The sequence below is a fragment of the Eutrigla gurnardus genome (assembly GCF_963514095.1).
Source record: "Eutrigla gurnardus genome assembly, chromosome: 9".
Taxonomy (NCBI): domain Eukaryota; kingdom Metazoa; phylum Chordata; class Actinopteri; order Perciformes; family Triglidae; genus Eutrigla; species Eutrigla gurnardus.
In genome coordinates this window covers 7,193,998-7,319,453 of record NC_139923.1, presented here as the reverse complement: position 1 = coordinate 7,319,453, position 125,456 = coordinate 7,193,998, and the positions used below count along the sequence as shown (strand labels likewise).

The 125,456-nt window shown below is 41.9% G+C and overlaps 5 protein-coding genes across 12 annotated transcripts; 4 read left to right on the top strand and 1 right to left on the bottom strand.

Annotated features, from left to right (window-relative positions):
- Window positions 1-3,879: 3,879 nt before the first annotated feature.
- Window positions 3,880-15,310, top strand: LOC311018615 (rhombotin-1-like). 2 transcript variants are annotated; one of them, XM_084017648.1, is made up of 5 exons: window positions 3,880-4,227; window positions 4,688-4,901; window positions 10,139-10,264; window positions 10,601-10,709; window positions 13,883-15,310. In XM_084017648.1, the coding sequence occupies exons 1-4, from the start codon at window positions 4,206-4,208 to the stop codon at window positions 10,704-10,706; spliced, it is 468 nt and encodes a 155-aa protein (XP_083873774.1). In that variant the 5' UTR covers window positions 3,880-4,205; the 3' UTR covers window positions 10,707-10,709; window positions 13,883-15,310. The 2 variants fall into 2 exon arrangements, with proteins under 2 accessions (XP_083873774.1, XP_083873775.1); XM_084017649.1 differs by lacking the exon at window positions 10,601-10,709.
- Window positions 15,311-17,862: 2,552 nt separating this feature from the next.
- On the top strand, window positions 17,863-23,600 carry ric3b (RIC3 acetylcholine receptor chaperone b). Its single transcript, XM_084017481.1, has 6 exons — window positions 17,863-18,067; window positions 18,724-18,944; window positions 19,414-19,492; window positions 20,849-20,942; window positions 21,509-21,639; window positions 22,385-23,600. The coding sequence occupies exons 1-6, from the start codon at window positions 17,956-17,958 to the stop codon at window positions 22,846-22,848; spliced, it is 1,101 nt and encodes a 366-aa protein (XP_083873607.1). The 5' UTR covers window positions 17,863-17,955; the 3' UTR covers window positions 22,849-23,600.
- Window positions 23,601-23,714: 114 nt separating this feature from the next.
- psma1 (proteasome 20S subunit alpha 1) lies at window positions 23,715-27,715 on the bottom strand. Its single transcript, XM_084017482.1, has 10 exons — window positions 27,632-27,715; window positions 26,476-26,520; window positions 26,274-26,375; window positions 25,914-26,017; window positions 25,711-25,799; window positions 25,499-25,569; window positions 25,230-25,359; window positions 24,867-24,946; window positions 24,322-24,426; window positions 23,715-24,020 (listed from the first exon to the last, which is right to left on the bottom strand). Exons 1-10 carry the CDS (start codon window positions 27,632-27,634, stop codon window positions 23,949-23,951), a joined length of 801 nt encoding a protein of 266 aa, XP_083873608.1. The 5' UTR covers window positions 27,635-27,715; the 3' UTR covers window positions 23,715-23,948.
- A 19,141-nt stretch (window positions 27,716-46,856) lies between these two features.
- On the top strand, window positions 46,857-52,579 carry LOC311018157 (calcitonin-1). 4 transcript variants are annotated; one of them, XM_084016972.1, is made up of 5 exons: window positions 46,857-46,986; window positions 48,117-48,208; window positions 49,187-49,321; window positions 51,018-51,202; window positions 51,475-52,579. In XM_084016972.1, the coding sequence occupies exons 2-4, from the start codon at window positions 48,123-48,125 to the stop codon at window positions 51,175-51,177; spliced, it is 381 nt and encodes a 126-aa protein (XP_083873098.1). In that variant the 5' UTR covers window positions 46,857-46,986; window positions 48,117-48,122; the 3' UTR covers window positions 51,178-51,202; window positions 51,475-52,579. The 4 variants fall into 4 exon arrangements, with proteins under 4 accessions (XP_083873098.1, XP_083873096.1, XP_083873099.1 ...); XM_084016970.1 differs by having other exon boundaries at window positions 51,015-51,202; XM_084016971.1 differs by lacking the exon at window positions 46,857-46,986 and adding an exon at window positions 47,757-47,903 and having other exon boundaries at window positions 51,015-51,202.
- A 4,093-nt stretch (window positions 52,580-56,672) lies between these two features.
- insc (INSC spindle orientation adaptor protein) lies at window positions 56,673-113,754 on the top strand. 4 transcript variants are annotated; one of them, XM_084016925.1, is made up of 13 exons: window positions 56,673-56,924; window positions 76,449-76,540; window positions 89,925-90,291; window positions 90,987-91,039; window positions 91,125-91,248; window positions 91,619-91,732; window positions 98,500-98,625; window positions 104,974-105,145; window positions 106,014-106,192; window positions 106,805-106,871; window positions 107,919-108,074; window positions 110,832-110,908; window positions 112,672-113,754. In XM_084016925.1, the coding sequence occupies exons 2-13, from the start codon at window positions 76,467-76,469 to the stop codon at window positions 112,798-112,800; spliced, it is 1,638 nt and encodes a 545-aa protein (XP_083873051.1). In that variant the 5' UTR covers window positions 56,673-56,924; window positions 76,449-76,466; the 3' UTR covers window positions 112,801-113,754. The 4 variants fall into 4 exon arrangements, with proteins under 4 accessions (XP_083873051.1, XP_083873052.1, XP_083873050.1 ...); XM_084016926.1 differs by lacking the exon at window positions 56,673-56,924 and adding an exon at window positions 66,902-67,059; XM_084016924.1 differs by lacking the exon at window positions 56,673-56,924 and adding an exon at window positions 72,881-73,218.
- The last annotated feature ends 11,702 nt before the right edge of the window (window positions 113,755-125,456 follow it).

The following is a 125,456-nucleotide window of genomic DNA, read 5'->3' as shown; positions in this document are numbered from 1 at the left end:
AATCCTCAATATAGTGACGTTTAGCTGGGACTCAAGGGTGAGTTCCAAGGCTATTTAGATTTCATGCTACTCCTATAATATTCTTATAATACTACAAGGATTTGGTAGTCTGTGGTATGTAGATTAATAATTATAAAACTTTATAGCTGGTTACGTCTGCAATTTTCCTGTAATATTCTGGACTTGAGTATCGTAGTTTTATATTGTTTATAACAGTAGAGACAGTGCACAATTAAAAGTAATTGCACTGTTCTTATTGCAGTTTTGCTATAGGTCATAGGCCTGGTCGACTGTGGTGGGAGAAGTATGCAGATCTTTCACTTAAGTAAAAGTAGGAATACACACAATGCTGTTACAAGTAACAGTACAAAATATTTGCATCAACTTGTGTTTATTGTACCAAAAGTATCATGCAGAATGGCTCAAAAATGCTGTTGTTTTGTATTGATTTTCAGAATCTGCAAAGTAAGTTAAAATAAATGTATTGGAGTAAAAGCAGAATATTTGCAGCTGGTTGATTTGTGCTGCCAGGCGTTCATGGAGTACAGTTAGTTTCTTTAGGTGTGAATCATATGAGGGTCTGGTGCTGTCCAGCTCTTCATACATGACACTCTTAATTGGATGTCTGCTGATGGTTACTGTCTTGTTCTGCAGGTTGCTGTGGTCTGCTGTCAGATCCACTGAGCACTGGTGTAACGTGTTGCCTCCTTCTCCCATATGTTCTCCAGTTTCCAGCCCTGGCTGGGACTGTTCTCATGCTATTTTCCTGCCACTGGGAGTAAACCTTGGACGGTGCGGTGGAGAACATCCTGTTTATTCTCCTTGCGTCTACCTCTTCAGGCGGGTAGCCAGAGCTGTGAGTCTTTGTTTAGCAGTCTCCAATGTCACTGGTATGGAGGTTTTTCATAGGTCGTTTTTTCCGAGCACCTTTCTGTAGTCTGATAGATGGCTAACTTATCTCTGTGTTGCCGTGATCTTGACCTCCAGCCTCCTTCTCCATGGGGGATACTGCTCCTTATGGCTTATGCTGTTCATCTTGTAGCCATGCATCTCCAGGATCACTAATGATGTACTATATATAAGTTATGGAAGCAGGAGTAGGATGCTATGTAGTAATATATATATATATATATATATTATAAAATAGTAATAACAATAGTAATATATTTTATATTTATGTATATTATATCAGAGAAAAAGGTTTCCGGCTCAAAGTTAAAAATGCTGAAGATGCCGGATCAAATGCTGCAGGAAGACATTTCAAACATGGCACCTGCAGTGGCGAGGAATATGGGAGAACATCTTATGAGGCAGCTTGAGGGAGAAGCAACACACACACTGCTGATAAGCATCATGTCCCTCGCAACACTACTTAACCCTAGGATCAAAGCCATAGGATTTTTTCAGTCCCACAAAAGCAACTCAAGCAATAAAAAGGCTTAGATCCGCGTGTGCTGCCATAATTAGGTCTGCTCAAACTCTCCGATCACCATCAGAACAGCCATCAACATCAGATGACGCTGCATTTGTAACCTCAAGTAGCTTTTTTTTTTTAGGTAAATTTGGATTAATTACGACACTCACTAACAAGGTGTGTGTATACTTCTCAGGTAACACACTCTGGCATCATCGGGATGGCAGTGTGATGCAATCAAGAACACAAAATGTGTCTGCAAAAGAAATCTGCTCATTCTGAACACAGTAGAGAAATTAATTAAATTAAGTGCTGTACATCATTTTCCAACACAAGCAAATTCAAAGCCCTCTGCCAAGTAACGCAAGCACATTTCACGCCCCCTGCCAGGTTAAACAACTGCCAATTTCCAGTTTTAGAAAGTTAATATTGCCTGTCTGGCTGTTATTATATTAAGATTGGATTGGTATTCAAAAATGTGATGCATTACTCACAAGACAATTGACGGTTTGCTAAGTCCCGCCCCCAACTACTCCACCAAGCTGTCAGAGCTACCATGGAGCCCACACTGTCACTAACTGCTCTCCCTGAATAAATATTATTACCATTTTGGAAAAACAAAAAGCAATTTGCAGAGAGAAGCAGACTGAAGGATGTATCCGGGATGTCAACCTGATCCAGCAGAGAAAACAGGTTAAAAAGATAAAGATAAAGCTGCAGATCATAACGTGAATGTGAACCATTAGCCGGAGATCGAGATGGCAGACAATGAAATTAAGGAACAACACTGTTCCTGTTGCAAACATGAGAAAGAAAAAGCACTGTGTGAGGGTACCTTCAGTAGCTAGCACAGCATAGACGTGCTAACGCTAGTCAATAATCAATTACGACAATAAAATAACAAATATGTATAAAAAAATACCCCCAACAACAGAAGATCAGTATCTAAATCATTGACGCAGAAATAATAACAGTTTAGATTGTTTAGGATACTTAAAAGACTACATTCACTAAAACAAAGCAAATCCCCCCTCTGTAGGCTACTTATTCAGAATGGTACTTTTCGAGTTCCTCTACTGTTAAGTCCATTGGAAGCTCTCACTTCCTGTTTGAACACAGGTAACATGAGGGGGCTCATTAACTAAAATTTGGGTTATTGAAGCCAAATGATCTCACTGTAACTTTTGTTATAGAAGCAATATCCGACATTTAGAATATGTCAAATATTGCTCCATCGACATTTAAAGCATTAATATAGCAGAAAACAACTATTTGCTTGAGTGGAGTTTTGTCTACCTGAGCACTCGCCCTCTGTGTGTGTTGTTATCCGAGCGTTTCCTTGCTTTTTGACATAGCCGGGCCGGCCGTGCATGCATGTTCACGCACGGGAGCGTGCCCCAGTGGTGAGCTCATGGCTAATAACGCCATCCCAACCGCCACCATGTTGAGAGCCATTGAGAAGCAATCGAAATGCTCCCAATCTTGTACATAGCACCAAGTATAGTTCAATGGTCATACTCACTTTGTACTTTTAAGATTTAAATACTTTTAACAGTATTTAACATGGTAGGATTGAGATTGAGATAGTAGTAAAAATATTAGAATGCTACATCTTCCCATTGATAGTGACTTTATTATATTAGTTACAACATAGTCAAAGTTAAATGTTTAGTATAATTTGGAAAAAATCACAGAAACTTTGACTTTGAATGCACCGGCACAACTTTTTTGATTGGACGGGGTTTTACAGTCCTCCCACGACCACAGATAACAACATTGTTTTAGGTTGGAGCATTTGATGTATTCATTGGCATGTGTCACGGATTTCAAGTAATATAACAGAAAGTGTCTCTGAATAGAATCACCTACTCAACCTTTAAGGTAACAAACCTAATTGCTTTGAAGAGTTTTATTTCATATTCCAATAATATTCATACAAGCATCCCACAATAATTCATCACAATGTGATAGTGACCTTTGTAGTATTTAGTGATACTGTGTATTCTTACCCTCATCGAAACTATTGATAGTTTTGTCACAAAAAGACACAGGGGATGAACACTCTGAATGCGTGTCTATGACACTCACGCACACACACAGGCAGACGCGCACGCGCATGTGAACGTGCGCCGCTAAAGGCGCTGCGTCTGCCGTGCTTACAATCCGGTGCTTTGACTACAGGGCGCCCCGGAGATAATTGGTGTCCTTGGAGTTGAATAAGCTCATTCTAAAACACCTCAGGCCCGTGCTGTCCTGGTGTGGGACTGTCTATTGAATAATTGATTCAGAGAGGGAGGGGGCGGTTACTATCAGATCTGAGCATAATGACTTTATATAATTAGCACGCAGCGTTGGAGGAGGAAAAAAAACCCCATCTGACTGTGGGAGAGAGAGAGAGAGAAAGAGAAAGAGAGGGAGAGAGAGAGAGGGAGGGAGCTCTGAGAGGAGGCTCAGTCTGTGTGGAGCAGCTCGTCTGAGGGAACAGCCGCAGCCTGTGTGCAGATACAGAAATGCTTGTGCACTGACATCAGCTCAGATAAGACACGCAGCCACTCCACATTTGAGGACATCTGTCTTGCCGGCAAGGTGATACATCCCGGGGACGCTGTTTTCGTCCGTCCCGCGGGGCTATATCTTTTTTTTATGTATTCATTTTTTGACGAGAAAAGCGACTCGATGGCTGTTTCTCTCGGCTTTCTTCGGGGTAATGCGGAGCGGAGCTGAAGTTTGAGCGAGTGTCAAAGCCGTCTGCGTGTATTCTCCCGTTGTTAGTGTTGTTTTCCAGAGAGGGATGGTGCTGGACAAGGAGGAGAGTAAGTACAGGGGACTGCATGTGTGTTTCAATCGTGTAACACTTACAAGGTTGTGTGCAACTGTGCAGCAAATGAAATCAGTTTTCCGCAATCTTTCATTGTAGACTTGTCTGTGAAATACTTTTATTGAGATTAATGATGAAGTTGACTCCTCCCTAACAGAAAACTGTTGAATTCTTACAACTTGCGATTTGAACGATATACACGTAAAAATGAATCATATTCCAACAGGGGTTTGCATTTTGCATGTATTGTGACCTAACTTTATTAGACATTTTCATAATTTAATGACATTCATTATACTGTCTGTGATGCAACAGTGAATTTATAATGATCAAATGAATTCATACCATAGTCTCTAATTAACTAACTGTATTATTGATTCAGTATTCTATGAATTCAGTCTAATCTCACTTGATATGCCTCCGTCTCTGTCGCTCTACCTGTTGTTTCTTGCCAGGTGTGTCTCTGGTGTCCCTCCAGTCCAGGGAGAAGCCTCGGGGCTGTGCCGGCTGCAACGGGAAGATCCGGGATCGCTTCATGCTGCAGGCCTTAGACAGGTACTGGCATGAGGACTGTCTGAAGTGTGCCTGCTGCGACTGCCGCCTGGGCCGGGTGGGCTCCACCCTCTACACCCGAGCCAACCTCATCCTCTGCCGCAGGGACTACCTGAGGTAATCCTTCTACAGGTGTATCTGGACTCAGTTTGCAGAATGTTAAAAATGTATGGGATTGAAAGAGCCAGCTGAAGCAGACTGCTGTGATCCTCTCAGGATAAATCAGTCCGATAATTTATCAGAGAAAGTGTCAGAGCAGAACTTGAATCTGAGAGCTTCCTATAAATGAACCCAGCAGAAACTGAATAAGGGAAGTGTGCACGAGGTGAGGGGGAAAGATTTTATCTGAGATATGTACAAATACAATATCGAGCAACAAAGTCTGTGCCTCTGACTGCATAAACAACTTAAAATGTAGCCGAACCTTTATGCGGATTTGATAAAGCCTTCAGTCAAAACCACACAGAAGGTGTGCCATATTTCTGAGATAGATTACAAAACAAGTCCAAGCATGTAAGCCTTACCTGTTTGGATGAACTACTTTGAGTCTATTTTGAGTCATCACACTGGGACACCGTGTATTGAAGTCTGGGTTTATCTCGTTTAGGGACGCGTGATTGGCTGCAGGATTCATGGAAGCAAAAATATTACATTCTTCTGCTCCGCTTTCTGTGCTCACTTAACATTTTCAATGACCATTCATGCCAATTTTACTTCGTTTTCAGACAAACAGTGAACATAGAAGGAAAGGATAGGATAGAATAGAGGGTGAAGTTGGCACAGAGTTACACACATGATGATTTAATAATGCAATGACATGCACTTCACAGACTTGTAGCACTGCCATCTTTCTACAGTAGCCCAGAAAGGACAAACCAAACACCAAAGCTCCAGAGAGGGCCTATTTTAAGTTACCCAAAGGTGAAACTGTGGTAGTGGGTGCAGAGCATGCAAACCTCTGGTACCACCAGCCGCCGTCTGACTTCTGTTGCTCCTAAAGTAGTGTTGTTATAGTAAGGATGACCTCTGAGCAAGGCGAACGGTGTCACCACGGTTTTGTACTTGGCTGCTACCGTTACTACAGTCTGTGAAAGTGTGAGGGCATTCAGTCGGTTGTATTCTGCACCCACATAGTTAGATGCCACCAAATCCTCCACACTGTCCCTTTAAGGATCTGTTAAATGTTTTGGAAAACTCAGTTAGTGGCTTTCTTGCAGAGGGTTAGACGAAAATATTGATAGAACTCTCATGTATTAATTATGAATCTGGAGGTAAAAGCTGGTTAGCTTAGCGTCACATTAGGACTGGGAAACAGCTAGCCTGACTCTGTCTTGGCCTCTTTAAGGGGGGGAGGCTTCATGTGCTGGACTGTGTTTTGGGCAGGCTGCAAATCCCTCAATCATTTTACACTCTCTAAACAAACTAGCTAGATAACGATTAGTTTTCATCAGAGGTGCTGGTAGGTGGATTTTCTTGGAGAGAGGCAGGCTAGCTGTTCCCCACTGTTTTCCTGGTCTGTTATGCTAAGCTAAGCTATCTGTCCCCTGGCTCCAGCTACATTTTTAGTGGTATCAGTTTCTTGACTTTTAGCAAGAAAGCGAATAAAAAGCCTATATCCCTCCACGTGTAGGACGTTTATAACACTTAACACACTTCAAACACTTTATGAACTCTTCAGATAAGGATACGTGTTTTAGGATTGTCTGAAAAGCTCTGTCTGAACCCAACCTCTAGTGCCCGTGAATCACTAAACAAAGGATTTATGTATGTTAAGTATGTTTTAAATACACTTTGGGTTGAAGCAGTCTTTTGACAATGAATCACTTACATACAAACCTAAAACCTCCGGCTCAAACGGCCCTTCTGAGAGTTATATAGCCTTCGTTCTCTGGCCCTGAAATAACGACGTCTGGTGTCAGGTCAGCAGGAGAACTCCTGATATCTCAGCCACATTGCTGAACTCATGTGTTAGTCTCATGTACAATCCAGCTGGATTTGGTTGGAGCTAAGTCTCTCATTAGCCGCGCTGCACTTAAGAGACCAAAACCCCTTTTGACAGTTAAATTGGCTAGATTGCCTCCTGTTTTCCTCATCATTGCGAGGGTGCAGACCAAAAGCCTTTGAAGAGCAGGATTAAAACCATGTGATTTCTTTTAATTGGACCATTAGTAGAGAATTAGCATTGAGCTCCGTAGCCTCGTTAAGGAGCAGCGAAAAAACCCACCAGGTGCCTGTTCAGGACTCAGGCTCGTTAGATCAGAACATTCGGTTAATTAGGACTCTCTTTTGTTCCCGTGCTGGTCACCCGTTTGATGACGTTTTTTTCATTTGTCGTCTGAAGCTCTGGGAGACACATGCTCGCCTCTCTCCTCCCTCCTTTCTTTTTTGCGGATGTCGTTTTTCATAGCTGTTCCTCCCAAACCTCCTTTTTCTATTTGGCCTCTAATGGATATGGAAATCAGCAGCGGCAACTTATCTTCATGTGTGTCAGGCTCTTAGGGAGTCGTTTGTTCGCTCTTTTAGAGGGGAACGAGAGGTGAAGCAATCTGCAGCTGGTCAGCACTGAGTCACAGTATTTCAAACAACACGGGGTTTGTTCTCAGGTAGTGTGAGGACACAGTTCAAATGGTGTCGGATAAATTATAGTTTTAAAATAGTGTAAGAGATCCACTCTCAAGTTCTTGCCTGCAATGTACTATGAGGCTAAAAAAAAACAAAAAACAACCACCTGGTTCCCTAAAGTAATCAACATTTTCATATACATTTTTACATTTTCACAATAGGAAATCTCCATTTCCCTACGCTTTATCTGCAGCTGATATAATGTAACAGTGATGAAGGTATTAAAGCGTTTACATTTTACAATAATCTCATTGTTCACAAGTGAAGGGTTTTGAAGTTTTCTGCAGCGACAACCAGGTTTGTTTAGAAGAGAGAATAGAAAACGAGTAATCCTGCATTATGGAAGAACATTGTCTCCACCAGGAGAGTCATGCACATGTATGTGTGTGTGTGAGTGATTGTGCACCTCTGCGTCTGTCCACAGCTTATCTTGTATTCTGCTGCAGCCAACTGAATAATGGCTGAATAATGGAATAGTGGCCAGTTATGGCTGACATGCGACATCTGCATTGATTTCAATGAGATTGTATCTTTTGTGTTGCCAGATACTCTTGTGGTCTAGATGGAGGTTGTATTCATTCAATCAAACATTACAGCAGTGGTCATTGCAGACACACTTGGCAGAGAAACGCACTCTACTGGGTGCACATTTCTAGTTTTCTGTATTTCTAAATGGTTTCTAACGAGTTGAACCAGATATATGTATATGTATATGTATATATATATACATACACAGACACATGTTTGTGGTCCATTTGTAGTCTGTGTAGTATTGGCCAGTCATGTGTGAGGTAAACAGCAAAACGCTGTGGCTATCTGGATACCTGCTGGCTACACTGGAACCCCTGAAATATTGGTAATTGTCCCCAGAGGCTAAGGGCACGCAGAAGTCTTGTTCATTTCGCCCTTCCGTCCAGACGAATCCGGCGTTTTCGCGGCGTGAAAACGCACTTTTTTGAAACCAGCTCTCAGGGTGGAAAAGAAAAAAACGTCCCCCCTCCGTTTCGTGATCGTTTTCGTGTAGACGGCGAAAACGAATACGCTGACGTCATCGCCCCGCTCCTCGACCCTCGAGCCTGACTTCTTCCCCCGCGACGTCTCGTAACAACAACAATAACGGCGGCCTCCGTGCTCGTAACAGATATTCTGCTCGTCTGTACGACGCGTATCAGGGCCACTGAATAAAAAAAAACGGAGCCGAGAGAGGGGGGCGATATTCCGGGGAAAAAGCTACTTTATTAAGATGCTAACAAACAACCGCTAGCTAACTTCCCATGAATGTAGGCATTTATTTGTCTAATTAATCCATCCCAACGTGTGACAACGCCTCGTCAAGGTCCTTAGGGTGACGGCTGTTGATGCTTATTGTTGGTTTTATTTATACAGGCCAAATTGTCATCTAATGGGTGTTTATTGATCGGGTGGTCGGGTGGATATTTAGCCGTAGCTCTCACGTGTTGCCATAGCAATGGGAAACATCCGGTCAAGCTCCGTCTCTTCTTCTGCGTTTTTGTAGCAGAAACAGCGCCGCATAAGGGCCTGGAATATGTACTACAGCGCGCTGAGTCGTTTTCAGTGGATTCGTCTGGACGCGGATTTTCTTGAAACGACGCCAAGGCAAAACGGAGAAAAAAAGTTTGTTTTGCTTCGTCTGGACGGCCCCTAAACTGTATAGAATAAATAAGGAACACATCAGAGCTAATTGGCTATTAATGAAACCCTAATAGGTAGTTCCTGGATAACCCTGGATCCAGGATGAATTAGTAGAGTAGCTGAAACTGTCCAGTCAGTACAGTCAGATCTCTGTAAAGTATGTGTATTTATGTTTATGAGTCAGTTAGCTATTTATTCGTCTTATGTTCCTTGACAACACAAAATGTTGTGTTCTGTCTTGTAAGGTGTTACCAATAAACCATCGGACTATCAAGCTCCTTGTGTCAGTTCGTCCATCACTTTGGTCCTGAAATATCTCAAAAACCATTGGATGGATCGGCATGAAATTTTGCGCAGACATTCATATTCCCCAGAGGATGAACGGACTGACTTTCATGATCCCCTGACTTTCCTCTCGTGCCACGGTGACGTTGACATTTGAGGTTTTAAGTGAAATGCCTCCAACTACTGGATGGATTGCTGTGCAATTTGGTTCCAGCATTCATGTTCCCCAAAGGATGGTTTCCTCAACTTTTCCTGTAGCACTCAGAGCAAAATGAAAGTACTTTGTTTGTTGACTCTCCATTTTGTTAATTAGCTAACTTTAGTTTGATTTTATCAGTGTTGATATTGGATTTGACTTACATTTAACTGCCAACGATAGCTTTGCAGTTATTTCGGCTCTCGATCATTAACACCACAGCAGTTATCTTTCACCGTGCGGGCAGACATTTCCTCTACTCAGAATTACAACTGGGAGGCTTATGGGAATGTTTCCTCCCGCTTGGCTGCTCTTAATTACGCACAAAATCCATACAATATGATGTGAGCGCTGCATTAGTAGCAGCAGCAGTATACCAGGACTAATGCAATGCAGTTTGTCACTTTAAAATGTGATTATTTGCCAAAAGGTGCCTGATTGAGCAACATGTGTGGCTCAGTTGCAGGGTCATCTTGGTTTTTTTAGGCTTGTACTTTTTTCATTTTAGTATTTTTTTCCCCTCTTCAGCTCTCGGCTGAAATGTATTTTCAGTGCGTCCAGACTACAGGTCTGCTTGTCGCCCTCTTTCCCTCTGCAGGCTCTTTGGGGTGACGGGGAACTGTGCAGCCTGCAGTAAGCTGATCCCTGCCTTTGAGATGGTGATGAGAGCCAGAGACAACGTTTACCATTTAGACTGCTTCGCCTGTCAGCTCTGCCGCCAGAGGTAAGATTAGGGGAGCAATTAGCCGGGGGGGATCAAATTCAGTTGACTTATCTGGGAGGTGCACTAGTGAGCTCACTGCTCATTAGGAGCAGAGCACCAATGCATTGCAATCAGAGTGTGATGGAGTTTACTGCACCGTTTAAAAACCTTGAGGGGTTAAATACTTTGTATATCACATGGATAGTTAATCAGTCAGCTATCATGCAAGATTAATTTTCTGATTATCATAGCAGTGCTGAAAATATGCCCGAAATGCTCCTCTGGGACACTCATGATTCACTTCAGCTCAAGCAAACAACCAAGACCCAGTTCCATATTTTTATATTCTCTCTGCAGATTTTGCGTGGGAGACAAGTTTTTCCTCAAGAACAACATGATCCTGTGCCAGCTGGACTATGAAGGAGGCCATCTTAATGGCAGCACAGAGAGGCAGCCTCAATAAGAGGTAATATTCTGATGCCGATGAATTACAGTCCCAGGCAGCTGCTCTGACAGATTGAACTAAAACATGCGCCGAGCTATCTGGAAGATATACAAGTGAGCTCACAAAGCTCATCCCAACTATGACCATATGTAGACATGAGACTTCAAAACCAGAGGCTGCTGACATTATCATCCCAATACATGTTGCAGCTTATTATCATTGAAAAAGCCTGCAATGTGTGATATGTAGTATGCATAAAGTTGGAGGGCAGTTCGGAAAAATGGAATGTCTGATGAATATCTTAAGCACATTCTGTATAAAGTAGGCTGAGAACCAGATGTGTCTCATTCAATACTGCATTCAAGTTATAACTTGTCTCAAAGGTCTCTTACAATGAGCTTCACCTTTAAATCAGAACAAAATGTGTCTTTCTATGGTTTGAAGTGATAAAGGAGCTCTATTTAAAACGCGCTTTAAAGCAGGCGGTTCTCAAACACCTATGAAAAGATTTGTATATTACCCATGTAAGGAATTTGTATGTTATCCGTGGACGGATGGCTCTAAAAGCACAGGACTTTCACCCAGGAAATGTATTTGTTATTAACTTCCATACTAAAGCCACCTCTGGACTAACACCACCTCTGAAATTAAAAAAACACACCTCAATCTTTTCCTCAACTTAAACAAGTAGTTTAGTTGACTAAACACTCGGGGCGTGTTGCTGGACAATTCATCAACTACATCAACTGTTATATGAGGATACATATAAATGGGAAACCCAAACATGATTATGACCCAGCTCTGCCAACTATGGTGCCTTTTAGCCTCATTTAGCTCATTGTTTTGGTTTCAAGGAGTATTTACTCCATAGATCATCACAGCTCACATCAACTCCATTTACAGATGAAGAATGCAGCTGTTTTTCAACCCACAGGCGCTGATAACCCCACCGTTACCAATAGATAGCTTCTACATAGCATTCAGGAGTCAGTGGAGACCAAAAACAGGGCTAAAAGGGACAATTCTGAAGGTAGAGTAACAGAAATTAGTTAATAAAATGTATTATTATTACTAGTATTATTATTATGATTATTATTATTATTATTATTATTATTATTATTAATAATAATAATAATAATAATAATAATAATAATCATAATCATAATAAAGTTGGGAGTTATGGGAGTTATTGAGCATTGTGATTGCCAGTCAACGGCTCTCAAAATGGTGATGGCGAGCCGGCGGCTCACTGCTAACGGCGCTAACAAAGCTAGCAGTGCAAACAACAGTGAAGGTGCTCACAGGGTGAAGTCAGTGGGGCACGATCACATGCACAGACATGCATTAAAAGCATGCTCGGACAGCCGCCTATGTAAACGAAGCGAGGAGAAGCTACAACACACACAGAGGGAGAGCGACTTCTTTCTCTGGCACTCCAATATATCTATATATAGCAGATGATAGTTTACTGTTACATTAATGTCCAGAACATTAAATACAGCTCCTTTAATATTTTATGAATACGTAATTAATGCTCCCATCTGTGTTTGAACATTATCACAAAGATTTCAGCTTGACAAGCAAAATCCAAAATCATCAAACAGAGAAAACAGGAATTTGTCCTCATAGGTGCGTGAAATATGCATATTTCTTCCATCACAAATCACATTTTTATAACAGTTGCTTCTCATTGGAAACCATTGCGTTGCCCGAACACATCTCAAGGCCTCCTTTTAAGGTTTAACCAGGAGACGTATAAATCCTGTGATGGGCGTGAGCGGCGGTTGGCTGCGAGGGCAGACGGGAGACGTTAGAAAGCAAGTGCAGCAGCAGACACCACACAATCCACAGCTATGAAGCTTTCAGGGTCTCCTTCAGTTCAAAAACACACCCAGCAGCCCAACCTGTCATTATGAGACTTACTACAACTATACAGCCCAAATACACTGGACACTTGATGCACTCTGGAAGTGGAGACTTCTTTACTTTTGATTGGTTTTTAGGTCTTCCAGAGTTCATGTTGAATGAAATTTTAATCTCCGAATGCCATTCGCTGTGTATTTAGATTGGAGCGCCTTAAAATGGGAGTCTACTTTAGAAATGTGGCTACATTGAAGGTTTCCTGGCTTCCCGATGCTCTAACTCTTTCAAACTGTTCTCTCAGACTCAAATAGCTTTGTTGATGTTGAGTTTTTATAGATTTATTTCAACTTTTGTCAAAGACTTATAAAATGTGACCACTGCTTTTTATGTGTGTATTTTTCTCGGTTTGGCCCTTCCTTAATTATGAAGCCACTTGTCTGACATGACCTTCACGTGTCGGGGTTAAATGTGGATAAAATGTTACATGAAATAGTGATTAATAGTGCATTTATTTTGAATACAAAATCAGTTACATTTAATTCTGCGAAACATAATTAGATAAAGGGCAAAGGTTTTTTCTTCTACTCTAATTATTTCTGTCTCATCCTTTAAAAGACAGGATAAATAAAAGTCATAAATTAATGGAAAAACAAAGTGGTAACAGAGTCGTGCTGACTACGGGACCCCAGAGAGGACATTTCTTGTGTCTCTAGCAGTTGTGTAGATTAATCTTTTTATAATAGTTAATACTTTTCCACTATTAGTTCCACGAGAAAGAACACATTCATAAATAATGCACACAATGTTTGCATTGTAGAGCATCATTTAAGGTTTCAAGACAATCATTCAGGATAGTACCTCCATTTAAATCAGGAAGTCTCATTGAAAATCAATGAGATAAACATCTAAAGACAGACGTCCAGCAATGAAGCAACAACGTAGAATAAATGAAAACACTCAGGAGAGTCTTTAAAAGAAACATCACACAGTAACATTTGGAAGTCTTGAACATGAATGCATTTAAATATATATATATATATATATATATATATATATATATATATAGCTTGAAAGCAGCAGTTTATTTGATGTAAAAAGCATTCGCTGCCTAGTTCTGCTAATATTATAAAACAGAGATTTTATTGGGTTCCCATTAAAAGGTAAAAGGTATCTAAGACATGTACATAAGAAACAATGGAATTTAAAAATGTTTACTATTAAAAGTTCCAACACAACCATTAAACCACAATGTGTTCTAACTTTACTGTTATTATAAACACAATGAGTGGACAAACAACCTCTAAGACTGTCTTCTTCTTCTCCCTCTGCAGAACAGGAAGTCTGTGAGCCAGCTGGACTATGAAAGTCATCAGTTTCCTGTTTCACACTGTGGATGGAACACGTTTCCAGTGAACTCTTTATTGCAGAGCTGCATGGAAACTCTCCTGAAAACCAACACGTCTGATCAGATGGACCAAACCAGGAAGTGAAAATGGAAACTTATCAGGAGGATATTTATGCTTCTGCCCCGGTTTTGTTTTATATTCAACAAATAATTTAAAGAGTCTGTTCACCAAACTTGAAATAGTAGATGGATGGAGGGAAGCCAATCAGACCTCACATCAAACTAGTCATCCATCACAGGAAATACTAAGTTGTCAAATTGTTCTGGCAGTCGCTGAACTGTCCTTTGTGGGGAACCCCACCCATCTGGCATGTAGGAAGCCGCACAACCAACTGAAATCTTTTTTTTTTTTTTTTGCAAATACCGTTTAAATGCAGTTGAACAGCTGAGGAGGATCAACGGCTTCTCCCTCTCCTACCAAACAGAGCGGTGCTTCGAACCCACCGTGGTTGATGTTCTCACGCTGATCTCCAGCTGTTGCTTTTCGTGACTCATTAAACTGAATTATAATTTCAGTTCGTGTGCTCATTATTTACGCACTGAGACGGCAAAGTGTCAGTATGCACCAGACACCCGAGAAGGGACGTGATTTAAAGACAGCGAAGGTGCTGCTGCACGAGGTAAACACACTTCATTATATTGGAGTAAAATAATCAGGTGCTCTTCAAGGACGGGGCAAGAGGTCCTGTAAAAATAAAATAAAAGCATCCAAGGCACTCTGATCTTTAGTTCATAATTTACTTTATTGATACACGGACAATCAACGCATCTCCACCCAACAAGTCTACATCAGGCTGTAAAGAGCAATGAGGTCAGCTGTTCAAATTTAAACTCATCAAGAGGTCATGTGACTTTGTCTCACTCACACAAAGAGACCACTTATGCTGCAATCCATTGCACTCGAGACTCGGAGAGAAAAGACCTCCGACACAGAAAAGTGGTCAATCAAGTCGGAGTTTGCCGACGTAAACAGACCTGTCGTCACGGTAACATGGTGATGCACACGGCCGACTGTAAGCAGAATGACCTTTTCATCAAGTTTTACTTTCTGCAGTGTTTCATGTGGTTGTATCTGACGTTTCCGCTCAGCTGATTTGTGCTTCAGCAGGTTTTCTGCGAGCATGCGGTGGCCGTTAGCCTCCTCCCCGTCGATCCTTCAAATGCCTTATAAATGTCTGTTTTTTAAATGTTGTTCCCTTACATTTTGCTTTATCTCACTATGTTTGACCACTTTTTAAAACCCCTGTTTTTATTGCATTTTTCTGTGTGTGATGTTCTTTTAAATTCTTGGTGAAGCACTTTGTAACTCTGGTTTTGAAAGGCGCTGTAGAAATAAAGATTATTATTATTATTATTATTATTATTATTATTATTATTATTATTATTATTATTATTATTATTATTATTATTATTATTGTTATCATTATTAAAGGTGTGAGATATGGGTGTGAGAGCATTTCGATTGCCTTTCAAGAGCTCTCGACATGGCTCACAGCTAACGATGCTAACAATGCTAACAGTATGCATGCACAAGTGAGGAGAAGCTACAACACACAACAGAGGGAGAGCGACTTGTTTCTCTGCTAATTAGAGTTCATAAAATGTCTTACGAAGGCTATGTTTGTTTCATTCTGTAATTCTTGGCTAAAAGCTAGTGAGGTGATGATACCGGCCCCCTGTAGATGCTTGAGAAGCTCAGAGACCAAACAACTACACAAACGGGTTTTCCCGAGCAGATGCACAGGGACGTATTTAGATCCGAAGTTGGGAATTCACACTCCTAATTATCGTCTTCCGACTTGCAATGGATTGCAGCATTACAACACATGACAGTGAAAATGACCAAATAAATGAAAACGTGTACTGTATACTGTTGCGTTCCAGACAACTCAAACATTTCAACCTCCTTCTAGTGAAAGTAGTGGAACTTAAGTTGCAAATCCATCAGCTCTGACGTCACACAACAACGGTGCACATTGTCAACAGAAAACCATCAACTAAAAGGCAACGTAAATGATCATAAAACATGTTCTTCATGTAGCTTGATGTCATAATATGCGTCCATGTTATTAGGCAGCAGGACAAACACTCTCTGGAACGTTTTCCTGGATAACATTAGGACAGAGAAGACAGCTTTCAAGCGGGAAGCTGCAGTGTGGAGAGTTCATCTGTTGCCAAAGAAACATCAGTGTCTCACAGTCAGTGTCGTTTTGGGCGTCTGGAATGCGTGGAGGTCAGAAGTTGAATGTTTCAGACCTCTGAGTTTCTGAAACGCAGCATAACCAACCATATAGTGGCAAAATACAACAACAAATCTAGAAAGGATTTAAACATAACTTTACGTCAATGAAAATAACAGCGAAATGTAAATATATGTGCTCATAAAGTACCCAGAAATTCAGTATCCTAACTGTACAATTGAGGAACTTTTTATGCCACATTCTAATCCAATACATCATCACAGGTAAAGCATGTCCTTTTCATTTTACAGCATTTATCTGCCAGCTTTAGCTACTTTGCAATTTCATATTTTGGCACACAAAACATTATGAAGCGTTTAAAGATAAAATATAATGGTTGAATATAAATCACCAAAACTATATACTCAACTACAGCTGCAATGATGCACTGTTGGTCAGAAACAAACCCCATCGTGAAGTAATTGTTGAAAATTATCTCCACCTCAACCAACTATAAGAGTAAACTCCTGCTGTTACATGCATGCATGAGTCATAACAACCTAGTGATATAATATATATAATAGAAAACAGTCACAGGGGTCATTGATCGCTTCTTAGCGCTATCTCTGAAACATTGCATCCAATGCATGTGTACCAAACTGAACACACGCTGTCTGCTTCACACTCACATTGTAGTTTGAAAACACACTTAACTGAACATTGGTCTCTGCATTGCTCCAGTCTTCCCACAGTGACACGTGAAATCACTTTTAGAGAAATTAGTTCACTTACAAATCAGAGCTTGAGGCGATATCTACAGTGATTTTGTTGTTTGAGGAGTGATGGAACATTTTGTGAGAAAAAAAAATAATGTCCCTCACCTATTTGTGCTGATATTGTGTGTTATGTTCAATAAAACACAAACATTAAACATTTGGAAACCTGTGTGCATGGCTGTAGGAGAAACTTCAAGCATGAGCATGCCCTCATGTCAGGAAAACGCAAGAGGAGGAAGAGGACTTCGGTTGATACCTCCACACAAAAACTCAACATTTGAACAGGAACAGCGAGTCTCCAAGGAGGCAAGTTTGAAGTACTGCCAAGACACAAAAACTGTGACTTGTGGCACAATTCTCAAACCACCTGCTAATGTCGCCTGAGTTTTAACCCGATATTCTAAACCATAAGAATCTGCTTTAAACTAAGTTTGGAGTTCTAAAACACACTTTTACAAACGGTTATCTACATTAGAAACATCATAAACAGCTGCAAAAACTAACACCAAATGATCAAACCACTGCACCCACAATGCACCTGTAAAAACACATTAAACACCACTTTAAATAGGATTCGGTTTTGCTGTTTGGTGTGCACAATGATGGAGGGCAATTTTAGAGAGAGAGTTGGTGGAAGAAACTGCATCCGATTCTGTTTTCACTACTGAGTTGGTGTTTTGTGTATTTATTGAGTTATAGTTTGTGTGTAAGTTACTGTATTGTAAATAATTAACTGCACTGCATGTAGACGATAAAAATACATTTTAATTGATTAGTGAGTTAATTGGAATCAGAATCTCATATATTTGTTTAGTTGTTTAAATACTGCATAACGTTAACATTCTTAAATGCTTTGCATTAAAAAAAGTAAAGTATTTGGCGCCACCCAGTGGCGAAGCGCCGCCGCTGCAGCTGTATTGCACTTCCGGTCCTCGAATCAACAAGGAAGTTCCCCGATGGATGAGAGGACATCGACCCGCTAACGCCTCCTCCGTGTCCGCGCCGTGAAGCCGTCACACACACCTGCCCAGGAAGGTGCCGCCATGGCGATGTCAACGTTTCAGAAGGTGACGCTCGCGACGTGTCTCGTGCTGTGCGTCGCTCTGCTGCTTCCCAAAATGCTGCTATCCCGCGGGAGGAAGGATGCTGCTGAGGGTGCGTCACCTTTTCACGTTTCTCTACGTCGATGGCGGCTTTTTAGATGGAGGGTTAACGCCTTTAATGTATCAGATTGATTTGCAGTTAATGGCGCTCATAGCCGATCGCTATTTATTTCGTGATTTAAGCCACAGTGTTTACTGAACATCACGTTTATCGGCGCTCTTGACTTGCAGTTGCACTTTCCTCCCTGAAGAGGGCGCCAAAGACACGTTTAATTTATAAGAATATACAGTTATTAATTTATTGGGTACTGCAGCCTTGTAATAGATCATACTGCAATTTACATTATGATGTTCGGTTTCTGTTTAATTTATATGTATTAACAGAGGTGTCCATTAAACTGTATGCTGCACTTTGTGGTTGAATGTATTGTGTTGAACTTGGAAAATAATGGTTAGACTGTAGAGACTATAAAGATAAAACATCTTGATTAATAAATATGCATTTTTAATTAGTTTTTCTATTCAAGTGAGCAGAAATAGAGCATTGCTTTCAGTGATTTGAATATCTCAGCAGTCCAAAAATAATTTGGTATATCGTATATAAATGTTAGACAACAACATCCTGAACATCTGTTGTACTTTTATTCTAGTTCAGATTGTGCTGTACTCTGATGTCATTTATGTTGTCCCCCCTCCTCACGGCCTCAGGTAACTTCCCTCCGATGATGCACCGTCAGTCGCCCCCCGAGACTCGAGGCCAGAGGGCTGCAGGCTCCAGCTTCTCCCGAGCCCACAACACCGAGGCCGTAGCCAGGGGCAAGGGAGCAGGAACGGGGGCGGGAACCGGGGGCAAGTCCAACCTGGCGGGGCAGATCATCCCAGTGTACGGCTTCGGGATCTTACTCTACATCCTCTACATATTGTTTAAGGTGAAACCCTGGAGACTCAAACACAACTGCTAAGTGAGGGAGTGGACGGACCGGGCTGGTGCAGAAACCTTTAGTTTAGTTTTTATTCCACAGCGCAAAAGTATTCCTGTGAATGTCAAAGAAATAGTTCACTCTCCATTGGTTGCCTGGGAAACACTGCTGATTGAACTTCAATACTAGTTTGGCACTGACCGAAATGTGTTGGTAGCAAACTATTAAGTAAGTTATCATTACTATTGATTTATTATTTGATCAGACATTAATTATTCAAATACATGAAATAAAGTCAGACTATAAGAAATAACTTACCAGGAAAAAAAAGTAAGAAAATAGTATCAAATTATTTTAAACTGCAATAAAATGAAGTCATAAATGAAAATAAACCACATTTTACATTATTCCAGTGTGTCGTGTTTAAATGAGATTTGTTGGAGTATTTAAACCTTGTTATTGTCTGTCTGCATGTTAGATCACCTCTAAAGGGAACAACAAGCCATCAGAGAGCAGGTTTCCTTCCGTTCGGTCGGAGAACACCAAGAGAAAGATCAGTGAGTATTTTTACTTCCATTTCATTTCTTTAAAATAGAGCGTTGCACTTCATCATTATTATTATCCAATGAGTGCTAAAACACAGTTGGGAAAACAAGAGGGCCTAACGGGCTAAAGAAAGTTGATGAGATTTCCCATAAATCAGAATAAAAAGTGGAAAAAAATGGATAAAAAAGGTCAGAAAAATTGGAGTATAAATTTTCATCACGATTGCCAGAAAAGCTCCACAGTTCTTAAATCCTTATGAAATAAAGTTGCACAATTATTCATTGACTAATTGACATTTGTGTCTTTAGCAGTGCATTAATGTTGGTTATTTTCTGGCACAATGACTCCCATGAAGCATCATAACGTAAAGGTTCCAGACGATTGTAAGAGCCTGAATGTTGGTGGATTTCGGTGGCGTTTTACAGTTTTACACAATTGTTAACACGTTTCTGAAAACAACAACGGCTTTCTCAAAGCAAAACACACAAAACTGAAAACGTCAAACACAAAATGCTCAGCCTGACACTCCCTTTGCAAGATGACTCTTCCATCAATCTCTTACCTGTTCACACAATGGAACTCGTGTTTTCATTTGGTGCAAACACCATATTTTCATGACACACACATACCTTTCATTGAGCACACATAACTCAGCATTTGCTGCACACTACCAGGCATTTACAGCACACTGAAGTGCATAGAAATGAAATGGAACACACCATATGAACCACGATGACTCTGGAGGTTGAACCATTCCACCTTTTGTAAAATGTCTCAGTGAAGGCTCACAAAAATGAATTAGGCATCCTTTTGTTTGGCCTCCTCTTCCTTGTCCTCTTCCTCCCCTTCCTCCTTCTTGTCCTCCTCCTCCTCCTCTCACTCTTCCTCCTCTCCTTCTCTGGTTGTCTCTTCAAAGTTCTCCATTGTTCACCAAACAAAACAGAGGCTAAAGTCCTGATTACAAACGGCTCAACAGACCTGGATGTTTAGAGAATTGAATATTTGTGTGTTGCAGGTTGATGCTTTGAGATTTTGTTGAGAAGTGTGTGCAACAACTGAACATTGTGTGTAGTGTTTTGACAACAAGGTGATGTGTAACGGACATCAGAGTGTGAAGAAGGACAGTCAGAGTCTAATGCAGATAAGGGAGTGTGAAGTTGTGCAAATTGTGGCGAATCTTCGCTTTTTGTCTGTTAACAATTGTGACAAACTGTTAATGTCCCTCCGTTGACTTTGTCCTCCGTTGACTTTGTCCTCCGTTGACTTTGTCCTCCGTTGACTTTGTCCTCCGTTGACTTTGTCCTCCGTTGACTTTGTCCCTCTGTTGACTTTGTCCTCCGTTGACTTTGTCCTCCGTTGCCTTCCAGCTGACTTTGAGTTGGCGCAGCTGCAGGACAAACTGAGGGAAACAGAGTTGGTGATGGAGAACATCGTCTCCATCGCCCACCACAGTCCTGACAGGTGGGTGTCGGCCTTCAGGGATCAGCTTCATCTCCTCCCTCACATGTGGGAGTTTTGTCTGCGTTTTGTTCCTGTGTGTGAATTGTTTTAAACATTGTTATTATTAACCACTCTGGTAGGCTGTCATTAGCAATTATTACCTTTTCTATCTTTAAAGTGTGTTCTTTCTTTTATCCTCACAAATATTGATAGATTATATTGATACTGACTCCAAAGTTGTGAAATGATTGTGTTACAGCGGCTGGTTATTCCCCCCAAAAATAAGTAATTCCACAGTGAATATACATCAATACTATATATATCTTTAGAATACACAATATAAAGTATGTATTAGAATACATTATAAATATCCCAAACTATAACAACTAGAGTATAAAATATGAACAAAGGATAACATACTATATATACACATTAGACATAAGTGTGCACATTTGCTGCTGTTTTAAATTAAATTAGGTCACATGGTGTCAAAAGAGCTGGGAAATTAAAACTCAAACCTCAAATTGGACGATCTTACATTCAAACTAATGCAAATGAAGTTTTGATATGAAGCGTCTGCGTTGCAGGGTGAAGGGGGTGACGGCGGATCAGGAGGAGAGTCTCCTGCAGCAGCTGACGGAGATAACTCGGGTGATGCAGGAGGGCCAGCTGGTGGACAACATGGCTCCAGAGAAGAAGAACCAGGAGGACTGGGAAGGTACATGAACGCAGCACGCTCACAGTGCCGATTTTCATGATGTAGCATCAAAAGGGCATGGTGCATTCAAGAGCCTGTGGTTAATTCTATCATTAAACCGAATTCCGAGAGTCGTTATCACGTCGTCTGTGTTTGCTTCACGTTTGGTCTATTGGGTTTACATAGACCAAACGCCCAAACACCCAAACACCCTGTACTCTCCACATTAAGGGAAAACCCCACATACTCTTCTCTTAAAGCACAAGTAAAACTGGCTCAAATCACACCAAATGTGAGACCACTAACTGGCCTGGAGACGCTTAAACGTTACTGACACACCTGATAGTGTAATGTATTGTGTGTGTGTTGTCTCTTCTTGTTGTATGTTATTTATTTATTTCCTGTCTCTTCTATTTGTATTTTTTCATTATTATTTTATGCAAATTAGCAGCTTTGCTATATTCCGGCATCTTTACAGAGATGCTTCTATGTTTATGAATGTGCACTGTCCCTCTCCAAAAAGAAAGCATTATTATTATTATTATTATTATTGTTTTTGTTATTTCAGCAAGGAACAGACCTCAAAGTGTATTTTAACTTCACTACCATGAAGAGAAATTCTAGACAAAAATGTATAACACTGTGTTCATCCTTTGTAAGGATGAGGCGGTGATTGAGGCGATGTGTTTCCTTCACGCTTCCACCAGGTTATGTCAACGAAGGAAAAGCTGATGAGTTAATAGTGCTTCCTTTAAATCTCCTGCAGAGAGTCCCGAGGAGCCTCAGCAGCAGTGGCCCCGTTCACACTGCTGCTGTCACCACAGTCCACAGACGGAGGCCGAGGCTGAGGGGACGCAAGCCGGTGAAGCTGAGCAGGAAAACCTTCACGAGGGCGTCGCAGGTGGAGGAGAGGCTGCTGAGGGAGCGGAGGATCTGAATAAAGTGAGAGAATCTGATTTTACAGCAGCCAGTGAAGAGGACGCGGGGCTAGAGAGTGATTTAGGCGTTCACGAGCTTGAACGCAACGAAGGAGCGGATAAAATCCATCTGGGTGTCCCAGAGGACGACCTGGCCGGAGTCCTCAAGGAGCTGGACCTCACACTGAAGGTGGCGTCCATGATGGAGCAGGAGAAGGTGGAGGACCTCAGCAGGACGACGGAGGAAGAAGCTTCCTGCAGCGCCGTCCGACGGAGGAACAAGAGGAGGAGAGCAAAGAAAGCCTCACACTGACTCCAACATGATGCTGAGGACCTTCAGACCTGGACCTGGTGGACCTGAGCACAGCTGCTTCTTTCAGTCTCTTTACTTACAGTGAATCTGTGTTTGTACGGGCACTTTTATAGGAGGAACATCAGCTTCATACCCCGGCTAGGGAAGGAAGAAGTATAGTTTATGGTCTTAAATCAGTTCTGACACTTTATAAAACGCTCACGATCAAATACAATACCAGTCTGCATAATGTCCAACGTCATGATGATTCTAATTTAAGTTAAACTCACATTCAGATGTTTCCAAGTCAAGAGTTTCTTTTTTTAAACCCAGTATTTAGTTATCAGCTTCCTTCCCAGTAAAAAAATCCGATGTTATTCACCTCAAGTGCTTGGAATAGGTGGTTTATTTATTTAACAAGTACAAATCTAATTTTCAGGTTTCCTGGCCAAACAGGCAAACTATATATTATAAGTGACTTGCATCACTGTTATTCATGGGGGTGATATAGCTTTTTCTCAGCTGTCTAAATGTGTTCAACATTTTTAATGAGGGGACATAAATAGAAAGTCTTCCGTAGGTGTCTCATGGAGAAATCTCGTCTTCTGTCCTGATAAACATTTACATTTTTTGAATAAATCTGCTGTCTTGTGTTTGAAATGAAAGATTTTTACTTTTCCAAACTGCATTTATTCACTGTTCAGATAAGCACCTGGGTATGTCGATCAGTGATTCAAACACTATGAATTAAATAAAATGTTCTGGGTTCTCTACATGTTTCTGAATGCTTTTAGTTTCGGACGTAAAACTCTTTTTGTCGCCTGCAGTGTTGCTCATCCAGATATTTAAAATATTAAGTCGGCAACTAAAGAAATGAAGAGCAGCAGCACAATTCAAAAAAAGAGTTTATTACTTGTATAATGGTATACGTCTTACTCATACAAAAGCAACATCACATTGGCTGATGTTAGCAGAATATTTTGGATCGACAGTTTAGTGAGTGGCACATCACAAAGAACAACTTCTCTCCCCTCTAAGATCGACTCTGGTGAGTTGCAGTTAGGTGTCAGGTTGGTCTGGGTTTGTACCCGCCCCCCTCCGATAGCGAGGAGTGAACCGCCTCAGTGCTCCATTGGCTCGTCGGGTACCGCTGCAGGCGCAGCCGCAGCAGGTTCATCTGCAGGCTGGGCAACCTGACACATGAAACAGCATGTTAGCACAACAACATCAGTGTCTCACACCCAAATGAATACTCACTAAAATTTCACTTTCATGTCCTTTACATGAAACCTGGTTCTAACAGTACGCTACAAAGGAAGTACATCTACTACATCAGGCACAGAAGCAACACAACCAACAGTGGTCAGAAGACACAGAGCTCTAGTTTTTATGCAGAAGCAAACAATCATAAATAAATGAAATACAAGCGTCCCTTAAATTAGATCAAGCACAAGTCCAAACCAAACTTAAAAATCACTGAACCCGTTACAGTACCTTTCTCTGTGGCCTTTCCTCCAGTCCCTCCAGGAACGGGGCAACAGCATCATCGTCATAAATGACGAACTCCATGTCCTTACCCACGATGCCAATGGAAACATTCTGAAAGAATGAGAAATGCACCTCAGAAATGGCTTCTTTAATGCATGAAGAAGGTTTGGGCATTCAGTCATATTCCTGAGAATGTATTTAGCTTTGCTCAGCTGGAAAATTCATTTTTTATTTTAATTTTAATTTTTTTTTAACTTTTTTATTAAGTTTTCAATTCCTTTTTCAACAATAAAGGACAAACAATGAAACATAAAACAGAGAAAAGAGAAAATCATATAGAACAGACAGGTTGACAAGGTTGACATAGGGCATACATTGGAGCAAATGGGATTATCATTCACACAGACAATGAGTTACACGTTAGAGAATATGAAGTCCACTTTTTGGAAAATTCATTTTAAGGACATACTTGCTGTTGAGCCAGACACACAGATGAAGACAAAGATGTAGCAGAGCATCACCCCAGACGGGAGTGGACAGAGTAGGCGTACCTTGGTAGTGAGGTCCTGCTCGGCGGGGAGGGTTTCCCTGAGGGCACGGAGGCCGTGCTGGACCAGATCATTCAGATTACCTGAGAACAAAACAACACTTTCTTAATTCAGGTATTTCCACTCGTCAGTCAGCAAGCAGAAGACACCGTTTAGTAGTGAGAGTATCCATGTTTGAACTATTGAGTTGCTAAATAAGATTAGCGGGGACACAGATGAGTGAATATTGTGATTTTCACAGCTGTCACCACCTCGCATATAATCACACCATAATTAGGACACGAGAAATACAGGAAACCATGGCCGATAAAGATGCAAAAACATTCATCAGAGGGGACAAGGCAAGTGTAATAAATGTGATCTTACAGTCAGAGAACTTTTCCATGCACCTCTCCAGGTAGGTGCGTGCAGACTGAGAGCGGGCGCCGATGGACATGGCTTTGCAGTCAAAGTAGTTGGCTGACGGGCAGGTCTGGAAGATGTGAGGTCCCATGTCCTGGGTAACGCACGACAAGACAACAAGAGTTATGGTCATATATGATCATATAAACTTGTTTTTTCAACCTTTATTCTTTCACAGGGTAAAAACACTGGATAAATAAAAGAAAGCAAAATGTTGTCGTGGGCAAACGTACATCAAAACCAGCAATGAGGAGTCCAACACCATAGGGCCTCCTTCCGTACCTCTGTGTTGGGATTTGGGTTTCTGACGGTTCAGTTAAGGTTCACTGTTGCCATTCACAATTACTTCATAGTACAACAATACAACCACTGAGATGGTAATTATATAATAACTTTAAAAACATGTTTTTACTATAATTATTATATCTAACAGTAGGGAGGATACTGCTGCCAATAAGAGTGACGAGACGTGACGTTGGGAGGGGCCGGTCGAAGACAAATCTCGAGTCCAGGCACTCCTGTCGCATGAAGTTACTGTGGAAGACGGGGCAGGGTGGAAGTATTCAAGACTAATTCCATTTATTGATTCACAAGTTTACTTTGAACAAATAAAGCACTATTCAGACCATCGAGGCAGCTGAGACTTACCAAAGCAGTCTGGCATCAGCAGTCAGTCCAGCAATGGAGATGCCGATGTGGTTGTCAACATGGAGGATCTTCTTCTGGTGGGCAGCCAGTTCAGACTGGGCTCTCTGCAGAGACACGGAAACATCAGGCACCAGCCAATACTTGACTGTTGCTAATAAGCTGCTTTATGCTCTGTTGTGTGTTTTAATACATTTAAATGTTGCATTAAATGGCAGATATACATTTCTATCATGGTTTGCTGGATTGCACAATAAAAAAGAGACACCACTTGACATCAGGGAGCATGCGGGCTCAAAATGTCATTTCCGGGGGGAGCAGCTATAATGTTAGTGTTTTTGGGAAGACAGTGAATGACTGCACCTTCAGGGCGACCAGGACGGCATGCGATTTGGATTTGAGTCCTACAGTCGCAGATCCTTGCTTCACTGCCTCCATGGCATACTCGATCTGGTGAATACGGCCCTGAAACAAACAACAGGAATCATTGTATTTACATGCGGTGCTGTGGTCCGTCAGTGACATGCACACAGTTAATCAGCGGTACAAGCAAACAGCGACTCACCTGTGGGCTCCATACCGTCACGTCGTTGTCGTACTGGTTGCGGAACTAAAGACAAAATACAAGCCGTACTTGTACATTACAGTGACATTTGCATTAAATAATAACTCAGCACACAAGAGGCGAGCTTACATAGTTGTCTTGCATGATCGGCGGGTTCCCTCAGTTACAGGCTAACTTAGGTCTACACAAGGCTCAGTGTCATCCTCCAGATGGACTGTTCTAGACTCAGGTTTTAAATTACTAACACGACTCAATAATTGATAAGCCCCGCATCGAATGGAGCCACTTAACAGAAACACGCAGCTGAATACGAGCATCAGAACCTCAAGCTGTCGTCAAACTGTTTCTGCTCTCGTGTCATTTAGGAAGTCACTTGTAACACTTTTACGGGGGATTCATTTACAGGTGAAAATTAGATTTGCAGATCAAAAATAGTCTTTTGTCTAATTTCAGAATAGATGTTACTATGTGTATTTATTAGTTTGCGAGATCCTCTCAAGTAAATTCAATGTTATGTGTCGATGTACCGGTACTTCAGTGCTGGGTGCCACTTAGTCCTGCAGAAGCTACCTGACATGAGCCGGATTAAATGCCGCCTGGACTAAAGTTTGTTAAATTAGTGCAGTGACCAGTAACGTGAAATGCGTTGGCTTGCCAAAACACGGTATTTATCTGAAACCAAAGGCCGCTGAGCAAAGGGAAAACGAAAGTAAAGACAGGATACTTAAATTTGATGCTATCTCAACCCATGCTAACGTGTGCTAGCTTCTTTGATTTAGCCTGCTAACCATCTAACCGGCTGACTAATCAGCAACTAATTATGATATCAGGGCGCTAAATGTAAATCCATCGGGTTACTTAGACATTGTTTAATGGGGTATGATCCGTCAAATATCAGTCTTGAGCCGTTTCTTTGAGAACACGTCATTTAGCCGGCATCAATGCGGCGAACGTTAGCAACGGACGGTGTTTTGCTTACTCACAGTGCAGCCTAAAGTTAGCTAGCTAACGTTAGCTTGCAGTGAGGAAAATAAGTCCATTTTAGAGGCTTTTTAATACATTTTACACCAGGAACACACCGTGCGATTAATTTACTGTGCTGGAATAATATATAATGTTAGACTGATCAACGTATTCAAATTTAATTCATACTTACCATCTCTGCTTTAAAAAAGTGCCTCTTCCTCCTGTGCTGTGATCCGAACTTGATTTATTTTCCTGGAGATGACGTCAGGCAAAATAGCAGAGCCCCGATTTCAAATCAATGATCGATTGAGAAAACTGTGGCTTTAGCAAAAACACCGTATCACGATATTTTGTCCTTTCATCATATGAATTCAAAAAAGACAAATAATCAACATTTATCAATAAAGCAAACACGTAATTACGATTTTAATTTCGATCATTACACAATGATTTTACGATCTTTATTTTGCATTCATAACGTGTATTAACCTATTATTAACTTATTTAATAACAAACAATGTGGATTTTGCATCAGTTGTTCCAACATTTGTGTAAAGCTTCCAGCAAACACGTATGCGCCGATCGCATAAGTGCAATGTTCATGCATGACCACGAGGGGGCAGCAATCAATTAGAAGAAGACATTTCATTTGGTTGTGGACATTGAACACGCATTTCTGTTGCAGAAACACATAAAGAGACAACGGTTTATACTTGTTTTCAGATGTCTTTCCGTGTCTATAATAGGCTCATAATTAAGGAGGCATCAGCATAAAATAAAGAAAATATAGACGTCACTGTTTCCTTTTCTATATAACTCACTGCCAGAGTTAAATTATGTTGAGTTTAAATTGAAAGTTTTTATTGAAATTACTTTTTTCAACTTGTACTTTTATCCTTATAATTCCCCTAACTGGTGCACAAACGGAAACATGCAAACACTTGTGTTATTGCGTCCGATTGACATTTCTGTAGTTGCGTGTCATAATTTCCTTATGTCAGACAAACTAAATAATTCAATAATTGGCGATACAGCTAAATAAATCAATACAAGCAATGCAATCCAAGCAAGTGTGTAGTTAAGATTAATTTTTTGAAAACTCAAAAGCAGTTGTAAAACAAAAGCTGAAGCAGTTCATGTGTGGTCTCCTTCTTCAAAACAGGAAAATGCCACCCATTTTAATAATTCACATATGTTATTTCTGTGCCACGGAGCACTTCAGTCAATACTTCTTCATCCGCTTTTCTAAAAGCTGGAAACTGGAGAAGGAACGCATGACCTTTAAACTGGAGAGCAAGATCTGGCTCTCCTCTGCAGACAAAGTGGACTGTGTCGAGGTCGTGAACCAAAACTTGGCTTAAAACTTGGTGATAAACAGTGAGCTGTGCTAAAATCTTTTTATTTGGATGAGACATGTCGCATAAATCTGCAGCTTATTTTTATTATTTCCTCTGGGATTCTGTCTTTTGGGAAACGTCACCACGTTCAGTAAAATTGCTTGGCTCACTGAAATTCAGTGCTAATTATTAAAATGACAACATCCCCTTCAAGTTTCTCAGATATAAAACAACTCAAATTCTTTTTACTGGCTTCACCTACCTAACTGACATTTTTGCATCATGCTTTAAAAGTGAGTGGTCTTGATAGGTTTCTTCATGTTTCAGAATGATGATTAATGCATTTCAGCAGTGACTTGCAGTCACAGTCCTTTTTGTGTTTTCTAAATGTCCCTGAGATGACAGAACTTATCGAGACTTTGAATGGATACATCTTTTTAAATAACAGCACAAGTCTTATGATCCATTTCAAAATAAAGGATAAGAGTTACTCTTACAACAACAACAACAACAACAACAATAATAATAATAATAATAATAATAATAATAATAATAATAATAATAATAATAATAATAATAATAATAATAATAATAATAATAATAATAGTCCAGAACCAGAATAGTCAAATAATAATGTTAATGGTACTGAATAATAGTAGAGGAAATTCACTCACATATTGTATTTCAGTACAGTTTCCAGGTACTTTTACTTGAGTTTTTCAGTGATGTGGAGGGAAACATTTTTCATTGTTATTATATTATGATAGTTGAACAGCTCTACAGGTGGGCAGATGCTGACAGGTGAGGCTTCCACCTGCACCATGGTTTATATTTGATTTTTCTATCCAGTCACTTGTCTGCAGTCAGAGAAATGGCCATGATGCCTCATCTTCCCTCACATCCTGCTCCGTGTCTGGTTTTTAGCCTTTTTAATGATAACTGATGTACCCTTGATCCAGGAGGAGGGTTTGGGGGGGGGAATTAGTAGGGCTGTGCTGACGAGCTCTACTCGTCTGCCAAGGCAGCGGCAGCACGGCGACGGCCATTACATCAGCGCGCCAACCTCCTCCTTTGTGATTGAGATTGTAGGAGCTGTGCTGAGCTCAGCATGTTTTTTTTCTTCCTGGGAGCCTCATTTAACTCTGCCAAACGGCCCTCCGTTTAATTTTTCAAATGGAGAGCAGCCTGAGTCACTGTGTGATGGGTCCAAGCCACACTGTGGACTCTGCACTCGCACGTGGTGGCAGAGGAGGAGGAGGAGGAGGAGGAGGAGGCGGGGGTGTTTGAAGGAGTAGAGGAGCGAGAGAGTGCCGTTCGTCTCACCTTTCATGGTTTTCAGTTTGTGTTAATCACATGGCGAAAGAGTGAACTCCCGCTGTTGCACTCTGCATCCGTGTGAGATCCATTCCTTTATGTTTTATATGTGATGGCATCAGCACAGTATGTTCTCTCTTTGTTGTGGCTTTTACTTGAGCTACAGGTTAACTCTTGAATGGTGACATCAACTGTGCATCTTAATATAGAATTAATTTCGTATCCAGAGTGGCTAACTTTTGCACAAATCTCACCCACAAGTCTCCAAATAGGTCAGTGGTGTGTTTTAGCCGGGGAAATGACAGGACTAATAGGCGGGAAAGGTGGCGGCTTTGCCAAGGTTGCATTAAGCTGGCTGCAGTCCTGTAACAAGGCAGGTCAGGGGTCACCAGCCGCACAAGCAAAGGTAGGAAAGCCACCTCAGCCCCTCCCCCTCCCCGGCATAGATTTTATGAATACTGTATGTCATCATTGACGTTAACATTTCCGACAGCGTGTGAGAGACGAGGTGAGTCTCGTGGAGATGCTGTTCTCTGTCGTCAGTTTCCGGGTGTTGACGAAAGCGCTTATGCAGCATTTCAGTGGCAAATGGCTGAGAGGCTTTTCCTGGCACAAAAAAAAAAATGCAGTACATTGTGGGGCACTTAATAATATCACCAGCTAGATGGTCTCTTTGCTCAGTCTGTGAACCTAAGAATAGACAGCTCAGACACCCGGGCTGTTTCATAAAGTACATACATAACTTATACAACAGAAGCTTGTTCACTTTAAACCACCTGATGCCAGCGAGCATTATATACTATATACACACACACATATATATATATATATATATATATATATATATATACATATACGTACATACTGGCTTTTGAGTCACTCAAATGCTGGCGTACAGTTACAGTTATGAGGTTGCTGTGAAAAGTGATTGATTGCTCCTCACTATAAGAAGGAAATGCAGTCCTGGAAGAAGCTGATTTCAGTCATTATGTTAACAGCGATTACAATTTTCCTATCCATCACTTTCATTGTTTTAATGCCAGGAAATGCACTCACATCAGTGTCCGAGTAGCAGAATCCATCATTTTAATGTTCTGATTGCATCTGACCACAGCTCACTGAATAGAAGTTTTAAAAGGAGAGTTTTTAGGAGACCGCACTGGTGTTAGAGAAGATATACAAAGCACAAAGTGATAGAACATGTTCAGATGTATCTTTAATTGTATATTTAATTGTTGAGAGAACATATTCACACACATTCTATGCATTACATGTTTTCAGTGATAAAGTGCTGCTTGTGAAACTTCAGGCAGACCACTTGAGCTACATGTTTATACTCATGCGACATGCCTCCTCCTCCAATAATCTTCTTCCTTTCACATCCTCCCAATTTGGTGGTATTTCCCATCTCCATGTAATCATATGTGTGAGTGATGAGGCCGGAGCCTAAAAACTAACTATGTTCTGCTGCCACGATAACCATTTCAAACACAAGTTGCCTGAACTACGCTAGCTGCAGCGAAATCCTTTCTGCAACTCAGTGTTGTAGCTGTCAAACTGGACTTTTTTTATGTGCTGAGGAGGATTTCTCTCTTGAAGGCTCCAGTTCCTCTTGTTAGAGGCACTGACTCTCTGTGACCATGAAGGAACTACTTCTATTTAACTTCTCTTTATCCATGTCATTGGGGGTCTAGGGCCTTGTTGATGAGACCAGTAGCAGATGAAACTTTTTGTGTTACATAATGTGTAAATGGATAAGGTATGCTATGAGTATACCAAGCTATAATGCTAAACGTCAGCATCTCATCCCACGACTAACTGCACTCCCTGAATGTATAAAAAACCCAAAACCCAAAAAGCGATTTCAGAGAGAAGCACATGGAATAACACACAACATTAACCTGAGCTGTAGTCACATGACTAAATAACTGTACATATAAGTAGACTGAGAATGTTTCCCTCATCATTTTGGACAGCTGAATAAGAATATAAAGTCAAGATGTTTGATATTTGATGATAACGCAGCATCAATTAATTTGAAATCCGATGCAGCAGAATCATCTGTTCATTTGTCATCCCTTGTCAGTGTCAATGCAGAAACATCTGAAGATGCCAAGCCTTCAGAGACATCTAATCATTATTTTGGCTCTGTCACATCTGTTTAATGTCCACAAGTTATTGGATGGCAGCAACCCCCCCCCCCCCAAAGAAAAAACATGTACACCTTAACAACTGAGAACCTTGTGATGATATCAAGAGCTGGAAGAGGTTCATGGTCTCTCATGAGTCACCTTTCATGTTTTTGCTGTAGACGATCAGGTTTCTCACAGTAGATGAATGTTTGATGCTGTGTGATACATCAATCTGATGAGAATCTATCTATCTATCTATCTATCTATCTATCTATCTATCTATCTATCTATCTATCTATCTATCTATCTATCTATCTATCTATCTATCTATCTATCTATCTATCTATCTATCTATCTATCTATCTATCTATCTATCTATCTATCTATCTATCTATCCATCCATCCATCCATCCATCCATCCACCCACCCATCCATCCATCCACCCATCCATCCACCCTCTTCCATGATGCTGACCTTCCATTTCTGTGTCACATAATTTTAGAAATGGTCCACACTATGTTCTGCTCGGTTCATATATGCTTACCAAGTGAGGGTTCATGGGATTCATCCCTGCGTGACTGTGAACCAGTGGCTTGTCATTGGTTACAACTAATACTTCACACACCTCCTCGTGAGTGAAAGCTAAAGTTCACCTGAGATCAATTGTTCAATTTAGGAGACATTTCCAGGAAAAAATGATAAAGAAAGGTATACAATTTGATAACTAGTTCAACCATTTTGTATGTAATGACTCAAGCAATGAAATGAAGACTATTAGTTTTATTGGGAACGACTATTCAGCATCCATAAGTTAATTTTGACTGACATGACATAAGCAAATGATAATGTTATAAAATTGAAGAGAATTGTATGAAAGCAACTGATCCATGTCCAAAAGCATTTGCAATTTGTTCAGAGGAAGGAGAAATCGCTACTATGTGCACAAGTGACTAAATGTTGTGGAGGTTGAACTAATAGTTATGAGAATTTTCATTCTGATCTGAGAAAAGCACCAAAGCGACTCAGAAAAACTGTAATTAACTGCAAATTGTGTCTCTAATGTGTATTACTAAAACTCAAAAAACGAAATTATGACATGTTTCTTGTTGGTAGAAAAAAACCCTAAGGATATGACATCAAATTACAGGCTTAATTATTAATGAACTAATAATGGTGAGTGACAAGGAACAGACCAGAACGTTGCACAAGAAGTAAAAGTACAAGAGATGTTCACGCTGCACCATTTACAGTCTCTTAATCGTGAGTCTAGAAGTCGTAGTGGTTTTCGTTCTACACGACTCACACACACAAACATGATCTTTCAACAGGAGGAACTGACACCACCGTCGATATGCTTGTTGATCGGCTCTTGTTTGCACATAAAAGCATGCTTCCACACGTCTTATTTCCGTATGCTGATCAGTCCCTGTGTTATGTTTATTCATGCAAGCATCCAACAATCTGGCTGCAACAACAACTTTGGTCTGTGTTCCAACACGCCAGTTCCCCCCCCTCAACCCTCGAGCTTTCATTGCCTGTAGCTCCCTGACATGTCTGGATATTTAGCCTGCTAGATATCTGAAATCCGTCTGCAATGCACTGGCAAGCCTCTTGGCTTGCATCTTTGGATCTTTGGATTTCACACACGGCGTCCAAGTGCCGACGTGCAAGTGCCGAGCCGACATGGATTTGCCTCTGATCTGGGGATTTTCTCTGGAAGCCCCAAAAACGGTCTGGGAGCAGAAAATTAGGGCTAAAGTCATGTAGTGTGAACAACTAAGGACATACTGACAGCAAATAGCTTTTACTTAAATAACTATCTTAAAAAACAAATAAAATATCCTCTTGCTTTAGATTTCATGCGTGTGCCTGAACGTCGGAAAAAGCCAATGACAATGATTTGCGAGAACCGCTGCTATGTGATGATGTCATCAGCTTCTCCTGTGGGATCTATCCTAGTATTAGTATGAATTGTTGGTTGCAGTGGAACAAGCATGACAGCAAATGAGGACAGGGAGGCCTGCCAATCAATACTCAGAGACCCAGAAGTCCCGAGAACAGGGGGAATCTGGTTCACAGCAAAAGGTTGGATCAATTTGATATTTATGCTACTTGACTCTTGACCGTTTCAATGATGTAGCATGTATAAAAGCTGTGCACTGGTGAAGGGCAGAGCTACGATGTGACTGCTCTTCTGTGATTTGGCAATTAATGGGCGTGAGACACTTTGGCGGCAACGTTCAGGTTCAGGTGGGCGTGTGATCAAGTGTTGTTCTAGAGACATCCGGCTGCTCTGGCTAATCTATTCATTAAACACCCTTAATGGCCTCTTATGCTTCACTAGCCATTATGCCACAATAATGGGTTTTACAAGTGAAGTGCGCTTTTAACTGCATTTCACTGTAACATGTCTGGCGGTGGAGGAAAAAACAATGACTGAACACACAACATTCATGCCATTGCCATGCCAGTTCAACCATTAACTGGTGAAGACCCGATGACGTCAACAACGGTGGCGTAACAAGGGAAATGAGAGGTTCACGGGTCAGGATGATCCACAATGTGAGATGTTTTCCTCTGACAATGAGAACAAGCTCTCCAAAAAGGTGGTGACACATAGCACACTTGTCTTAAGCAGCAGAGGCTTAAAGAACACATAAGAAACATTTAAAACAACAATGAAAGAACTACATGCCCCCCATTTCAAACTAAAATGCGCAACTTCACTTACTAAGGGGTTCTGACAAATGTAAGAACCCTTTAAGGCATTTACATACATGTCTGTCTGAAATTGTCACTTGTTAAAAAAATAAAAGGGACCTCCTCAGGTGTCTGAAACTGTTATTTGTCATCAATTTTGTTTGTAACACCTTAATATTCCTACTTTAATTTGCATCTGTCAAAAGCCCAAAGAGGGTTGTTTCGATAAAATCGACATAGTAGGATGGTCAGAGCGGTGGCCATTTTTATGTGTGCCATTGCAACCGTTGTAGCAGGCTAACTTCTGTACAAACCAATTTGGAGCAATTTGCAGACTTGTGTAACATAAAAGCGCCAGTGCCTAGTGTGTGCAAGCTTGTAGTCCTGCCATGCTAGCCGCTCCTTGTAAGTATAAGAAAGAAAAATATCACTGGAGGAACAATGTGTGACACTCTTTATGGCTCCACTGACATGTGATGGCACTATAATAACTATTTTTCTCAGGCACCGGTGCTCATACCGGTCCCCGTATACCTGGCTGCCTGCTGTGGGCCACCATCACTTCCAGCATTAGCTCATTCTCCTATTAAGAGCTCCTCTTTTGACTACACAGGAAAATGTAATTGTCAAGACGTCCTTGAGAAACTGCAATCAGCTCAGACATTGTTTTGTTCTCCAGACACACTTTACGTCAAACCCAATAACTGCAAATCATGCTTTTCCTCCATTTTTGTTTTGGATGCTGGGTTCACTATTTGGTCCGATCTCAGCATCAGCTCATTAAAAAAAATCACAGTTATCTAAAAACGTTGCCCTACCTGGATAACACGTCTTCATGTATATGTTCCTCACTTTCCTAACCTATCCATTGATTCACCATTGGACATGTTCCTCGAGACAGTACTGTAACTATTCTGAATTAAATGCATGTACATGCCACCCACCACACCCTTCCCTTAGAGGCAACCTTTGTAGCTTTCGTAGAACTCTCCACTTCCTCCTTAGTCCTTAAACTTTGTTAAACTGTAACAAATGAATCGCATTATGAAAGGCCCCCTGAAAAAAATCTTACAAATTGGGGCCCTTTCTTTGAGTATATATACATGTGAACAGAACTTTCCAGATATCCCTGAGTACTAAATTGTAATGTGACAGCCAGCAGACCGACAACAACTATAACTATGTTATTATATGTCTTGTATTCTTCATGTCTTGGTTCTGGGTCAGTTTTGTATTGTTTGTCTTGCTAACCAAGTTTGCTCTACCACGATGACCAAATCCTATTGTGTTGTCTCTATTCTATTCATTCATAATACCAATATACAGAATGGGTTGCAACAACAACAAAAGATGTTGCACAAAAGTAAGGGGGGAAAAGAGTGCAAATTAAACAAAATAAGGAGATGACGATTGAAACCTAAATAAAAATAAAATTAGATGTAGCTTTGTGTAAAGACAATAAGACATCTTCAAATACATATTTTGCCTGTTATGAAGGTTTTCCATTTGGGTTTCATTGTAACTTAAGCATCTTTGAGCAGTACTGAGAGCCAGAAATGTCCCGACTCTCAGCTTTGCTGCAGAGGCAGAAATGATGGCAGATTCTTGGGCCTCGGCCAGGCTTTATAACCGCATAACGTTTAACTTTCTATAAATACCACGGGACGTGGTCCAAGTTGATCAAGTGTGATTGAATCTGAAATGACTCCAAAGACCAGAGCCAAGTTTTCTTAAGATTCTTAAGAGGAACTGCTTGCCCCTGCTCAGCTTTTTGACAGGGCACCAGCCTGAGTCACTCCAGTTTCTCAGGGTAAATCAGTTATTCAGGCAAAAGTAATGGTTGCAATACACAAAATCTCAAGAGGTATTGGCATTTTTAAAAGGGCAGTCGAGCTATGTTTGTTGTTGTACACATGTCTGTGATCCTGCTTGCGCACAGGGGGATTCCTGTCCTGAAGAATTAGTTTGCAAGTTGCTTCAGTCAAGGGTGTGATAGTCTTCCAACTCTACAATGGTCTCTGATGGAGGGGATTGGATAATTAGCTAAGCCCACTGCTGTCCCTTCACCTGTCAAGCATTCAGTCCATCTTAAAATGATGGTGAACAGTGGCAGGATGACCAATCCAAAATCGTAGTATTTGTGGAACAATGGCTCCTTGTTAGACCTGTTACATTTGCTATGCATGGACAATCAATGTTTGATAGGGTACTTCAGAATAACTGATAAAACATTGAAACTGCAGATGTTGAGTTATTGTTTCAGTCTTTCAACATCTAAAAGTTATTTGCTGCTTTATTGGCTTCTGTGGTGCTGCATTGACTTCAGTGTCTGTCTGTAACATCCCCCCCTCCCCCAAACAAGGATCCAGATTGGAGCAGCGTTGTTTATGTATCAGTGTCGAGGACTACAAGAGGTCTCGCCTTTTATAGGAAATGTGAGTGGATGAAATAAATGATTAATAATGTTTTACAAGTCGTGCTGGCAAGCATAATCACTGCACAACTCAAATCCAATTCCAGCATATTTGTGCTAGGCAGGCATCGGGTCACTTCATTTATACTGGTGTAATCGTGATAAACAAGACTCTCAGCAGGCACTTTTCGGAAACACAAAACCTCTTTAGTGTTGCTCTGTCAGTCCACAGCATCAGTTAGTGTCTAGCTATAGATTGCTGAGGTCATTTATTTGCTCCCGTTTCTTGAATGAATGTGGAGTAGTTACAAGCAAGCCCAGCAGTTCAGACAGTAACGTCAGAGTCTGGGGGCCGTCAGCCCGCCCACGCTGCAACGTCAAAGGTTCTGATTGATGCTTTGAGGTTCCAACGATTGAATGTAATCTCCCTAATGTCTGGGGATGAACAACGGAAAATTAGGCACAGCCCCCTCCTGCGTGCTCCTTGACATTTTACATGCTTCCTTAACTGACCGTGTACCCGAATGGTAGCGTGACCTTCTACTCAGCCACTTGTCCGGTTTTACGGATAGAACATGTTCAAGAGCTTCACCTGCTTGAAGCTGCATATCCTCCACTCCAACTCCTGCTACATCCACCCCAGGTGTTTAAACACAGGCCCCATTTCTCCCTGATATTAAACCACAAAGTGACACTAGGTCCACCACTTGAACTTGCATTTAATCAGGTGGCGAGCCTCCTTCGTAGTGGCAAGCCACTGATTAGATTTGGAGATTGAGAGCCATTACAGGAGGCTGCAGTTGGATAATGACTTAAGTGCTGTTTCGCCTTCCTTTCTCTTCAGGAAGTGATTTATCTGGATGGGCCTGGCCTTAACTGACTGGGAAGTGCCCAACGGTGAGCAGTGCCATTCGTAGATGATATCACCCTGCTCTGACCCTATCAACATGCACAGCCTTCCCAATGGTGATTGTACATGGAAAAGTATTACAGTAATACTGGTCATATTCACAGGCTGTGAGATTGGATATTGCTTTCAATGGTTCTTGTATTTAACTTATGATACGTTTGAAAATTGTTGCAGCCATTTTAAAGCAAACATTGTGAAAAATGCTACACATTCTCTGGTTCAAGCTTCTTACATTTACATTTATATTTAGGTCATTTAGCAGACTCTTTTGTCCAAAGCGACTTACAATAAGTACATTTGTCAAAAGAAGGAAACGTGAAAGTGCTATGATCAGAGTGCTATAGGTAAGGTTTTTTTTTTTTGGGGGGGGGGGGTTGTTAGTGGGTCATGCTATGTAGAGTCGAGGTGAAGTCTGAACAGGTGAGTCTTGAGCCTTTTTCGGAAGATGGCCAATGACTCTGCTGTCCTAACATTCGTTCAGTTCGTTCCACCACTGAGGACCAGAACAGAGAAGAGTCTGGACTTTGCTGAGCGACATTTGTTTGATTTCAGCGATGGTGGTACCAGCCGGCCAGCTGAAGTAGAGGAGCGAAGTGCTCGCTTCAGGGCATGAGGTTTGACCAGTGTTTGAAGGTAGATGGGTGCAGTTCCATTGATGTCCCTGAAGGCCAGTGCCATCGTCTTGAATTGGATGCGTGCTGCAACAGGGAGCCAGTGGAGGTTACAGAGGAGGGGGGTCACATGGGAGAATTTGGGTAGATTGAAGATAAGGCGTGCTGCAGCGTTCTGGATGCGCTGCAATGGTTTAGTCGCAGAGGCCGGGAGTCCGGCCAGGAGAGAGTTGCAGTAGTCAAGGCGGGAGATGACCAGTGCTTGGACCAGGAGTTGCATTGCATCCTTTGTGAGGAAGGTCCGAATCCTGCGGATATTGACATTCTTCAATGTGACATTAAAAAACATATATTGTTTGTGTATTTTCCTGTCTTTATGGAGTAAAGGAGATTAACAGCAAAGGACGAGAGAGCAATCGGATAACATGCAGGAAGATGTGAATGTTTTATTATTATTTATATATTTGATGACATTGTAAATGGAATATCTTAGAAATAAGGTTTTTGACAAATTGTTTGATATTCAAAGACTTCATATTTGACTTCTGGAAACAGGGATGGGCATTCGCTCATTAAAATTCATATAAATTAATAAATATATATATATATATATATATATATATATATATATATATATATATATATATATATATATATATATAAATATGTATATATTAATATGTAGTTGGAAGTATTATGTGAAAAATGAATCATAAAGCTACTATACTTAAACATTAGCAGCTATAACACAACCATAGTAAATGTTAAAACAGATTATATATGTTGAAGTGTGTACAAACGGGCTTGTTAAAACAATATCCGCTGTTTTTACAGATGTAGTGATTCACACGTTATTAAGCGTCATGTCGAATAATCAGATCGCATCTTCAACCGTATTAAAGTCAGCCATCCGTGTCCATCGGCTATAGTGATTTCCTGCATTTCCCAGAAAGTCCTTCATCTGGCGTGAACGTTTCCATTTATCTGTGGGCGGCTCTTCAAGTATTGAAACCAGTGGTTGTAAATCGTTTCTTCCCTTTTCTGAGAATCATGGATGCACTCATTAAATCTGGTTCTAATCGTTTGGTTTACAAGTTATTGAAAGTGAAGCAACACATATCCATTGAAGATCCAATATGAAGCTAATTGTTTTGTGTAGGTGGAGAGAGAGAGAGCAATAACAGCAGCTGTCAGCTGAGGAGCACGAAGCTGTGCCTCTTCTACAAACACAACGTGCATCATGGCCTCTTTGTACTGAGCCATAATACTCCAATATGTGAGTCATTGTTTAGCTGTTCAAACAATACAATATGTATTGTGTTTTTATGTGTTGTATATGTATATGTATTAGTTGCACCACCACATTAGCACCACGGTGGCAAAAACACTCAGTGGAGTAGAAAGTAGAAATCTATAGTCTAAAAATTCTCCATTACAATTAAAATCACAAATGTTACTACAGTAGGCTTGAATATTGCATTTTAATCACGTATACAGAGCATTTTAATGTTTTAGTTCAATGCTGAGTCAATTTTAATGTGTAGATTAATGTGTAGGTCGCCATGATATCATAAGTATACAACCATATATTAAAAATAAACTTAGTGGAGTAAAAAGTAGGCTGGAATATTTCTAGAACAATTGAGTCAAATAAGTCAAAATATAAAGTATAGCATGAAACAATTTAAATATCCAAGTATGTCAAAATTGTACTTAAGTACTTGAGTAAATGTGTAGCAGTACTGACTCCCTAGAATCCCGCAGATCTAGAATAAGAGAGAACTAGTTCCTGATCCTGATTGACCCTTCTGCGTTTACACACAAAAACCGGTGTGGGCCTTAGAGTCATCAATGAACCTATCCTCATCCTGCATGTCTTTGGACTGTGGGAGGAAGCTGGAGAACCTGGAGAGAACAACACATGGGGAGAACATGCAAACTCCACACAGAAGGAACTCAAGCCCGAACTGGGAATCGAACCCTGGACCCTCTCACTGTGAGGAAACAGTGCTACCCACTACATCACCGTGCAGCCCTTATTCTACAACCTTCCATCGACAAAATGTTGGTCAAACTAGCCCACAAGCAGAATTTTTTTTTTAATTCAGATTTACTCATTGAATGTATTCATGTGGGAAAACCGAAGCACCCACAACCCGAAGCAACCCACTAGACAAGACAGTGGTCAGACACGCTGAGACAGCACTCAGACGTTCAAGGCACTGAGACACGGTGATGCTGCACCACTGCGCTGTGAGGATGACACATCCTCTGCTTCACGGGGACGCACAGATATCAATATGATGCAAGGTTCACATTTGGGTGTAAACTTGGGTACTGGTGTGGTTGCATGTTGACCCTGTGCTCTGGTCCCATTTTCTCCTTCAGTGAATCTGCAACTGGTGGGCCTTGGCTGAAGATGGCATTTTTTTTACGTTTTTTTAAAAATGTTTATTGAGATTTACTCATTAAATTTATTTATGTGGGAAAACCGAAGCACTCAGAGAAAACCCACTAGACACATGCTGAGACAGCACTCAGACGTTCACCGCACTGAGACACTGTGATGCTGCACCACGGCGCTGTGAAAGGGGATCATGAGGCAGCCTCCTCACTTCAAACGCATTCCATATCCGTAGCATGCGAAGATGACAATCGGGTACTGTTGCGGTTGACGACATGGAACCTTCCCTTAGTACTGGTGTGGTTGATGACATGGGACCTTCCTCTGGTACTGGTGTGGTTGACGACATGGGACCTTCCTCTGGTACTGGTGTGGTTGACGACATGGGACCTTCCTCTGGTACTGGTGTGGTTGATGACATGGGACCTTCCTCTGGTACTGGTGTGGTTGACGACATGGGACCTTTCTCTGGTACTGGTGTGGTTGACGACATGGGACCTTTCTCTGGTACTGGTGTGGTTGACGACATGGGACCTTCCTCTGGAACTGGTGTGGTTGATGACATGGGACCTTCCTCTGGAACTGGTGTGGTTGACGACATAGGACCTTTCTCTGGTACTGGTGTGGTTGACGACATGGGACCTTCCTCTGGAACTGGTGTGGTTGATGACATGGGACCTTCCTCTGGAACTGGTGTGGTTGACGACATAGGACCTTTCTCTGGTACTGGTGTGGTTGACGACATGGGACCTTCCTCTGGAACTGGTGTGGTTGATGACATGGGACCTTCCTCTGGAACTGGTGTGGTTGACGACATAGGACCTTTCTCTGGTACTGGTGTGGTTGACGACATGGGACCTTCCTCTGGAACTGGTGTGGTTGATGACATGGGACCTTCCTCTGGAACTGGTGTGGTTGACGACATAGGACCTTTCTCTGGTACTGGTGTGGTTGACGACATGGGACCTTCCTCTGGAACTGGTGTGGTTAATGACATGGGACCTTCCTCTGGAACTGGTGTGGTTGACGACATAGGACCTTTCTCTGGTACTGGTGTGGTTTCATATTGTCTCTGTGCTCTGTTCCCATATTTACCTGCAAAGGATCTGTGACTGACGGGCTTTACCTGCATAGAGCATTTTTTAACCAGCAAGGTGTTCTCGGCAAGGCGGATGCCATAAGTCTCTGGGGTCGTGTTTTCTCTACGTTTGGAGAAACCTTGGGGGAAACTTTGTTATTTCGGCTGACCGTTCTGCTTACCCACGTCTTTATCTTCTCCGTCACCGGCTGTTTTGCCTTTTGAAGTTCTGCTTGCAGCCTCCCGTTATCTTCCCTCCTTGATTTCTGTGTCTTTTGCCTGATGTTCAGATTCAAATGCGATTTCCGACAATTTCCGCTCGTGGTCAATTTGTTGGAACCTGTTGGACCAGTGGAGGAGCTCCTCTTTAAAATCCAATAATTCACAGCGACGTTGCTCCTTAAACTCAGCCATCTCCTTCCTCTGGTTTTTTATCACGTTCTCCTTTTCTTGGATTGTCGCCTTTAAATCAGCCTCCTTCTCAACATGGGCCCTGGTGTTCTCCTCCCTCGTCAGCTGTGTTGCTATTATCATGGCATCTTGGCTTGCATGGACCAGGTCTTGTAACTTCACCTTTGTCCGTGCATGCTGCTTCCTCTCTTGGAACAGAGCAGTCTTACATTCTGCTTCTTTCAACTCCTGAGGATACAACTGCTCCTCTGCCACCGCCACCGTGTCAGAAAGTTCTTCCAATGCTAACAGACATAAAAAAGTCGAAGGGCTCTGACTCGTTTTGTTGCTCACAGTCAAGTGGCTTCTTGATGCAAGCTGCTTAAATCTCTGCTGCTTCTTTGTTCCACTCTTTCTGTTCCTTCAACAGACGAGACTTGTTCACTGCCGCTTTTTTCATCTCATTTTGCCTCAGTTGGATTTTGGTTTTCAGCAGAGATGGGATTTGACAGTAGAGATGGGTGATTTCATAAATATGATATCATTATTTTTTTTCTTGGGCAGGATCACGATCAACAATCTCATCACTATTCTTTTTCAGTCCATATTTCTGGGGACAGGGCAGGCTGTGGCAAACGGGACTGTATCTGATTATTTAAAAAAACAAAACTATATATACCATATAGAAATAAGACACTTTCTCTCTACAAGGGCAAAGGGCAGCGGCTCAAGTCCTGATTTTAACACTGGACCCGTAGAACTGCAACTCATAGAATGTGCATGATTCTAACAAGCTCTCTGTAAAGGCAGATCAGTGTAATTGTTTACAATCCAATATCGCCCACCCCTATTTGGCACTTAAAAACATATAGGCTACATACAGCAGATTCAAACCTACATACACGTCACCCCTTTAATGAGGGTCATTAGTTGGCAACAGCAGTCCAGTAATATCAATAACTCCATTCACATGATGATTTATGCAGATGTTTTTTTTTGTTGCTACATTTACAAATGAGCTGCTTGGTTCGCCCAATGGAGCTGAGCCATTAGGATGACATATAGCATGACGGTGGTTCACACCCCATAATACCACAGTGGCAGCAGCAGCAGACACAGCGATCATTGTGTCCCCAGTAATAACTTTCATTAGGGTGGGCGTGTTGATCTCAGCTGGGGGAGGCCTGGCTTCAAAGGTTGCCGTATTGACTTCACGCTCAAAAGTTTTTTTCAGGAATAGAGCGAAAACTTTGGAGGGAGCCTGTGCAGCTCCCTGGGGTGAAGATGACCCAAAATAATGCACCCACGCTTAAAATGTGAGCAAATACGTCAGCATACACTTACAGTATGGAGATACACTACTACCCACGGGCAGGAATACAATATATAGACCGGTAGATTCTCACAGAGATGTGACACACTGTCTGGTGGAAAATTACAATATATAAACTGAGGCACCAAGAAACAATTATTTTATTAACTGAGACACAGCCACATCAGAAACAGTTTGTCCAGCTGAAAGCGTTGTTGAAACATGCAGTATATATGCTGTAGATGATTATACAGACATTCAACTGAAGTTGAAACTGAACACTTTGCAGACATTTGCCACATACTCTATTGCTCTCCTCATGCCAGACTTCTCTGTTATCCAAAAGTATTTGATAATCTGGTAGAAAGTCAGACTGAATCAGAATCAGAATCAGAATTAATTTATTGTCCCTCAACGGGGAAATTTGTTTGCCACAGCAGCCAAAGGATAGTATGTTACAAAAAACACAATAGTAATAATAACAATAGCAAAAATTAACAATAGAGGCGCGCAGGTGGCGGAGTGGTTAGAGCGCATGCCATGTACGAATGTACATACGCAGCCGACCCCGGTTCAAATCCCGGCCAGAGGTCCTTTGCTGCATGTCACATCCCCTCTCTCTCTCCTCATGTTTCCGATCTATCCACTGCTAATAAAAGGCGTCTATGCCTCAAAAAAAATCTTAAGGTATGCTAGTAGATCGGTAGGTTGGGAAATATAATAATAATGAAAAAACAATATGAAGTAATTTAGCCGTTAGATTGAGGGTCACCGAGATGTCGACCTGACAGGTCTTGTCTCCTCTTTCTACTGGGACCTCAACCTGAACAGAGGTCCGCTCTTCCTCTTGCAACCTAATTGTATTGATAATCCTATGAATATCAATAATTGTATTGATATTAATAATGATCTATTAATGACCGAATCTGCTCCTGCTAGTTCCCCAACAACAATCAGACTTGTCTTTTCTCTAACCAATATCATTCCTCATGCCTAAACTTTACCAATCCAACCAACAAATGCAACAAGTACCAGCCAATCAGAGGCAGAGTAGGGCGGGTCACGCCTTCACCATAGTAGGATTTGCACAAGAACCCCAAGAAGGGGCATGTCTGGTGGGGTGACATCTCTTTGGCTGTGTGGACACTCCTGACACTCTTGGCTGTGTCATGTATTAATCAAGCAACTCCCCCCAAAAATTGGGAAAACATGGAAGAAACCTCATGAATCCATCAGAGGAAACCGACGCTCAAGACTACTTCATTGTCTGCCACGACCAATTGGTTCAGGGCATGAAACAGAGCTCAACATTTTGGATGAAAAGGTAAAAAGGCCAAAGCCGATATGAGAAGTTAGTGGGCTCCTGGTGCAGCATCTTTCAGTCCGTCCAACAGGGGATACGCAGGTATGAAGTAGTGATGTACCTTCGCAGATGTGGCTTGGGACCCGCTAGCTGTCTATTCAGCAGTGATTTAGCGTCTGGCATGGGTGAGCCTTGTGGCTCAATAGCACTAAAAGGCTCATCCTGTCTAATGGGGTTCCTCTATGACGCAGATAAGGAGAGGCAACCCCTCCCCTTCTTTTACTCAGACATATAATTCAGAACATGCACGTACACACACACCTACTGTACACCCATTCATTTTGTCTACTGCACAGAGACTGTGAGTGCACGCAGATGCAGAGGTGTACACACACGTCAAACACACATACACACACACACACAAATTTACTGTACACACACACGCTGTCCTGCACGCTAATGAAAAGGAAGGGAATTGAGACGATGGTGCACGACAAACAGTTGTGTAATTGCTTTTGAGAAACAGCTCTTGTCGGAGGCTGTCATCGATTGGTCTTTGCCGAGGCCAACTCGTTTACTCAGTGTGTGGGAGGAGGCCCGGGCGGCAGTGATCATTACTGGACTGACTGTGGTATCACTTTATTAACTCAATGTGGTTTGATGTTTCACTGTAGGGAGGAGGGAGGTTGTCACACCACATTCAGTAGCTGCTGCCAGCCAAGAAATATGTTTCAGGTTAATCACACTGATTAAAAAAAAGAAAGGACACAATTGAAATTAAAGGAGTAGACAATAGCAAAATGCTTCTTGATTTGAAAGTAGTTTATTGGATACTCCGACACATGTGGTTTGGCACATGTAAAGCGCCATGCGTTCATCATTTGTGGTGAATCATGTTTGCCCAAATCAAATCAAGATTACGTAAGATGATTGTGTGTTAGACGCTCTATACTGAGCTGAAGCGCAGTGATAGAGCTGGAGTTTGAGCTATCCAAACAGCGTTATGAATGAAGAGCTCAGGGGTGCGTCACCATGTAGTGTACGTCCCTCCCCAGCAGATGGCCCCGCCTGCAAGTGCTTAGCTGGGAGGGTGCTGCGGTGCTGGGGGGGGGGGGGGGGGGGGGTGTTGGGGGGGGGGGGGTTATCGATTTGGCATATGAGATATAGCATGCAATGTAACATTTTTGGAAGGTTCTTAAAATATTTATTGCTGGTGATGCTTCTCCATGGACACCAGCTTGCTTTGCCTCCTATTTAATTAATGACATCAATGCAAATTGGGGATAACAAATGGTCCAAATGACAGAAGGATTTTGTGAATGGAGCACTTACTGACTGAGGAATGACGTCAGTGCAAAGCCATATCCCATATTAGTGAGCCAGGACTGAGGGGACGCGTCCCATTGGCTCGCCATAGCATCAGAGCATCGTGATTGGCCGCTGGCAGATAATTAAACACCTACACAGTCAATGCACAAATCCAAGTGGTGGGATATATAGGCTGGTGCGTTGGCGCTGCATGCAACAGAATCAAGAGTTGTTCTGCAAGTTGAGAGAAAGTCAACTTATTGTGTTTTGCATAGAGATACATAGATATATATAATTATTTATATTTTTTTTGCTGGGTGATTATCACTGAAGGTAAGTGGTGACTTTTAATGTTGGGCGATGTGTTGGAGCTCTGAATGTACCCGATAAGCTGTTTGCATGTGTGTGTGTGTGTGTGTGGATCAGAGGGGAGATGGACACAGAGTCACTGCGTTAAGACTGTGGTGACGTGATGGTGTTGGTAATGGGATTGGAGTGTGGCCACGGGGGTCACCGGCATCACCACCCACTATTTTCCAAGGGTCCAGTCTACTACTTGGAAGCTGACTTAGGGACAGAAATGGGAAGAAAGAAAGAAAGAAAGAAATAAAGAAAGAAAGAGGACAAGAGTGAAGAACAGCAGGTGAAAGAGGGAAAGGAAAGAATTGATGGGCAGGAGGTTTGAGTGTGTGTGTGTGTGTGTCTGTGAGGGAGAGAGAGAGATGGAGAGAGAGAGAGAGAGAGAGAGAGAGAGAGAGATGGAGAGAGAGAGATGGAGAGAGAGAGAGAAAGAGAGAGAGAGAAAGAGAGATGGAGAGAGAGAGAGCAAGAGAGAGACAGGGAGAGAGAGTGCTGGCAGCTCATTACACTAATGCACTGGTCCTTTAGGGAGTTGGCAAGCTTGGAGTCCCCCCTCCCTCTCTTCCATTTCCACCCCTCCTCTTCCAGCGCAAGCAAGTGCTACATGACATGCACGGTCTAGGACCCTCAAACACACACACTCACACACACATAGTACACACACACACACACACACACACACACACATACGCACGCACACACAGCATGTCACACTCCGGGACCTGCAACGTGCTACATGAGAGAACAACCTGTCCCGAGCTCTTGGCTGGATGTTTTGGAGGAACAGTGCGTTTTGCAGAAGAACAGTGAGGGGGAGAGGGGGATTTGTCAGGAAGTAGAAGCAACGATGTGCAGCAGGAGACCAGAGCTAAATGGTGGCAAGCTGAGATGTGGGTGGCTCACCTTTCTGGGAAGTGACGCGAAGACCTTTTTCTCATTGCAACTTTTCCCAACAGCACAAGAGGATCAGACATAATTCTATTTTCTTATTTCTGTTTATTTTTATTTTGTTTGGCTTTATTAGATGAAACTTTGTGTTGTGTAAATGGCAGCAGCGTTGTGCACATGGAGCTGATGAGTGGGGTGTCTTTCTTGCTGTGTAGGGGACCATGGTTATGTTGAAGATCTCTGCCCTCCTCGTTGCCTACGCCCTGGTCATTTGCCAGATGTACTGCTCACAAGCCGCCCCTGCCAGGTGAGAGCTCAGCATTCACATCTCACATTTTACAAACTCCCAGCTGACGCACATTTTTCCAGCGACTTGTAAATTGAAAACCATTGAGAAGGAGAGGAGCGTAGACACAAAGATGACAAATATATGTCAGTTTTGCTACTTTAAATGAATACATTTAAAGAAATATAACCACAACATGTTAAACATGTTACTGCTAGAACAATGAAGAAATGGGAGAGGAATTCTGTGTATGAGGGACAGATTGATGCAAAGAGATGCAACCACATTCAAAAATACATTTGTCGACAGCAGATTATGTGTAACAAAGTGCAAGCACACAAACTTTACCTGAACTTTTACGCATTTTTATTTTTCATGCTGCTAGATTTTGGCACTTTGCCTTAGCACGAATTATATTGCCTCCATTTGACAGTTTAAAATATGTTCATATCCACAGTTTTATAAGAATAAATGAATGTAGAGCATCTCTATCATTATAAGAAGTTTGCTCATCCTGTTGCATCCATCCAATTGGATGCAATCGTTCCCAGTGTTAAAAAAAGGAAGGAATAATGGAATTGAAAAAGAAGCAGAAAATTGAAACTAGACAGGGAAACGGTGTAATTCACTTGAAGTGGAGATAAATGTATATATTTATATGAAAACCCATTCAAGCCACTCCCCACATTGTTCCCATGAAGCTATCGATTTTGTAATAAATCTAAACCGGTTGCACATCAGCCCCCTCCCTCAGATGGGGCACTTTCCGCAGATTGTTTCCCCGTGTTGGCCAGGGGCCCTCCAACTCAGACGTCATTCCTCTCAGAGTTGGTGAAGTCCCAGCCAACCATCCCCCCCCCCCCCCCCCCCCCCCTCCTCCATGCATCCACTCCAACACCACCCTACCCACCCTAACACCCCCACTCCTCCTTTTAACTGCAGGTGATAATTCCAGCGAAGAATGTAATGCTTAATCTCACTGCCTTTCCTTCCCCTCAGACCGGTTTTAGAGTCCATGTCAGACCGAGTCACGCTCACGGACTACGAGGCGCGAAGGTTACTCAACGCCATTGTGAAGGAGTTTGTGCAGATGACGGCGGAGGAGCTGGAGCAGCAGGCAACTGAAGGAAACAGGTACACAGATCCATGACTCTTCTGTATTTTAACCCTTAAAAACCATTTCCTCCCTGTGCAGAGAGAGCAAAAAGGTACAATGAGCAGCTCTTCTTTGGGCTACTGTGCTAGGCTCTGTGTATCTTTTTAGGGGCCATATCAATATTCTGGTTTCACTTTATTACCACTGAAGATGCGTCTTTTTTAGCACCTCACTTGGGTTCAATCAGGCATAGAGGTATGTACTTCTTAGCTGACTAAAAGACAGAAGATTATTTCCCTGAAAAGATGTTGAAACACACACAAAAATAATTTATCTCCGTCATGACCCTGCTCCTGCATGGATGAGTTTGATTTTGACTTTGTTTGAACGAACTATTCCCAGCCTGCCCGCCGGGCATGTGAACTATGTATGCCTAACGGAACGAATAAGTGTGCATGATGTCAATTAAGTGGAGTTGCATGACAGTGGGAAGCGACTGGTTTCTGTTTGTTCTGTGGGTGTAAAAGATGTGACAAGAGGGGATTGAGTGGGGTGGGGGTGGAGATGGAGGCTCGGCGCATGAGGGGATGGAAGACAGGCTCTTTGAATAGTGGCAAGGGGGGAGGGAGCATGGTGCTGTAGGAGGAGGAATGTCTTCATTTGTACTTTTTTTATATACCTGCGATTGCATGAGAAAGAAAAGCATGTGTGAGAAATGGTGCGTGGACGTAAGGAAAAAAGAAGGCAGAGATGAAGCAAGTGTTACCTGCATGTGTTTCCCATGCCTATGAGCCTGTTCTCTGCATGTGTTTCTGTGTGTCCCCTCCCCAACAGCATGGACAGGCCCCTAACCAAGCGCTGCTCCAACCTCAGCACCTGTGTGCTGGGCAAACTGTCTCAGGAGCTGCACAAGTTGCAGACGTTCCCCCGCACGAACGTGGGAGCAGGAACGCCCGGCAAGAAGCGCAGTGCGCCTGAGCGCGACAGCTATGCAAGCTACAGCGAGACGTTTGACAGCATCTAACCTCCTCCTCGTCCTCCCTCGGCCCCTCTTTTACCCTTTTCCGCATCCCTTCCTCCTCTTCTTCCTTTCCTTTTCCTCCTCTCCTGTCCTCTTCCTCTTCTCATCCCGGTTTCTACCTTATTGCTTTTGGATTGGCAACTGCATGTTGATTATACCTGCTTGATTGACATGAGACGAATATGACCTTTAACAGCAACCAACCCCTCAACCATCAGTCTTAATTTTCATAAATGCAGTTCAGGAGCCAGTTCAGACATCCATCTTTGTGAACTGAGCGTGGAGTCATTTGATGGCATTTTTAAAGCCCCTGAAATTTAGGAGTTGAGAGATCACTTAATCGAACCATTAATAAATGACTCACTCATGCGACACCATGTTTCTTGTTCAATAAACGTATTTTTCTACCAGGAAGCCGTAGCTCATTTTCATTCTGGTCCTTTAAAACAGTCAGTGGTACATGACGTACATAGGGTTTTAGTGAAACCTTGAAATTAAAATCTTTGAAGCTCTCATCCAGTTCAAAGGTAAGAAAAATGACAAAAGATTTAACTTTGCATGCTTGATGCATATTTGAACCTGTATGTTGTGCTTTAGTGCTGTAAAGTTAATGTTGATTAAAATGAGCTGTGTGCAGAAATACTGGCGGTTTTGTGGATGACTGAATGTCACCAGATCTTGGCGTTAACCCATGGTTTGGTCTCCTGAAGCAGCGTTACAGCACAGAAGCGGGCCTGCAACACGGCAACCTGTGTGACTCACCGCCTGGCAGACTTCCTCAGCCGGTCGGGGGGAATGGGCAACAGCAACTTCGTCCCAACCAACGTCGGCGCTAAAGCCTTCGGCAGGCGGAGGAGAAGCGTCCAGATGTGAGCACTCGAAAACCTTCAGGGACACGGTGAATAGACTTCTTCTTCTGCTATCTGTTATTTGACTGTGATTTATTCCATGAAGAGTATCATAAAGTAAATTAAATATTCTGCTAATAAAAAAAAAAGGGTGCAACATTTAGAACACAAAAATGCTGAGTTAGTCTAATTTATGCTTTTGATACAAGTATTACTTTTTTTTTATCACAGATACAATTAAAATCATTTTGACATGAAATTATTTTAAAATATGTAATAACCTCACATTTATTGTCTTCCTTTCTGTCTTCCTGCCTTTCAGATGTCGAAACCTGACAAGAAGAAAAACTGAGAACAAAAATCAACAAAAACAGAATCAAGCAGAAAATAAACACTGAACTGGCCATTTCTTATGTGAGAAAAAAAAAAAAGATGCCACAGGACTTCTCGTCCCCATTTCCATCCTGTTAGTGACAAACTTTTGCTTTTGGCAAATAAGAGAAAAAAAAAGAGAAAAAAAAGCACTTTAGTTTATGTACATGAAGAAAAAAACATCCTAATGGTTCCTCTTTTTATACATGAGTATCATTGTAAAATAAAATGAAAGCTGCAGTGGTTATCACCTTATTTTCTTCCCCAACTTTCACTTCGTTAGAGCACATTTCTTCTACGCGACCCACCTCCCCCTCCCCATTTGAGATCCATCCTACATCCTCCATAATTCCCTTCTCCCCCCAAGGGTACCCTGTTTTTCTGTGTGCCAGAGGGACGCCATTAAAGATCAGCCTACCCAAGGCCCCCCCCACAACGGCTGTTGTCTTGTGCCTTGATGTAGAACAATTTACATGAACATGATTGTACAGTTCTGTTTCGAGACGGTAAAGAAGAGCCGAGCGAGGATGAAGAAAAAGAAGACAGATTAATATTGTAAACGATATTGTGAAAACAAATTTCAGCAAGATTAAAATGTATTTTAGATACACTCAGGTTTTGGGGTACTTGTGTTGTTCTTCAAACGTTTTTAAGCATTTAGGTGTAGAGAGAGCTTGAACGATTATGAGAGGCTTATATTTGTACATTGATGGAATATTGGTTAACAATGTCAACTAATTATTAATGATATGGCATCAGTGAACCTCATGTGTGTAATTTATTGGTGAGAAACGTGACGATATTTCCCAGTGACAGACCCTTTATAGCACACGTGTAATTTGGCAAAGAAATATTGAAAATCAAATCCACTCTCATATTCTAGTGTTGCACAGTTTGGGTCACTTTGTATGCAGCGACGGTGTGCAGGTGTAAACATCCGTTTTATTGATAGTATTTTCTGACTGACACCACAGCAGCATGGTTATGTTGAGATACATGATGATGATACAAGAAAAAAAAACTGCATGGGTATTTGCTTAATAAAAGGCAACCAAACCTGCAGTCAGACTTGTTCTTCTTTAGCTCCAGTGGAAGTAAATACACACTCTTTTGAATAAGAATCAAGGTATAAAATTAGTATTCATCAGAAGCATGCATTGTGTTGATAGATGACGAGAGATTGTCATGTTGGTATCCATGCAGAGAAATTCACATTTATTTCAGATACGGCTTTAACAGGTTTTTAGTCATTTAATGTTGAATCATGCAGAATGACTGCACTTCTTGGGGTTTTCATGTTTTTACAGCTGCACTCCAATAGGTGGCAACATAATTATCTTGACTAAAGTTTCAGTGGAGCTCTGCACAGTCTCACAGGCCTGACTCAAATCATAAAAGCATAACGTCTCTTGATGAACTAAAAGGAGGAGGAACAATGGTGATGCTCATTCGGCAATGAGGTGAAACAATGACCTGTTCAACTCTCCTGTACGTATATCATGAATGGTCGTCATAACATGGATGTGTGGTTTTGATGGTCCAGCTGATTAATGAGAAATGTTAAATTGCCCTTTGAGAGGTGAGACACAAGTGACTGACTTAGAAAACCATCTATCTCCGGCTTCCATCTGAGGATAGAGCGTGCCAGATCCTAATTAACATGTCCAAAGGATCTTAAATGGCAGGACCCTTATAGTTATCTTGATAATTAATTTACTTAATACATTTTGTATATTTGCTACTCAATTTTGAAGTTTGTCAAAAGTTCTGGTGCTACTGAAACCCATAATACCTCATAGGAGTAAAAAAAAAAGCCAAAGTCTGTCTGCTCAAACTGCAAAAAACCAGGTGTCTTTTCTATTTTAAGTAGAACTGAGGTGCCCTTCGGCAAGGCACTTAACCTCATATGCTCCAACCAGCCATCAGTTGCAGACTGGTTGAACTGGGTAGATCTTCACTGGATTACTTAAATGATGTGTAGGCTACTTCAGGAACCTTTGAGAAAAGGTTACAAGAAAACCACAGATGAGGGGAAAAAAGAAAGGTCAGTGAAAATAAAACATTAATCTTGGGTTATTTAAAGAAGAATATAAAACAATTTCACATAAATCATGTTAGACTGGAGCAGATAAATATACAATCACATAATTACAGTTTTGGTTCCTGTTTTGGCAACAACAACATTTCCTGTCTGTATTTGAGGCGCAGCCCTTCCAGAAAAATCACAAAGAGAGCTTAAAAAGTACTCAAACAGGAGGATAAATAAAGGCAGTTTTTGGATGACATGAAATTGAGGGAATAATGAGCTCATTCAATAAGGGGGAAATTTAAAAACAGGATGCAGTTGATCCTATTCGGCTGCACGGATGAATGCCAAGTGAACCGGAGCAAATAGATGGCATTTGTCAGCGTGAGCATCACACCCAAGCACACAAGGAACCAAGCTTTTATAAAACATCTTATTTAGTTCAGATGAAATACAAGGAATGTGTGAGAAACAACAGCAGACATGCGGTGTCCATGCTATAAATGCTTAAAGCCCCAAATGATTGTTTATAAAGAGTGTTCAACTGGGATGATTTATTAATTCCCAGATGAGAAGAGATGTATGAAAAATATGTGACCTCATGCTATTGGACTATAAACAGAATAAGGAATTTGTGCTTTATTCTCCCCGAAGCTCGAAACCCTCATCTGCTAGTTGTTTTTACAGTTCTTTCCACTCATGCGCTTTCTCAGTCTTACTATCCGTCTGTCTGTCTGTCTGTCTGTCTGTCTGTCTGTCTGTCTGTCTGTCTGTCTGTCTGTCTGTCTGTCTGTCGTCGTCATGCTAGAATCCACATGGAAACTTTTCCTGCATAACTGAACCCCCCCTCTATATTCTGATAATTGAGGGAGACGGGAGGTTGAGGGCTGATTCGTGGGTCGGTTTTTGGTTTTAAGCTTCTTTCTCGGCAGTAATCTAACAATCCCACTATGCCAATGAGAATAACAGTCCTAATGGCACACAGCTGCTTTGAATGGGGCCCTTCCAGTTGAAAATTAGATGGTTCGTATAAGAGAAACCAAGAAACAAGCGCCCCATCTCCACAGAGAAGACGTGTCACTAGTCCAGTTCCCAGAAACCTCCACCACAAAGCAATTTCAAAACCTGAGGCTTTGGTAGATGTTTCGTTTTAATGTCTAATGTGGAATCGTTTGGAATTTTGTCGAGAGCTTGAGTCATGATGTCACGTCCAGGCTGGCCTCCGTCCCACCAGCTTCTTCAAACCAATGCAATCTTTCATTGAGCTTTATGAGACTCATAGCATGAACACAGCAGCAAACAACTACTTGTAATGTGAAGCTAGTGACCTGAGCAGAGAATAAAGTCACTCTCCCTCTTTGTCCACATTGAGCACTTTTATTTCTCTTGCCATATTAAAACATTTGTGATTTCAACAAATATGAACAAAACAATGACCTTGTGAGCACAGGAAAAAATACAGGGGCAGCATGTGGGCACCTATATGATTATTTCTTGTTTATTTATCTATAAAATTCACCAATGGTCTACTAATCTCAGCTTTGTAAAATGTTCAACTTGCATCCTCTGTCAAACCGTGATATTTATCCCTCGAGGATTTCTCGTTCTTGTGGAAATGGGGGTTCATTAAAGGCAGCTGAATGGAGGAATATAGAACAAAAAATGATATCAATATATTACAATGAACGTCCTTATCTAAACATATTGAGTGAAGCACACAACATACTGCTGACAATGACTCTGTTTCAAGGTCGGCTTTTTAAAATGAACACTTGCCAACGAGATAGAATGACAGTGGAAGATATAACCGGGATGTTCTGGTTTGTGTTAGGTGTTGTTATGTTACAAAGACTAAAATTAGATGATTGATACCTCTCATGTTTGTTTTCCAAATGTGCTGCTAGAGCCAGCTGGATGGTTAGCTTAGCTTAGCACAAAGACCGGAAGCAGGGGGGAGACACCTAGCCTGGCTCGGTCAAAAAGTTTACCAATTTAAAATGTTTATTTCAGAAGATATAACATGTTAATAGCTGAACTTTAGAGGTGCTGGTAGCCAATGTTGTGCTGTTTCACCCTGCTTTCGGTTTTATGCTAAGCTAAGCTAATCATCTACTGGCCCTAGCTTCATATTTAGCATGCAAACTCAGTCAGCTGCTCCTAACATGCTTAGGAGGGGTTAAATGCAGTGGTCAATTTCATGTATGTACCTGTATTGTTTGAAGTTTGAAGTTCTTCACATATGCCAATGTCTCTCTAAAAGTACTTCAGTGAGCACTCCCCTGTTGCATTTGCCAGGAAATGAGGTAAAATGTGGGAGGAAATTAGCTGTTTACATTCAGATATAAGCTAAAACTAATATTTATTGACCCTACATAGTGTAACAGACCCACATGGGAGTCTGCGTGGAACCGCCCCTTCACATAATCACATGATAATTACTCACTCAAGAATACGTAGCAATATTAGTTGCAGCAACCCAGACCAGCTGCGAGGCTTGCTCATAATGGGAACCAGCCGACTGCCGTTTTTTTATTTTCATTTTCTTTCCTTATTTTTAAAGCTCACAATTTTTCCATAAGGTAGTCATTTCCAAGGCCGACGTGAAACCAGACACCCAGGAGCTCTCGTGGTAAAGGTCCAGAAACAACACAAGGCCAACCCAACATCCTCTCACCTTCCCCAATCCCCCCTTTCCGTCTTGTGCGACTGTTGCTGGGAAGGTAAACACCTTTTCACCGTGTCAGAAATGGGATTTCATTCTGCTGCCATTGCAGTTCCTTCATCTCCCCCCTCTTTTCTCCCCCTCCCTCTTTTCGCTGCCACATCTGGAACCCAGCTCCTCATTTATTTATGTGGTCTGTGTTGCTTCTATTTATTTATTTTTTTCAAAGTCTTATTTGAAAGTCCTTTACCTTGTCTTGTTGGCAGTTTCTCTCCATCTGATGAGGTCTGCAATTACATCTTGCCATAACTGGTCACTGCAATTACATGGCCCACCACAGGATCTTTACTCCCCCCCCCCCCCCCCTCCTCTGAGCAGCACCAGTGCTCATATGGCAGACCGAAAATAGAATAGTTTTCATGTCTGTTTGGATGGTGTCCCAGCTGAAACTATGCTCCGCTGCTTGACAGTGGGATGTGGGCTCTTTCTCTGCAAGAAAAACCTTTAAGGCCAGTCACGTTCAGAGTCTGAGCAGTCCCACTCCGGCAGGCTTTGGCGACGGTTGGCCCAGCTGGGCTTCAAGACAGGAGACAGAGTGAGACAAAGTTAGAAGCAAGGACAGAGTCAGACGGTTTGCTGTGAAGAAGACAAGAACTTTGAGCTGTGACTATGAACCCTCCTGGGAACACTTAACCTTTCAGTTTCTGACCGGGTAAGTTTGGAAACCACTTCAGTAGAATCGTAACTTCTGGGAATGTTGGAATGATGTTGATAGGAACTTTGAGCCTTTTTCATGAACTTTTAGAAAACTTAAATAATCAAGTTTGCCAGATAACTCGTGCAGCATGCAGCTCCAAGAAACTTTAACAGCAATGTAGTTTTCCACTTGTTGTCAGACATTACAAGGGAGAACCTTTTGATTGGAGATGCAGTTATGGTGCAAGGTGCTTGCATCCTTTTCAAGCTTCCACATTAACTGTTAACGGATGTCAAAACCTTTTTTTTCTCATTAAAGTGTTTCTTGACCAACATCCAAGTAGACTTTAATTCATCACAGAAACCTTGAAGGTTTTCTTGTCAGTAGCATTTTAACTTAAAAGCTTTTGATTTAAACAGGCAGCAGTATTGATCATCTGGACACCCAAATTCTCACAAAACGTAAAGGTTGTATGAACCACCCTGGACGTTGATATTCCCGAAATTCAAGAAACTTTTGATCTTTTATATTTTACAATGTTATCTTTGCCAAAAAAATCAGATGAAGGACACAAAACGCCCTATAAGTGCCAAGTCATAAGGCATTAAAGTAAAACCTGGACTAAAATCTAAAAAGGGATGTTAGAGTAATGCAATTACAAAAGGCAAAAAATTACTGACAAAACCATCAGATTTGTGTTACAGACGAGTTTAAAATAATCTTATGTCTTAATTGTGGAGGGTATGGGATGCAAAAACAGCATAAAACTGCAAAAGTACTTTGAATTACTCTATCATTTAACAATTTAAATAGCGATTACATTTTTGTGGAGGAACAAGAAACACAATGACATCACCTTTTGAAGTCGATATGGCAAACTTGGTTGCCTAGTTACACATCTAGTGGAGGCGGAGCAACATTAGCATTAGTTTGGGGTCTTGTTTCTAGCCACCCGATTAAGTCCAATGTTCACTCTCTTTTAGCTGTTTTGGTTTCCACCAACTCCTGAGGGAAATATCTGTCTCTTTAGCTGCAAAATGCTCCACTATTTCCACAAACATAGCATGTTTAGAGTTAGCTAAATTGTGGGACTTAGATCACTGAACCCAGGAGTAAGGTGATAATCATCAGTCCCCCATTAAGAATGACACTTTTTACATCATACAGTAATTATTAATATAAAAAAGCTAATGTAAGCTATTGAATTGAAATTAAGTTACATAAAAGTTTTAGAATCAAAGGTATATCTACTGTCAGTTGGCCTCCTGAAACCCAGTGACCAAGTTTGTGTTCTGATATGCAAACTTTACCATTCCTATATTGGCAAAGTTCTTTTCTGCAAACCATTCAAAGTTATGAACCACAATTATGCACGTCAACGTGAAAGCATTGGTTAGATTTAGGCAACAAAGCTACTTGGTAAAGGTTGGAAACAAGATCATGGTTTGTGTTCAAATAACAACGTCACAACGTAGTGTTACAATGGAAGAGAAACGCCCTTAGTCGACTTGATTACATAACATTTCTAAACAAGCTTACCAACATTATGTAACAAACATAAAGTCTTAATTACTTTTGGTTTCACACGGGACACAAACAGCGATCAGCAAACAGTGGTCTACTGAGTGAAAGTCCTGTTTGTTTGACAACTACATCACTTGCTCACTGATTGCAATCATGTCCACATTCATGTTATCCGTGGTTTACAGAAAGAACAATGACAACATTTTTTCCCCTGCCACATCTACATTAGCATCACTTTTGTGGGAACTTGAACCTGCCAATTGATACTATCATTTTGAATACGAATGGTCTTTTCGGGATTCTGCACAGTGTTGTCAATCGGAAAATGTTTTGTGTTTTTTTGTTGTGAGTCACGCTGGAACCAAACACCATAAAGTGTCTATAAGAGTTTGGGGTCTGGTTTGTGTGGGAGTGATGGAAGCTGAGACTGTGGGAAACAAAGATTACATCGAGGCTGATGGTGATGATGAGGACGCAGCTACCACATGTGTTCACTGCAGGCGTCTGCGTGTGTGTGTGATGTGGTGGTGGAGAAATGAGTGTGTTTAAAACAGAGACAATTAGAGATTACGAGAGAATGCTGTCATTGTGTTTTTCCATATGCTCTCTCTCGCTCTCTCTCTCTGTATTTCTATTCTTGTCTTTGCTTCTTTTGCCCAATCTCAATGTCCATCTATTACCCTTCAGACATTGAAGCCTTCGCTGACTCTCCCTGACATCGCCACTCACTTTAAATGCAAGAGTGGAAAAACATGCAAGACGTCTGAATGGTAACATGAACTGAACGGCAAATATGTTACCAGGACCAGAAATATTTCTGTTTCCTGCAGCCATGTTGTCATTATATAATTATATGGCAAACACACAAAGCGCTGAGTGGTGAGCTATATGCAGCATGAACTTCTTCCTGCTCCTGTGTTTTAGTTTGTTTTGAGAAGACAGACCGGCACATTGCAGTCTGGTCCAGACTGAAGTATTTCAGCTTGAATATTCAAAAAAATCCAGAGGATGAATCCCACAGACTTTGCTGATCCTCTGACTTTTCCTCCAGCGCCACAATGAGGTTTCTTTGTTATTCAGTGAAATGCTGATTGATTACACACATTCAAGTCCCCTGAGGATGAACTGGAATCATGTTAGTGATCTTCTGACTTTTCATCTAACACCATCATCTGATCAAAAAATGTATCCTGTAAGACAACATACCCTAAGCCTCAGCTGTACATTGTGATTACTGTTAATTAGCAAATGAAATGGTGAACATAACAATTTATCATGCCAGTCTTTCTTTATTTTGGCAGCTTTCAGGCATGTCATAATGCTAATTGTGTTTATTTATCTTAAACCAAAGTCTGCAGGATTGCCCTACGCCTTCTCTTTGAACATTTCTCCAACTCATGGAGTTAATAATAAGACATTTTTAGTCGTTGAGGAGGAATGAACGTTGTGAATGACCCTCTGAAGACTTGTTGAAGTTGCCCAAAACACACAAAATACAACAAGAAGAAGCTGAAACCTCTCCAGTGTCTTGCTCTGCCCTCTGTGAGGCCTGTCTTGCACCCAGCACACAAGCATAGCCTTGCATTTGGTGGCTGATAACGTCACACAAGTTTTACAATGTAACTGGCTCCATTTTAGAATTAAAATAACTTTTGCAAGTCAATGTGATTGCTGCTTTTCTCACTTCTAACAGAATGTGATAGCAGCTCATTTAGCATCAGCAGATGACAAACTATGACAGCGACTTCCCTTAAACATCTGTTCAGCACTTCCATCTAATAATACATGACTGGTTGGGGATGAGTCCAGCAGCACAGTTCTGCTCTGGTCCGCCTGCTGAACAGATGAGGAGGGCGTAGCGTGGTCAACATGAACCGCGCATGCAGGTGTGGCCCTCGCTTTTCTCTCCACCGGCGGGGAATCTCAAGTTTTCAGCTGTAAAAAAACCTCATCTGTCCGTAGTCTCATTCCCACAGTCATTGTCTGAGCACTGAGCGACTATCGCCGAGGGTGTGACTGAACTTTTGTGACCACAGCTAAAGTTGGAAACACAAAGCTGCACTTGGCTCCACACAAGTCTGGTTTTGGAGGAGCCAAGTGCCAAATTGTGTGCTCATACTAAACAGGCTTTATGCTCAATGTTGAGAATTCTTTCACTCATCAAAGGCAAAAGTCAAACCCATCCAGTATAGTTGCTTCTATAATAATAATAGGTATCAGGTTGAGCCACGTCTAAGATCGCACACTGAGGGCTGGATCCTGCCAAGCTTCTGCCATTCTACATTAGCTTCTTTCTTCTGGATGAGCTAGTTTCTTTCTTTTGTGTTGCTGTTTATCCAACCCTCCTCTTTGTGTCTGTGTGGCATTGCTGGAGTCACAAGCTATTTTTCACACAGCTCAGCTGTCCGATGGTTACGATCTGGACGATTATTGTGATTTCTTCAAGAATAGCGTTACACTTTAAAAAAAATATTTTGCCCATATTTCAAATTTACCTGTACTATTGTCCAAGTGATAACATACGAATTGCCATTGTCCAAGTGTGACAAGGGGTATTGAGCTGGTCATTTACAGGTTAGCTTCCAATTATGAGAACCTATACTTTGATGTGAAACTGTAGACTAAGTATTCTTCCTGTCTGTGTTGAAGTGTCCTTGTGCAAGACACTGAACCTTAATTGTCCCCGCCTTTCACCTGTGCTGCCATAGATATACGTGTGTGTGTGTCTGAATGAGAGGTTCTCTGATGTGAAATCACTATATAAATGCAGTGAATGTTCCAATCAGATGATTTTTTAAATGTATGAATTTTATGTAATGTCGATGCGTAAGAGGACGCAGTGAAGATACTCACTGTCACATGTGAATAAAAGCTGCGATATGGCAGTGAAGACTCCCTGCAGCCAATGTGAGGGATCATGTCTCTCTCTCACTTCCATGACTGCTACCATCGACGGTATTATAGGAAGTGGATGTATCAACATGACCACTGATAGATTTGTGGACTGCTGAACTTTTTGACTGTCGCCATCTTGGTGTTTTGCAACCCCATGTGACAGGAGAGTCAAACCCAATGCTGGAGGCATTTTTAGGCAACCGAAAAGGTTACAATTAACTTATATGAACTTAAAGTTGTAAAGCGAAAATGTGGACAACGCCATGCCAGCAACCTGTCACTCACAGGATATGCACGCCCTGAAACTTATCCTTGGCTGGGAGGTCGCTGCCTGGCTGCTACCTTTGAGTTGCTGACCTTTGACCTCGGCAGAGTACAGACAACATCTTCCTCCGCATGGAGCCAGCTGCCTGTCTCCTGCATTAATCAAAGAGACAGTTTTTATGGTTTCCAAACAACTGCGTTCAAAGAAAGACGTGTTAAAATTGTTAAGAACATAGTTGTGTCACCAAACTTCCCATATTTATTGAAACATTCATTCATCCAAGGAATTCATTTAAATAATAATAACTATTGAACACAAATTTACCAGCAAACGTCTGACTGAGAATGGAGGCTGGAACACAAACCCTCATTTTAAATAAAAATAACAGAAGCTGAGAAAGGTGGGCAATATTCTGAGAAAAGTAAAAAGTAGCAAATTTGCTAATTTATAAAGGCGCAGATTTGCTACTTTATTCCAATGCTAACAACTGGCATTTATCTTTCTAATTAATCCATCCCAACGTGTTACAGGGCTTTGCTAAGGTCCTTAGGGTGATGGCTGTTGTTGGTTATTGTTGCTTAATTTTATATGTGCCAAATTATCATCTTATGGGTGTTTATTGATTGGGCAGTTGGGGTAGATGCTAGCAGTACTTTAAAACTAGCAAATTTGCTACTTTTTAAAGTCACAGATTTGCTACTTTATTATAGCGGCCATAGAGGAAGTAAACACATTGCTTGACCAGATGTTTGCCATTGCTATGACAACAAGTGAAAGCTAACGCTAGCATTTACACCAACCACCCGATCAATAAACACCCATAAAATGACAATTTGGCCCATATAAAATGAACCAAGAATAACCATCAACAGCTATCACCCTAAGGACCTTAGCAAAGCGTTGTCACACGTTGGGATGGATTAATTAGAAAAATAAATGGACGTTGGACACGTGTCACGTGTTTGATGTGGCTGTGCTGTGGGTAACAGCGCCTGTTTACACGTCACTGCGATAGCGTTCATGACTCAGTGGAGGCTCGCTCTTCGAAGTGGACCAATTAGGGGAGTGCAGGTATAAATTTTTGCGTAGGTGGGCGCAATGTGGCAGCCACTCTGGGGCCCAAGGCTGTGAGATAAATCAATATCAGACCGGTTGAATTAGAGCGTCAGCTTGTAGCTTCTCTTGAGTTGACCTCTTTTTTTCTTCTTTTCTTCTCATCTCCATCTGCTAATTGGTGGGAGGTCATGGCTTTCTGGGCTTCAGTCTATTTATCAGTCTTTTCTGTGATTCTGTGTTTGCTCCGTGGCCCTTGTTATGGTTCATTGGGGAGATCATGAGACGAAATGGAGGCTTCGGTACTTTTGCGCTTTTGTTTACTGTGTGATTCACAGAAGATAGTGGGGTCACTGCTCCCTCCTCGTGAAAACGACGTGGTCGAGAGCACCACAGGGAGTCTTGAGGAGTTACTACTCCTTCTCTCTGGTGGTGTCCTTTTCTGTTTGGGTAACCCCCGCCCCCTCACTACTACTGTCTGTCTCCTGGCACTTATTACTTCATAAAGCAGCAATAGTCAACTCAGCGCAGGCCTTTGAAGCATGTAAATCCAAACTACTAGTAATTTAAGTCGAGTTTTCTAAAATTATTATTATCATTATCCTGTCTAAACTGTTCCAATTTATGCAGCTTTGGTCTCCTTTGTTTAAATGACATTTTCTGACAGAACATATTACTTAACCTCTGTTTTCTAAGTCATAACTATAACAACATAATAAGTCAATACAACTGAAATGGTTAGTAAGACCATAGCACTTTTTAAGTGTTGATTTCTAAGAATATTCTGTGTATCTCAAATGAGACATGGCAGACTGCTTTCCAGACGCAATTACCCAGAAAACTCTTGCCTGTGTTTACTTTTCAGGCCCAAAGTGGAAAAAATAGCACTGAAATGGCTTTTTGAAGTGCCACGTGTGGGCACATAGGAAGCTTTTTCCTGCATACCTTGTGATTTCTGCAGCCGATATTTACTTATCACATTTGACCCCATGTGTGTCCCATTTTCCTTCCATGTGCGTTTAGCCGAGTGGTGAAACAACAGTCGGGGGAAAACGCCTTGAAAAATTCCACCCTGCTCTGAAGTGCTGGCTGTGTTTCTCATCTTAGATCTGGGTAACGGGACGATCCTCCACCCCTGATTCTTGCTCTTCCCTTCTCCTGCTCAACCCACACACACGGACCCAGCCCACCCAATTTATTCCCACCTCCTAATGTTAAACAGCTGTAGAGTTGACTCGTGAGGAATTGCTGCTATTACGTCCTCCCCCCTCCCTCTCTGCTCTCTATTTTCTCAGCCATTTTGTGTGTGGCCCCTAATATCAGGTCATACATGAGCCTAAATGTAGTGTCTCACCAATGTATCTCTTCAAGTTTATTTATGCTCTGGCCATTGGATATGAGGTCATCAATTTACATCATAGGTGCCGTGGGTGGAGATGGATAGACGGACAGCTGGCTATAAATTGTGCTCATGGATTGTGCTCCTGTGTTTTGTAGTGGTCTCCCTGACATGTAAAGGTGGGCCGTAACTAGGCCAATGCCATTTCCACGGCTATCCATCTAACTGAAGGAGCTGCGTGACATAAATGCCAATGACGTACATCTCCACGTGATTGACAGGAGGGAATCAGGCAATGATGCTGAGGGTTCAGAGCTCCTGCTGCTGTCGGGAATGTGCTTCAAAGGATTACTTTGGCCACATGCCTGAAGACCAACCTGGAAGCTGAATTATCAAGAATTTATCGCTAACTTAAAAAATTTGGCCACAATATTAAAGACACTGCTGGAACGGCCGATGACTTGTTGTTTCCTTAGATTCCTGAAGATAATATACTTTATTACAGTGTTAAATCCTATAAGTTTGTATCAAAGGTGTTAAATCAGTTTAGCTAAAAACAAAGGCAAAACAAATTACCTAAAAGGATCATCATCAAACACATCTGTAACTTGTAACAAAATCACCTTTTAGAGAGACATCAAAATAAATGTGGAAAGTTTGTAAATACTACATTGTGTTACTTTCTAACCTTTACAATCCAAACTAAACATTTTCAGTGGTTGTTTTTATGGAGCTTGTTCCCTGAGGGAAGCTCAGGTCTCGCCATTTTATTGAGAAGTCATACTGAGTCTGACCTCTTCCACAAAAGCAACTGGGAGTTCTTGCCGGTACCTATTAAACATATACTGTGGAGTTGAAGATGTGTTTTCCATTCATCCAGAGGGCTTCATCAGTTCTGCTGGCTGGTCGTGCCAACTTTTAGAATTCATTCTTTCTGCAAGATCTGCTTTCGGGAACTATGTTCATGGGTTACGGAACAATGTGCAAATAACATGCGTTTCAGAAATGGCTGGGGCTAGGCAGCTAATACACTTGGCTTAGGTGAGGGAAATATATTTCTGGTTAATAAGCAGCCTTTAACTGCAGGTCTGTAATAGGACAACGCTGTCTCACTCCCATGCATGGTCGGTGTACTTGCAAATATCACACGGGCAACACTATAGTGTGTACATGAGATGTACTCCAACTAACTCCAATGTAAACCCACCTGTGGCACTGATAGATGGTCAAAGCAGCTGACATAGTATAACAACATAGTATGGAGAACGAGAAAGTCTGTCGGGTGGGTGGAAGCGGATGATGGATGGGTCAAACAAATACATGAGTTTCATCCAGGAGACAGCTGTTTGTGTGACTTATTTAGCTGTGCTTTTGTTACGCGGCATATGTACTTCACTATAGCTAATGACGAAACCAGAGTTTATTTTACGTAGCAAACTAACTTATTTATTTATTCTAACCAAGAATGTTTGTTGCCTCAACCTAACCAAGTAGTTGTGTTGCTTGAGTAACACATTGGAAGATTATTTCTTCATTGGAAGATTATTTTGAAGAGACTTTATGTAATGAGCGTAAATATATTTTTTCCCCCTATGAACATGGTAGTTTATACTGAAAAGACATGATGCATGTAATGAGCATAAACTGACCGGTCAAATAGAGTCATAGTTTGAGGTGCTACTGACCACGCTGCTGTATTTGCTGAGTTGGAGTGAGATTGTGTCTCCTACGTTCATCCACCACATGCCAGTCCAGCACTACGACTTCCACCTCGATACACGTATGGCTCTCTGCTTTCGGCAGTGGCACTAAACGTTGCCATGGGACATAAACTACGGGATTCAGACTTGTCCAACGTGGATGTGATTCCAAAGGTTACTGGGCCATGTGCCAGGACATTTGATCCCCTCTGGATCGTTCACAATGTCAAACCCCCAAACCTTATCCACTCATTTCTGCACCACCAGAGAATGATCAGAAACCCTGATAAGGTGCTTACATGCCACAGTATCCTGGTTTCTCTTGGAGCATCTTCAAGTGGCTCTAAACCACCAATAATGTGATCAACAGGGTGAATTTCAATGCAAAACAACAAGTGTGTGTTCCCTCATAAGTAAGCAGATATGCTTAGTTGGAGATGGCTTTTGGTATTTTATACTTTTACAAAGTCAGGAAAAACCACCAAGTTGTTGGATGCATGGATGCACTCCTGCCTCTTGGTTTTCCCCTCACTGTTTGTTGATACTGTCTCAGCTCTGAGATGACTCAGCTGATGTTTCATAGGAGAAAAGTGGTTTCTACTTTTGGTTGCTTGGAGCCGGCTTGGCTCTGATTGGAGTTTTCCCTCTTCTTTGCCACGAGGACCGCGTCTCAGCCAATCGCATTCACTTTCTCCCAGTGGGTGTGGTAGATGTTAAGTCATACATGACAACACCCGTCAATCCATGTTATTATGAACACCACACTGGGCCGTGACCAACTGATCTCTTAGATCTTTCCTTCGGTCATGTCTCCTGAGTATAAACTAGCACTAAACACACTGGAGGCCTGCTGTGTGTAAAGTGCTGCAGGGTGATGACAGAGTAACTTGTTAGCAACATGTGTCAAGTTGCTCCGTTCATACACCCTACTTTTACCTGACCATGCTGTAAGCCTGTCTCCAATTATGGCAGCATGACTCCCTATTAGCCATGTGTTGGTGTGTGTGTTGGCATGTGTGTGTGTGTGGGTGTGTGTGTGTGTGTTTGTGTGTCTCGCTCATACATTATTAAGCAGCTCCTGATGTTTTGCGGGCCGTCCCTGCACCGGTGTCAGGTACCCACACGATCCCCTTCGCTGAACCACACTGAGCCAGGATCCAGTTCCAGTCTCTTCAGGACTGTTGGAGCTGCTCCCGAATGCTACTGAGCTCCACTCCACAAAACGCTTTTGTTGGCTCTGGATTCCGTCTCATCCCATCTCATCTGATTTACACACGTTCTTTATTTGGCTTTCTGTCGATGGAACTGGGAAGCTTACAATGCATTTGGATATTTCTCTTGGCGTGACATCGGGGCTATTTGAGCACTGAGGAGGTATCGTGCTGTTATCTTTTCTTAATGCTGAAAATGAGAATTATAAGTACTTTTATAGCTGATCATAAAGTACCAATGTGTTCACATTAGCAGGCTTTTGGTGAATCAACATCAGCAGCTGATTTTCAGCAATTTGGGGGAAAATGTGTCTTAGAGACTCAGGAATGAGGATCAATCACTTTTATTAGTGTGACATTCAACAGGATGGCTGATTTTAGCAGTTTGTTGGGGTTACAGGTTGGTTTTGTGTTTTTATGTGTGTGTGTTTGTGTGTGTGTGTGTGTGTGTGTGTGTGTGTGTGTGTGTGCGCGTGCAACTTGACCCCATCTGATCTCAATTTCGATCCATAAGCGTAGGTTGCCTAGAAACCCCATGAGGTCAGAACTTCCATATTATTATACCAAAGGAAATAATGCTTCCAGACCGAAATAGAGTGAACAGTTCCTGGCCTTACAAGGGAATCTTCTCATTCAGTCCTGTGAGAAGTGTGTTGGGTAAAGACTTCAACTTCCCAACTCCCAAACTGGTGCATGCAGAGTACAATAATAGCATGCGAGAGAAAACCAAAAGCGGTGCAGTGTATGTACTGCTAAGAAGAGCTATATCTGTGTCTGAAAAAGCATTGTATTGTATGTTATTGTTAGAATGTTTGGGCTGAGACTACTGGTAAAATTTGAAACTGCACAAATGCTGATTATTATTTTTTGCGTGGGAATTAATCCTAAAACCCAGAAATGAGTTAGCAAAGTTCTTGAGTTTATGGTTAAATGCCTGAGATGTTTTGTTCGAATATAAAATACAACAGTAATTGTGTGTTTGCTAACAAGTGGCTAAAGGAGACATGAGGCTGGCTTGTGAGTCATCGCACTAATCCGACCGCGGCGTAATTAATTTATACCCGAACATTTCTACTTCTGACAATAGCATTCATGCTTCATTAATCAAAAAAAGAATGTTCATTTGTGAAGATGATCTTGCTCAACAAAAGTATGTAAGTATAATAATTGTATGTTTACACATAATTTATTTCAAATTCAATGGAAAAATCCCACAGGCTTTTTGTTGAAGGAACTTATGATAACTTTGGGGGTTGGCTTAAAGGTTGAGTCGGTGATTCCAGTCAGAAATACTTTCTGTTATATTACTTGAAATCCTCGTAACATACCTATAGCCATCAATACATGAAATGCTATGACATAAAAACATCAAACAAAGTAATCTGTGGCCGTGGCAGGACTGTAAAACCCTGTCCAATAAAAGATGTTGGGCCGGAGAATATACCTGGACGACATGCTTGTCTGTCAATAGCCCCTTTTAGACAGACTATTCCGCCGTAATGGCAGGAAGGCAAAATATGCCGCGAACCTTTGCATTGAGATAGAACTTTGTTTGCGGCGTAACGCTGCAACGGTGTCTGCGTTTGGATAGCCCCCTGGCGTTGCGGAACGAGTGAGACGTCCCACAGCACTGCCGCCATCTCATCTATGGACTCGTCGGCTGTGTGACGTATTCAATGAGCGTCAGAAATCTGATTAGCTTGCTGCATCAAAACAACTACGAAAGGTGAACTTTTGCTTGTCTCGCATATTTACACGACTCTTCAACCGCGAGTGAAGTTGCTGTGCATCATGGTATAACAGCGGCCTCGTACAAGCAACTACCGGCGTTCTAAATCCATAGGCGGTGTGTCGTCCTGGTAACGCGTCTTCACCATGTCACGTCTTTTCCTCCTGGGGTGCTCGGAGCATTTAGATAGAACGCCGTATTGTCTCGCCTCTGATGCAGCTCTGTGCCGACCTCCGTTGCCGTCTCAGAGGCGTAATATTCTGTTACACCTTTCCCCCTCGGCGAGCGTTAACTTCAGACTGATGACGGGGCGGAATAACGGCAGAATACTCCCGTAATGAAAAAGCTGTCTAAAAGGGGCTAATGCTTACTTCCTGATTGCTCTCTGCCAACCTCAAGCACTTGTTTGGGGTTCTGGGGGAGCAGCTTTGAGAACAGGTCTAAATGAAGGAGGCGGGACTTCAAGTCAAAGTCGATGTGGTTTTTCAAAATGACCTATTCAACCTTTAATGAAAATACAGCATCTCTTCAGCACTGTCCTAGCCGATTGCTGCTCGAAATAGAAAGAAAACTTTGTGTTGCCGTTAACTCCGAAAGAGAAAAAGAAAAACAAGTTTGCCAAAGTGAGATGTTCCTGTATGCACCTTGAGTCTTGCTTAACAGTGGTTGGGAGCAGTATGAGTGACAGAATTACAATGGAGCGCAGCTGATGTTCTGCTGTCAGATACACCGCAGGGGGAGCATTTCATGTGTCACTCAAGTCCATCCTCTCTGTTGAGGCTGGTGACAGACGCTGAACGATAACTGGCTCTCTCCTCCTCCAAAATGGATTTTTAGAGTCAGAAGAACTTAAATGTTCCATTAAGGAGGCATTACAATACTTTCTCAGTGCACCCACCCTCTCTTTCACTATTAACCTTCTCACACTTTCATCTCTCAAAACTATCTGTGGAAGTATTTCAGTGCTGAGCCCTCTCTACTGAAACTTCCAGTAATTCACCCATCTCTCCCGTTGTGTTGCACTTTCCAACCATTAACACTAAATGGTTGAAAAGACACTGGAAAGATGACTCATATTGACCACATTTCAATATGTATACAACACACTACAATTTGATTCCTGTGGCAACTATTTACCTAAAGCACTTTTTTTTGGCTTTATTTGGCGTGGGTCTTAATTAGCCACCTCATTCCCTGCTGTGTGGTAGCTCGCTGCCAAGATTGTGTGTGTGTTTGTGTGTGTGTACATGCGTGCATGTGTGAATGTGTGAATGAGGGGCAAATTGTAAAGTGCTTTGAATAAAAGCACCGTATAAATGCAGTCCAATGAAGTCTTTGGTAAATTTGTTCTTAGTTTTCATCTGCACATCCACTAAATATCACAACATTTTCTGCAGGAAAATAAAGTTAAACTAACACTGCATCATACCAGGTGGAAATAACACACCCAGGCCACCAGGATACATTGGGAAGCAACATCATATTGATTATTTAAATTACAAGGATCTGTGTAAATACCTACCAGCTCCAGTAGCACTGTAGCCTGTACTTGAAGAGACCTGAACCTCCTTCGTTTAAGAAATATTTTGCTTCGAAAACTCTTAGTCTGAAAATCCCATCCACTATACCTGGAGAACCATTAATGTAATAGTTTTTGTACAGTGTTGTGTTGTACCTGCCCTACCCACAATCCATCTCATGTTGTCATTTTCTTAACCTATCAGCTTCTTTCTCAAGTATTTCGATCATCTTCCAAAACACTTTACATCCACTTTTTGTCATAAAAATATATTGAAATGGGAATGGTGCTTCCTCTCCATCCTCATACACATTTATACCTGTCACAATCACCCTGAGACATGTCAGGACATTGACTTTCTGTCATTAGCCACATAGCTACAGTGACTCTGCTGTAGAATCTGGTGAGGGGGGCAATAACACCGATAGAGGCGATGTACAGTGCTGTTAGAATAATGTTCTGGTTTTTATTAAGTGTACGTTCTCACAGTGATCAGGAGAATCTGGAGCTGTCAGGGATCCCAGTGCTGGTTCCCACTGTTTTTAACTTCAGAGTCAAAAATGATTGGGGTGAAATCTGAAGGATGTAGGCTATTATTTTGACAGATCACCAGGCAGAGGGAATACTAAAAAGTGGTGCAGCTGCTATTTTAATACTGGAGTCACATTGCATGTTCTTGTGACTATACAAGGACACAATTATCAAATATCAAGTTTTATTATAGTTCTAGTCATTTGCTTGTATTTCATACAATGAAATCTAATTCAATATAAAAAACAAAGTCTTTTCAGTTTTAAAGTGTCTTTTGTGTGTATTTTGTCCAAGAGCAAATCAAATTCCCCTAACTATTTATTGTTTAGATTACAGCATATTATGTTTTCAGAAAAAGCAAAGTGATACAATGTCACACACTTAGCCATGCAGGTTTAATGTCTGATGTTAAAACTTTATTGTTTCATCTTCTATAAAGAAAAGCAGTTGTATTCATTATTTTATGTCAATGGATTCTGATTGGCATCTTCTGATCCTTTCTTTGTATTATTTCCAAACACTGCACAACGGCCAACAGAGAAATTCATTATAAAGTTGAAGAAGTTGGATAAGTTTCTTTGGGCACGATGCTACTTTCTGCTGAAACAAAACGAACTGACATGTTATCAAGCTCACCATTGCTCTTTGTGAAGACTATGTTCAAACATTTTGAGCTTTGATTTTTAGGCTCCTCAAACATTTACGAAGCAGGTCCCTCTTTTATTCACATCAAACTCAACTGCTGTTAATGCAATTATATACTTCTAGCCTTTCCTTTGATGGCTATCGGCTCTCGTCTTGACATTCTTCTCAGTTCTCAGTACGAGTTTTATGCTCACCAACAATGAATGGAGTGGTGGTAGCCTCAAGGTTTGGTTTGTGGCCAAAAGATTTGCTCAGAAGGTCATTGAGTGGGGAACTGCAAGGCACTAATCCAATCTCACTGGAATATTTGTAAGTCACTTAATTTACATGTGTCATTATTATGCATTTTTACATTTCAATTAACGTCATCTTGTGACAGTTGCGGCAACACCAAGGTGACGGCTGAAGTTAGGTTAGGTAAACTGTCAGTTAATTTAAGACCAAATCTAAAAAAAACAAACAAAAGGAACAAATTGCAAACATGACTTTATGGGAAATATATGGGATGTCTAAATACTTACTATGCTGCAAATGCAAATGCGAGTGTCAGCTTGGCAGAACACAACCCAGCCTATAATAAGTTGCCCATGCCAATGTTATCTTTGGAATGCGCTGCATTTAGCCTTGCTCAGATAACGGGCAAGAGGACTGTTGTGTCTGGAGAGAACAAGTCTGCCTACAAGAGAAAAGCATTATGAACAAGTTGGTAGGAAGTAGTCATGTATTTCATGACAAAATGATCAAGTTTACTGTCCGCATGGGTTGAAAACGCCCATCAACTAGCACACGTTAGCGGCATGACACTCTTACATGATGTTAGTTTACGTTACATTAGCTTACAGTAGTTTACGTAATGTATCTTAAATTACGTTGGCTTACCTTCTATCAAACTTGTGCTTGTACGGCTTATCGTCACTTTTTTGGATTATTAGTTCTTTCATAATTCTTCACATCAGGAATCCTCATGGTTTAGCAGTAGGTGCTGTTTGTTCCTTTACATCCTGTACTACAGCCCATACGTTCCCTCTACATTATCGGTCAAAAAGGTTACACTATACAATTTTGGGACAATTTAAACCTCTTTTAACATCAAAGCTATAGCATAAATCTCCTGCAGTGTGTAATGTATATTACTGGGTAGCTCCGTAGGTCGAGGATGGCAGTAAAAGTGCTGGATTCTGAGATTGTTTTTCACCGAGCTATAAATCTTACTAAGGGATATATTATGTATCGCATTAACCATGAAGTAACTTAACGTTGTAAGTAGGATGATGTAAAAGTAGCTTCAGCGTCGTACAAGGAGAAACGAGCTGACTCACCAAACTTTCAGACAGCAGTTAACACCAAGCATTATCTGCTGCCCTGTGTGGGTCCCTCACTCCAAGTACAAGGGCCCACTTTGAGCTGGCCCACTGTGTGTGGGATGGGAATGTCAGATCCATGGCTCAGTAAGGCTTGCTTCCAGCTTGTTACTGCCCCAACCACCCATACAGTACCCATCCTGCTCTGCTTCCCGCCCTACATGACAGCTCTGTGGCGAGCCTGTGACCACGGTCTCCTCCTCTGAACCCGGTTTCCAGCTCAATGATAGGACACAAGCAGCGAGGCACCGTCGAGTCGCCGACTCAGACAATGTCCAGTGTATTTAAAGGCCAAAGGCCAGAGACAACTTCTTAGATGCTTTCATCTTGAGTCTGTGTGAGTTAGGAGAGCAGCAGGGGAAGAAGCATTTTCCATAATCGCTGGCAGTTTTGAAATAAAGCCAAACCATAAGGAATCGGTTACACAATGAGGCACTCCTGAAACAACAAGGATATTAAACTTGGAGTACACAGCCTGGCTCACTCCGTCCTGAACTTCATCACGTTGATTCAAGCTGGTTTTGGCCTCTCAAAATGGTGAGTGGCTTTGCTCCTTTCTTCTGATTTCCTCAGAATTTGATTTTCTGCAGTTTTTGTCGGACAGAAAAGTAATTGCTTTTGGCGCAACGTTGACTCTTAAGCCACAGTGGTTTGGTATTTTGTTTTCTGCCCACCAGTTTTTGTATTTGGTGGTTTAAAACCCAGAATCTGGGAAAACCATTCTGCTGCACCACAGAATATTATTTAACGGGTTGGAAATGTATTTTTAACCAGTGACTCTGCAGTTATGGAAAGTATAAATGATGAAGTCAAAGGAAAATGAAATCTTGGGAATGAGGCCACTGACAGGAAAAAAATGGACGAAAGAGTGCTACAACAAAAATCTGTCCATCAAAATTCATCTAACTTTAGGATTGAACAAATATCTGACGTACTACGAGTCAATATCAGTTTTAAAGAGAGCTTTAGTTCCTCGTCTTTCTTCAAAAAGTAAATCAAATACTTGAACATCAATCACTTTGTTAGCATTCAAAGAACTAAAACTCCTATTAAGTTTTTCACTAATGCAGTATGTAATTTTCGTCTCCCCCTGTCCTACATTATCTTTATCTACACCTTGTGTGAAAAGATAAGAAGCCGTGCTATTGTTACAGTTACCTGGTGACACGTGGCAGCTCACTGTCAGTCTCAAGTTTGGGGGTTGTGTAATCAGTCTTGGGTTGGTGGGAAACAGGTAAAACAGAAATATTATGTAAATAATTACATTACCTTAGTTTTATTGCATCATTTTGAGACAATTTAATTGTATATAACACTGTTTAGAAACTGTGTGTTTTTTATGGTATGAGCCTTTAAACACTGGCTCATTATTTAAGCCCTTTTCTATGTGACTGCTCAACCTTAGTGAAGATGTTGAGCTTCAGCCAGAATATATAAAGGCTACTGAGCTCAGATAAGAAAAGTTTGAGTTGACTCTCGTGTTAATTGCAGGACTTGGCGTGACTAGAGAGACAGACATCACATGAAACACTGCTGGAAAACTACAAGTGACAGAAACATGTACCCCAGCACACACACACACACACACACACACACACACACACACACACACACACACACACACACACACACACACACACACACACACACACACACATTCAAAGAATTAATACAAGTGCTGCAGTAAATCTGTAGCGTTCATCGTAGCGAGTTCCCTTACACACACAAGTTACTGAGCGGTTGTTATTTTACCCGGCATGTGACATGAGGCCCGAGACAGAGGTGCCCTTTGTTTGGGGTACCCACAACCGACGCGTTCTCCACGGCAACCGAGTAGGGGAAACCCAGAGGGCCACTCGGGTTTCAGACTAGACATAAAAAGAAATGTCCAGCCCAGCAAGAGAATTAGCCAGGATCCCGTCAGAGCTGACCATCTGCTGAGGAAACTCTCCCTGTAGCACTCAGGGATGTTGCGGGCGGCCCCGCGGAAACGCAGCGTTGCTTGCAAATGGATAGAAGGTGCGTGATTACAACACAACAGAGAACTCTCTGTACCAGAACTAAATCAGTCCAGGAAGCTATTTTGCACTATACGCTTTTTTGTTTAAAAAAAAAAAAAAGCCTTTGGCTCTCTTCCCTCGTGCGTCGCTTCTGTGGCCGCTCGCTGCAGAATGACAGAGATCACTTTCAGTGCAATGGTCCTTAACACGGCACTTAGTAGCACACTCTAAGTGCTCGGAACTGAATTGCTTGATTGGACAACTCATCTCCATTTGTATGGTAATCCACAGTAGAGCACCGTAACGAGCCGGAGGCACATGTAATGGAATCTGTTGGATCCGTGTCTCGTTGGCGGTGACCCTGCGCTCAATTATAGGGCCCATATAATTAATCTACACCTCTATTGAAATAATCTAACAGTGTGATTATATCAGCCCTTATCTATGGCATGTTATTCCACTCTATTGGAACAGCACTGGGTATGGAGATGCATTCCCCGCCAGACTCTATGGTCCTGGCACAGTACTGGTATAATCTTTGATTCGCTGTGATGCTTTCTCTGAAAATGGCTGTGGAGAAGCCATGCCAAGACTGCAGTTAAAAGACCCCCCCCCCCCCCCCCCCCCTCCCTCCTCCTCTGCCTCTTCTTCCTACTTTCTCCCTCCTATCTTTCTGTTTCTAGCGGTATTATCTTGTCACCTCTTCATCCGGCTTGGTAATCCGTTAATTGCAGTCACTGACTCAGTCCTTCATGCCCCCCCTCAATATCACCCATCATCAAGTAGTTCCCTTGTTGCTCATTCTTACGTAACCTCTTGGAGCAATCCAAGCAAACAGTGAAACAAGAATTTGTGACTCCTCTAATGTGCCATTGGGCATGATCCTCTCCATCTCCAGATTCTACAGAATGGATCAGTTGTTCGTCGTGTCATCGCGGCATTACGGCTTGAACACTGCGGCACTGAAAAAAGCAGGCCAATGTGGGATCAAACAAGTGACGTCGCACATACATCACACATGCCTCTAGTCTCCATGTCTTTATTGTGAGCTCTCTTGTTTGTTTTTATCGATCCCCCGACACTCTGCAGACATTTAATAAAAAGCACGGCTCCGTAGCAGATACCTGCCCCATGACACTGAGGATGGGTGTTGTAACTACCTGCTAATTATACTCCACAGTAAACATGAAATTTGTAACCACACCACTGCAGGATATCATTAACTAAAAGGATTAGGGGGAGGGGGGGGGGGCGTTTGTGGCTTCTCCCGATTGAGACTGGACTAATCTAAATGGGATACATCAATAAAACGGCGGAATAAAGTTGCAGGCACTTAAGAGCGTCAGCCCCTTTTGCTCAGGCTCAAAGTAAGGAAGAGAGTCACTGGCTGGCAGCCAGCCAATAAATTAGAAGAAAAGAAATATTATTCCACTGGCACACCAGCGGCTTGCAGCTATTTAAAACAGTGAGGTTTATTGATAATTAAATTACTTGGAGGAAAAAAAGGCAGGACAAGAATAGAATGCTTGGAGGCAGATCAATAAGGAGATATTGTAGTGGATAAGGCTGCAGTGGCGAGTGACCCAGGCGGGTCTGTGTTGCATGGTTACATGTGATGTATGGAAGCATCCGTCGAAGGTGGTGGTATAACACGTTTAACTTTATGTGTAACAGTTTTTCACATTTAAAGGGGAAAAGAGGAAGATAAAAGAAGACACTTTCATATCGTGTGACCTTGAGGTTTACGTTGAACGTCTCGTGTTTCAGGGGCTGAGCTGAAGTCAGATGGCCTCGGACAGAATGGCGACTCCTCCGAGCAGCTCCAGGCAGAGCAGCTCGCTTTCTTCATCCCCAGTGAGGCAAGTAGCAGCAGTCGGACCACCGGCTGCACCTAAATGACGCAAACAGATTTACCCCACTTGCACCAGGTAGTAGCCATCGGGCTACTTTTCGTTTTATTTGCTGTGATTCTCAGAAATAAACTAGTGAGAAGCCTACATGCGAGTGCGGTGAAAGGGGGGTTTGAATTTCTGCTCTCATGCTCAACATATAAAAAATAATGATACCAGTATCAGGTATTGGGTCCGATACTTGTACACGTATACTCGTAGTATACCACAAAGGCAAAGTGACATTAACCTCATCAGTTGGGCCTGATAAGCTGCCCGGCTGCTACAATAACCTAATGCACAAACACCACATCAATTAGTGTAGCTGTGAAGCTGTTCAGCCCTAGTTAGATCAGAAGAGACAAATTTAAGTAAAGGTAATTAAGGCTAATGAGAACAGGGTACTGGTGCTCTGTTAGTGATGTATCTCATCAATGTATTTGTGTAAAAAAAGAAGACAGGAAACAGGCACAGATCCTCAGATACTCTACTTTTTTTGGGTGCAACATAACTGACAGGAGGTTGTGGTGAGAGCCCAAGCACAATCTGCTCCACACAGCTAAGTGGCCAAAATAGGCCAAAACACCAGTGTGGGTATAGGGACTTAAATGGAAATGTGACTTAAGTGTCTGCAGTGAAATAATGCCGCGTTTTATACACAGTTCCTTCTTAAAGCAACACTTAAGAACTTTTCCTCTTCGGTCCCCCTACAGGTTGGAAGGGAATTGTCCGTTAAATAATTTAGCCTACCGCAGCCTACCGTCGCACGCACGTTATTTGTTTGTATGCAGAACCGGCTCTGGAAACGATGAACGATTTGAACGATGTCCAGTGACAAGGTAGAGTAGCTAACGCCTTAGCTAAGATTAGCTAAGATGAGCCATAGCGATGGTTACATATATATTAGCACAATAGCTAACGCCTTAGCTAACATAAGCCAATAAAATAATCGACAATGTATTGTACACAGATGCACACTGTGCACTGAAAAAAAATGATTACCGGTATTATTTACAAGTCCAGCAGCAACAAAGCCAAGTCACCATCCGTCTTGCATTTTGTAGCCTCCTTCAGCTCTCGCCAACGAGTGTGAGCCGGTCCGATGTTCACTCTCGTTCGAGCTCTTTCTTTGTCATGCTCCTGTTTTCTTTCCTTCGCCTCATTGGGCATTATACTCCTTTTCTTTGCAGGCTCTGCCATGACGCCAATTTAAAAACTACCTAGCTGCAAGGTATCTTCCACGCACCTGCCGGGTGTTCTCCCACTGATCTCAGAGCCTCCACCTACCGGCTTTTGTAACGCTTCCGTAAAGCAGGTCAAATTTGTAGTCTCGTTAGAGAAACGCTACCCGACGAGGCAAAGTTACATAGTGCGGTTACAGCCGATAGAGGGCTGCAGAGCGAATGCGGAAGTGCCGTTCACCCGGTTTTGAGGTGATGAACCACTGAAACTATTTTGGAAACATTATTTTAACGCACTAAAAACTCTTAAGTGTTGCTTTAACACAAACGTTAATACAAACAGTCTCACAAAGAGTGTGTTTGCTAGTTTCAGTTTTTCAGAAATGTGTATTTTTATATATATGTGGCCTAGTTTTGGTTTGTTGCTGTTCCTGCTGTCTCAGTATGCAACTAATACATAAATACAAGTACACATAGTTGGAGAAGCAGTGGCCATGAAGAGTATTTGACTTGGGAATAGACGTGAGCTTTTCTTTATTTGAAGAAATCTTGTCACCTGCAGTGTCATCCCGAGCCCATCCGGTTAACGTTAGACGTGAGCTGCAGAGTGTGGTTAAAAAGCATTTTTTCATTGACTGATAGAAACAACAAGGATCATTTTTAAGTGCCATTTCCTGAATGTCAAGTCCATTCAGTTTCAATGTCACGAGAGTTGTCTCCTTTTTTCGGTACTAATAAAATTGTAAAAAACTAAAACTAAAATCAATTTATGTTCATTTTTGGTTTAATTGTTTTTTTAAATCATGGATTTCGTTTAGCTTCAGTTCATGCCAATATTTCTCACTGCTGATTTTTGTTTTAGTTTCACTTTTAGTTGGTTACAACCCATGCTCTGGCGATGTTAATGTTAGTGTTGCAATGGCACTGAGGTGTGAGTGATCTCCATGTTGACAACACATTCATGTAGAAACACACCCAAACAGCACACAGTAATGGTCATGATGGCAAGAAAAAAACCTCCTGTTTCATCTGCAGATGCCCACACTACAGCACACTTTGGCTGCTCTCTCCTTCTGGTAATGCATCGTAATGGTGACGGACGCTGGTATCACGGCAGCTATCACAGGAGCAGATGGAGGCTTACGGTTGTGATGGCTTTATTTGTGTCATCGGTCGTCCTCGGTGGTTTGTGAGGAGATGGAAGGCAGGTCCTATCCGGTTCTCGGCGGGGCGTGAACTTATGCACTGCATTAACATGACACATTTTACTCGTCGGATGCTTTCTTCAGATCTCTTCTCAAAATAAGAATATGCAGTATATCACTCCAATGTGGCTGAAGTCACTGATTTCTGACAAGGTGCTGATCACATTGTTCAATACACCTAAAACTCAGACAGAACTGTATCATAATAAGACTCTTCACTTATAGGGACACGGTGGAGGGACCCCCTACTTTATATCGTGTAAAATTATGCTGCTTATTAAACCGGTCAATAATAAGTGCCACTTAATTTGTTGATGCAGGATCCCGACTGCATCCTATATTGCCAGGTATATGTACTTTGTAATGATGTTCGTATACGAATCCATTAAAATAATAATTGTTGACAGTTTCATATATTTATAGAACATATTTTCATTCTATATTCGCATTTCTACATCACAATGTCCCAACATAACATTCATCACATAGGGAGATTTATATTATTTCATGTTAATGTGTAGTTTTGGACATATTCAAATTTTTGGAAGAAAATATTTTTGGAATGATATAATTTGGGGGACCCCCTACAGTAACTCTGCAGACCCCATAGGGGCTGCGGACTCCTCGTTGAAGATCTCTGTCTTATAGGAATAACATGATCCTTATAATCTTTGTTAACAGGAAGGTCTGTAGGAATGTGTGAAACTTAAAGTAAACGATGTTGATATTCTCAGTAACTCACCTGAGGTGACAGTGACATGACTCATTTGTCAGTCGTTCGTCAGTCAAGTTCACCCAAACAAAAACTCCTTTCCTGACTCTCCTCCTCTGTCACTGACACGTCTGGTACTAGAGGGGAACGTAGACGAGTGTCATAGTTTGAAGTTGACAAAGTTGTTGTGTTTGTGATGTTGTATTGTTCTGGCTATTTCAGCATTCAGGAGACACAGAGCATCATTATCATTCATTTAGAGTTGTGTTTCTGGCAACCCTACAAATATAAATACAAATCTGGCTTCAGCTCCGTTTTGGGCTCCACTATGTTGAGACAGGGTGGGGCAGGTCTTATAGAGACGAATAGCAGTACATCCTCACCTCCTTCATATCAGCCCTGGGAAATATGAACCGCCTTCGAGTTGTTGGTTTAACATCGCCAATCCAATATATTGGCCTGAGTCGGGATCCTGCATCAACAAATTAAGTGGCAGTCAACACAGGAGATGCAGAGGTCAAAACCTTAGCGACAATGCAAACACACACACACACACACACACACACACACACACACACACACACACACACACACACACACACACACACACACACACACACACACACACACACACACACACCTTGAAAACATCTGTCCGTAGATATGGATTCCATTTCCCAGGTATATATCTGCACATAAAAGCTGGAGATGGAAACCAAAAATCCTGATAAATCTGTCGAACACATGCACCGAGATGCAAGAAGGAGAAATGTGCTCAAAGCAAACAATGAGAAACTGAAGTGAAGAGCAGATATAGAGCAGCTCTGCTTCCACGCAGTCATGAAAAGTTGACGTGGAGCCCAAACCTTTCCAGCTGACCTAAACTGGACTCTCTGCACTGTTGAACCATCAACTAAACAGCTTTCATCACACGCCAGTTGAGTTGATGGACGTTTCACGGCCAAAGAAAACAGATCCAAAACCCATTGTGTGTTTCCAGGCAATCACGGCTATAGATCTTTAAATAAACTATTGCTCCGGACTTCCAGAGAAGGCTCTCTTTTTGCTCGGAGACGATAAGAAAAAAACCCTCTCAGCACACAGCAGTGGTTTACGTCTCTGTTGTGAATGTGCAGTTTTCTTTCAGATCATCAGCTGCTGTGGTTCTGCATGTTTCAGTCATTGATAACACATTTGAATATATCTCCTTTGACAGTTTTGTGTTTGCAAATGCTTACACAGCGTTGCAGAAGACACGCGATGAATGCCCTTGGATATAAAATCAGTAGAGCTGTCACGCCATAACCACACACACACACTCACACACACACACACACACACACACACACACACACACACACACACACACACACACACACACACACACACACACACACACACACACACACATAAACAAACAGATCATCTATGACTCGCTTTCTTTCTCGTTCTCTCACACACACACACACTCAAATGCAAATCCTATTTGTGCAACACATGGCTCAGTAAATCAACTGATGAATGGAGCCAATGACTGAATTGTACTAAATTAAATTGCAAACACAGATGCCCCCCATTGACAAACAGCTCCAAACCAGGGCTTCGCCCACAGACCGGCTTGCCTGGACGATTGAGGCCTCAGGTTACAGTCTGGAAGAGGCTCCGCTGTCACGCTGCAAGTCTGTTGACCGAGTTTCAGTGCCGTCAATTGTCTGTATATTTTGCTTTTTAAGTTTGATTTATGTTTGCAGCCCTTGGAGGAATGTTGGACGTTGCATGAGTGTGGCTTTGCTGATGCGAGGGAAAGAGTGTGAGACTGAGAGTAAAATGGAACAAAGTAAAGAGAAAGACAAGTTAGCTGGAGATGATTTAGGACAGTAAAAATAAAACAGCGTTACAAAGACCTGGAAAACATTTGACAGATTCTCTAGTCTATGAATACACAAGGAACATGAGAGAAAAAGTCAAATGTCCTGAAAAATCTTGTAAGCGTGTTCTGTTCAATTGCTAAAGTTTTATTTGCTAGATTGCTTCCCCTACTGATGTGTTTGCATTAAGCAATGATCAATTTGTCAAACTTTCCAACCATGTGTGATTTCACAGTTTTACCTGCATGTCTTTTAGATCAGACTTCCACAGAGAGCAGCATGTTAGAGTCTTCCCCATGGGACCTTATTTTAGAACAAATACCGTAGTCAGCAGAGAGATTTTTGAATTTTCCCATGAATTATATATATGCTGTCTGTCAACATCTTGCATTAATGTACATGACCAACTCCAGCGTGGGCGTTACCTCGGCTAGCCAGCTCGCTAACTTAGCCACGTTCCATGCAGAAATGTAGCGTAGTAATGCATCGTAGTTTCTGCTTCAGCAACCTTTGGCTGTGTAGTGTTTCTAATTATGTATTTTCACAGTCTTAAATTTCAACAGTATACGTTTTTAATTTGACACAATTATCTGTTAAATTGTCAAACTGCAAATTCATGGCACAAATTGATTGGGAGGAAAACAATATTTGACTCGCCACTGACTACAGTACATGTTTCAGCTGATACAATGATACCTGGTGTGCCATTATTTCAGGGGCGGGACTTCACCTCTCTATTAGTGTATGGTGCGATCCCTGCCTGTCTAACCAGCTAGATGATCAGGGAAAATGTCCTGGAATCCTGGAAAAATTATCTCAAGAAAAGAGTGGGAAGCCTTTTCGCAGTATAACGTCTTGCACATATGCCTGCAGTAGGTGTTGTTTTATGTCTGCAGCCAGGCGTGTGAGGGCAGGGGTGTGAGTCACAGGGAGAGAGAACAAACGATGGGGAGAATTAAGCTACGGAGACAAAAAGACAGAGTACAAGACTGAAACAGACTCCGAGGGTGCTGTTTTAGGTGAGCCTGCTCTTGGCTGCACATTAGAGGCCCTCTGAAACATCTGGGAGTCAGATGTCTGGCCCCTGTTGCCAGGATTCAACTGTACCACTCAGAGGCCACAACATCCCCCTAAGCACATGTTACTCTGGGAGGAGCACGGACCTGACCTTCGCCCGGAAAATCAAGGCGTGACTTGCACATTTAAAAGTACCATTAGCCATATGGTTTTACCATTTTCTTAACTCATCTGTCAGCTCTCGACACAGTTAGGTAGCATTTTGTAAAAACAGTTTTGATGGAGCTGGAGCTCGGTGTAAAAAAGGTTTGCTCAGAGATATATTCAGTGTATTTGGCTCTTTGTATACATGCCTCCATATTTAATTATTTCTGGGACAAGAGTGTCCTTGTTGCCTCTTTACTGTCAAGCCACAATGGCCTGATCCTCAATATCTTGCTGCTCTTTCTCCACACTTTTCCGTCCACTCTGCCCCGCTGGAGTATGCTTCTGTTGTGCTGTATTTGAGAGAGATTTCCGTCAGGCGTCAGACTGCGATATTTATGAAAAGCAGATGACAGCGAAGGCTCCTTCCTGCTCAGACTGTGCTGAATGACTTCCATATCAGACAACTATGGCTTGAATACTGTGAACTTAATGCAGTCAGATCCAAAACAGAAATAATAACACGAATGAACAGATGTCGCAGTGATTCTTTTCGAGCGGCTCGGCCTGCAAGTGAGGCTACATGCACTCGGTGGACAATTCCAGATGTGGTAATAAAACATTTGGTGAGGGCTTTCATGCTAAACCTCTCACTGTACTGTATCGTGCATGCATTTGTTATATGTGTAGGGTCTGCTAGTCTCTTACACATTTAACTGGAGGAAAGTCTCGTTAAACCTTCCTATTGTAATGTTTGGTGCTGGTAGCACAAGATACGTGCATGACGAAAAACACACTTATAGAATAAAACATTTTCTAATGACTTAAAGTGAAGCTGGGTCACCCACTTTGAGCTCCACAACTGCTCTTCGGAAACCTATCGGTGACATCATGCAGACTATATCCATGGTTTTTAGATGAAAAATGTAAAAATGGTTCCGCTTAATCACATTTAAATCGATCATCATATCCTGGTTAATGTACAACTTCGCGGTTCTTGAGTCTCCGTCCAAAAAAGTTTGTAGCTCTACATGGAGCACATTATCTGTATTTTATACAACATCTTAATTTCCCACACTTTCATCCAACCGAACTGACTGAGCCACAAATGGTGTCTTCCCTGTAATTCCGAACATCGGTGGAAACAACCTGTGTTCATGATCTATGAAGTGTATGTAGTTCCCGAAGCACTTGAAGCCTCCAGCAACATGTAGAACAAGCCTATAATGGGCAGCCACCCTGAAGAACAAACTAGTTCCCACTGTGCAATAACTGCCGTACATGAGTGACAACAGGTGCTCTACTGCTTAGTTTCAGACCGGCTCGCTGCACCACACTGCAGCCGATGCATGTTGGACCAAGATGTGACTATCACTGTGCTTTATAGCACACTCATATTGTCATTTATTTTTACCCTCTTCATGATGTGATTAGCGAATGACCCGCAGACGGCGCATTCAACGATATTCGTGCTTCCGGTGTGTTTTCATGCGGACGTTGTTGCTGTTTTTAGCCTCAAACAAAGTGACTCACGTTCTGTGATGAGCGATTCTGTAAGAAGTCCATGTTTGTGCTCCACCAAGTGTCACTTTGGTGTTTTCTTTCTTTTTAGCTCGGCGAGGGTTTCCCTCAGCTGTCAGCAGACGATTCCATCTTTAAAGCAGCCGGATGTCACAGAGCGAAGGTTTTTTGATAACGTTCTTTATGGTTCATATCACTGACATTTTTACTTGAATTTGGAATAACAACATCTTATGAATTTTCACCTTATTGGTCTGGAGGATGTCTGAATATCAATGTGTCTGTGACGGGCCACTTAACCAGCAAGCCATTCTGAATACCAATTATTTTTGTGCAAATTGTTCTTGCTGTCAAAAACATGAAATTTAATTAATGTTCACCGGAACCTGAGAGTTTGTTATTTTTAATGTTGGATACGGCTCTAATCATGAAGGAATATGCTTATTTTCTTCTCTTCTCCTATTTAAAGAAAGATATTGTTATTTCTGCGTGTGTTTGTATTTTTGTGGGCAGTGCAGAAGAAGAGGCAGAATCATTCTCTGAACATGCTAGTTTACGCTAGTTAGCAAGTTTTATTGGTTGGCTGAAGTCACTCACCTCCCAAGACCACGGTTGTTACTTGAGAAAGTTAACATTTAACACATTAACTACACGCTGATTCAAAGGCCAGACAGAAAAACTAAGCATGCTAAACTAAGCTAAACTAAACTATTGGTAACATTTTCTCTCCGTCTCTTTGCTGATATCGTAGCTTGGTAGATCCTTGGATTACAGTTTGTCTTCTCAAAGGTATCTTGGAGCCATACTCCTCCCATTCTGGCAGCCAACAGCACAGAAACATGACATTTTGCATGTGTAACTTTAGTTTACTACTCTGATGTGATTTGGGTTTTGCCTCCAGCTAACGCTCTGCCGTCTGTCAGCATGACATTGGCAAGAAAAGGGTCTATACCGAAGTGTCCAAGCCACACTTCTGCAGTATTGTAAATGTAACCCTCACACAGCCAACCATTACAATTACATGCCGTCTTAAAAACTTTAACCTTAACCCTAAAACCACCTTAGTAGTGATGGCGGTTAGTCTGAAGAACCGGATCAATTCACTGAGTCGTGGAATCAGGTTTCAGCAGTGAATAATTGTCTCTTTAGCAAACATAAAGTTATTTTCCAGTATAGCGGATATGTAACCTACGCTCTTACCGAGGCTTAGGCTTGTTCTGTGGTGTTTAACATCAGTCTCCGGGTCCACAAGCGCCTCTACTGGCATATGTGGTAGCTCTATACTGTGAGTCTGACACAAAACACTCACACAGACCCGCAACTGGGAGAACTGCAATAGCTGTCGAGACCAAGCCCACGAGACCGAGTCCACAGCGATATAGCAACACTCGGTGTATACTCATAGTTTGAAATGATGGCCAGCAGGTTCAGTTTTATTCAATATCCCAGGTTTTAGTGCAGTTTGTTAAAAAAGTGGTGCAAATAAAATTACAATGCAGTCAAATTAAGTTTGAACTTTATTTGTATATATGCTATACGACGGCCCAGTTTGCCACATTGACTCGGATATCCCATCCATGCACCTTAGCACTCACATAGTCATAGTCTCAAGTAACCAACCTCTCTCCTCCGTAAATGTGAAGAGTCGGAGCTGCAGCGTCTCTCAGTGACTCATCCAGCAGAACAACTCTCTCCATGTCTCTCAAGCACATGAAAAGTTGAAAGAGTGAATCATCTCTTTAGTCATCAATTTCACCTGATGTGTTACAGGAAGAGAGAGCTCACTATGACAGTAACTCGGCACAGCGACCTGACTCAAAATGCACTGCAGACAGATTTTCCATGTTTCTGTACTAAACTTATGAAACTCTGCCTTTTGATCTGTCTTCCCATATGTTTTCTTCTTTGGTTTATGTTTGTAATTGTTTAGCCAATAACAATTTCAGATTACTTCATTTTCCATTTCTTTTTCAGGATAAAGCTCTTGATATTTTTCTTATTGGCAGCGAATCACCATGGCAACAACATGTGAGTTCGTCTCTCAGTACTCTCCGCGTTCCCACTCAAAGTTCTTGTACGCCGTAAAGTTTTTATTGACAGCTGTGTGGGATCAAAAACTCTTCACTGTGAAAGAATCACAGATTCCTTCACAAAGTAATTGAAGTTCACTCGGTGCACTTTAGGTTAGCATTGCAGCTAAATTCAATTCACTTTTGTTCAATTAAAAAAATATGAATGCAGCCGGATTCAATTCAGTTCCCCCCACAATAATGTATGAACGAACAGTAATACAGACTAGTATCAAACACAGCATCCACCTCCAAGCCTGGTTGGGAAACATGTTGAAATCGTGCATTACCATTTTCAAAACAAAAACAAGGACATTGCTCGTGAAGCAGCTCTGCTGTTGCCACCATTGCTCAGTTTACCGTCAGATGAGAGAGAGAGTGACGCTTCACCTCCGCACCATGGATCCCTGTCTGGGATAATAGAGCTGTTGTTGCCTGACCCTCTCTTGGCCCAGCATGTAAATATTTGTGATTCCCTGCAAGCTGAAGTGCACCGCTTCCCCTCCTTTGGAAAACAAGCCTATTATTATCATCTTTTTTTCTCTCCGCGCGGCGAGGGGAACGTTTTGCGGCTTGATGGTGCGGCTTGATGGGCGTGTAAATCAAGACGGGTTCGTCCTTACGTGATGCTCTTATATAACTGGGGAAAATGGCTTGAAATGGCCACGATGGGTCTGACACGAAGATAATTTTGCATGTTGTTGCACATTTTACATTTGGGTTGTTTGTCAGACACAGAATGTCACTATGATACACTGATACACATAATAGATATGATTTTTTATGATAAACATTTTGGTCTTCCACAAACCATGTGTAGGGTAAATGGGGGAACCGTATAGATGATGATGCCCATGATGAAGAATCGAGAGCTCTTTGCTTCTTCTCTTCAGTGACTAGCGACCGAGCGCTGTGGCTAATTTGACCCGCGTCGTCCGAGACACTGTTACTCATCACTATGTGATTAATCTCTAGCAAGAAACATTTTAGTCTGGAGTGGTTTTTAAGTGGTTTTTTTTTGTTTTTCGACTGTGAGAAAAAATGGTAGCGGGGTTCAGTATTATTTTATTTGCAAAGAACATTTAGGAGAAATTAATTTCTTTAATCGCCCAGATTTAAACTAAAACTCATATTTCATCCATTTTCAGAAGTCACAATGATCACTATGAAGCCATTTACCCCACTTAGCAGAAGAAGCTCCATATTAATGATTACTGCACTGTGTAACACTGTGCAGTTATTTATTCAAGTCTACATTCACAACTAATTACATCTTTATCCTCTTCCAGACTGAGGGAGATTTATCTGCCAGAGAGACTTTTGAACCCATGTACAGATTTGACTACTTTTGCATTGTTATTCCACCTCCTCACCTGGCAGATGAATGACTGAATGTAAAATATTTATGCATATACAGTATGTGCATTTGAGTGCATGTGTGTGTGGATACTTTAATTTATAAAACATATTGAGTCAGTGTTGGGTTGCAGGTAAAACATCAAATTACAGACTTAAAAATAGCCTAAAATAGATACATGTATATTCTCTGTGTCCTTATAGTTATAGTAGAATCATTTGAAAATAATAATAGTAATAATAGTAAATGGCAGTTTAAGATGAGCAATTTATGTCTTTCTCGTGCCATCTGAGTAAATCTGTTTTTCAATGAAACCTTTTTCTGACCTGAACAAAACTCAGTTTCTTCGGTAACCAGCTGCACTCTGTGTGGTTTGTTAGTGGATTAAATATAATTGGACCTGTGGCTTTCTAATTATTCAGTCCTGTGTAACCAGCTCTGGCTGAAAGCTGAAACCCAATACCTGCCCTGAAGATGTAATGACGCCGGCTGTCGCTGATCAATGACAAAATGTTTTCGAGTGTACACACAGCCACAATGCTTCTGTCAAACCAGCTCTGGTCAAACAATATTCAATACTAATGCAATATTCCAATGTTTTCAGCGAGCTGCCGACAATATCCAGAGAGCCAAGAGGAAAATATCCAGCTTCATTAGAGAACCTTTCCCATGTGTTGACTCAAAGCAGAGGCGGCTGTTGGAGCCATCGACCCGTCCACTTGGGTGCAGGACTCTGGATTGACCCTTAAACCCTCGTTCATAAGGGTCTGTTCTGGGAGAGATTGAAGTGGGGAGGGGTGTTTGCTCCGTGAAGCCCTTTGTTAAAGTTGCCTCCGTACTCTGGGGAGATGATTGAACTAACGAGTGTGGAAATGGGCAGTTTAACGGGGGATAATTGACCTCGAGGACACATCATTGATTTTGGGAATGCCTTGTTGCATGGTTTTAGCACTGCAGTTATATGACATGGCATAAATGGAATTTCATTTTAGAGGAGGAGTGTGGCTTGAATTGCATTTATGAGCGCTCAAATTATGATTTTTAGTAGCACTCACTTGTACTCATCAAAGGCAGCAATTTTACCCCAATTTTTAAGGAGTGTGGTTATTTTTTATTTTATATCACCTGACACTGACTTTTTTTAAATTAACTAACAATTGCTCTCAGATAAATATTTTATAATGGAAACCTGTCTAAACCCAGCACCTTTTAGCACAGGAGTTATGCATCGACACCCACTGATGAAACGTATGAGACATCTAAATAAACGTGGTCTAGCATAACAGTACAATTCTAAAGTAACTTGTATCCCCTCATAATAATGTAGTTCATTAATGACATGCTAGCTCTTAGCCTTGGCAGTAACACTCGATCACTACTGAAGGTAACTAGTGAGCTAGGTAGCTATCTGTAGTGGCTTGTGACAGAGAAGTCCTTTTGCTCTTGTTTTGAGGTTTTGAAAAGGTGACAAAAAGACACTACTCATATATTTAAATAGCAAATATCTCTCCTGAATTTGTTTTCTCATACCTACACTTTCTCACCAAAATTAAAGAAAATATTGGAAAAAAGAAGAAGGGGGAATGGATGAATGAGTACAAGGGCAGCAGAGCCAAGTTAAATGATTTGTCATTGTCCGCAGTTTGGATTAATTTTCTATTTATTGTGTTATTTCTCGTCGAGGAGGTGAAGATGATTCAGGTTTTCTCTTATAAATCATTTCAGGCTTTAGTCAGCAGGCTGGTCAGCACAAAACCACTTCCCGGATCTCAGGCATTACTGTTCTCCTCAACATGCACACACTGTCTGTGTGTGTGTGTGTGTGTGTGTGTGTGTGTGTGTGTGTGTGTCACTGAGGAGGATTTGTTGCTCTAATGTGGTTTTATTTGTGCAGTCATTTCTACATTTTTATTTGTATATCAATAATGAGCTGCTATGAAACTGTTCAGTCAAGTTATGTTGATTTTCTAATTGCACATTAAATTATAGATATTAGATATAGGGAAAGATTTTTCTATGCACACACCAATCCAAAGAGGCGGATGAACTCTGGTCGGTATTGCATGACCTCATTGTGGATCCACATACACTGAATACATGGTGATATGTATTGTAGTGTCCATCAAAATCATACTTTGGGCAATGTAAGAGTATGAATCCGGTTTAAATCCACATCCCTGTCCTCTGTTTCTTCTAGTCTTGGCAGGTCTGGACTCACACCCCTATCCCTCTCGCGATTGAACCACTGTTTTATTTGTTATGTGTTCTTTTCTCCTACAGCACCCGCATGCAGTCCCTCCATGTCGACTCGGTCCAGCGCTGGATGGAGGACCTCCGCCACATGACGGAGGTAGAGTGTATGTGTGTCCTGCAGGCCAAACCCATCGGGGTGGAGGAGGACGCCCAGCAGGGCGAGCTGATCGTGGCCTCCGGGGTCGGCGGCGGGGACCACGTGGCCAGGAACAACCTGCAGACGCTGCTGCGGCGAGCGCTGGTGGTCAGCACGGAGCTCGGCAAGATGTTCCAGCGGCTGGAGAAGGGGCGCTGGCAGAGGGTCCACAGCACCGCCGTGAGGGCCAACTGCCACGTGCGCTCTCTGGTGCACGAGTACAGCGCCGCCCGAAGCACACCACCTGAGATGCAGAAGGTGACGGTTGGTTGTGGAAGCGGCTGGCCGCAAATGTGAAGCCAGTTTGGTTCCTTACAAAATATAGAAAATAATTATAGAAAAGTCAAATTTTAGAATGAGATCCATTTATATGTTGCTTGGGCTCCTCAGACTAAAAATAGGAAGATAGAATAGAAAAGCCATCACATGACTGTAGTGTCACTCCTAAAGTTAATGTGGCGTTAATACCCACTTTCAATGAAAATATATATTAAGTTCCTTAACTGCATGTAAGAAAAAGTTCAATCATATTTCCTCCATCAATATACTATGCTTGTTATAGACTTCCAGAGGGCCTTCTGAATCAGTCATTCATAGTTATTTATCAAACATCAAATTGATCAGATTTTGCAAATAACTAATCCAGAATGATGTTGTTCTGCAAACCCTTTGACTCCGTCAGGTAAATGACAAGAGAATACAAATACAAGAAATTCTACTGTACTGTTTCATGGGGCTGAACTGTTGATTAACAGCTGAAATACATGTTTGCCCTTTGAAAACTCATTATATTAATTAACTATGTCAATAATCAAGATGACATATGTCTTATAAATCACAGAAAAAGTTGAAAAATGCAGTAATGGTGTGCAAAAATTGCTCTGAATTCAAACACGATGATAAAGCATGCATTTTGATACAAAGCCCTTTGTTTTAAATTCCTTTTGTTGCAGTATGAGAAATCTCTGCTAGAAAAGTGTATGGAGCTGACCAATATTACAGAGAGGTAAGTCTTTGAGTGAATGCTAGGAAAACCAAGCAAACAGCATGGTCTCTGAAGAGAGTAATCCTAAATGTCCCCGTACCCACAGGTGTCTTCACACCGATGACGAGTTCTTCCTGAAGTCCATGAGGGAGGCAATCCATGACATCCTGACAGATGTCAGCGATTCCTTCAGTAACATGATTGACATGGCTTTAGCCAATGAGATCCGGGTAAGAATCATAACTGCTCGCCCTTAATATTTACCTGTTACCTGCTATATTTCTATTTGGGCCTGAACATGAGCTCTGTCAGGTGTTGAAATTGAGGCTATGTGTATAGATTTAAGAATCAAGACTGGTGAGATAACAATGATGAATAAATAACATATGTTTACAAAAAATATAATCACTTTAAAGTAATACATTTTACAGACACACTCTGATTTGAGTGTTTTTCTAATAAACAGGCATCTGACATAATTTTGATTCAATCAAATAGCACATTTCTCTGTTGGTGCCATGGATAACAACAGATTACATTTTTTAGGCATTTCGGGGTCCTTAATCAAAAAATGACACAACATTTGTTCTTCCTCATTAGCTCCTGATTAAACAGATCGACTCTTCAGACAGCGTTCACACCATTGGCAGCGCCATCAGCAACCTGCTTTCCCTCACGCAGGACGGCCCTCAGCTCTGCAGCATCATTGCCAAGGTACTGAGGACATAGCAGTGGACTCTATATTTCCTTGATCCAAGTGCTGACAATGGTTATACCTGACCATGAGATTTATGTGGATCATTTTCACCAAGACAGGACTTTCACCCAGTAGGCTGCTGTCCATGTGCTGCATGAAAACTACTTTGAATTTATGACTTATTTTAACCTCTGTACTTAAAACTATACAAGCATAGTTATTTTACATAAGAAACATACTTATTTCAACCCAAACCACGATATTTTCCTGAGCCTAATCAACAAGTTTTGTTGCCTTAATGTAATCAATCAAGTAAACCTAAAAAGTAAACCTATGTTGGAGGTTTATTTTGAAAAGAAACTGTATGCATGTATGAATCTAAAATCTGAGGCAAAAAAACCCATGAAACTGGCCAAACTCACAAGCTGTGCCCGAAATGTTAAAAACTGAAGCTAGAGGGCCTAGAGGGGTAGAAATCCATCTGCTATCAGTCTGGTGACAGATGAGCCTCTGGGGTTCCAGTGTAGCCAGCGGCTGTCCAGGCCAGGACTTCCTTTTCCGTGCACCTCTTATTGTTTACAGTCTGATGAGCAGCATCAGATGAGTGGCTGCAGTTGGAGTTGAGCAACCATGTGTACGACTGGATTGTTTCTAAGCTAATTTTAAACCAATAAAAAGTGGAATCATCATCAGATGATACCAGGTGCGTTCCAAGATTGCATTTTGGCCATTGACACAGACTCTTGACCAATCATGTTTGAGTAGGCTGAGGTTGAATGCAGTTAAATTCAACTCAGGCTACAAACAGATACCAGAACACTTCCGATAGCAAAAGCTTTCCCCATTGCCCTCAGATTCTATAGAGGCCTCCCTATAGGTTCTAACCAAATTTGGCAAATTTTGACGTATTCTATTGTGTTCAAAACTTGTGAGATCGGTAGATGGTGACGTCACTGGCAAGTCAGCAGCGTGATGAATAATCATGATGATTTGAATGTGACTTTCACACAGGCCTCCAGTCTTTGGCAGAAGTGGCTTCCTTTGCTATTACATCTCCATCACTCACTTTTACTCCAGACACACCCCTGTTATGATCGGATCCACCTTTTGTGTTGCATCATCATCCAGGCCAACAGACCTGCAGCTATCTCTTTATACATGCCTCTAGAAAGCTATCCCACTCTGAGATAAGACAAGACAGACCAGACGCCAGGTCTCTATTGGCCATTAGTCAACCGACTGCTTCCAGGATGCTCTTGATAAGCCTCTTCCTGATGGCCCACACAGACAAAAGAGAACACACACATACCTGCCCTGCTGCCAGATTGCCAGATCAATAATGTCAGCTCCCATTAGGATTAAGAAATTGGTCACCAATGCAAGTTGCTTTAATCCACTCCACCTTCCTTCCCTCCTTCTGTATCTGCCGTATCTGGAGGAAACCAGCCTGTCAATGGGCTGCTAATGAATACCCAATACAAAACATCCTCCACCTGCCATCCGAGTTAATGAACTAGCACCAGTCAGTCTGTTACACTCTCACATACACACCCTTTTACAGTAGTGCGTATCCAAACTCTTCACCTATTATCGTTTTCCACAGCCTGATTTACTCATGCGCTTGTTTTGAGAAACTGCCACTGAGCCATTTAAATATTTGGGTGGGCAACTGATATTTCCACCTTTTCCACATCTTGACAAGTGTTAGACAGTCTAGTCAGTGATGTGCTGTGTGTGGAGAGAAAGGAGGGATATTAAATGTGTGGTTGCAAACCAGGCTGCATGATAAATGGAGATGAATCATTGTGTATATATGCTGGAAGTACCAGCATAATGCATACCAGAAAGTTGGAGGCGGTGGCAGCTTCTTCTAGGAAAATTAGACTATTTTCTTGTCTTTACAGCCGTCTAGCCTGCATGATGACAACAACAGATCCCTGCTTGCTGTTATCGTGTCATGAAGTATTCCCCTGGGTATTGTCAAATAACTAAAATGTAATCAACATATCACTACTTTGTGGGTTGTCACAGATTTGGGTACTTAAAGCTGCATTACAGCTGGGCTCTGCAACATTTGAGAAACAACAAGATTAAACTGGATTAAAAACATTATCCAATCCAAAAACCAAGCCCAGTTTTGCAACCTCTTTTCCAATGAAAGTAGCTAGTAGCACTCACTTCAAAAGTTGCTTTATCTAGAGAGAAAGTTGCCAGTCCAATATTCACTCTTAACACTGTTTTTGTCTCCACCAACACCTGAGGGAAATATCCGGCTCTTTAGCGGTTAAATACCGCGCCATGTTTACCAGTCAGTTGCTAACTTTGTCGGTCTGCAGGGCATTTATGTGTCACAGTGGGTTCATCAGAGTATTTCCTGTCTTGAAACAGCTGCCTGCTGCTGGAAACACCACCAGTGAGAGGGCCTGAATAAAAACTGTAACATTGCAGAAAACCAAAACAATGAGCTGAAAGACACTTCAAATCTTCTTAGCATTAGGGGAACTGCAAACTCCAGTTCTCTGTGAGGTTGTCACTATAAATTATTGCCTATACAAGTAGCAATGTGATACATTTTGGATACAAAATATTGATTATATCAGCTTTAAATTAACTGTAATAAATTACATTAAAACCGTACGACGGCGTATTAGGGCCACTGTAGGAAAGAAAAAAAAACAGAGCAGAGAGAGGTGGGCAATATTCAGAGAAAAAAGTCACAAATTTGCTGGTTTAAAGGGGCAAATTTCCTAGTTTTAAAGTTGCAAATTTTGCTATTTTATTACAATGCTAACAACCAGCATTTTTGCTAGCTAACTTCCCATGAATGTCACTTTTATCTTTCTAATTAATCCATCCCAACATGTGACAATGCTTTACTCAGGTCCTTAGAGTGATGGCTGTTGATGGTTATTGTTGGTTAAATTTATATGGGCCAAATTGTCATTTTATTGGTGTTTATTGATTGGGTGGTTTGCCTAAGCTAGCGGTAGCGTTCACTTATTGTCATAGAAACGGCAAACATCCTGGTCAAACTACGTGTTTACTTCCTCTATGACCTACCGCTAGCTTAGCCAAACATTAGCATACATTCATGGGAAGTTAGCTAGCATAAATGCCAGTTGTTAGCATTGTAATAAAGTAGCAAGAATATTGCCCATCTCTCTCTGTTTGTTTTTTTTCCTACAGTGGCCCTAATACGCCATTGTAGCCCATAACCCGATTTAGCTAAAATAAAACATCTTTCATAATCTTTTCTTCTAGTAGTGTGAATTAGACTGGGAGGCAACAGAAGCAACAAACACAGTGAGAACATTCACACAGGGAAGCTCAAGGATGACTAAAAAGATGATGTTTATGAGCCATGTGCCACGTCATAAATCCAACAGCAGCTGGAATATGAGAGTGACTGAGTCATGATGTATAGGAGAGTTTGCTGTCTGAATGTTTCGCTACTGTCATGATGGATGCTGATCGAGACATGTCCATGATGGAAGACTTCCTGTGTGTGTCATCAAACCTGTGTAGAGAGGGAGGAGACATGTATCAAGACGGTGTAAAAGATGTGGATTTATTAAGTGGTGCCAATTCAATTAGGCTGCACAAAGGCCAAAAACAAGCATTAACAAACCATGCAGTAAGGTCCTTGAGAAACATATTTTTACCGACAAATCAGTGATGTAAACGGCCTGCAACATGAAGATACAGCAGGCATTGTGTGAGTAAGTACAACAGACCAGAGCACAGTTCAGCAATGATGAGATGGAAAGAAATTACACGCTGCGTCGGCCTTCACATGCAGACAAACGGAGAAAGAGACATTTTTAGACAAGTAGTCGAGTTTCACATGATGATGTTAGTGCTGCAAGTGCCAAAATGCACAACTGTGGGGCTAAATGATTTTTATTGGGCTTCATTGAAGGAATGAGAGTGAAGTCAGTGGAAACGATAGAAGTGCAAATTGTTTGATGGGGAAGTGAAAGAGACGACTGACAAGAACCAACGATCTGTGAAAAGGAAAAGCAGGGGAAAGACGTGTCTCCTACAAACTGGAGCTTTACTTTGTTCCTCTGATCAGTTTCTGATTCAGAGTAGATAAAAAAAATAGCTAAAATAAGTCTTGAAGGAAAACGCCTCCACACAATGTCTTATTTATTGCTGGTTTATTTCAAGTCTACAACCTTTATCGGATGTATCACTTAAATTCCAGTGTTATGTTTAGTTATGTTTATTTGTGTTTTAAAGTTGTGTTTAGTCATGCGTGATGTGATGTGATACGTGACGCGTGACTTACAAATGACGTAAGAAAATACTGTAAGTTGACTCTCCTGGGTTGTAAATCTGTGTTTGTTTGACCCATCCATCACCCCTTACTGGAATAATGTGCACCTCGTACGACATCGGTTGCACTGACATGGGTGGGTTTACATTGGAGTTGGTTGAAAGACCTGTGTGTCATACAGACGCTAAGGGTCCCTCCATGCATCACTATCAGACACCAAAGGGGACTGAAGAGTCGGAAGGGAGAATACAATACCAAGCTGTAGATATACTTGCTTTTTAACCACTTCAGAGACCTCAGCCTGTATAGGAGGCAGTTATTTTGACTAGCATATTTGCACAATGATAATAATGACCCATAGTACAGAATTCCGAACTTGGTCTGTTAGACATGTAGCATTCATTTATGAAGACATGCACGACCACATCCAATGCAGGAGATGAGAGGTAGCGATAATGCTAGTAAAGCAAGTACATCTCCTTTCTAGAACTGACAAATGTAAATTAAAATAAACCACTGTATCATAGTCTTGTTTGGTATCTAGATGCATTAAAACCATAAAACTTCTAAATATGACTAAAACTAAAAAAACAAACTATAATTGTATTGTCTCACCCTGACAGCTGAAGCAGCATTTGCGTCACAGCATAACAATCGGATCAACAAACTCTTCATCACTCCCTGAACGCTGCTTGAGTCAGCCCGCGACTCTCTCCGGAGTTTAAAAGGGTTTCACTGAAAGCTGTCCGTCAGTTCTTCCAGGTTCGGCGCAACAATATTGCGTAGGCAGCGGACAGGGGAGAGCGGTCAGGCTGGAGGGCAGGATGATTAGTCACTCCAAACCCCAGCAGCATGGCCTTAGCAGCATATGAGACATGCCGGCCTAGTATAATGGCCTTATTAGGATAATGGTAGTAGTTACAGCGTCCGTCTTCCTCAAGGTAATTTTATCTATCTGCACGCTGAATGGAATTCAATACCTGCAAGTGTTTTTTTGTCAGAGGGGTGCTTCAAAGCAGACAGAGAGCCAATACAGGAGCTATTTTTGTTTGTTTACACCAAGCAGAATCCAGCAGGAAAATGCTCAGCTATTATAGCTAGCAAATAATGGCTTTTTTTTTCTATTCATGAAATATGTATATTTTGGCTGTTTTTATATGACACAATGAGATTGCGTGAGCCATTTGATGGGTACCGTGGTTACCAGTCTCGCCAAGAAAATCCAACCAAATCCCATCGAGCCATTCAGGGTCCCCTGGACTCTGTAAACCCAGCATGCTCCTGTTGGTTTAGATATGCGAGACCAGTTGGCTCTAACCGTACAGTCTAGCAAGGAGCATTGATCCATCATTATGTGCGATCATATGTGCTTGAAGACAAGAGCTGATTATGATGTGTGGTGTATGATTTGGTGGCATGAAGTCCAATGTGAGGTCATAGTCTCAAAACTCTCAAACCACCTTTTTGTCCAACATTCACTTCTGAAAACGTTGCAACAAACACAGTATGTACTCGACAGATAAACCAACATCTGTGTACATGAGAACCCGACTTTGGGTACCTCGTCATGTGGTGTTAGGCATTATAAGTTAGGGCTCTTTTTGTTTGATGGATTATGTTCACAGGCGATGTTGACTGAGAATGAAGCATTACATTTATGTATTGAAGGGAGGTGGATGCAGAACCGTCACCCCAGAATTTAGACTTTAAATTCAGACTCCAGTGTGGTTAAGCTTCGGCAACAAAAGCAGTTTCGTTCAGGATTGTGAAAGAATGTGGTTCCCGCTAAATGTTAATAAAAAAAACCCTCACATTTCAAGTGACTGCAGACTTTTTCTGTATTAAACCGACACCAGGATCTTTCCCTTTTATCCTAAGTCATGGGACTGACTCTGCTTCGGTCTTGGTCTTGACTTGGTCAGTTGACTAGGACACTGGTTCTCTGGTTATCATGCTATACCCACAATGTGACTAACTCAGCGACAGAGAGCTGCACTACAACCAGAATGTCAGCAGGAAGGAATCAATCATAGGACTGTCGAAAGCAGAATAACTGACCTACTCATATCAGGGGAAGGGTTAGCACCATGACATTAATAATGATAAATCATAATAATACAGTGATGACATAATTTAAGGCTTATGAGAACAGTCAAACGAAAGCATTAAACCACATGTATAAATACTATAAAGTAATTATTCTTCCTCTGTGTTCCCATATCCGTATTCACATATACTAATCTCAACAAATGGATACAGTGTATCAAAGAAAAATGACTCCCCCTTTTTTATAAACATACTTAATTTGTATTTATTCAGATTAAGGATATTTCAATTGTTCAACGACACTTACTCAAGCCACACACAGCAGATGATGCTTGGCATAACTTTATTGTTGTGGGGACCAAATGCATCACAATTCAGCATCAGTTCAGATTTACAAAGCACAACAGATGAGGTTCTAATACACAGACATCTAATACTACTACTTTCCCCCCTCCACAGGAAGGAGCTGTGGTAGTCCTTTTCAAGATCTGCAGGCAGGACCGCTTCAGAGACCTTTACGCTCACGCTCTGAGAACAGTGGCCTCCATCTGCTGCGTGGAGGAGGGCATCAACCAACTGGACAAGGTACACACACACACGCACACACACACACACACACACACACACTCTCTTTTTCCCTCTCTCTCTCTCTCTCTCTCTCGCTCTCTCGCACACACAAATTACGAAACCATCCGATTAAAGAGACTGGCATTAATTAATTTGATATGAAATCAAAGGAAAAGAGAAAAACGAAGGTCAAGGTCATGATAATAATATCTGATTGGACAACTTAATTTAATTAATTTTATATCATTAATGGATTATTTATGAGGGGGCAATGCCCACTGATGCACAGAAGGCACATTTCCATCTGTATTTCATGGCCAGCTGTACAAGATCAATGAAAATGGGGAAGAATCCAGATTCTCTTCCAATGGGAAAAAACGGGTAAGTGGATGTGTATGAGGCACACACAAAGAGAGAGAAAGTGAGATGACATTAATCTCAACTAAGTACAGTACTTCCAGTAAAAAAACATTGGCTCCCTCCAGCCCAGACAGATTATGTTTACACTGATCAGCTGAAGTTGTGGCTCAGACAGGACGTTGTTCCTCCTCCTCCCTGCAGCACAGTATAGTCGGCCTACTGTTGAACACACTCAGCCATGCTCTCACTTGCTATGTTATGACTGGGAGGCCTAGTTTAAGTTTCACAGGTTAATGTGTGCCAACAATGGAGGCAGCAGGAGGAGGAGGAGGAGGGAAATGTGTGATTGTGAAGAGTCGACAGTTGAAATGCAGAAAAAAAACTCATGTTTCTTTACTGGGGAATTAAACAATCTATTCTCTGCAATATGTTGTCCCTTTAAAGAAAATGTAAAATATATCTTCATTGGTTTCATCTTCAATGCACTGGTTTCATAACCATTTGAAGTTGTACTCTGTAACATTTTCATCTATTTAATTGTCTTTTAAGTTACTATCTATCAAAGAGTAAGTTAAAACAAGAAATAGGATCTCCGTGTCTGTGGTGACATTCCAAATCCAATGCGTGCTCTCTTAGTGAGGCTTTTTCCGTCAGTCAGCAGCGGTTGGTCTGCAGGTGGAGCTACTCATGGAAGTATGCTGAGTTTACTTGTAATCTGAAATCTGTAACTTCCAACTGCTGAGTCAGGCTAGTCTAAAGTGTTTGGCCAGGTACATTTCATTACTGCTGACTCACAATGGAGGATCGACAGGCAGAGAAAGAAGACCACTCAACTTCCAGTCCAAGAAAAACAAACAAAAAATTAACAAAGTGAAGGATCACAATTCACGTCATACAGTCAACACTCGTGGGTTTCCAAAGGAACTCTGGGAGATGAGTTCAGAGGCTCTCCTGCAGTTCTATCTATCGCCAAAGAGGCCGCTAAATTTTACAACTTTTATTGTAATGAAACGCTAATAGCCTAATCATTTCAATTAAGACCACCTTTCCTAAACATGCTGTTGATGACTGGGGGAGGAAAAACGTTGCAGGAGATTTGACTCTGTTAGTTAATGCATTGTAGAAACAAGCAGCGAGTGATAGTCCTCTCTTTATGTCTCATAATGAATAACTGATGTGGCATCTTTACATTTACAGCTGGAGGCAGCAGTTGACACATACAGTGTTATTATTAGCGTGTCCTTGTTACTTTTGGGGAGAATCGTTGGACTGCAGCAGTTCTCAACTTTCTATTTACTTAATTACATTTTTTATGAATGAGTTCACTGAGTTCAGCTACCTCAGGAAACGAGATCCTCCATTAAAACTCTTGCTGTATCGTTATAGGATCGGAGACAGAAATAGGCATCATTCTATATTTTTCTTCAGATGACTGAACTATACAGTAAACACACACACACACACACACACACACACACACACACACACACAGAAAACATGAGTCATGGTTTACAGTTTGTGTCCATGGCAGAGGGGAGATCATTATGTGGAACCTCTTGACCCCTGACCTGAAAGGTCAAACATTTAGGCCTGTGCAAAGGAAAGACAGCCAGACAAGGAGAGAGAAACCTAATGATACATCCTTCTGTCGTGGTTTGTTCTCTATCGAGAATTCAACCAAAATAAACAACAGACGTGACAAGCGAGCATTTACAGAAAGACAAATATAACATGAATCCGGCTAATAATGATGCCACAGCGGTGTGTCTGTGTTCACACGCAGAGCAGCTGGGACGGCGCCGAATCATCCGAGTGTGAAAACTCTTTTTACGGGAACCAAAGTCCGCCCCAGATTAGCAGTCCGGTCCCGGGAGGGAGGCTGTCAGGCAAGTCTACGCCACCAACCGCTCACCAGCGAGCACTCAGGCTTGAGAAACACAACTGTCACTGTTGAAGGGTGATCGAGAGACAGGGCCAGCAAGCATCTGCACTGCTCATTGGTGGAGAGAGTATATGCTAACTTAGTTTTATCCCCAACTGGAATGTTATGTAATCATAGCACGGTGAATGGGAAGAGTATTGATTAGCTGTTCCAGATGTACCCAGAAAAACAACTTCCATATGAAATATGGAGGACTGATGCAATATTTTGACAGGCTTTTACTTTTTGGGTTTTATTTGATGGACAGATATTAGATAGTCAGGACATGCAGGAAACCCAACAGGAACGCAGCTGCTGTGGTACTAATACCTTAGTACATAGGGTGCCATCAGCTTCATCAGGCTACACTGGGAAAAAATCCCCTGCAGTTCTATGAATGTAAAATGTAATTAGGACATGAGTCTAATGGACTGTTGTTTTGAAGGGCAGTCGCCATCTTGGTTTCTAGTCGTAGCCATGTTGTTTTTTTGCAACCAAGAGTGACGTGAGAGAGTGAAGTACAACAGAATGCTGAGTAAGACATTTCTGGGGGCATAAGATAAACCTTTATTAGTCCCACAACAGGGACATTTGTGGTGTTTACAGCAGTGGGGAAATAATAAATAAGTACATATGCAAACAGATAAACAATATAATCAGTATCAATCATATGTACAGATAAGCTGCTCAATAGTGTGCAGCCTCTTGTCAGTTCTTGAGTCTGTGGTCTACTGGGAGCAGAGCTGGTTGTACAGTCTCACGGCAGCAGGAAGGAAAGACCTGCGATACCGCTCCTTCAGACACCTCGGCTGATGAGTCTGTCACTGAAGGAGCTCTGATGGGGTCGTGCAGGGGGTGGGCCCCCTCCTCCATCAGAGATGATGACAGCTTGGTCCATCCTTCTCCTCCCACCACCTTCACTGAGTTGAGGGGGCATCCCAGGTCTGAGCTGGCCTTCCTCATTGGTCTGTCCAGCCTCTTCCCGATGCTGCCACTCCATAACACAGTGTCATAAAAGGTCTTAAGGAGCGTCCCCTGCACTCCAAAAGACCCTCGGTCTCCTGAGCGGATGGAGACTCCTGAGACTCCCTGGGTTAGAAGTAGAAAAAGAAGTTGGTGTTTTTGTTAAAGGCCAATACCACTGCCACATTCTCTTTTTGAGAATTGGTATGAACAAACACACACACACACACACACACACACACACACACACACCGGTGAGTGGCCCTACGCTAGCCCTCTAGCTTCAGTTTTGGACATATCAGGGACGCTGTGTGAGTTTCCATTTGTTACATGTGTCAATGTGGGTTTATTTTAGATTTACTTGCACAACAAGACTACACAGTTAGCTAGCTGACTAGCTTAGTTTGGGCTAAAATGAGTGTTTGTCTTGTAAAATAACTACGCTTGTTGCGTAACACGGTTAAGTTAAGAACGGAAGTTGAGAACCAAAACTATGAGGTAATAATTCAACGTGGATGGTTTCACACAGACCATGAAGGGGTCTCCTGGGTGGAGGTCCTTTGTCTGTTTAACCTGTCTGTCCTTCCCTCCCACCCACCATACTCAGACTTCCTCACTATTTAAACTACATCAGTCGCTCTCTCTAATAATGACGTTTTCATTGGAGTTAGTTGAAATCCCATACAGATAAAGGGTGCACTGACCAAGCTGGGTACTTGACCTGCTGGGAGTCACACAAACACACAACTCCAAACACAGTTGATCTCTTAGGGCAACAACTGAGGCCGCCAAAGGGAAAAGTAAAAGTATGGCTGGCCGGTATGAACTATAAAGACACTTTAATAACTCATAAGTGCTGCCTCTCTGCTAAGTATTCATGTCACAACAACTGAGAAGAAACGTAGCACGTATTTGGTGTTGTGGATTCTGCACTTCTGTTCCTGACACAGAGAACCACAATTCAATGCATTTTCTTTGGTCAAAGGCTGAAATAATTTCAACGAGATGATATGAAGCACAAAAAAAAAAAAACCTCCCAGCGTTCAAGCATCATAAACTTTGTTGTCACACTTACAAATGCAGAAAAAGTTATTTGGCTTCGGCCCAGAGAATAAACTGAATGAGATACATCCGGTGTACGGTAAATGAGGAGTTGGGGAATATCCTATTTTAGAGAGGAGGAGGTGGGGGATGGGGGGAACCGGAGGAAGCGGGGGAGATGGGGGGGTAGATGAACGGGAGTGTGGAAAGTGGATTGTTCCACGTCAGTGGGTCGTGCACAGAGCTGCTGACGTCCACAGAGACAAAAATAGGGAATTGCCCTGTGAAGCTCAGTGCACTGATGCTCGTCAGCAGATAAGAGTGACAGGTGTGGCGTGCTGAGAGATGACGCTCTGCCTCACTCTGGATGCTGCAAACTTTTGTTTTCAGCAGTGGTGGCATCACAAACATCGATGCACTCTTTGCCCAAATGATAATCAATGAATAATGACTCTGATTGAAAAGTTAATGCGGAAAACAAAATGTTTCTGATATGTCAATTAATGTTTTAGTTTTTTTTTCCTCACATGGACACAATAGATGTCTGTTGCCACCATGGAAACCATGATCCTACGGTTTATGACTATGAGTTCAAATTGATAGTATGATGACTTTGTGTTTGATTTTAAGCACTTGTCACATCTGTGAGACTTGATAAGAACTCTAGTCAACAGACTCGGAGATGCTGTAAAGTCTGTTTGAACTGTGCGATACTGCCTCCAAGTGGAGGAAGGTCTGTACTACATCTCCAATATTTCCTATAGCATCTCACAGCCACTCATGTACACACACACAGACACACACACAGACACACACACACACGCACACACACACACACACACACACACACACACACACACACACACACACACACACACACACACAGATGAGTAAACTTTCCCTTTAAACAGAAGAGAATCTCCTGCTCATCTTTGCTCCGATGACTCGCAGCACGCAGCCTGGGGTCCATGCCAGCCAGATGGATGTACATGACTTTCTCGGCCATTAAATCAGAGTGCTGTGCTTTAACTGTGATGGCTTTACGTGCAGAGCAGCGAGTTTTAGCCAAGTTCACACTTGCATGGACACTTAACTGCTCTTCTCCACGGTCAGCGATGCCAAACACTGCAGCAGTTTTGTCGTCCCTGCAGTGTCTGCAGACAGATCCCTCTGAAAGTCTACTATTGGATCTTTGAGACCTTGATCGTAGGCAACTGGACTTGTTTTAGGTTTATGAAGACTGTGAAACTTGAGTTGTTAGTAGTTCAATTCAGGGTGGGTCCAGGAGTGGCATGCCTCTCACAGTATTAATGACTCTAGAAGTTAAATACTTAAACTCCTCACCAGTCTCTTAGAACTGAACAAGCCCCTGGTGGAGAGGAGAAACGTCTTCAAAAACCTAAAGCAAGTCCAGCTTTCAAAGATTACCAGGGTGTATACAAATCTTCACACTCTACTACTATATATTTTAATGAATTAGAAAGAGCTCATCTTTATTAAACATTACAAAAAGGACATTTAATCACACACAGTTAAAAGAAATCACCCAATAAAGAAAAAAATAAATGTGTTTCCAGTGAGGAAAGAGAAAATGTAAGAGGCCGGATAGGTGACATCATACTGTGCTGCAAAACATTGAACTTGATTTCAAAAATTGTGTCTGACCAACAAACCGACACAGTAAATATCATCATCTCAGTGAAGTCACTTCAAGTCAGAAATCCATAAATTAAAGTATTAAAAATGACATAGACATTTCAAAACAGACGGCAAGTTTACACTGTCTCTAATCTGGTGGGCTTTAAGATATAGTGATTAACATTATATGAATCAGCAGTAGAGCAGGTCCTATTAAAATCTAGATAGACATGAAAGTGATGTCCTCCACTGTAAATGACAAATTTACAGATACATAAAGTACAGAAGCATGAGGGGCGGTTCTGGAAGGACCATCATTAACAGTGTGATAGTGTGTTTTTGAGCATCTTATCTAAACAGATAGCTGTTCATAAACTATCATAACAGATTATAACAATGTAGTATAAGGCCCCTAATGTGACCTGTTCGCTGTGTGTCTGCAGGTGGATGGGATCCTGTGTCTGGCCGACATCTTGACTGATGAGAGCAGCGTGGAAGCGGCCCGGGCCGAGGCAGCGGCGGTCGTGGCTCAGATCACCTCGCCTCACCACACGTCCACACAACACCTCGCCAGCTTCCTGGAGAGCATGCACGACATCGTCACGGCGCTCATCAGTGAGTGTGACGCTCATTATGTAACCTTCACCTTTAGCTCGTTTTGGATTGTTTGGAGAAACAGGATTTATGTTGGTGAGTCAGCAGCTAAAACAAGTTGAAAAGATAAAGATAGAATTTAAAGGCATCACAGTGTAAAAGTGAACCATCACATCATCTGGAGATGGAGTCAGAAGAAACGACTCTTCCTGTAAAGCCAGTGGGGTCTTTATTCACAGTTACAATCATGAAGAGTAGTGTAAGTGTAAGCATTCAGTAAACATTCCTTACACTGGAATTATTTCAAGTGATATTTTGTATTTATTAGCTGAAAAATTACAATAAAGCAAAGTTTCAAAAATGTTGTATAATTAACTAATTCTGATAAGTACAGTTTAGTTATTCAGAAAACAACAATAATGACTTGAAGAATGTATTTAAACACATCTTCAGCATGTCCATGAACACTTTGTCAGACTAATACAATTAAATATTATTTTTTTGTTGTTTGAATTTAGGTTTTTTTTTTTCATTTGAAATGTTTTCAAATGCTGCTCACTGTTACTCAGTCTCCTGTTATGTTCTGAAAATCAATCTGTTGTGGCCTTTGTGTTTAAATTGTCAACATGCAAACAAAGCGGGGGGAAATACTTTCATGGTTTGACTTCTGCACAGAGGTTGTTTGCTGTCAGCGCTCCCAAACACTGGAACAGCCCTCCTGATCAAATATACTGCATATATATACTGCATATATATATATATATATATATATATATATATATATATATATATATATATATATATATAGCCAACCAGTGAATCTTTCCTTGCAGCCCATGCGTTGGGATGCAGTCCACGACTGTACTGAACGGTGTGTCATTTCTCTCAGAGTTGTGCGAGAGCGCCTCCTGTGGTGAAGTGTTCCTGCTGGCATCTGCAGCCTTGGCCAACATCACATTCTTCGACAGCATGGCCTGTGAGATCCTCCTGCAACTCGATGCCATCCACATCCTGCTGCAGGCCTGCAGAGACCGCCAGAGAGTCGACACGCCATACTCCAAAGACCAGGTACACATCATACCCTGCATTCAGCTGTCACTTCTCACAGAATATATAGTGGTGAAAATACCAAAAATTTACTAAAAAGTTAACTCAGATGTGCCTTTGAGCAGTGCACTTGTTCTGTAGGTACAGGGGCAAATCTTGGCTCGGAATGTGGCGACGTGGTTGGGATGGATCCATCTTGGCGTGGCTGTGCCTGCTGCCATGGACTACTACTGTTGATACTATTGCTTCTGTTAATACCACCACTACTGTTAATGCTACTACTATACTACCAACACTAAATGCAGTTGGAACCCAAGGGCCTGGGCTGCACCAGATTTTTGCCTAAAAGCCTATTAAGGCATTTTTTCTCGCCACTGTCGCTGTAACGCCCCTGGGTGATGTTGGGACTTTGAAATTGTGTTGACTCTTGAAATTTTGTCCTGAGATGACTTCTGTTGTGATTTGACACTATAAATAAAACTGAATTGAATTGAATTGAATTGAATGTATTTAAATGTAACTATTGGTGGTGCAGTACAATAAATGTGCTTCATCAAGTAACACACCCTGAACCAACTTAAAAACAAAAGTATATGTATAACTTTAAACTTTAAAATGTGTTTTTAATCTCAGGTGGTGACAATCTTAGCAAACCTGTCAGTCTTAGAGCCGTGTGCTGCAGATGTCCTGCAAGACCAAGGTAATCTATTTCACTAATCTATTTTGGCAAAACTGCTGTTGGTCACCAGCAAGTACTGATCTCCTCACCAACAGTCATACATACAGCCATACATACTTTGATGTACAAGCAAGAAAAATCTGTGTTATTGTTCTCACATCCTCAAGATGGCAGCATCAGGTAATATAGGAGACTGGAAGAGCATCATTTGAAATTTCAACTATTGAGTATATGCCAATATTTTTAAATAGCTTTAAACGTTTCAGTTTACACTGAAATACATTTTAAAATCAAGTTATTCATTTCTTAATTTCACTATTTCGATTTCCTGCCCTACATGTGATTCCATTCTGTAACACATAACATTGTCTCTATGCTTTCTTTCATGTTTTGGAACAAAGATGGTTGATTGAATGATGCATAAGGTTTCAGTATCTGAAGGTCTGGGTCACTGTGTCAGAGCCTCTGAATGTAATATCCTGTACCCATTTTGTATCTTATAGACACATCAAGACAAAGATACTTTGTCTCTCAGTAATTTCCAGATTCATCTTACGGCTTCCTCTTGCCTCCTTTAGCGAATATGTATAACAATCGATCATAGAACAAGCAGCCAAAACGAGTTTCTTTTTCCAACCTGCATAGAGACTTTCAGTTTGTCGTCTTTGGTCCTGAAATTGTCCTGAAGCACTTGTGGAGAATTATGTGTAACCACCTGAAGGCTCACGATGCCATTTTTATCTGATCTCTACCTGCTCTTTAGTTGTTTCGGACTGCTGTCTTTGCTTTCTAACTGCACTTTTGGTCAAAATCCTTTCTGGTGATTTTCAGAAAAGATTCAGTTCACCTTGTGTCCGAGTGTAACCTTATGTCTATGTATGCTTTAAAGCTCATCAGTTTCTTGTGTTTGGCTCATATTTGTCTGCTGTTATGTAAAATAATTAAATATTCTTACTGTAGCGTCGGTACCATGTCACTGTGCTCTTTGTTGCATCTCTGTTCCCTTGAATCCTCCCTGACCTTTATTTGCTTGCTAATCTGTAATGCTGTGTATTTTGTGTCTTTTAGGAATAGAGCGACTGCTGTTGTTGCTGGGAGAGAAGCCGTCCTCCTCCAGTCCATCGGAGGGCGCTGCCTGCGAGCGCGTTCAGCAGAAAGCCGCTGTCACTCTGGCTCGTCTGAGCAGAGACCCTGATGTGGCACAAACAGCCATTCAACTAAAAGGTAGCGCAACATTTTGTTTAACAGTATTTATGATTTGTTGCTGTTGATAAAGCAGACAAGTTGAGAGAAACAAACAAAGCACAAAAAAGTGAAAATGACCGTGAATGTGCGATGTTCACAGCTAACGACGACAGTGAGAAAGACCACTTATGGTGGGCGGATCAAACAAACACAGGACTTTCACCCAGGATACTTGTGTTTCACGTCAGTGTTTGTTTTTCCTAAACCTAACGTGAAATTGTTAGGCACGTAATCCACTATAATGCGCTGTGAAGAGGTTGTTTCATATTTCCGTGAGATCACATAATGTGTAGCATTTAGGGGGCGTTTGTTTTCATTACTGAATAATAACCTAAAAACAAGACTTGTTGGGTTTTTATGTTAGAATGAGATGTTTATATCTATGTGTAGCAGTTCTGTTGTACAGCCATGTTTTTAGCCCAGAACACTGGCTCTAAATGGGTCCATTGATTTTTACATTGGCCACCGTACTTTGGCAGTTTCAGTTGGTTACAATCTGCAACCTCATGGCTAGATGGTGCCAAACCTTTGCACTGGTCCTTTGAAGGGATACTTCACCGGTGGAAACATGAAAGTGGGTCATATATGTAGTCACAGTGTAAAATACATTTTGAATTCGGCACTTTTTTGACAGAGAAAAGGCAGACTTTTTGGCGCATGTGGAGACAACAACTCCACAATGCACAGCTCCTCAGGCCACTCCCACAAATCTAGAACACGTCATACCAGAGAAATCGCTCTTCCACCACCCACCCACTGATCTGTAGTAGGTCTGTAGCCTCAGTGGGTCTCAGTGGTTGCGTCATCGGAGGATCCTTTTCAGACTGGAAATACAGAGATCTCAAAATGAGGGGATGATGCACGACCATTCAAAATTACTACTGGGTTTCTATCCATACAAAGCTTAATGCAAATGGGAGAAGACTTAAACACAACAAAACCTTCAATTGAACATTACCACCTTATTCTGCATCCCTTTGAAGCTTGAATAATAATTTGCTGTATAGGATTTAAAACATCACCAGAATCACTGGACTGTAAATCCTCCACTTTAATACACAAATCTAGTGTCCGTACATTTTACCAGTAGACCTTTGTGAATCATGGGAAGCATCCCTCTATGAATGCTGCACGAAACCCTATAATACACACTGATTAGTGGAATTTAACAATATGCTAACAGAAATCTGTGATGGAGACTTTGGGCCCTAGTTTCGTAGACCAGGCGCAGTCAGCTCTCAGCGCACCTGCGCCACGCCGATTGGGTGTGTCTGCCTGCACTTTGCAAGTTTCATGCACCGCGCAGGCTAGCGCAGGCACACCTCCCGTCCCGCCGGAGTTGGTGTGTCTGTACCATGATGGTAGAGACACACCAACTCCGGCAGCAACGGATATGGACGCAACGGACCGCCGAACGAACCGGCGAGTGGGCGGTTCTGTGTTCAAGTTGGATCAATTGGATAGACGTCCTGCGAAGTGAGCGGGACTTGAGTTTTGCTCTGCCGTTTCCAACATGGCGGCCGGGCCACAAACAATCTCATTTTACAGTTAAACTACACGCTAAAGTATGTTTCTGAAAACATTTGAGGCGGGAAATGTGTAGTGCAGTAACAGAATCTGGATTCATATTTGATCAACACTGCCTAGTTTGATAGTTTGAACGAAGTTTCTGGAGCCGGCGGCATTGCGTTGGACGGACGGCATTTGCATAAAGTTCAATCCATCGAACTTTATGCAAATTCACATACAGCGACTGGGCCGCCAACTCAACGTGCTGTATCCATCATGCGGAGCTCCTGCTCTACATAGACAATGAATGGGATCCGTTGACTTGACGTCTGTTACCGGAATTGGTGTGTCTGTACCCGCGCAAGTGGGAAAGAGGGAGGAGAAAGGTACGTGTCCACAGGGGCGATTTTAAACGCGAGTGGACACGTCGCTTCCCAGTATTGCACGCTTGGCGGGCTGCCATTAGAGGATGATTGACAGGTGCTCTCCTCCATACAATCACGCGTACACTTCATGGCTGCACCTGATTGGACGATCGCTTTCACTGCTGTCCTGTCTGCTCCGGAGTTCACGCAGACCAACATGGTGGCTTGTTTGGAAACTCTCTTATTTTACGAAAATAGTTCACCGAAAGGTGTTTCTGAAAACATTTTAAGCGAGAAATAAGCTATGCAGTTGCTGAATCTGTCTTTATTTTAGATCGACAACATTCAGTTTAGAAGATTTTCGCGAGCGTTCCCGAGGCGGCGAGTCGAGCCCGGCGCCTCTGATTAGCATAAAGTAGATTCGACTTCAACTTTATGCAAATGAGAAGCGGCCAACTCGCGCGCCGTCTCTCGACATTCGCCGCGACGCTACCAGAATGCATTGCACGGCTTTTCACATAGACAATGAATGGGAAACACCGCTGCCTGTGGACACGCACCTTGACCGTGCGCAAGGCTGCGCGGGTCGAAACTTGCATTACGCCGGCTCCGCCACCCTGCACCACCCTGCGCTGCGCCACGAAACTAGGGCCCTTTGTCTTTTTTAACTGGTTACACCATATTTGTTTAAATGTATTTAAAGAACACTGTTATTTTGGGAATGTTCTCAGCTCTACCGAAATGGTATAACACTGAATGTCTCCTGTACTCAGTTGTTCTGTCTACATCTGGATTATTGTCAATATCAGTGTTTAACAATGGGATGAGCTTGTAACTGTTTTCTTCCCTCTGCTGTCTTTAGCTGTTCCTCGTCTTATTGAACTGTGTCGCTCCCCTACTGAGAGAAATAACAGCGACTCAGTGCTCGTCGCTTGCCTGGTAGGTATAAAGTGTACATGCTTGTGTGTGTGTGTGTGTGTGTGTGTGTATCCATGCAAACCATTAGATATGTGTGAATGACTCCATGTCCAGTACATAAATACGTCATTCAAACTGCATACACTTCAAAAATGCTTTTACAAGCAAAACACCTTGTATTCATTGTTTTTGAAGTGGTCTTTTTTCCAAATGTATTTCATTCATGCTGCAAAAATACTGCAATTTCCAGCTGCACACACTATGTAGTATTTAAAGGGCCAGTGTGTAGGCTTTGGTGGCATAGAGCGGTGTGGTTGCAGATTGCAACCAACTGAAAACCCCTCTGCTCACTCCTCTCTCTCCAAGACGGTGGTTTATGGGAGCCGCCGATTGCAAAAAAAGTAGTGACGGCGTTCTCCAGAAGTCAGAGAGCAACTCGCCGTACCACAGTTTTCTCACATCATCACAGTTTCTCAAGTGTGATGGAGAACTACGGTGGCCTTCAAGTGATGTAAAAATACAAAAGGGTTTTGCTAGAACCAGTGTTTGGTTGGTCCATTTCAGGCTATGGCATGGTGGTGGGGGCTCTTATCCATGCGTAGATATGAAGGGCTCATTTTAACTTAGTGGAACAAGCTACCGATTCTTAGTCTCAGTTGACTATACACATATCCATCCATCCATCCGTTTTCTACCGCTTATCCTGTATTCAGGGTCGCGGGGGGGCTGGAGCCGATCCCAGCTGTCATTGGGCGAAGGCAGGGTACACCCTGGACAGGACGCCAGTCTATCACAGGGCTAACATATAGACAAACAACCATTCACGCTCACATTCACACCTACGGGCAATTTAGAGTCACCAATGAACCTATCCCCATCCTGCATGTCTTTGGACTGTGGGAGGAAGCCGGAGAACCCGAACCACTATACACATATGAAAACATATATATGAATATTTTAGTCCATTTCTTCTAATAGAGCCTCTGAAATGCTGCACATTGGCCCTTTAAAGTGTACACACTAAGGGCATTATACTGCAGGCGTGCATGTCTAACATCAGTGCACCAAGTGACTGTTGAATTTAATTAATGCCACAAGGCAATATGTGAAAATTTAAAATAAATCAAAACCTCAGTATCTTTAAGCCATGCTGAAATAGCTGACCGGTTCACATCATCTCAAAAATTGTATGTTTAAATATGTGCATATCATGAATAATATTCCTGCTCACGCTTTATCGTCCTCTCATTCTGATCATAATTATTAAGGCCAGATCTTAGGGCTGATGAGGGGATTCGAAGCCCATGATGGTCAAGAGCTTAATTGGGCTGCCTCGCTACCCTCCTCTTCACTGTACATGCATGTGTCAGTCTATTCAAATTAATGTGATTCTATTTTATCCTTTTAGCCAAGGGGTCAAGTACAGCATGTGTAGGTGTTGGATTTTTACCTTCTAAGGATGCTGAGGTTTCAAAGATAATTTGTAATCTTACATTTTAGCTTTCATACCATGTAAATACAAACGGTGGCTCAGAATACGACGTCACTTGCGCTGTACTACATAGATTGCCCCGACCAAATGCAAAAACCTCCATGTTAAACGTATCCGTGGTTTGCAGAAACGCATAACAGATGGATTAACATGAATTCAACGTGTGTGTTTGTATACAGCAGTGCAGTGTGATCTTGATATGTGATGATGCATATGTCTGTGTGGGTTTTTAGGGGGTTTGTGAATATACATACTGAATATTTATACTGAATGTGTGTGTGTGTGTCTCCAGGCGGCCCTGAGGAGGCTAGCAGTGGGGTGCCCAGACAGCATCGAGGCGGCCGACCACCAGCAGCTGATCAAGCCACGGCTAGTCGACTCCTTCCTGCTGTGTTCCAACATGGAGGAGAGCTTCGTATGACGGCCTGCATGGCAAATCGCTGCAGAGAGCTGAACGCACAGATCACGTACAAGATCACGCACTCGTAGCGTTCCATGACAACGAGCGACGATTTCCTGATTAGAGGTTTTCCGGTTTGCACTTCTTGGACATCGTGAATTTGGGCAAACGGAGTGAAACTGTTGGACTGGATGGATGCAGAAGATATATACACATAAAATGTACATACATGGTGTTGCCTATAGTGCAACTCAGTGACCACGTTACATGCAATGAATGTGGACGGCATCATTTCTTTATTTTATTCCAGTGGGAATTTAATATCAGAAATTCTATAATTACTTTGTATGAGTAGGTGATACCTTTTGAAAATGAAAGTACATCCTGCTCTGGAATGAAACACTTAATATTGCAATGCATTGTGTAATGTATTTGTGCAATGTCTCGAGATATTGTATCCTGCGCATGTTGGCTATCTGAGAACCGAGAAGCATCCTTCAAGTGGTGAGAATGCCTCGGACACAAATGATCAGCTGAAGCGTTTAGCTTTGGAGTACCAGGATGTAGGTCTACAGGAATTATTTTACTGTCAGTAAAAAAACAACCTTTTTATCTTTTCATTCAGCAGGCATGTTATTTGGACCATTTACAAGCAAGGTATTTACAGTTAGGTTAACTATTACATCTTTTCAGTTTGTTATTTGAGTATTTTTTTGACAGGGCACTATGAGTATTTAAAATGTATGATTGAGATGTGTGGCAAATTATCTGTTTGTCCTGGTGTACAATACATTGTTTGTTAAAGCACATTGTATGGCATGTTGAGGTATTGAACTTGCCATTAATGACAAATATTTGGTACTGGATAATGAATCTATCAAATTATCTTGCATTTGAATATAGGAATGCTTTTTATTTAAAGAGAATAACCATTATTGTATGCCATGCATGGAATAAAGGCGGTCATCTAATGTGCAGTGTTTGGCCTCCATACAGTATGTGTCGTCACTGAAGCTCTGTCACAAAGGGTAGAACAGCAGGCAACCCACAAGAACACAGATGACCTGGAGGAGAATGTAGGTATGAATGTAAGACGTGTGGCGTTGCACAAAGCAGATCTGAACAGGAAACGACAACGGCTAGCTTCTGGTCAATTTTCAAAATAAACACCCTTTGCAGCCCCCCAATTATTCCATCACAGTCAGAAATCTTTGATCCATGTTGTTCATTACTGGATGTTAAACGGTATTAACCACTAAGTAGGAAATACCACCATACAAAAAGAAGTCGTCTAGAAGAAGCACAAATAACCGGGAAATGAAACTAAATCAATTAAATCTGCAAGGCAAAACGCTTGCTTCTGAAACAGACAACGGGGCTAAAACCAGCCATACTGTTATATTTGCAAGATGATCAGACACATAAGCTCAAATTAAAACAAAATGTTCTGTGTTCCATGCTGGACGTGTAAATAAGTGAGAGTTTCATAACAATTTTGCCATATCTTGTAGGCTATTTCTAACGTGTTTCTGCTGCCCCTGCATGGTGAATAGATATTGTGTTTAATTGATGTTTGAGCATGCACACCTCTGACTGAAAGGATAAAACTTAAAGTCTGATCCATCTTCCATACCACAAAAGTTTCACTCCACTAAAAGAACAGGCTGCAGTTCATATTTATTGTGGTCACGCAGAACACTGCTACACCATCGGTTGGCAAACATACAAAACAGTCCACACATAGTCGCCACCTTATTGCAGTACGAGTGCAGTCAGAGGTCCACGGTGCTAAAGTTCCTCGGAGGGCCCCCCAACCGCCAGCTATCTCAGAGGAACTGAGCTCTCACATTCTGTCTTTTGCACAAACGCAGGCACAGGAATGAGACAAGCCTTTGAGTGAGGTTCACAGAGAAGGAAAGCTAAGAGACTAAGGAGAGGTGGGCCCCAAGGTCTACCTGTTGGTCCTCCGTGAACTGCCGGGTCCTCTCAGAAAAAAACTAAATAACAGGAGGGACCTTTGCTAGTTAAGCCAACTTTACAAAAACATTGGGTCTCGTTGGGAGGAATACCAGAGTGTAGCTATGTGCATTAGAAATGTTGAGAATTCATTCTTTCAATCACAATGGGTTTAAAAAGGGATCAAAAGCCCAAAGACTATCATTATCAATGATTAGGAGATCAAAAAGCGAGTGATTACAGAGAAACATTTGAGGGGCTTATCTGCCAAACTTGTTCTTTGTATTTTTTCTCTCCTCTCTGAAAGCCTTCCTCTCCTTGGAGAGACAATTGAGGGTCTTCTTGCTTTCTCTGTAGCTTCTTTTTTAACCTAAGGGCACTAATGCTGAGCCTGGACTTGTTACACTCCGAACCCAGAGTTGAGACAATTGAGCGGCTTTGTGTGTTGTCCAGCATACATGTGGGACCGTGTTCAGAGGCCTTTGTGATAGAATATGCTCCTGCCTTACTTTGGCGAGGCCCAATGAAATATGTATCGATGCGGAGGAGAACTAAACAGATGGCCTCAAAAACACAGGTTCCTTTGATATTGTTTTGGTTCGACCATGACCATGATGCCAAGTATTGCAGCTCTGTGTCTGTTCAGTTTTTTCACTCTTTTTCACTCATTTTCAAAGCTATTGAACTTTCATTTTCCTCCCTCACCATGGTCCTCTGTATGTACATGGTTGCAATCTTTGTTGTTGTCAAACTTTCAAGGTGGTGGTTGGACAATGAAAATATTGAATCTAATCATCCGATCAACAAGGTCTCTGATGAAAAGGTATCGGCATGTCAGCACTTCCACATTTAAAATGGAGAGAGCACATTACAAATAAAACTGGATAATAAAAGGGCAAAGCTGTGCGATAAGAGTCCTTTTCATGTAATCTTCACTTTCTCAAAACATAATTAGCAGCCGCTTTATGTAAGAAAAGGATCTGAGCACTTATGGTCTAATGCAAGGAGACACTGACTCCCGTGAGATTTTAATATTTCATGGGTCACATCTTCTGCCGCAGAAGAAGTTTTCTGACCCTTTTTCTTTCAAAAGGACTGAAAAAGAGGCAAACTTCTTCTGTGAAAACTGGATTCAGAAGTTGATATATTACACTTTGATTTTTGAAAAACTCACAAATCAGGAACTAATTTGGCCAAAAATAAAAGTAAATTTCCTTTGGCAAATAGATGAAAAATGATGCAAGTCTTTACAAATTTTCAAGATTTATCACAAAGAAGTGTGGCCCCTGGTTTCCACTGGAATGACAGGAGAATTGGCCCGATTTAACCCTGACTCACCAATCCCAACAACAGGAGAATCCATCTGACGCAGATGTATAGCCCAGATCATCTGCTAGTTTGAGGTGTTTACAGATCCAGAACGTTCTCAGACCTATTGGGGCCGCTCCAATCATTTTCAAAAATAAATATCTGGATTATTTCGTCAGTAATCTCCGAACTGAAACACAGTAGCCAGAGCGAGACAAATCTACTTTGTTTGGAAATGGCGACACATGAAGCAGCAAGGCTGCGTTGGACAGCAGAGATGGAAGTGATGCTGGTGGAAATATGGCAGGAGCAGGACTGTCATGACTGGGAGAAATCATCTTTGAATGTGCCAGATCATAATTTGGACACAGGGTAAGTGTATACTTTATGGACTGTATGAAGCAAATCTTCACTAAAGAAGGCAAACGTGCTGGAGCTTCATCCAGTCATGTCAGCTGTTACATACATGTGCTAGACGTTACATTTCCATGGTTCGTTACGCACTAACACAATTCTACATAGCAACAGTGGGCAAAATCACTATAACAACGATTGGCCCAGAGGAAAGTATTAGCGTTACGGTTACGGATTTAGCAGACGGTTAACGTTAGCTAGCAAAGCTACTGGTGACAGATATTAAACCTCCAGTTCCTGCTGGAGAACAGACAACCTGTGTTGACCACGTCTCCCCAAACATGTTCTCATCCACACTCATCTGACCTCGTTTTTTTTTTTTATGGCTACAGCAACTTGTTGTCATTTTGTTGACATGTGTTTACCGGGGGATCACGTCCCGTGAGGGATTCACTGATAATCTTAATAACATCCTGTAGTGTGTTATTGCCCATTGTTCTCAAATCCCCGCGATTAGAGCTGCTAATGCTGCATTCCAGAAGCAACAGCAACTTGAGAAACACTGCAACGCCAATCAAAGTTGAGTTTCCTTCATGTAAAGTTGGAAATCCATCAACCATGACTTCACAAAGAAGCAGTTATGTCACACAATTGAAACACATAAAGTATATGATATAAACATCAATTAAAAATCAAACGTAATGTATATTTCCATTCAAAATTGTGACTTCCGTGCTCTGAATTTCCCAAAAACATCCATGTTTCAGTTTATCACAACTGTCTTGAAGGTTGTGGACTCTTCTTAGAAGTACAGCAGGAAAGACACCTGACACATATCTGACCTGCTTTTTAATCCACCATGCTGTGGTCATGATTCGCCAGCTGCTAGTTAACTTGTTAAAGTACTTGATGCAAGATAGTTAGCTTGCAAGCTAGTATTGTAGTGTGTACAATAACTAAAACATAGGCCAGATATGCTTGGCCTTTGAAATGCGAAGCCACCACTTAAATTCTACATCTGCAGCTGTTCTGTTGAAAAAAAGAGGACGATTACTTACATTTATCATGTTGCCTCTAAAAATCGCTTCACGTTCTGTCAGCTTTGGACCCTGTAAACTGTAAGTAGAAAGGTTTAAAGATGTACGCACATGCACACACACGCACACACACACACATTAACACCCTGCTGCAGCAGCTCATATAGACCTCACATTGCCATCACCTGTTGGACAGCCAATTAAGAGAGTTATATTCCTGTTTACTGATATCTCTAGTCCAGTGCCCAGCTGGACCCCATTAGAGGACCCAGTGGGGATTTTAATTGCTGAACTGAAACCACAACATTGAGGATAAATTAATATCCGCACTTCGTGTTCAGAACTTTTGGCCAAAGTCAGTGAAGAGTAAAAGCCTAATGCCAAAAATGTTCAGGGGTTGGTGTACATTGGTCAAACGGCTTTATCCTGCGGCTGCCTTGCATTAGTAGGCTACATCATAAAGTCCTTAACTCTGCACTGGAGAAATCCTGATTTTATTCGACCCAATGTGTCTGGATACTGCAAAAACATGAAAACAAACACTATGCAAAAAAGAAAACGAATCTGCACAAAATAAATCACTCCTGACTGAATATATTTTTTAATCTCCAAACCTTGTTTGTTGTTTTGTAGCAGCAGTTCATTTTACATTCACTAAAATATTATTTTTGAATACCACTGTGTGATATCTGAGGTATTTAAAATTACTTTGATGGAAAATTGTTTTGAAATACGGTATGTCCATTGTCTGAAAACACAGTTTTTTTTATGACCTACAGGTGGTGCTAATGCATTCCCACAATAACTGTATTACTGGTAATTGAGAGAAACATATTTTCTCCCAGATAATGTTTGTTTGAAACATCTGCTTGACATTGTCATTTGAAACAAAAACAGATTTTTTTTTACCAAAATCACCTGGTTAGGTTTCGTAAAATATCAATAAAAACATAATTATCATGAAATAAGGATGTTTCTCACGTTATTTAAGTAATAGACGCAATTAAAATGAGTCTATGTGGACTTTTTGGTTTCAAATTTCACACAAACAACAGTCTGCTGGGTCCAAGTCCTATGTTTGACCCACTTGCCTCACAGCGGTTCTTGAAATACGATCACGTAATTAACCTGTTGATTTGTGAAAAACATGAGTAGTCTTTCTCACTGTTTCACTTTGTTTAACTTGTGTTTGCCACACAACTACTCATTTGAATACTGGTGATAATTGGCTGCATTTCTAAAATGGCTTTATTGTAAAAATATTGGTATTACTCAGTTTTGATGGTGTATGTGCATCATTCTTTTTCTTGTATGTACACAAAGTATAATGTATATAGATAGAGTGTATTAAGCATATAGAATGTCCTTTGTATGATTTTAAATCTCCTCCATAAAATTGTATGGTATATACATAATGATAATACACTATGTGGTGTATAACATAGACAAAGTGAAAAATGTTTTGTGTGTTTCGTTTTTGTTGCCTTGTTATTATTGTTATTGTCTTTACATTATTGCTTACTTAACACCTTTAGTTGAGTTCCAAAAGAAACAATATCATTTCAAAAATTCAGTATGATGAAACAACAAACATTAAAAGAAACATCTGCATGTTGATTTGTGCTTAAACTACCATAATAGCAAGTCGGGGAGCACGTAGCGTACGATGAACTTTACTTTCATAGACCTTCAAGGTAAAACAAAACCTATTTTGTCATTGTGTTCAGCAAAATTCCTTGTGGACTGCCATGAATGTGTTCAATTGTTGCCTGAGTGCACCTTAATTTGTGCGTGGCGTGCAGGATTGGTGGGAGGTCGCTCTGCGTGGGTCAGGATTGACTCACAAATAAATGCTGAGCGTCGAGGCTCAAAACGTTCCTTTTTGTCCCAAGACATGCAGCCTTGACGAAATGTTCAGCGCATTCAGGGCTGCTATTTATTTCTTTTAAGTAAAGCAATAGACAAACAATGGTGATTACTTTCCAGTGACAGAAAATTAACACTTTTAATCTTTTTTCTTTTCACTAAAATAGCTGCGGAACGTGGAGTACAGTAGCTCGTCGGCGGGAGAGCGGCGTGGTCGTGGAAAAAGGAGTGAATTAATGAAATGTGGTAATTAAAATGTGAGCAGCCACAGTCGTGTTAGTGTCAAAGGGTGTTTTTTATTAAGTCTGTAATATTGCATTTTAGTTTGTGTGTGTGTGTGTGTGTGTGTGTGTGTGTGTGTGTGTGTGTGTGTGTGTGTGTGTGTGTAAGAGAGAGAGAGAGAGAGAGAGAGAGAGAGAGAGAGAGAAAGAGAGAAAGACTGCTGGTCTTGAGGGATCGGGGCATTTCCAGCAGAGAAATGCTGCCTTGAATATCACATATGAAGACACATTTGTAGCCTACCATGAAACTTAAGAGGACCCTCACTGACGTCATTGATTCATGTCCCTAAACCTCCATCATAACCACATGAGTATTTACCCAAACTTGAATCATGAAAATAACTTCCTCCTCATTGATATTGTGTTGACATTTTTGAGACTAAATTTTAGGGTTATGTCAGATATTTTTGGTTTTATTCATCCAGGTGCCAACCCAATGCAGCGGAGGTAACGGAAGCTGCATGAGCAGTTCTGAATTATTTCAAGGGCCCATATTAGAAAGTGAGATTTGCATGTCTTGATTATGAAGCACATCTAGGTGCTACTGTATAAAATTACTGTAAAGTATCGCTCAATCCACGCAGAAATGCATACAGCTTGTATTCAGAAACTGTTTGAGAGAGACTTTCGCAAGGTTGCGAAAACTATCCAGTCACCGCAGAAGTTTGGATTGGTTAAAACACACACACACACACACACACACACACACACACACACACACACACACATACACAGAGCTGCAGTGATTCTGTGAAGTCAGCGACAACAAAGGTGCAGAGGACCGGAAACACTGACCAATCAGAGCGGCTGGTCTTCTTCAGGATAGGGAATTAATAGACAAAGTGAAGCGTTTCAGATGGAGGGTGAATACAGGTATGTTCAGACAGAAAATTAAGTGTTGTTTTAACATTAGAGCTTATATAGAAACCACAAAAAATGAATAAATAAATAAAAAAGTACATAATACGTCTGCTTTAAGAAGTATAGCTTCTATGAACTGTAGACTGTAGATAAGGAGGGTTGAGAATTATGTACTCAACTACATTTTGTCTGGAGAAAGGAAGGAAGCTGCTTTGCATCTTGTTGGAGGGAGGGGCTAAACCTGCATGAGGTAAACCAAGCACTTAATAGCTTGTCACTACGAGCCTGTCCAAATGAAAATGTTTTTAGTGCGCAGAAGTCTTGTGCGTTTCGCCCAGCCGTCCATACGGATCCGGCGTTTTCGCGGCCTGAAAACGCACTTTTTTGAAAAGAGCTCTCAGGGTGGAAAAGAAAAAAACGGCACCCCTCCGTTTCGTGTTACGTCATCGCCCCGCTCCTCGGCCCTCGTAACAACAACAAAAACGGCGGCCTCCGTGCTCGTAGCAGATATTCTGCTCGTCTGTACGACGGCGGATCAGGGCCACTGTATGAAAAAAAACGGAGCCGAGAGACAGGGGCGATATTCCGGGAAAAAAGTCGCAGATTTGCTACTTTATTACGATGCTAACAAACAACCGCTAGCTAACTTCCCATGAATGTAGGCATTTATTTGTCTAATAAATCCATCCCAACGTGTGACAACGCCTCGTCAAGGTCCTTAGGGTGATGGCTGTTGATGCTTATTGTTGGTTTTATTTATACGGGCCAAATTGTCATCTAATGGGTGTTTATTGATCGGGTGGTCGGGCGGAGATTAGCCGTAACTCTCACATGTTGCCATAGCAATGGCAAACATCCGGTCAAGCTCTGTCTCTTCTTCTGCGTTTTTTTGTAGCAGAAACAGCGCCGCATAAGGGCCTGGGATATGTACTACAGCGCGCTGAGTCGTTTTCAGTGGATTTGTCTGGACGCGGATTTTCTTGACGACGTCAAGGCAAAACGGAGAAAAAAAGTTTGTTTTGCTTCGTATGGACGGCCTCTACGTCAGCTCCAGCGTCAGGACAGCTGAATGAAGACAGTAGAACAAAGGGAGTCGATCTGCGAGTCCATCAAGGTAGGCATAACATCTCAACCACCACCCATCATAGCCATGTGTCCTCAGTTACAACATCAAACCGGAGAAGATTTTGCCAGAGACCCATCGATCAAGGCTGTAACCCATCCAATCTCTGCTACCCACCATTCTCCACTGGTACGGAACTTGAAGTACTAGGGGGGCTATGGAACTGCCAGTCTGCAGTCAAGAAGGCGTTTTCACACTCCCCAAGACGAACAGGGCGAGAAGGAGAAAGTGGACTCTTTGGGCCCTAGTTTCGTGGCGCAGCGCAGGGCGGCGCAGGGTGGCGGAGCCGGCGCAATGCAAGTTTCGACCCGCGCAGCCTTGCGCACGGTCAGTTTGGCAGTTTGGTGGATTGCCTGCGCCAAGATGGGTGTGGCGGCGCAGCAGGGGTAGGCGTCACAGATTCAGCTTGGCGTAGCGGAAGTTTCGTGGCAAAAAGCCTCGCCGAGACTGCGCTGAAAGCTCGCCAGCTCCAACCTGGGGCCTGTACTACGAAGCGAGTTCAACATACCCAGGGTATCTTTCAGAGATCCAGCTTAAGTAACCCTAACAAAGGCAATCGGAGATAAGCGGTCACACGAAGCTGGTTATCAACTCGTTAACTCAACCCAGGGTTTACCTGTCCAGCTACATGAAAGAGGCGGCGGTAACAACATTTGACCAATCACATACATGGATCAGTCTACGGCAGCGGAGCGGCGTATTTTACGTACGAGGAGCAAACCATAATCTTACAGAAATACGAAGAAGTTAAACATATAATGCAGGCAAAAGGCAACAGTTTCATCTGCCAAATGCAGGAAGGACAGCTGGCAAAAACTCGCCGACTGTGTTAATGCGGAAGTCGTATTAATAGTATTAGTAGTACTTAAATAAAACTGCCCCATCATAAGGGCACTAGTATATCTGACTGATTTGAGTACGACAGTAACTTCGCTGATAGCTCAGTGGTGGAGTTACCGCCCCATATTAGGAGGCTTCTTGGAGCAGCCCCGGTTCGAATCCGAGGATAGAGGATGATTGACAGGCGCTCTCCTTTAAACAACTAATTTTTGCGAGCGTTCGCGAGTGTTCCCGAGGCGGCGAGTCGAGCCCGGCGCCTCTGATTAGCATAAAGTAGATTCGACTTCAACTTTAGGCAAATGAGGAGCGGCCAACTCGCGCGCCGTCTCTCGACATTCGCCGCGATGCTACCAGAATGCATTGCACAGCTTTTCACATAGACAATGAATGGGACGCGGGGAAACACCGCTGCCTGTGGACACGCACCTTCACGCCTTCTTCTCCCCCCTCTTTCCCACTTGCGCGGGTGGGAGTGACGGGAGGTGTGCCTGCGCGAGCCTGCGCGGTGCACGAAACTTGCAAAGTCCAGGCGGACACACCCCGTCGGCGTGGCGCAGGTGCGCTGAGAGCTGACTGCGCCTGGTCTACGAAACTAGGGCCCCTTATCTCACCCAGGTTGTCCTACCAGGTCCTTCCTCTGGACAACCTACCCCAATCTGCACTTTAATTCCACGCCGTCTGTACCCTTCCTTTCAAGCTCAACATCATAGTGATCGATTGCCCACCTGGTCCTCTCCGTGACTTTTATGATGAGATGGATGCCCTCCTCACCTGCTCCCCTGATGATGGCACACCACTCGTCGTCCTCTGTGACTTCAACATCCACACAGGAAAGCTGCACTCACCACACGCCCCGAAGCGAGCACTTCGCTCCTCTACTTCAGCTGGCCTGCTGGCAGAGTCACTGCCATCTTTGGAAAAAGGCTCAATACTCACCTGTTCAGACTTCACCTCGACTCTGCATAGCATGACCCAATAACCCCCCCCCCCCCCCCCGCCCCCAAACCCACCGCCCAAAAAAAGCACTTCCATATTCTTACCTATAGCACTTTGATCATAGGACTATTGTTCTTAAGATATACTTAGAACAGCATCTAGCACTCAGACGAGGACCTAACACTTGTTTCTATTTTTTCGCTCTCACTTTATCGGCAATGATATGTTGTGGTTTCTTTCTTTCGACAAATGTACTTATTGTAAGTCGCTTTGGACAAAAGTGCCTGCTAAAGGCCAGCTGTCATTGGGCGAAGGCAGGGTTCACCCTGGACAGGTAACCAGTCTATCACAGGGCTGACATGTAGAGACAGACAGGTAACCAGTCTATCACAGGGCTGACATGTAGAGACAGACAGGTAACCAGTCTATCACAGGGCTGACATGTAGAGACAGACAGGTAACCAGTCTATCACAGGGCTGACATGTAGAGACAGACAGGTAACCAGTCTATCACAGGGCTGACATGTAGAGACAGACAGGTAACCAGTCTATCACAGGGTTGACATGTAGAGACAGACAGGTAACCAGTCTATCACAGGGCTGACATGTAGAGACAGACAGGTAACCAGTCTATCACAGGGCCGATATGTAGAGACAGACAGGTAACCAGTCTATCACAGGGCCGACATGTAGAGACAGACAGGTAACCAGTCTATCACAGGTCTGACATGTAGAGACAGACAGGTAACCTATCACAGGGCTGACATGTAGAGACAGACAGGTAACCAGTCTATCACAGGGCTGACATGTAGACACACACACACACACACACACACACACACACAGACTCTCTCTCTCTCTCTCTCTCTCTGGTCTTGTGAGTCCCCCATGCCATTAATAGGCCACCGCAGCATGCCTTCTCCATTTAAGTCCTCCACTTCAACACGCATGCATGCACAAACACACACACACACACACACACACACACACACACTCCATCCAGCGTCTCAGAGGATTTGTGGACTTCCCTCCCTCCTGCAGACGACCAGGCTGCAGAATGGTGTTTGTTTTTTCTGCCCCTAACTGCAGACAGTAGCAAACCACCGTGCTGTGTGTGCTAACTGTCTGTGTCCACAGTTGTTATGAAGGAGCGGATCATGTAACAGCCCGAGTATTTGAGGACTTAGGTTTTATATGTCTTTACAAGACTGAGTATGTTTGACACTGTTTTGGATTGGCACGAGAAGTTTTCGCTCTCCGGGGTATTTCCATTTTGAGTGACATGTTGTGGTGTTGGATTTGAGAGATTGCCAGTTACAAAAAAAATATACCCATATGTTATTTGAGTGTTCTAGTCTTTTTTTTCCATCCCTTTTTTTTTCGTTTTTGTTTTAGCATTTGAATGTTTTTTGTTTTTGATCTAACTCATTAACACTGGCTTAACTCACACAGAATATTAAAGTTTCTACTTTTTAAAATAATTAAAATTGTATTTAGATGCTTAAGAAATTAGAACATTTAATTGACAAGTAATGCCTGCACATTTTCCAGTAGATATAGTGAAGATATAGTTATTGTCTCATGTTGGAAACCTCCCTTGTCCTAAACAGTCATGGTTAAACATTAAGGCGGATGGCTGAGTGAGTTCACCCTCTTGGAGTCGATGTTTGAGCCTGAATTACTCTGTGTGTGTGTGTGTGTGTGTGTGTGTGTGTGTGTGTGTGTGTGTGTGTGTGTGTGTGTGTGTGTGTGTGTGTGTGCAGGTATGGTTTCTGAGGTCATGGTTGACCAACTGCTGTCATCAGTGAGGAGGGAATGTTGGTTTTGTTTAAACTTCAACTCAGAAAGTAGTAACTTTTGAATGGATTCATATTTGTGCACTTTAATCCAGCTGTATTCAAACGTTCACCTCAGAAAGCACCGCTGTCTCCTAAAAGTTACATATATATACTGAATATACTAATTTGTTATGCCAAATACATTTCAGGGATAATCATTGCTCTGACTGTTGCTGCTGCCCTCCGATCTGACATGGCAGCGACATTATCTCTATGTAAATTGCTCTCTGACACACTGACAGCCCCTCCACCTCCTCCTCATAGACCCTTACAGGGG

Coding starts and splice junctions, on each gene's coding strand:
- ric3b (XM_084017481.1), top strand. CDS start 17,956: ATGGCGATGTCAACGTTTCAGAAGGTGACGCTCGCGACGTGTCTCGTG. Junction 20,943..21,508: donor GCCCACCACAGTCCTGACAG/GTGGGTGTCGGC, acceptor TCTGCGTTGCAG/GGTGAAGGGGGTGACGGCGG. Junction 21,640..22,384: donor GAACCAGGAGGACTGGGAAG/GTACATGAACGC, acceptor AATCTCCTGCAG/AGAGTCCCGAGGAGCCTCAG.
- insc (XM_084016925.1), top strand. CDS start 76,467: ATGGCCTCGGACAGAATGGCGACTCCTCCGAGCAGCTCCAGGCAGAGC. Junction 91,249..91,618: donor CTTTAGCCAATGAGATCCGG/GTAAGAATCATA, acceptor CTTCCTCATTAG/CTCCTGATTAAACAGATCGA. Junction 110,909..112,671: donor CAGTGCTCGTCGCTTGCCTG/GTAGGTATAAAG, acceptor GTGTGTCTCCAG/GCGGCCCTGAGGAGGCTAGC.
- LOC311018615 (XM_084017648.1), top strand. CDS start 4,206: ATGGTGCTGGACAAGGAGGAGA. Junction 4,228..4,687: donor GGTGCTGGACAAGGAGGAGA/GTAAGTACAGGG, acceptor GTTTCTTGCCAG/GTGTGTCTCTGGTGTCCCTC. Junction 10,265..10,600: donor TGTCAGCTCTGCCGCCAGAG/GTAAGATTAGGG, acceptor TTCTCTCTGCAG/ATTTTGCGTGGGAGACAAGT.
- LOC311018157 (XM_084016973.1), top strand. CDS start 48,123: ATGGTTATGTTGAAGATCTCTGCCCTCCTCGTTGCCTACGCCCTGGTC. Junction 48,209..49,186: donor TCACAAGCCGCCCCTGCCAG/GTGAGAGCTCAG, acceptor CCTTCCCCTCAG/ACCGGTTTTAGAGTCCATGT. Junction 49,322..50,117: donor CAGGCAACTGAAGGAAACAG/GTACACAGATCC, acceptor CCTCCCCAACAG/CATGGACAGGCCCCTAACCA.
- psma1 (XM_084017482.1), bottom strand. Junction 26,376..26,475: donor TGACGGTATGGAGCCCACAG/GTGAGTCGCTGT, acceptor TGTTTGTTTCAG/GGCCGTATTCACCAGATCGA. Junction 24,947..25,229: donor CATGGAAAAGTTCTCTGACT/GTAAGATCACAT, acceptor TTTTGTTCTCAG/GTAATCTGAATGATCTGGTC.